This window comes from Rhinoraja longicauda, chromosome 23 (genome assembly GCF_053455715.1).
Source record: "Rhinoraja longicauda isolate Sanriku21f chromosome 23, sRhiLon1.1, whole genome shotgun sequence".
NCBI lineage: Eukaryota > Metazoa > Chordata > Chondrichthyes > Rajiformes > Arhynchobatidae > Rhinoraja > Rhinoraja longicauda.
In genome coordinates, this window is record NC_135975.1 from 17528957 (window position 1) to 17673135 (window position 144179).

Genomic DNA, 144179 nt, shown 5'->3' on the forward strand with positions numbered 1-144179 from the left:
CAGCCCCAACAGTGACCAGACCCTTACAAGCCTATCCCCCTCTCAGCTCCTCAGCTTTTCACCAGCGGGTCAACAGCCAAAGAGGTCAATGACAGTTCATGACTGTGCTGTTCTAGTGCATCCTAATGATGCACCAAATTTGGTGCCCAAGGGTGTGTTCCAACTTGAAGTATTTGTGTTGTTTCTACTTTCCAGGATGCAACAAAGGGATCTAGCTTTCAGATTGGAGTGCTTACATGGGAATGTGAATCTTTAGAAGAGATGGCTTCACTCCATATGGTCCTACAAGTCCTTTGTAAACATGGCCAAGTCATCAACTCTGGTGGCTGAAAAAACTCAAGACATAATGGTAAACATTGTGTAAAAGCAAAATCATTTCCGAGTTGGAGATCTTCAACTGGAGCTTGAGATTAACAATAATGCAAGACCTTGTGGCCTCCAAGTGATAACTGAAACTAAATGAAACTTTGAGCTTCAGGGTGGTGGGTGTATGCAACAAGCTGCCGGAGGAGGTAGTTGAGGCAGGGACTATCCCAACATTTAAGAAACAGCTAGACTGGTGCATGGATAAGACAGGTTTGGAGAGATATGGACCAAATGCTGGCAGGTGGGACTAGCGTAGCTGGGACATGTTGAGCAAGTTGGGCCGAAGGGCCTGTTTCCGTACTGTGTCACTCTATGACTCTATGATTTCAGGTACACTAAATTTTCATGTATGAAAAATGGCAGAGAGCTTTTGGCTGTGGACTTTCATAAATACCTTTGTAAATGCTTCCATTTACTATTTATTTGAGTGTTACTGCATGATTCAAGAAAAATGTGATAAAAAAAATGTAGGAAATAACCATGGTATCATATTGTGCAAATATACATATGTATCTAGCATCTTTGTTTTCTTAGAAGTGCGCTGTTATAGAAACAACAATGAGAGATAAACTCAAGATCAATATCCTGGAACTGGGGCTTAGCACCCCTCTGTGTGCCTGGGTCCTGGACTTTCTCACTGCCAGGCCCCAAGTGGCCAGGATGGGGGAACACACATCTAGCTCCCTCACCCTGAACATAGGATCCCCCCAGGGCTGCGTCCTTAGCCCCCTACTGTACTCCCTGTACACACATGACTGTGGGGCCAGGTTCAGCTCAAACTCCATCATCAAGTTTGCTGATGACACTGTAGTGGTGGGCCGGATCTCCAACAACGATGAGAAGGCCTAACGGGAGGAGGTGGCTGATCTGGCACTCTGGTGTCAGGACAATAGCCTCCTCTTGAATGTCACTAAAACAAAGGAGCTGATTGTGGACTTCAGAAGGGCTAAACATCCAAGGACGTACACGCCACTGGAGATAAATGGGTCTACTGTGGACAGGGTGAGCAGTTTTAAATACTTGGGAGTCCGCATCACAGAGGATCTGACGTGGGCAACGCACATTGCCGCACTGGTGGGTAAGGCTAAGCAGCGCCTTTACCACCTTAGACAATTGAGGAAATTCAGAGTGTCTCTGAGGATCCTTCATTGCTTCTACTCTGGGGCTGTAGAGAGCATCCTGTCCGGCAACATTACAGTCTGGTTTGGGAACAGCTCTGCCCAGGACAGGATGGCCCTGCAGAGAGTAGTGCGTTCGGCAGAACGCACCATGGGAACTACACTCATCCCCCTGCAGGACCTATACATCAGGAGGTGCAGATCCAGAGCAAGCAAGATCATGAGGGACCCCTGCCACCCCAGTAACGGACTGTTCCAGATGCTACGATCAGGCAAACGCCTCCGCTGTCACGGTGTGAAAACGGAGAGGATGAGACGGAGCTTCTTCCCACAGGCCATCAGGACTGTCAACTTTTATAACCCCAGAGACTAAATTTTTGTCGACACTAATAGTAACTTATTAACTTTATTTATATGCTGTAACTGTAATTCTTTTTTGTGCACAACCCGCAGGCATTGCCACTTTCATTTCACTGCACAGTATGTGTATGTGACAAATAAATTTGACTTGACTTGACTTGACTTGGTGTAGAAATGTTCAACAATATTGCCCCTTGAACTATTAGATTAGCTTGGCTACTTTCAATACTAAAAATTACTTACCAGTTATTTGCATGCTTTTTCTAACTATTGCAAAACTTTGAAAATTAATGTTTTTTTCTCTTATTAAACTCTAACACATAATGATCTTGTATAAAAGTCACATAATTTCATAATTTCCAAATCCAATAGCAGGAACCATCAAAATGGAGGCTAAAAGGTAAAATATTAGGGAGATGCCTTATATAAATAAAGATCACTGTGTTGGTTCATTAACAAGAATCTACCATAATTCTACAAGGTCTGAATATCGTCCTTGCTTAGTCCTTGTGGTGACCAAGTCAGGATTTAATTACACCTTTCTGGTGTTTTGAATGACAGATAGTGACAGGTTATTGCAAGAGCTTCCCCACTCTGTCTGCAATTTAAAGCCCTTACAATTATGGGACATTCGATTTATGTGTGTAGGTCATCAAGAAACTAGGTTTTGGGTTAATCAAATCAAATAAACATTTTCTTCAATACTCACTCAATTATCGTATAAATGTATTAATCTGATTTATCAAATTGGCGGACTCATACCTCTTGAATAAAGCACAGATTAATTTATCAATTTGGCCTGGGCAAACTCATGCTGTTCAGATGGAGATCAGAGGTTGTTAAAAAAGCAAATGTGTTACAGAATCATAGATATAGATCCAGGTTGGTTCTGAGTGGATTATAGCAATGAATTACCAAATATGAGATACCAGGGAAGAACATAAATCTATTGAGCTTCTTTAATGGAAAAATACACTGTGTTTCTTCACATCATGTTTTTTTCCTAAATCTCTAAGTAAGTCGTGTATTAATTCTATTTGTTTCCATCCATGTCCTAAAAGTGTATTCCTGTGTTTGTTGAATTCTGCAGACCTTTAAATAACATTTTGCTTTCACAATTTCATCGCAATGGTGCACAGCTGGTTGGTTAATGTCACACGTTCAGCAAACTGTTCTCAGCATGGTTTACGGCCAAAGAGATGGGGCGAGTGCAATGTAACATCCTCACCGGTTTAGTGTGGTTGAAATCACAAAGCTCATCAGCTGAGCAGATGACCACAGCAGGTCTCCACAGAGCTGTAACCATTCTTTTCACTTCCACTTCAGCAACACCATGTGCCGTTTCCCCCAAATTACTGCAACCTTTCAAAAAGTCTCTGATGATACGTACCTGTTTATTCTTGGTCAAGGAATGTGGTTATCTGTGATGTATTGTATGTAATATTAGTCATGTGCAACAATTGTTCCTGTAAGGAGTCATCCCTTTAAGGATTATGTCACCGGGTTACAACAACATTTCTAGAATGGTTGTGAGATGTCTGTGGAGAGACTTTGAATAAACTCAACAACATTGCCAATGGTTCTCATGGCATATCTACACTCTTCAAGGGACTGCCTGAGAAGTTAAAAATTGAAACCACATACACTTTATAACTGGCAAGGCTGGCACTTCATGTCCATTCAGAATTGTCCAGAATTCCTTGTGGTTTAAAAAGCAGTTAAAAGATAACCCCATTGGTGGGTCGGGGTCACCATAGATCAGAACAAATAAGGATGATAGATTTCGACCTTCAAATATATTAGTAAACCAAATTAGTTATTACAACAGCATGGTAGTTGTGTGGTTGGTATTACTTGATTTTATCATACAACTGTCAGAGTCAGACTTGAATACATGTTTCCAGGTGTAAAGTCTGGTCCTTTAATGCTTGTCAATTAATTAGAAAAAATATATGCTATTGTTATTCTTGAAAAAGATGCTCTTTGCTGAGAATGCATCCTTTGGCGAGTCTACGATTGATCTGTATCTATGAAAAACAGAGTTCTATTTCTATCATTCTTTATCATATGTTATATTCATTCTGAGGGAAGAATTTCACATGAAAGAGCTTGCATGGAAATGTAGCCAAACCAGGAATGTACTAATCTGTGATAATTTCTAATAGTTATCTAAACAATAAGTGGTATCACAAAATGCTGGAGTAACAGCAGGTCAGGCAGCATCTAGGAGAGAGGGAATGGGTGACAGTGCAAGTTGAATTATAACATATTCATTATCTAAAAGTTAATGAAATACATTTAGTTTAATTTTGAGATACAGCGCGGAAACAGGCCCTTCAGCCCACCGAGTCCGCGCCGACCAGCGATCCCCGCACATTAAGGCTTTCCTACACACACTAGGGACAATTTTATATTTGACACCAAGCCAATTAACCGACATACCTGTAAGTCATTGGAGTGTGGGAGGAAACCGAAGATCTTGGAGAAAACCCACGAGGTCACGGGGAGAACGTACAAACTCCGTACTGACAGCGCCCGTAGTGGCACCGCAAGCGTTGTTAGGCAGCAACTCTACTGCTGTGTCACAGTGGCTGCCCTACTTGCTTAGAGAAGCTATGCACTTAGAATTGAGCATGTATGAAACCTTCCCTTCACCAGGTACTGCATTACCCACACTCTGCAGTTCACTGACCAATATCCCCTTGCATTATCTTTGAAGGGTTAATTGACCAAGTACCATCTAGTCTCATTCTGTTTATACTATTTACTCACTTAAATCTGTGGGACTTTTTCATGGTTACAACTCAACTTTCACTTTTAATCTTTACTTCTATTTCCACCACTGCTCAACCCTCATTTCGCAAGTTATCCCAGCACATCCTACTTCGGGGAAGTCCATTCAAATCACCGGATTTGCAAAATTATCTTTCGAACTCAGCACAACAAAGGGGCCAGCAGTTTGCGACAATTGTTCTTTTGTTTTAGATCCAGCTGGATGAGGAATTGGACAGGAAGTTGCAGACTAGTCCTATAAGCCAGCTTGACTGTATGGTTATCTTGTTCATGGGAAAAAATAAATCACACCATGGACCACTGGAAATCACCTTATGCTTGCAGTCAATAAAGGAAGGTTTTAAATCTCTATGAAGTATTCATTGTTGAGGATTTGGCTGCCTCTTCAGATGGATGTCAAGGACCTTGTGGTAGCACATGAGCAGGAGAGAAATCCTTGCCAGCATTTATGTCTGAGCCAACAACACTGGAACAAATTATCTTGTGATTTATTTCATTGCACCTTGCTGGGAATAAATTGTCTATGGGGCTTCCCTACTTTATCACAGCCACACAATACCCAAACGAATTCAAAGACATTATATGTGTAGGAAGGAACTGCAGATTCTGGTTTAAACCGAAGATAGACACAAAATGCTGGAGTATCTCAGCGGGACAGGCAGCATCTCTGGAGAGAAGGAATGGGAGACGTTCTTCAGTCTGAAGAAGAGTCTCAACCCGAAAAGTCACCCATTCCTTCTCTCCAGAGATGCTGCCTGTCTCACTGAGTTACTCCAGCATTTTGTGTCTATCAAAGGCATTATATATATTCAAATACATTCTATTCCTATTGTTGGAGTTTAACAAGTAATAGTTGTCTCCCATATGAATATGAACTGATAGCCAACCAACATGTGAACACAGACTTCCATTTATAACCCTGGTTTCTCCTGACATATGATGGTCAAACAAGATCTACGTCATTACCAAAAGTCCATGTGTGGCTTGGAATCTTTGTGAGATGTTGTGAAAATGATAAAGGAGCATTCTGACCTGTTCCTTGTTTCACATAAAAATGTCATCAGAAGGAATGATCCACATGAGAAATTTAGATATCCAAAATGAGGAGTTATGTGCCAATGTTCTTCAGAATGTGGCTCACTTGAAGTTATCAGAGTAGACGTCAAAACAACCTTGACAAATGGTGTAGGTTAGTTAACATGTAGTTGACTTATTGCAAAACAAACTGGATTTCTTCTTTGGTTCTGAGTAGAGAGAGCCAATTGTCATATAAATGGATAAATCTGCCTTAGTGTGCCAACGTTCAAAGGGTGGAAATATACTGCAGTTACATCACACTTTTCATGACCACAGGATGTCCCAGGCAATTCACAGTCAACGAACCACCTTTCGAGTGCAATCCCTGTTGTGATATGGGAAATCATGCAGCCAATTTACAGATCAAAATGTTCCAAAAACAGCAACATAATAAGTGAATCTGCTTTTAGTGATGCTGGCCAATGGATGGCTGATCATTGGGCAAAACGATAGGGGAAATACCCCTATTCTTCTTCGAAATGGCACCCTGGGATCTTGTACATCCAACGACGAGACCTGTGATAAGCAGTTTCTCCCACAAAGATATTACCTAATTTTTCTGATACTCTTTGATTTTTAATGGGCAACTCAAATTTCACTGTACCTTAATTGGTACATGTGACAATAAACTGACCTTGAAACCTTGAACCTTGGTGGCAGATCAGAGCTCTGACAGCGCTGCCCTGGTGCAACAGAGTCATGTCTCTGGAGTCAGATTTGAGCGTACAACCTTCTGATTCAGAGGCATGGTTTCTCTAGTCTGGTTTAAATTACACAAAATAGAAAAAAAAAAGATCCATGTGTTGGCCATTAAAAATCAAAGAGTATCGGAAAAATTAGGTAATGCCTTTGTGGGAGTAACTGCTCATGTGCTTGTGTAAAGTTGAGATTATAAAACATTACATTTGAACTCACAAACTGAAAGAAGATGTTTGGCCCAACCACAGTCCAAAGTAATTAGCAAATGCAAGATGAGGTGATTTTTTTTTTTACAGTGACTTGTTCTGATCTGGAATATATTGCCTAAAATCCTAACGGAAGCAAATTCAAAAATAACTTTCAGAAAGGAATTGGATAAATAGTTAAAGTGAAAAAGCTTGTGAAGGATGGAACTGGAGGGCTATTTTGATTGTTCTTAGTGTGGCACATTGACACAGCGGTAGAGTTGCTGCCTTGCGGTGCCAGAGTCCTGGGTTTGATCCTGACTACAGGTGCTGTCTGTACCACATTTGTACGTTCTCCCTGTGACCGCATGGGTTTTCTCCGGGTACTCCGGTTTCCTCCCACATTCCAAAGACGTACTGGTTTATACGTTAATTGGCTATTGCAAATTGTCTCTAGTGTATAGGATAGAACAAGTGTACGGGAAATTGCTGTTCAACGGGCCGAAGGGCCTGTTTTCATGCTGTATCTCCAAACACAGGGCTTGTATAGCCATAAAGGGCCAAATATCCTTCCACACATTCTATGATTCTAATGTAGAAGGGCTTATCCTCCCTGCACGAGAGGATAAATTCCATTCTATTAATTCTCAATGGAGCTGAAAAAATACACCAATTTGCTTAAAGTAGTTATTTTTGGCAGATATAATTATAACAATAATCTATAATTGGAGCAATATTTTAACAACTTTCACATCCAGTTAGTTGTGATAGCAAAAACAGCAACCAAAAATAAAATCTGTCAGCTAACTGCTCCATTGTTTTGTAAAATATCCTTTAAATAGCTTGTTGGTGATAAGTCTGGCAAATACAATGTTATTTTTTTCAAACGTGTTGTCTTATTAAGATTTTTTTTGATTCACAAAGCCTATGTCTTATGCAGTGAATAAAGTTAGATGGCTTGAAGATTTTATTTGTGTTACAATAAAACCTGCATTCATTAACATTACCACTGACTTCTCAGCCACACCAATAGATGGCACACAGACATTACAATAGCAGATAGTGCTCAAGTATTTCAAGTCAGTGGGTAAAAGGTCAAAAACTGGAAATTGAATTGCACCCTCTTTTAGTGGACTAAACCTGTGGTGCCGGTGCCTAATAAGATCTGTTGCAACAAAATTGTGAATTTGTCTGAATATATGTTTGGAGAATGCCACAGGGGTTTACACCCAGAATTTTTTTACCAAAATGAGGTGTGCAGTTCACAAGCGGCCTGGCTCAGTTGAAATCATTTTCTGGAAAGTTGTTTAAGAAGGATGTTCGTGTTTCACAGTGCCCTGGCAACTGGACAACAGCAACACATGTCTTATGTTGCTATGAAGGAGAGAGCAGCTGATGTAGAGAACAAGAGAGATGCTGGGTGTTGTGAAATAGACCAGGTATTTACGTCTGTGTGATGCAGACCAGGAGAGATGTCAAGTGTTCTGGGGCACCAAAAGGCCCATTACAGCAACTTTAGGCCCTGGCAGGGAGTGACTCCAGCTCTTTTCTAATGTCATGAGAATTCCCATTCAATTAAACAATGGCAGATAAATGTCCTCACAAAAAACACAGCAGGCTGAACTGCTGAGAAGGGTCTCAACCCGAAACGTCACCTATTCATTTTCTCCAGAGATGCTGAGTTACTCCAGCTTTTTGTGGCTATGTTTGGTGTAAACCAGCATGTGCAGTTCCTTCCGACAAATGCTCATCACTGTAGATAGTTGTAGTAAGCCATTTCAGTGACTGGGTCAGGTATTCATTTATTCATATATTATGATCATTTAGCTGCTCAGGCAAAGGAGGACATGAACAGTCATCATTGCATCATCTGGTTCTCCTGGTTGATTATCAGTGAACTATATTGTTGTTAAGAGTTGGTATGTGGAGGGAGGCAGAGGTCACCTTGCCTGGAATGGGAATAACGATTTAGCAAACAATACCTTACAAAATATAGCTTTATCTTGTTGCACATCAGTCAATGCTTCCTCTCCCAACTCTATTTGGAAATGAATTCCTACTGTTATTCCACAAGGAATCTCCTTATTGTTCAGTACTCTCTGCTCTTCCAGCTCTTCACCTCACCCTAAGGTGGCCCCATAGCAGAAGCATCCACGTCGCGGGGCTGGAAGCTGGAAGTGTCCTGAGCTCATTCTGCTACCACCATCATCTATTGCACAAGTGATGGCTCCCACTGATTGTCACCGGAAGCTTGCGCCCTTTTCAGGACGGACGATGACAGCGATGTCAACATTTGAAACATGATGATGGACACAAAAGAAGAAGACCCTAAGGTTCCTCACATTCCAGGTCTCCTTGCCCTTTCTTCTCCCACACCAGCTGCTAGGTGGTTTGGCATACAGCACATATGGATAGGGTCAGAGCATATGCTATAGGCTGCTCCCTGACCATTGCAAGCTGTTTGGTCACCTTTTTGGAAAAGACAGTGGTGCTTTCCATCAGCGATTCTGGTAGTTGCTAGACTCTCATTGTAGCAATGCCCAGCAGATGTCGTAAGGCTGTGCATTGATGCCAGGTCTTGCAGTCTAGTCCCCCTAGAAACATGACAACGATAACCAGAAAAATCCTCTGAAGATCTGCAACCATTATTGGAATGAAGACCTACTTTTGATGTAAGGATATGAGGTAATTAATGGAGGTCCTTATGGGTATGAGTGTAATTGATTGCAAAAAATGCAACTAACATATGATAGAGAAACAAGGAACATAGCAATGATGCCTGTGATGCTGATACATGGATGCACATGCTGGTATATTCCCATTCTGATGGGAAGCTTGTGCCTTCTGAGCAGGGATCTCTAGATAGTGTTAATGAATTGACAGATGAACACCCAAAAAAGTATTCAAAAACTGGGAAACTGAATAGGTATTTCCAGAGATCAGAATAATAGCCTGTATGCAGATGAAGAAGACCTATGTTTTGATCTTTACAAATATTTGTATCAAGAGAGTGGAAAGGAGAGCGAGACTTTGAAAATTTACTGTTTGGAGCGACACAAAAAATAAAAACAGATATTACATGGATGACAAACAAATAATGGATTAGATAATAAGCTCTTGGATAATAATAAAGCGCCCATTTGTGTTTGCCATCTATACCAACCCACCATTTGTATCTTTCTCTGTAACTAATGACAGGATTAGTAAAATTAAACTGTGGAATGGGAATACATTTTAATTGATAAAAATATACAGAAGTGCTCCCTTGAAGACTGAGCCTTGTTTATCTCTAAAGCTTACAGATAAAACTTGATTATTTTCTGTGCAGAAACGGTAGTGCCTATCCATAGCTTAGCCTTGTCTGTGCTGAACTAGCTATCACAATTAGCACTTTTCGAACCCTTTTCATTGCAGGATTCATATTTAACATCTAAACCATTTCAACATCCCTGACCTTGGCGACAAAAAGCAGATTTATACTTACATTTTAAATCACAACTCTCTTTGAGTTTAAGTCCAAGGTCTATAGTATTTACACTTGTCTGGAGCTCTGACCTTTCAAATCCAATTATACAGGTGAAGCAAACACCGCTGTAGAATAATGGCAAGGTGCCGCCGTATAACCGTTTCTTGTTGCCTGGATACACAGAGGCAAGATCAAAGCTCCACTATAATATTGTCTAGTCATCTTTGCATGGAGTTTTAATAGTGGCTATCATCGTGTTTTTACCAACAAGGCTTGAAGTGTCGGCTTAAGCATAAATCGAGATTGTACACCAAAAGTTGAAATTTATATATCTATAAGCTTGAACTTCTGAGTATGGGCACAATAGGCACCAGACACTTTGCACAGCAAGAAGGCAATAAAATAGTTTGTAAACCCATCGGAACACTTGAATACTTGCTTTATAGCCACAAGTTCCAAGAGCTTGCCAGATGTCCTCAATATTGCAATAGAGAGGAATTATTTTAAATCTGCCACAACATGAAGTTTCTGGATCCAGAAATGCCCTGAATATATTATGCATTGTCTTCAGGCTTGGCATTCGAGAGATCAGTGGTCAGTACCTCAGGTCTGCACCTTGCCTTCTGTTATTGGTTTGCACCTATACAATGAATTCTTATTGATTTGCTCAGAGCATGCACTGGTAACAGGGGGAAGGCAAATGAAGAGTATGTACGCACATTTTTATTTTTATTTTATGGCACTTTTTCAGTCATCTCTAGGATAGTATTTCGGGTAGACTGGGCAATGTGTAGACTGGGCAAGGAGATTATCTGATATTAATCTCCCATTTTACTTCACAGTTCCTTTGTCAGTGAAAGTTAATCAGTGTAGGGTAGTACTTCTGTCTTTAGATGAGGTGAGTGAAAATGCTTCCCAAAATAGTACCTGTCAAGCAAGTAAATTATTGGGAAAGATAGATGTTGTACTTCGTGGTCCGGTACCTGTTGTACCTTTAGTGACTCTGGACGGACCACAAGTACACGTGTATAAAAGGTTACAATGCTGGAGCTCAACTCCAGGCTGTTTATTCCGTGGTCATCTGGATCCAGAGTGACCACCCAATCACACCAACCTCTTATATATGCATTCCTGCACATGCAAACAAAGTAGTCCTTGGGATACACAAAGTAGTCCCAGCAATATCACAACATCCCCCTTGTCTTATAAAAGAAATATATATATATATATATATATATGGAACAACAAACTCTAAACACAAACGTTTTTTTGAAACACCATAAAACATTAACAAATATCAACAGTAACGTGCAGGTTTCTTACTGGCACGTCCCGAGCGTGTCACATAATCCCCATCATCATTACGGGCCGGTCGTTCCTCCGCTTCACATTGGGTCTCAGCCCTATCGCTGTCTGGGGGGACACAATGGGGACCAACCCCTGGCTTCTCCAGTGGAAGATCTCTCAACTGCACTCGATTCCTCCTGAACCGATGTCCATTCGGCGTCTCAATAATGTAAGACCTTGACTGGGGTTCGTCGCAGACCAATCTCACTTCTGCTGGAACCCAGGCCTGATTCGCTTTATCCAGAACCCAGACCTTCTGTCCAGCGTGTAATGGCAACAAGTCATGTCTCTTGACCGAACTGTCAAACTGTGCCTTCATATTCTGCTTACGCTCCTCAAGTCGCTCAAAGGTCCTCTGCCCTTCGTATGCCTTGTTCATGTCAAGGTTCGTGGGGAGAGGCGTCCGAATCTGTCTTCCAAACATCATCTCCGCCGGTGACGGTAACTTGGAATCAATCGGTGTAGTGCGCAAGTTGAGTAAAGCTACTGCTACACTCTGTCCCGTTGCCAAGGACTTCCTGATAACAGACTTCACCGTTCGTACCATGCGCTCAACCAGCCCATTCGACTGAGGGTACCTAGGCGAGGACGTTGTATGGGTGATTCCCCATTGCTTGCACATGGACTGGAAAGCTTCACCCACAAATTGTGGACCATTGTCGGAGATGATCTCCGTCAGTGCTCCTAGCAGACCAAACATTGCAGTCACCATATTAGCAACCATGGCACTCGTGGTGCTAGTCAGTCGGTTCACAACCGGAAACTTGGAATGGTAATCCACCATGACAAGATATTGAACGTTGTCAAGTTCAAACATGTCCATTGCTATTTTGGTCCAAGGTGTGACTGGTATCTCATGTGGCATGAGTGTTTCCCTCATTTGCTCTGGCATGTGCATCTGGCACGGACTACACCTTCGGACAAGGTCATCAATGTGTTGGTTCATGTTGGGCCAATAGACCATTTGTCTCACTAGTAGTCCTTGGGATACACAAAGTAGTCCCAGCAATATCACAACAATAGACACAAAAATGAAAAAGCTGGAATAATTCAACGGGTCAGACAGCATCTCTGGAGAAAAGGAATAGGTGACGTTTCGGGTCAAGATGTTGTCTTACCTGCTGAGTTACTCCAGCTTTTTGTATCTATCTAAAGCAGCATCTGCAGTTCCTTCCTACACAAGTAAATTACTGGTCTGAACATATAAGACCATAGGACACAGGAGCAGAATTAGGCCATTCAGTCCATTGGGTCTACTCTGCCATTCAATCATGGCTGATCTATTTTTCTCCTGCCTTCTTCCTGAACCTTTGACACTCTTACTAATCAAGAGCCTATTAATCTCCACTTTAAAAATACCACAACCGTCTGTAGTAATGAATTTCACAGATTCACTGCCCTCTGGCTAAAGAAATTCCTCATCATCTCCATCCTAAAGGTTTGTCCTTTTATTCTGAGGCTGTGCCCTCTAATTTTAGACATGCCTATCACTGGAAACATGCACATCCACTCTATCTGGGCCTTTCATTATTAAGTAGGTTTCAATGAGATGTCCCCCTCATCCTTCTAAACTCCAGTGAGCACAGGCCTAGAGCCATCAAACGCTCCTCACACATTAACCCAATCATCCCCAGGATCATTCTCATAAACCTCCTCTAGACCCTGGTATGCTGGGTATGCTGGTGGCAGTAATCGTCTGGCAAGGGATCTTGGAAAATTTCACTTTGTATCTTAAAAGTGCTATTGGCAAAAACGTAGTCGATCATCCATGAGAATCCTTTTAGAATGCATTGAAACCCTCTAACAGAAAAGATTATTTATCCAGACAGTGATTCAAACCTGCTAATGCCGCAACATGTTCAATGTAATGAATATTTGAGCACTTCACACAGTGGGAACACAAACTGATGCCGACCATCTTAGCCTCTGCATTTATACACGCACACATACGCACACATAAAAAACAATCAACAATAATATAATAATAATAATAATAATCAGAAAATAGGGACCAGCAATCAAAGTCCTTACAGAACCCCCATCCTCATGTGGGTCAACAAATCTTTCCACAATTGCTCAAAACTGGGATTTTTTGGGGAAACCAAACCAGGCCAGGATCTCCATAGTAAATGGTGGGGCTCTGAGGAGTGTTGTAAACATGAGGGATCTAGGAGTGCAGGTATAGTTCCCTGAAAGTGACATCACAGGTAGATAAGGTGGTAAAGAAGGCTCTCGGCACATTGGCTTTCATCAGTCAGAGTATTGAGTATAGAAGTTGGGACATTATGTTACAGTTGTACAAGACATTGATGAGGCAACATTTGGAGTACTGTGTTCAGTTTTGGTCACCCTATTATAGGAAGGATGTCGTTAAGCTGAAAAGTATGCAGAGAATATTTAATCAGATGTTGCCAGGACTTAAGGGGCTGAGCTCTAGGGAGACCTCTGGACAGACTAGGACTTTATTCCTTGGAGCACAGAAGGCTGAGGGGTGATCTAATGGAGGTGTATAAAATCATGCAGGGAATAAATAAGGTGAATGTTCAGGGTCTTACCCAGGGTAGGGGGGTGAAAAACCAGAGGACATGGGTTTAAGGTCAGAGGGGCAAGATTTGATATGAACCTGAGAGGCAACTTTTTCACTCAGAGGGTGATGGGTTTAAGGAATGAGCCACCAGACGAGATGGTTGAGGCAGGTGTTGTAACATTACTTAAAAGGCACTTGGGCAGGTACATGGATAGGAAAGGTTTAGAGGAATATGGGGCAAACACAGACAAATGTGGACTAGCTTAGATGGGGCATCTCAGTCGAAATGCACGTTGGGCTGAAGGGCCTGTTTCTGGCTGTTTAACTCCATGACTCTAAATTTATTTTCATTTTATTAACCTCAGGTATCCAAGTTTATGAGTTGAAAGGTTATGGATTCAAACCCCAATATATAGAGTTAATCTCGGTTAATGTTTTGGTTCAGTGGTGAAGGAATACCAAAAGAGATAAAATTCAGTGGGCACATTGGTTCAGTTATTTGCTCTGAGTCCAGCTAATTCTTGTGCCATGCTTACATAAATTTAATACATACCTTTCAAGGGGTGATATTATTTTTTTTGTGGTAGTTTCAGAACAGAAGGTGATGGATTGTTTTAACTCTGTTCACTCCAGCTGATTTTTTAGTTCACTGACTTTAAGTGTAGGATTAAAAAGGTGCAGGACAATCAAAGCATGAGCCTTTGAAAAAGAGACCAATGTGAAAGGAAACCAAATGGAAATTTATTGGGTATCAGCTGTACTTTCAAATCATCTTCAGGGATTCTAATAACCCTCCACCTTCCTTTCAACCTGTATTTTAGTAGAGTTTAGTCTGGTAAGTGCAATGGTGATAATGTAACTGTAAAATTCAGGGGATACTTCTACTAAACCGACTGGTGATATAAACCTGCACCATCTGATTACATATAATTTCATTTGTCAAAAGTATCCGCCATTAGGAAAGACTATTTGTTCAAAATAACTGGTCTATTACCATGTGTTTCTTAAATGAAATTTTAAAAGTATTATTGACTTTCAGCTCCTGTATTGATCATTTATCTGACGCAGGCAGAAAGCGCTTATATGGAACATATTGAATTGCAATAAATCTGTCTCGTCTGCAGTTGCTGACTGGTTTACACATGTTGCCAAGTGATAGTCACTTCAAATGATATGTGCTGCATACATATTACTATATCACTGTCTGGATCAGGGAATGTGAACAGGAGAAGGGAACGGCAACTGAAATGTGACAATTGTTTCACTACATCCTCATACTGAACATATTGAGTTACATTTGAGACCTATCTTTCTGCAAAGTGTTTATTTTATTCAACTGCGTGCAGCAAAATGCCAGTGAATTAAAATACCGAGCATTTTAAATCTGTCAGAATAAATCTGGTAGAATCCCATTTAGAAAATGAATGCCTCAGTCGCTGCTCTAATTCACTCTTTCTTGTCTATCTTAGTGATAAGCTAAAAGTTAAAATCCACTTTGTAAATCCTTCGACTTTGTCGACTGTCTGCTTCACTGGGATCAAAGATGGAGGTGGAGACATTGGCAGCTGCGACACTGAAGAAGTGACTGTATATCTTCTTGGAAAATGTTGTAGAAAGGATAGAAGCAAGAATTGACATTGACAGGGAAGGAAGTTCTGTAGTCAGCTGGGGGAATGGAGATGTAATCCATGAGACACAAACACTCACTTCAAATAAATGCAGATATTAACTGTAGGATAATGCCGTCTAGAATCCAGCACAAAGCAGTAACAACAGACGAAACGAGAAGGAATTCTGGGCCACGTGTCTTTTTATCTTTTTTATTTAACTTTTATTATTTAATGATTTTCCTCTTCAAGAAGACTGCTGACTCTTTGACAATTAGCGATGTTTGAGCTGACAGACACCATCAAAGGCATTAAGCTGGTTTCCATCAGTTGTAATATTTGGCATAAAGATAGACACAAAATGCTGGAGTAAAACAGCGGGGCAGGCAGCATCTCTGGAGAACATGGATAGGTGACGTTTCTGGTCCTTCTTTAGACTGATGAACCTCGGCAGTTTTGTGGGCCTTTAAGGTGCCATATTCTCTCCTTGGTAACTATTTTGACCTTAATATACATATAGAATCTCTTTGGATACCCTTTTACCTGCCAAAGCCATCTCACATTGCTTTTTGTCTTCCTGAATCCCCTGTTAAGTGTACTGCTACACCACCTGTACACCTCAAGCTTCCCAATTGTTTATTGATCATATCTCAGTCTCTGCAGATATTGGTTAGAACAATGTAACTAATCCACTCATAAGTGGAGTAAATGACTGCACTTGTCCATTCTAACCCGTCTTGTGATGCGAGCCTTGCTCTGTATGTGCGGATATGCCATTATGTTGCTCTCACGGTGAGTTGCTGAGGATTTCTCTGTGGTACTACGATTTTTGCAGAGTGGATTTAAGTGCCACCATTCTGTCGTCTACGTTCTAAAACAGAGTTATGATGTTGTCCAGTTTCTGACGATTATATTCTGTAGCTGTTCGAACAAGTGTGGCCTTGGGTTACACCCGATGTTCTTTCCTTCCAGAAGCTGTTCTGTGTGTGTGTGTGTGTGTGTGTGTGTGTGTGTGTGTGTGTGTGTGTGTGTGTGTGTGTGTGTGTGTGTGTGTGTGTGTGTGTGTGTGTGTGTGTGTGTGTTTGTGTGTGTGTGTGTGTGTGTGTGTGTGTGTGTGTGTGTGTGTGTGTGTGTGTGTGTGTGTGTGTGTGTGTGTGTGTGTGTGTGTGTGTGTGTGTGTGTGTGTATGGGGGATTAATGATGCCTGAATCTTAAATCAGTCCTTTCCAATTAATCTTCTCGCACTAGTGTTGGTGTTTCCTTTGTGACCTCTATGTGCCTAAGGGTCGGTATTTCACTAAGCTTGAGTGCAGCTCTCTGAATTTCTGCACTGAATCAGAACTCGGACCTAATACTGCATGGTGTGAGGTATTGAGCCTCACTCATTCATTGCCAGCCAAAGGCAATTGTTCATTAAGTGTATATGTGATGATCTCATAAGGTGAGATTAATATACTTTTATTGATAGCTCAATATTAGGCTTGCTTACTGACCTACCACTTTGTTGGCTCAAGGCAAAACTGATGTTAAGTGTAACCTCCAAGTTCTTTAAAGTGAATGGGTCTGTGACATAGTAACAATGAAAAGGCATGAAGGAAGACATCACCAAACTCACCCCACCTGTTGACGGCATGAAATAACAATAGAAAATGCTGAGGACCCTCAGCAGGTTAGACAGCATCTGCTGAAAGTGAACTAGGAAGTGACACTAAGGTCAAGAAAGAAGACGAATGCTCTTTTATTTTGCCAGAACGTTAAGGGAATTCGGCATGGCTCCAATGGCATTTACCAATTTCTGCAGATGTACTGTAGAAATCATCCTATTGGGCTGGTAGACACAAAATGCTGGAGTAACTCAGTGGGTCAGGCAGCATCTCAGGAGAGAAGGAATGGGTGACGTCTCAGATCGAGACCCTTCTTCAGACTGATGGACTGCATCCTATTGGGCTGCGTCACAACTTGGTTTGGCAACTGCTCGACCCTAGACTGCAAGAAATTGCAGAGAGTTGTGGATACAGCCCAGTTCACTACACAAACCAGCCTTCCCACACACCCATCTTCACCTCATGTAGCCTCGAGAAAGCCGTCAATGTAATTTAGGACTACTTACACACCAGTCATTCCCTCTTCTACCAACAGGAAGAAGACATAAAAACTTAAAAGCATGTACAGCCACATTCAGGAATAGCTTCTCTCCCATTATTATCAGACTACTGAATGAACCTCTCATAAACTAAGCATACAGCCCTGATCTCCCAGCCTACTTCATTGTATCCTTGCATTTTTTAATGTGCACTTTCTCCACAGCTGGAACGTTGTAGTGCTGTAACACTATACATGTACTCTATTTGTCTCAGTGCTCTTCCAACTACATTTGTATGGCTTAATTCTTTCATGTACATAATGATTTGACAGCATAGTCCTCAAACAAAAGCTTTTCACTGTACATGTGGCAATAATAAACCAATACTAATGCTAGAATTAACATTCCAGGTCCAGACATCCTGAGTCACAATTGAAAAAGAGAGATTAAAAATGGTAATTTTAAGTCGCAGAGAAGATGTAAGGAAAAAATGAATGGGACAAAGTAAATATCTGTGATAAGGTGAATGAATTTTATTTCAGATAACACCAGTTGCTAAACACTTTAATTCTCCTTCCCATTCCATTCTAACCTTTCTGTCCTAGGTCTCCTCCATTGTCATAGTGAGGCTAAACGCAAATTGGAGAAACAGCATCTCAGCTTACAGCCCAGTGGTATGAATATTAATTTCTCTAACTTCAAGTAACCCTGGCATTCCCTCTCTCTCTATCCCTCCCCCACCCAAGTTGCACCTTCTCGTTTTCACCCAACAAACAGCTAAAAATGGCCTGTTTTCTTTATCATTGTTACTTTTTTACATATCTTTCATTCATTGTTCTTTATCTCTCTACCTCATCATCTATATCTCACGTTTCCCCTTTTCCCTGACTAGTCTGAAGAAGGGTCTCGACCCGAAATCACCCGTTCCTTCTCTCCAGAGATGCTGCCTACCACGCTGAGTTACTCCAGCTTCTTTGTGTCTATCTTCGGTGTAAACATAATGCATTGGTTAACATACACTGGAATCTTCAAAAAATGTTCAGTAAGGGACCATGTGATAGATCAACGTGGAATGAAGGACAAAGTAGATTAATAGGGAGCAAATTGGATAAAGGCAGGAAGATTCTATAGAGGTAAAGAATTGTTATTCACTCTGGATAATAGGTCAGTGCACAGTCCACAGTGATTCATAATCTAGTTCAATGATTGGAGTTTGGACCATCAATGGGCCATGATTGTTATTCAGGAAAGGATTAGGGAGTTAAATTTTGCACTAGGGACCCAGTGCTACAACAGCAATATTACAATGTACTCTTCTTCGGACAGGTGTGATGGACCCACCATGTTTCATAAGCCTGCGACCTATATGAGTCAACACCACTGCCTCCTCTGCTTTTGATATGGAAGTAAATAATTAAAACTGAGAAAGACCATAAAAATAATAACCCATATTTTGTTGGGTCTTGGTGGAATACTGCTAGCTTTTACCCATTAAATGCCAGAAGGCTTGGGACTTTGTTTGCTTTGCTCTTGGGGTTTTTCCAGCAGGCTTTGTTATTTTGTTCCACATGGTATTCTTAATTAATCAGTTACACTGCATTTTCTAGTTCTCTATTTTTAAAATACACAATTTACCACCCAGGCATCTGTCAATGATTTGGCTCTTCAATTCATTTATTAGCTTATTCTTTTACAATTGAAATGATGTATTATAAGCATTGTGAATCAGCGTGGCTGCTTGTGAAATCCATGTTCAATGATTTAGTTACTTTACTTTTCAAAAGCCCCTTTTATTTTTCTCTTCATATAACCATGACTTCTAAATCGATTGATAAACGAGCACGTACAGTAGCAGTTCTCCTAAGACTATTCCAGATGTGTGTTTGCTTCAGATGAAAGACTTTGGCAGGCATTAGTGATAAATGGTCTGTTTACAATCAGCTTTTGTTCAGTAACTGTGACGTGAGTTGGTAAGCAATCAAAACAGAATTCTTGCGTCACCACGGGCTTAATAGGAAGAAAAACATCTAAATTCAAGTAGATAGGAATCAGAGATCATCCACTTATAATGTGTACAATGTTTACTCAAATAACAAATTGTAAAAACAAATTTGCTTGCTATGTCGCCTTTTGACCTGGATAAAAAAACCCAGCTGAAAATGAAAGTGGTGACATTTTTTTTGCGGTGTTTCTTAAAATGTACAAAGATCACAGGATGAAACAAATTCAATTTACAGTTGTTAACCTTTTGAAAAAATCTATTTATTGAAAGTCCATGCTGGATTAATGGTAATCAAAAATAAACTACAGATGCTGGAAATCTGAAATAAAAGTACAAAATGCAAGTCAGACGGCATCAGTGGAAAGAGAAATACAGCTGAAGTTTCATGTCAAAGACTCTACATGATATTATTGAATTACTGGAATTATGAAGGGAAACAGCCTATTTGGCCAAACGTGTCAATACTTCGCTTCATTTACACCTCTCGTAATGTTGCACCATCAACATATCCTTGTTTCCTCCACGTGATAATCAAATTTCCTTTTGTAAGCATACATAGGGTTCTGGAAGATGAAATCAGACAGGGCCTTGAGATCCTTCCATTTCAGGAAGGACGTGGAGGCTTAGGAGAGGATGCTGAAGAACTTTACAAGAAAGTTGCTGCATTAGAGGGTATTTGCTACAAGGAGAAGTTGCACATACTTGGATTGCTTTTTCTGTGGGGCATTGGAGGCTGAGAGGAGACCTGTTGGAAATATATTAAACAAGGGTGGAAAGGCATAGATTTAAGATGAGAGGAGCAAAGTTTAAAAAGGAGATGTGTGGGGAAAGTTTTTCACACCGAGGGTGGTGGGTGCCTGAAATGCAGAGTCAGGGGTAGAGGCGGAGGCAGATATAATAGTGGCATTTAATTTAGTTTAGTTTAGAGATACAGCCCCAAAACAGGCCCTTTGTCCATGGGTCCGCGCCGACCAGCAATCCCTGCATAGTAACACTATCCTACACACACCAGGGGCAATTTTTACATTAACCAAGCCAATTAACCTACAACCCTGTATGTCTTTGGAGTGTGGGAGCAAACCGAAGATCCCGAAGAAAACCCACGTGGACACTGGGAGAAAGTACAAATTACGTACATACAGCACCCGTAGTTGGGATTGAACCCGGGTCTCTGGCGCTGCATGCACTGTAAGACAGCAACTCTACTGCTACGCCACCGTGCCACCTTTAAAAGACTTTTCGATAAGCACATAGACATGCAGGGAATGAAGGGATATAGATCACTTGCTGGGGCTCACGTTGTCGACCTCCCCGTGGTGAGCCCTGTCAACTGACCTCAGTCAGGCAAACGGCAACAAACAGAGACAGCAGAAGCAGAAGCAGCTTCATAACTTCTACTGCCTCAAACGCAAGAAGAAGAAGATCACTTGCAGGCAGAGGAGATTAGTTTAACTTGGAATCGTGTTCAGCATGGACATTGTGGGCCGAAGGGCCTGTTCCTGTGCTGAAGTGTTCTCTGCTCTATGTTCCAGGGAAGCCTTGCACAGTAAGCCTGATCCCTTTCCCTTTCCTATTAGTCACTCAACCACCTGTTGCCTGCACCACTTCACTAAAATGCCTCTCTATGAAGCTCTCAGCATCGTGGATGATCCTGTGTGCATCTAACTCCAGCTCTAGATCCTGGGTGCAATCAGGTGGGCAGGAGCATTAGCTGCACACATTCTCGACACGTGTAGTCACCAGGAAGTTTGACAGTTTACCTGATCTCTCCCATCCTGCAGGAAGAGCAAATGACTGCCCTAACCACCATCCCCACTACACGAACTCTGACGAGTAAAATTAATCAACCGTACCTATTTACCCCTATCTTTGCTCAGTCTCCTCAATGAAGCCTCACAAGCCAAAGCCTCAGCATTTACAACTCAAATGCGGTTTAATTTTAGTTTAGGGATTCAGGCCCTTCGGCCCATCGAGTCCACACTGACCATTGATCAGAGCTTTATTCCTCAAACATAGCCACTCCAAACAGTGGCCACAGGGAACTCTGCACTGTCTACCTACCCCTTCAATCTTTCCTGCTGTAAATAAATGGACATTGTTCAATCCCATTGAATCCATGGAAATCCCATTTCAGCATAGCCCATATCACAATAAAAAAGATTTAGTTTAGTTTATATATTAAACTTGAGTTTAATTAATATATGCATAGCATAGAAACAGGCACTCCAGCCCACCAAATCCATGCCCACTATCAATAACCCATTCACACTGGGTCCAGGCTATCCCACTTTCTTATCCACTCCCTGAACCACAATTCCCAATCCTTTCCACTCGTCACTTTAATTTGATGTTTCATGTATCTTGTGTTTTATGACTGTTGGCAGATCAATTTCCCTCCTGGGATAAATAAAGTTATATTGTATCGTATCTTATTGTGTACACTAGTTTAATATGTTCAAATTCCATCCAATCACTTACCGAGGCCTCTTTGATGTCAGTTTCCAATTATTGGGGGTGCTGCCACCTTAAAAAACAAGAACAATTGCTTCACCACCACCATCTCAAGAGGCATTATTGATGGGCAGTATATGCTCACCTTGTCAACGTCTCTCAGTTCCTTTGAAGCAATTTTTGGAGGTGCTTAAGATCATAAGTCATAGGAGCAGAATTAGGCCATTCGGCCCACCAAGTCTACAAGATCCTCAGCTACTTGGAAAGGTTTCCTTAACATAAATGCAGCTGAAGTTCAACAGTTCAACAGTTCAACAGAGCTTTATTTGTCATTCGGTACCAAGGTACCGAACGAAACTACATAGAAGTCACACACAAAAAAGAACACAAGACACATGACCCCAACACATAACGTCCATCACAGTGACTCCAAACACCCCCTCACTGTGATGGAGGCAACAAAACTTCCACTCTTCCGAGCCGCCCACGGACAGGCAGCTCGTCCCCGACCGACCCGCACAGTCCCCACAAGGAGATGGAAGTCCCCGCGGCCGAGTCGCACCGGGCGCTGAGACGTCTCGCGGCCGAACCAGGCGGTGGAAGGCCCCGCGACCGAGCCGTGCGCAGCTAAGTCCCGCGGCCGAGCCGCACCGGGCGATGTTAAATCCAGCTGCCGAGCCGCACCGGGCGATGTTAGGCCCCGCGGCCGAGCCGCACCGAGCGATGGAAGGCCCCGCGGCCAAGCCGCACCGGGCGATGTTAAGTCCAGCGGCCGAGCCGCACCAGCGATGAAAAGTCCCGCGGCTGAGCCGCGCCGGGCGATGTTAGGCCCCGCGGCCCGGGCACTGTTAAGTCCAGCGGCCGAGCCGCACCAGCGATGTTAGGCCCCGCGGCCGAGCCGCACCGGGCACTGTTAAGTCCAGCGGCCGAGCCGCACCAGCGATGTTAGGCCCCGCGGCCGAGCCGCACCGGGCACTGTTAAGTCCCGTGGCCGAGCCGCACCAGCGATGTTAGGGCCCGCGGCCGAGCCGCACCGGGCGATGGAAGGCCCCGCGGCCAAGCCGCACCGGGCACTGTTAAGTCCAGCGGCCGAGCAGCGCCGGGCGATGTTAAGTCCAGCGGCCGAGCCGCGCGGGGCGATGTTAGGCCCCGCGGCCGAGCCGCACCCCGTGCCGTGAGGAAGAGACCTAAAAGAGAAAGGTTTCCCCCACCCCCCCACCCACACCACCACCACCCACACCACCACCACCCCCCACACATACACAACCAAAAAACCCCAAAAAACATCCCAACACCGACACACAACAAAAAAAAGGAAAAAAGACGAACAGACTGCTAGCGAGCCGCAGCCGTTAGGTGCCGCCACTTCCACCATTTGAAGATGGTTGCAAATAGCAGACTACTGATTTTTCTGGCCAGATAAGATAAGGAAGTCCCAACTCTTCCTTGACTTTGGGAGTATAATGGAAAAATATCAGAATCACACTTTCATCTTGTCTGAATTCAATCTGAATTTGAATTTTGGGGTGGGGGATCAAAGGACTGCACAGGATGACATTGTTCTTTGCTATGTTATGGCATTCTTAGAACAGCTTGTACTGGAGCCTACCAGGGAGAAGGTAATTCTGGATTTAGTGTTGTGTAATGATCCTGATCTGATAAGGGGACCAGAGGTAAAAGAGCCATTAGGAGGCAGTGATCACAACATGATAAGTTTTACTCCGCAAATGGAAAGGCAGAAGGGAAAATCGGAAGTGTCAGTATTACAGTATAGCAAAGGGGATTACAGAGGCATGAGGCAGGAGCTGGCCAAAATTGACTGGAAGGAGGCCCTAGCAGGGAAGACGGTAGAACAGCAATGGTAGGTATTCCTGGGAATAATGCAGGGGTTGCAGGATCAATTTATTCCAAAGAGGTGGAAAGACTCTAAGGGGATTAAGAGACACCTGTGGCTGACAAGGGAAGTCAAGGACAGCATAAAAATTAAGGAGAGGAAGTATAACATAGCAAAGAAGAGTGGGAAGACAGAGGATTGGGACTCTTTTAAAGAGCAACAAAAGTTAACTAAAAAGGCAATACGGGGAGAAAAGATGAGGTACGAGGGTAAACTAGCCAATAATATAAAGGAGGATAGCAAAAGTTTTTTTAGGTACGTGAAGAGGAAAAAAATAGTCAAGGCAAATGTGGGTCCCTTGAAGACAGGAGCAGGGGAATTTATTATGGGGAACAAAGAAATGGCAGACGAGTTAAACCGTTACTTTGGATCTGTCTTCACTGAGGAAGATACACACAATCTCCCAAATGTTCTAGGGGCCGGAGAACCTAGGGTGATCGAGGAACTGAAAGAAATCCACATTAGGCAGGAAATAGTTTTGGGTAGACTGATGGGACTGAAGGCTGATAAATCCCCAGGGCCTGATGGTCTGCATCCCAGGTTACTTAAGGAGGTGGCTCTAGAAATAGTGGAAGCATTGGAGATCATTTTTCAATGTTCTATAGATTCAGGATCAGTTCCTGTGGATTGGAGGATAGCAAATGTTATCCCACTTTTTAAGAAAGGAGGGAGAGAGAAAATGGGTAATTATAGACCAGTTAGTCTGACATCAGTGGTGGGGAAGATGCTGGAGTCAATTATAAAAGACGAAATTGCTGAGCATTTGGATAGCAGTAACAGGATCATTCCGAGTCAGCATGGATTTACGAAGGGGAAATCATGCTTGACAAATCTACTGGAATTTTTTGAGGATGTAACTAGGAAAATTGACAGGGGAGAGTCAGTGGATGTGGTGTACCTCGACTTTCAGAAAGCCTTCGACAAGGTCCCACATAGGAGATTAGTGGGCAAAATTAGAGCACATGGTATTGGGGGTAGGGTACTGACATGGATAGAAAATTGGTTGACAGACAGAAAGCAAAGAGTGGGGATAAATGGGTCCCTTTCGGAATGGCAGGCAGTGACCAGTGGGGTACCGCAAGGTTCGGTGCTGGGACCCCAGCTATTTACGATATACATTAATGACTTAGATGAAGGGATTAAAAGTACCATTAGCAAATTTGCAGATGATACTAAGCTGGGGGGTAGTGTGAATTGTGAGGAAGATGCAATAAGGCTGCAGGGTGACTTGGACAGGTTGTGTGAGTGGGCGGATACATGGCAGATGCAGTTTAATGTAGAGAAGTGTGAGGTTATTCACTTTGGAAGTAAGAATAGAAAGGCAGATTATTATCTGAATGGTGTCAAGTTAGGAAGAGGGGATGTTCAACGAGATCTGGGTGTCCTAGTGCATCAGTCACTGAAAGGGAGCATGCAGGTACAGCAGGCAGTGAAGAAAGCCAATGGAATGTTGGCCTTCATAACAAGAGGAGTTGAGTATAGGAGCAAAGAGGTCCTTCTACAGTTGTACTGGGCCCTGGTGAGACCGCACCTGGAGTACTGTGTGCAGTTTTGGTCTCCAAATTTGAGGAAGGATATTCTTGCTATTGAGGGCGTGCAGCGTAGGTTCACTAGGTTAATTCCCGGAATGGCGGGACTGTCGTATGTTGAAAGGCTGGAGCAATTAGGCTTGTATACACTGGAATTTAGAAGGATGAGGGGGGATCTTATTGAAACATATAAGATAATTAGGGGATTGGACACATTAGAGGCAGGAAACATGTTCCCAATTTTGGGGGAGTCCAGAACAAGGGGCCACAGTTTAAGAATAAGGGGTAGGCCATTTAGAACGGAGATGAGGAAGAACTTTTTCAGTCAGAGAGTGATGAAGGTGTGGAATTCTCTGCCTCAGAAGGCAGTGGAGGCCAGTTCGTTGGATGCTTTCAAGAGAGAGCTGGATAGAGCTCTTAAGGATAGCGGAGTGAGGGGGTATGGGGAGAAGGCAGGAACGGGGTACTGATTGAGAGTGATCAGCCATGATCGCATTGAATGGCGGTGCTGGCTCGAAGGGCTGAATGGCCTACTCCTGCACCTATTGTCTATTGTCTATTGTCTATTGTCTATTGTTAATGTATAAGGGGTGTTTGAAGTCTCTGAGCCTGTACTCGCTGGAGTTTACAAGGATGAGGGGGATTCACATTTAAACCTACAAAATAATGAAAGGCCAGATAGAATGGATGTGGACAGGATGTTTCCAGCAGTGGGAGAGTCTAGAATGAGAGGGCACAGCCTCACAATAAAGGAATGCAAATAGAATGAAAATGAGGAGGAATTTCTTTAGCCAGAGGGTGGTGAATCAGTGGAATGATGGTGGCCATGTGATTGGTTATTTTTAACGTGGAGAATGATAGGTTCTTGATTAGTAAGGGGGTCAAAGGTTATGGGAAGAAGGAAGGAGAAGGGGGTTGAGGGGGAAAAATAGATCAGCCATGATCGATTGGAGGAGCAGGCATGATGGGCCAAATGAACTAATTCTGCTAATATGTCTAATGGTCATGGCCTAAAAGCACAACGGTAAAATAACACAATACTTGTACAAGATGCTGGTGAGGCTGCGTTTGGAGTGTTGGGTTCAGGTTTGGTCACCCTGCTATAGGAAGGATGACATTAAGCTGGAAAGAGTGTTGAGAGGATTTGAGGATGTTGCCTCGACTCGAGGCTCTGAGCTATAGGAAGAGGTTGAATAGGCTTGGATTTATTCCGTGGACTGCTGAAAACTGATTATAGGGATATATAAAATCATGAGGGGAATAGATAGGATGAATGCCCAGTCTTTTTCCTAGGGTGGGTGAATCAAGAACCAGAGGACACGGGGAGATGAGGTAGGTAGAACAATAACATTTAAACCAAATTTGGACAAGAATGTGGATAGGAATGATTTAGAGTCATATAGGCTAAACACGGGCAAATGGATGAGGCATCTTAGTCAGCATGGATGAGTTGGGCGAATGGGCCTGTTTCATTGCTGCCTGACAGTACAATATGACTCTAGTCTAAGACAAGTGTATCAGAGATATAAAAATAAACTTATATGGCTCACTAACTTACTTAATATTGTCTGAAACTCTGAGGCGTGGGTGAGATGAAGGAGCTATTGGCTTGTTCGCAGGTGCACAACCAGGAAACGTGAACTATCCAGGAATGTAAACAAACGGCAAATGGATTTGACATGTTGCATTGTTAAAATAAATAAGGAAATTGACATTCATGATTCCATGGAAAGCACTTAATTGTAAATTTCCTCCAGTTTTTTTCATGTAACAATGACTTGACAATTATTTTAATGCTGAAATCACATGCCAACTTCCTGGAATTATTTGTATAAAACCTATATTTGTATAGGAATCGACCGACAGATCTATGACATCAGCTGTGCGATGAAGCATGGGAAGGCATTTCTTTGGCCTTGTTTGACACGTTGGCCTTAAATGAGCTAGAGCAATCATGCTCCATGAGAAGCCTGTCTACCGTATCTGTGAAAAGGTACTGGATGGATGTGTGCAGCGGTGTCCTTTGTTAGGTTGGTGTTGGGACCTCCAATGTGTTGATAAAAATGACATAGACTAGGAGGCACAGGATGAAATTTAGACATTTGTTTCTGGTCCCTTTCAAAGTTTTCTCAGATGTACTTTCTGGGGTCTCTTGGCAGATGCATTTCCACCAGGAATGTGACTTGAATATTTCCAGGCCTAATGTGTAGCATAACAATGATAAAACATTGCTGCAGAGGGAATGCAGTTGCATTCCTTTACATTCCAATGGCATGCTTTCAGGGTGAAACATGCACTGATACTCAGAGGCCAACTTTCAACAGCTTTGTTCCTTATCTGATTGTTAACGATCTTCAAAGCTCCTGCATAGTATGTCGCCAGTTTAGGTTACTTAAGGCAAGCCAAGCTTCTAAATCACCACCAAAGAGTGTGGAATAATGCATTTGGAATGTTCCAGTCTGTAAACAAATATTTCCAACAAACACCTAACCAGACTTAACCCAAACAGTTTTTGATAAAAGCACAAATATTTAGAAATTCTTGTGTACCTATCATGGTGCATTAAAGTGGCACACATGCAATGGAGAAAAGGCTGTGTTGGATCTTTTGTTTAGTTCAGGAAAAAAAATTGCAGATGCTGGTTTAAATCGAAGGTGGACACAAAGTGCTGGAGTAACTCAGCGGGTCAGGCAGCATCTCAGGAGAGAAAGAATAGCTGACATTTCGGGTCGAGACCCTTGATCAGGCTGATGTCAGGGGAGGGGGCAGGACAAAGATAGGATGTAGTCGGAGACAGGAAGTCTAGTAGGAGAACTGGGAAGGGGGAGGGGATAGAGAGGGGAAGCAGGGACTACCTGAAGTGGGAGAAGTCAATGTTCATACCTTGGAATGTAAACTGCCCAAGCAAAATATGAGGTGCTGTTCCTCCAATTTGCGCTGGGCCTCACTCTGACAATGGAGAAGGCCCAGGACAGAAAGGTCAGATTGGGAATGGGAGGGGAAGTGCTGAGCCACTGGGAGATCAGGTAGGTTAAGAGTGACTGAGCGGAGGTGTTCAATGAAAAGATCGCCGAGTCTGCCTTTGATCTCGCCGATGTAGAGAAGTTGACATCTGGAGCAGCGGACACAATAGATGAGGTTGGAGGAGGTGCAGGTGAACCTCTGCCTCACCTGGAAAGACTGTTTGGGTCCTTGGATGGAGTCGAAGGGGGAGGTAAAGGGACAGGTGTTGCATCTCCTGCGGTTGCTGGGGAAAGTACCTGGGGAGGGGGCAGTTTGGGTGGGAAGGGATGCGTGGACCAGGGAGTTTCAGAGGGAACGGTCTCTGCAGAAAGCAGAAAGGGGTGGAGATGGGAAGATGTGGCCAGTGGTGGGATTCTGTTGGAGGTGGCGGAAATGTTGGAGGATAATTTGTTGTATGCGTCAGCTGATGGGGTGGAAGGTGAGGACAAGGGGAACTCTTTCCTTGTTACGAATAGGGGGAGGGGGAGTAAGGGCGGAGCTGTGGGATATTGAGGAGACCCTAGTGAGAGCCTCATCTATAATGGAAGAGGGGAACCCCGTTTCCTAAAGAATGAGGACATCTCCGATGCCCTAGTATGGAACACCTCAACCTGGGCGCAGATGCGGCATAGACGGAGGAATTGGGAGGAGGGGGTAGTTTTTACAGGAAACAGGGTGGGAAGAAGTGTAGTCAAGAAAGCTATGGGAGTCAGTGGGTTTGTAGTAGATGTCGGTCACTAGTGTGTCTCCTGTGATGGAGGCCACTAGTCTGTTTCCTATCTCTATCACAGTTTAGTTTAGTTTAGAGGTAAAGCGTGGAAAATAGGCCCTTCGGCCCACCAAGTCCATGATGAACCGTTCACACTAGTTCTATGCTATCCCACTTTTTCACTACAGCGGAAATTTTACAGCGGCTAATTAACCTGCAAACCTGCACATTTATCCACGGATGTAAAGCTCTGCTGCCCTGATCCTCTGTTCCTGAGGTTATAGCTGACAATCAGAGGTTAGATTGCCATCAGAACTCACACTGGGGAATGGTTGGGATCAGGAGCAACGTGTGCAGATCGTCTTGGGATGGAGTGGATTGGTGGCCAGGAGTTTATTGTTGATTAGCATGGGTTGTGGTGAGTGGAAATGAAAGTCTGTGGTATTGGAAAGGGTCAAGGACTGGCAGATCAGAGGGTCAGAAAGTGGTGGTGAGCACTGAGGGCACTCTGCAGGGTTTAGTTTAGAGATATAGCATGTAAACAGGCCCTTCAGGCCACCGAGTCCACACTGACCATCGATTACCCGTTCATATTAGTTCTATGTTATCCTACTTTCGCATCCACTACCTACACACTAGGAGCAAATTACAGAGGCCAATTAACCTACAAACCTGCAGGTCTTTGGGATGTGGGAGGAAACCGGAGAACCTAGAGGAAAACCATGCAGTCACAGGGGAACATGCAAACTCCACACAAATAGCCTGGAATGTGCCGCCAGGGATGGTGGTGGAGGCAGATAAAATAGTAGCAATTAAGAGAGTTTCAGATTGGCACATGGATATGCAGGGAATGGAGAGATATGGATCATGTGCAGGCAGATGAGATTAGTTTATCTTGCCTTCATGTCTAGCACAGTCTTTATGGGTTGAAGGTCTGTTCCTGTGCTGTACTGTGATATGTTCTGATCTCCATACATCCTTCACGTGCTCAATCAACGTCAAGAATCTGAAATAGACACTCCATTCTGATCTCAATAGCAGCAAGAGGACACCAGGTGGACAGAAGAGAGGATTCACAGATGTTCTCAAAGTCTCTGTAGAAAAGTGTAACATGCCCACCAACCTACATGAATTTGTGGTTCGTGACTATTCAAAATAGAGAAGGAGCAATCTAGGATGGCTTATGAGAAGCATCAAACACATGGAAGCCCAGTATAAATGGTCTATGGAGTGCGCCACCTCCTAAGCTACCATCTAACTCACATGTGGCATAGACTGTGCCACCCAAAATGGCTTAATTCACTGCATCAGAACCACAACACTGGAGTGGAATCAAGCCACTTCTCAATCCTAAGGGACTGCCTTCGAAGGAAAAGAAAACTGTGGCCTCTGTCTCTTGTGTTCCTCGCCTATTCAATAAGGTCTAAGGACAGGAGGCTGAATATGCTCTGATACTTAGCTTTTGAAGGTATGGAGAGTGATTAAGGAAGTTAGTCCATTCTAAGCACATAAAAGATTGAAGTCAATAGCATTTAGTTTCAATTTATAAAGTAAGCATTCATACTGAGACTGAGAAATCATATACATGAACCAGAATATCAATATCCATAAATTTAGATTCACAAGTTAATTTCATGTGATGAGACCCCCTTGAAATTCTATGTACTTAGATGAGCCCTCTTAGAAGCTGAGAAAAGTAATTGAGACTAACCCATTAAAGAAAATGTCATTTTTAAAACTGTTTAAAGGTTGTGTAGAAAACGAGTTATACAGCAAGAATATTAAGGGGTAAACAAATAGTTGAATGTTGACTAATCAAAAAGTCAGTAATATTTCATGTGATGTGAGAAACGGTTAAGTTTCAAGCAGGCTAGAGCAATGGTAAAGTTGTTGCCTCACAGCGCCAGAGACCCGGGTTCGGTCCTGACTACCACCGCTGTCTGTACGGAGTTTGTACGTTCTCCCTGTGACTCCATGGGTTTTCTCCGGGTGCTCCGGTTTCCTCCCAGTTCCTTGTTTCTCTCTTCTCTCTTAAAGTTGCTGGTCTGGAATGCATGTGGCTGAAGCACCTGCCTTAAACGGTGGCAGCAGATAGATCTGAGACGAGAATCAGACTACTGTTATAAAAGATAGGCACAAAATGCTGGAGTAACTCAGCGGGACAGGCAGCATCTCTGGAGAGAAGGAATAGGTGACGTTTCGGGCCGAGACCCTTCTTCGGACTGAGAGTCAGGGACGAGGGAGACACAGAGATATGGAAGGGTAAGGTGTGAAAATGAGATATCAACAGGGTTGAAGTTCAAGGAAAAATGTAGAATGGATCATTGTTAGCTGAGGGGAAGGTGACAACGAGGCATACAATCAATAACATTTAATCAGGAGGATATGAAACTAGTTGGAAAACTAGGATGGGGGAGGGATGGAGAGAGAGGGAAAGCAAGGGTTACTTGAAGTTAGAGAAGTCAATATTTATACCACTAGGTTGTCAGCTGCTCAAGTGACATATGAGGTGATGTTAAAGCCTGGAAGCAGACAGATGTGGGTCTCCACTGTTGTGCGTTCCTTTGGAGCCCCCGGTACGTCTCCATGAATTGGACATTTAATTGATATTCTGAAACAATTTTTCAAGGCGTCAGTGGCATTCTCTAATACCATCCTGACGTCATGCGTGCCATGGTGGATTGGGCACACTGGTTCACAAGAGCCGCACACACTCAATTGGTACCGTTAATTTTTTTGCAGTTTTCCTTCCAGTTTGCCTTCTAATTCACGGAAACTTCCAACAGATGACTGTTTAGATCAACATGATCAAAGCAGACATCTGGGAGATGGCTATTGAACAATGCACTCCTGATCACTGAGTAACGCATAACAGAGTTACAGTTCTTCGAATTTATGTGGGATGCAGGCTTTTTGCCCTTTGGCATGCTTTGGATTTTGGTGGCCCTCTGAGCTTCTTTGGATTTAACATGCCATGTTCAAAGAGCCCTGCCAAAGAATGCATCAGTGATCTGTTGAACCTCTGGCAGCGTGATAGCTGTATCTGCAGTTCAATCCTACTTTACCCAAGGAAACAATAATTCAGTACTTTTGCATGAGTGATAATCTTGGCTGTTAATGGAAACTCTTACTGCAGAGGCCATTACAATGGAAGGCAGGGACATGCAATTACCCTTCACTTGCCCTCACTCTGTAAAAGAAAAAGAAAAATCATTCATATTGTGACTTTCATCTCGGGGTCCTGAGATCTTTCATTTTGCTCGGGTTAAATCAAGAAGAAATGACACAAACCAGATTTAAATTGCCTAGAATTTAGAAAGCTAAGGTTTGATTTGATTCAACATTTTATGCCTAATTGAGAGAGACAGAGGTTATCCCTGCTGGTTGAGGAGTGATGTTTGAGGACTAGGGGTGGTGGACATCGGTAAGAATTAAAACGGCCTATTTCAGGACTGAATTTTGGATATACTTGTACTTACACTGGATCGAAATTTGGAACATTTCTGTACATGGTAATTAATGGTGGATCCATTATTAAATTTACGTCTCTGATTTATACTTTTTGTTGACCAATATTCTGGCCAAGGGCAAGTATATGGAATTAGGACTTGAGTTCATTAAATGGTGAAGCTGGCTTGAGGGGCAAAATGTTCCTGTGGACACAGCCTATTCCTTGAAAACACTATAATTTGAATACACACTCCCTGCAAGAGCTGCCTAGAACTAGTGGGAGAATAAAAAAATAGAACTAGATCAGATTCCCCAATTCCTTGTGCACCCGTTTTAACGGTCAGCTTTACCTTTACCAGTGAAAAATGGTAGCTCTGTCTGCTTATGGATAGGGAGGAACTGCAGATACTGGTTTATACCAAAGATAGCCACAAAGTGCTGGAGCAACTCAGCAGGTCAGGCAGCACCTTTGGAGAAAAGGATCAGGTGGCGTTTCGGGTTGGAATCCTTCTTCAGACGGATGAGTGAAGTCTGAAGCCTGAGGTCTGAAGAAGGGTACCGACCCGAAACGTCGCCTGTTCCTTTTCTCTGGAGACGCTGCCTGACCTGCTGAGTTGCTCCTGCACTTTGTGGCTATCTTAGCCATACCTGTTGCCAGGTTCAACATTGGATAAATAATTCAAACATTGGCTTGAGTTACCAGTGAACACATTTCACATTTGGCATCAGGCTTAAGTACGTTGCATGGAGGACATTCACAAATACGGTCAAATGCCTCATAAGAAATTTGATCGATGAATTGTAGTTTCCTATTTTGCACATTTATATTCAGGTGCAAACAGCATTTTGTTTCAGATAAGAAAATGACTCAGAAGGTTGAGCTCTCCAACGGAGGCACAGCTGATACACATCTGGGCACATGCTTCAACAAAATAACTTGTGCAGTATATATTATTTAAGCAAGTGCTAATGCAAAGCAGTCAATATTTTTATATTGTCTATTCCCCAAACTATTAAAGTGACCCATGAAAATCTGCAATTCTGGCATGGTGAGAAGAATGAGTATGTTCTTTCCCCATCAATGCTGACTCCATTGGGATAATTTGGTTAGGGCCATCTCTTGTAGGCGGCACAGTGGCACAGCAGTAGAGATGCTGCCTTACAGCGCCAGAGACCCTGGTTCGATCCTGTCTACAGCTGCTGTCTGTGTGGAGTTTGTGCGTTCTCCCCGTGACTGCGTGGGTTTTCTCTGGGTGCTCCAGTTTCCTCCCACATTCTAAAGACGTGCAGGTTTGTAGGTTAATTGGGTTCTGTAAATTGCCCCGAGTGTGTAGGATGAGAAAGTGGGATAACATAGAACTAGTCTACAGATGATCGATGGTCGGTATGGACTTGTGGGCCGAAGGGCCTGTTTCCATGCTGTATCTCTAAAGGAAATCTGCCATTATAAAGGACTAGTAAACAGGCGCACCATAATGAGCACATCTCTGGCACCCACCTGCAAAAGGCAGCAAACACACAAACTCTCAGAACTGGCAGTATTCCCACTCTGTTGAATACCATTGACCATTGGTGCATGTCACACAGCATAGTGGCAGACCCACCTGGAAGCAGCGAGAGAACAAAGACAGGACTTCACACAGAACTGCTGATGGCAGTTGTCTCTCTTGGCTTTGTACAGATGATGCAGGGTGTCTTGATGGACAAAGTGACCTATTTTATTGAGCCTTTGGACTCCTCGCCTAGAATGGTGCTTGGATTCTGTTTGTGTAATGGGACTCTATATTGTTCGATAAAAGAGTCCTGATGTTAGAAACGGACAGATGAGTTGACCACTTATGGGTCGATCCTTCAGGGAGGGTCAGCAGGTCATACATTGGACAAAATACTCACGGAAGCCCACTACACTATATTCCGATTAGTATTAATTCAGTGTCAAACCTGAACAAACCAGGGGAGAAGTTACCTTTTTACTTTTTTTCATGAATACATAACAAAATACAGTTTGTGTCGGAAGGAACTGCAGATGCTGGTTTAAACCGATGATGGACACAAAAAGCTGGAGTAACTCAGGCGGCATCTCTGGGGAGAAGGAATGGGTGATATTTTGGGTTGAGACCTTCTTCAGAATATAATTTATTCACTTTATGATTACTTTTGAGACTTCTAATATCTCCTCTTCTTAACTTTGTCTGCTTGGACACATTGGAGAAATTACAAACAAAGAAAATGTAAATAGGGAAATTAATTAATTTATTTACGATATGCCGCTAATCTTGGCAAGAGGATTCTTAAAATCCAGAATACTGTCACATTGTATCATTGATCACTGGTGGAAAACCACACCGGCCTCTGTACCAGTGTGAAAGTTCAAACGATTTCTGTGCTCGACTGCCTCGATGTGTTAATGGTTAGAATCTATTCAGTCACTTTGTGTAATGAGTTTGTCTGAAAGGTCCTCTGGCCTGGGAACAAGAAAAGATCGGCCTGGTTTCCCACTTTTAATTGGAGTGCACTGTTGCCTGTTGGACAGCACTGGTTATGGGGAGCTCAGGAGCACATTGCTCTGATGCCACCGTGCATTGCCAGCTCCATCTGGGCATGTACATTAATAACGTTGACCTGGAGAAGACCTGCAATCTGTCAGTGCCAGTTGAACACCATCACTGAGCCAATGAACTAGGAAGGAGAGCAAATCCACTTGTGTTCAACGTGAAATATAAGAACATAATGATTAGAAAGATGAGAAGCAGAGTGGTGCAGCGGTAGAGTCACTGCCTTACAGTGCCAGAGACCCAGGGGGTCGATCTTGACTGTGGGTGTTGTCTATACGGTGTTTGCACGTTCTCCTTGTGACCCCATGGGTTTTCTCTGGGTGCTCCTGTTTCCCCCCACATCCCAAAGAACTGTGGGTTTGTAGGTTAGTTGGCTTCTGTAAATTGCCCCTAGTGTGTTGCATGTTAAACTGGGATGACATAGAATTATTGTGAATGGGTGGTCGTTGGTCGGTGTGGCCGAAGGACATGTTTCCATGCTGTATCTCTAAACTAATCTAAACTAAACTAAACTAAACTAAACTAAACTAAAAATTATTTTGCTTTTGTTTGTAAACAAGTGATGACAAGAGATGGGTAAAGGGCAGAAGCTTCTGAAATTCAGCAGAATGGTGAAATTTTGAGTGCTCAACGCAACTTGTACACTAATTTGAATCTAGTTTCCTGTTTTCAACACTTGTGCGTTCATTCCTGTCGTTCCATTTCCAGGACAACACGAGTTGTTTACCGGCAATCTTTAATGAGGAAATGTTGAACTTACAAAGTGCACTTCACCTTGCCATTATGCTGTTTCAGTGGGCCTTAATAAGCCATTTGGTGTAGCCAGAAGTACAGGGAGGACTTTCGAAAGTACAAACAGTATGTTTGATGTAAATTTTAGGAAGAAATCTAAGATTAATCTAAGTTATTTCCTTTAGATGAAAATGCCATCTGCAGACGATGTGAGATTTGAAAACTCAAGCTTCTGTGACAGTAATAGGGAAATTGCATTCACTGCATTTATTACCATAGATAGCATAATTATAGACTTTCATGTCACATATTTTCATTGCATTATTAATAAAAAGCTTAATAACTGCACGGTAGAATTACAGCAAGAACTTATCTTCCTCCTCCCGTGCCATTGGTAAATAATAATACCTCTTATTTTTTATTTTCTTACCATCTCTTTTAGTTTAGTTTAGTTTAGTTTAAGGATACAGCACAGAAACAGGCCCTGCGGCTCACCGAGTCCACACCGACCAGCGATCCCCGCACATTAACACTATGCTACGCACGCTAGGGGCAATTTACACGTATAACGAGCCAATTAAGCTACAAAACCTGTACGTCTTTTGAGTGTGGGAGGAAACCGAAGATCTCGGAGAAAACCAACGTGGTCACGGGGAAGATGTACAAACTCCATACAGACCGCACCTGTAGTCAGGATCGAACCCAGGTCTCTGGCGCTGCAAGCGCCGTAAGGCAGCAACTCTACCGCTGTGCCACCGTGCCGCCCTTTAATGATATCTATATTTGTAGTTATGGCCATCAGATCCACCTTGCCAACTGTTTATCCTGCTATAAATTTTCCCGAAACTGTCACAGAAAGATTTAGATGAAGGTTGCTGTGGACATGAGGGAGTATCTCAGTAAGGCATTTCTCCCTCTTTCAGAGCTGTAATGCAAGCAACAAGTGGAGGCTGCTAACATAGAAACATAGAAAATAGGTGCAGGAGTGGGCCATTCGGCCCTTCGAGCCTGCACCGCCATTCAATATGATCATGGCTGATCATCCAGCTCAGTAACCTGTACCTGCCTTCTCTCCATACCCCCTGATCCCTTTAGCAAAAAGGGCCACATCTAACTCCCTCTTAAATATAGCCAATGAACTGGCCTCAACTACCTTCTGTGGCAGAGAATTCCACAGACTCACCACTCTCTGTGTGAAGAAATGTTTTCTCATCTCGGTCCTAAAAGACTTCCCCCTTATCCTTAAGCTGTGACCCCTGGTTCTGGACTCCCCCAACATCGGGAACAATCTTCCCGCATCTAGCCTCTCCAACCCCTTAAGAATTTTATATGTTTCTATAAGATCCCCCCTCAGTCTTCTAAATTCCAGCGAGTACAAGCCTAGTCTATCCAGTCTTTCTTCATATGAAAGTCCCGCCATCCCAAGGATCAATCTAGTGAACCTTCTCTGTACTCCCTCTAAGGCAAGAACGTCTTTCCTCAGATTAGGAGACCAAAACTGCACACAACACTCCAGGTGCGGTCTCACCAAGGCCCTGTACAACTGCAGTAGAACCTCCCTGCTCCTAAACTCAAATCCTCTTGCTATGAATGCCAACATACCATTCGCTTTCTTCACTGCCTGCTGCACCTGCACGCTTGCTTTCAATGACTGGTGCACCATGACACCCAGGTCACGTTGCATCTCCCCTTCTCCTAATCGTTCACCATTCAGGTAATACTCTGCTTTCCTGTTCTTGCCGCCAAAGTGGATAACCTCACATTTATCCACATTATATTGCATCAATATATGCAAGGACGTCAGCAGTATCCGTGTTTTATTGTTATCAGTCGGCTGTGGCCAATCCCTTGTGGATTACATTGAAATTAAACAGGTAATTAAAAAAAAATAACATTATTAACAAAAATAAAACTCAGATAATTTATTTGATTTCATGTTAAAATATTTGCAATAATCAGAAACACTAAACACAATGAAACTTATATTGGCCTCTTAATGCTTCCTTTGTAAGCTGGTGTAGGGTTCAAGATCCAAAAGATGGTTCCCCGACACCAATGCCTCAACATTTGTGCCAGAGGAGTTCAACAAAATTCTCAACTACAATACTCATTTAGCTCAGGACTGTGCGTGACTGCAATTGTGCAGGGATCTTAGATTGCTACCATTTAAACAGGGAAAATCAGGATCCGGGTTACACGTTATATCGGGCAACAGAATTATCCCACCACAACCAGAGAGCAATCCTGAACTACTATCTATCTCATTGGTGACTCTCGGACTATCCTTGATCGGACTTTGCTGGCTTTACCTTGCACTGAACATTATTTCCTTATTATGTATCTATACACTGTAAATGGTTCGATTGGATTCATATATTGTCTTTCCGCTGACTGGTTAGCATGCAACAAAAGCTTTTCACTGTACCTCAGTACAGGTGACAATAAATTAAACTAAACTAAACTAAACTTGTAGTCAAATGCAATGTTGTTGCTATTTCATGTCATAATGGATGCCTTGTTTCAACAAAATGCTGGAGTAACTCAGCAGGTCAGGCAGCATCTCGGGAGAGAAGGAATGGGTGACGTTTCGGGTCGAGACCCTTCTTCAGTCTGAAGAAGGGTCTCGACCCGAAACGTCACCCATTCCTTCTCTCCCGAGATGCTGCCTGACCTGCTGAGTTACTCCAGCATTTTGTGAATAAATCGATTTGTACCAGCATCTGCAGTTATTTTCTTATATATGCCTTGTTTCAACCACTGACTCCCTTGTAGTTTGAGGGAGAGATTTTCCATCAAAAGACAGGGCTGGGCATTGGTCTCTCCCACCATTACTATACTGGACAGATGTGCCTGCATTGAGAATGAGATCAAGCAATTTTTTCTTTACTTGGCTGGAGAGTCAGAAACTCAATCCATAATCGCAGGAGAAACGAATAAAGCTCGACATGAGAGATGTTAGCCTTTGCAATTCTGTACCTCAGAGGGCTGTGGATGCTAGTCGTTGAGTATATTCCAAGGACAGAGTCACTGGAATGTTGCAGTCTGATTGAGTCAGAGAATATGGGAATTAGACAGGAAATGGATGAGGTACAATATCAGCAGAACAGCTTTAAAGAACCCCATCCCTTTATCCTACGTCTGTCTCTTACATTCTTATGTTCTTTGTGTTGATTCTCTGACCCCAAGACATAGGGTCAGTCTCGCATTCATAGCCTAAAACACGGGTCAACAGGCTGTCATTTCCAATCGCTCATTGTTTTGCCATTTCTCTTACAATGCGTAGATGATACCTACCAAGGCAGACACTGTGCATCTCACAGATAGATAGGACTGATATATTTGAAACAACGTTATTCACAGAGCAGTGATCAATATACTTCAATTAAATAGTTAAAGTACAAAGTTATTTCCATTCACAATAATGATTATGTTCAAATCCATTTAAAAGCAAATGGTAATTAAAAGAAATATCTGCAGAATAACAGTGTTTCCCAGATACATCAATACTGTGAATACGATCAAGAAAATCATGAGAATATTTGATTTGGAATACTGTAAATACAACCAGCTATCACAGTTTGTTTTCCAAAAAATGTTACTTAAGCTGAACTTTGCTGAAAAAATAGTTCCTCCTAATTTCAGTGAAAGTTCTTTTAACAAGCTCAAAATAAAATAGTGCAATAATTTAGTCTCTCAATTGATTGAAAGTTTATGATCACCCTTCATAACAAAATAAAATCTGATCATCTCGGTAAAACAGCTGCCACAGAAGAAACATCTGCAGCCTTATTTGAGGCAGAGAGGTCAACAGTCTCCAGCTTAGCCGCTGTTGTTGGCACAATTGTGCATTGACCCCACATAGAACCTATTGCAGAAGTAGCGAAAGTTCTGTTGTGGATGAAAACCATTGCTGCCAGTGATTCTTTTGTTTCCCTGTCGCTATTGTTTCTTAATTAAACTGCCCGAAGCATTATTTCAAACAACTTGATGGCACAAAAAAACACAGTCATGAAGGAATAACACAGAAATGTTATGGTTATCGACGATCTGTTCACAGAGATGATCCCTTAAAATGAGACTTGTTGGATGTGAAGTGTTAAAACATAGAACATAGAACATAGAACATAGAACATACAACATAGAACATAGAACATAGAACATAGAACATAGAACTGTACAGCACAGGAATGTTTGTGCCGAACATGATACCTAGCTGAACAGATTGAATCTGTCTGCACATGGTCCATATCCCTCTATTCCTTACACTTCTATGTGTAAAGACGTGCAAGAAATGGAGGGATATGGATTACGGGCAGTAAGATGATCCTAAATGCCACTCTCACTAAGAGGATTGAAAATGAAGGTTTTGTTACTTTCCATGGTTTCAGGGAAATGGTTATTACAATCTCAGACCTAGTGTTGGAGAGCACTTTCTCTTCCACACTATTATTGTCATGAGCCAGATCTGTCACCGACCATTTATTGGCTGTTACTTTTTATAATGTGCCTTCAGATCCTTTAAGGGAGAGAAGGAAGCATGTCCCTAAATTTCATTCAATGATTTTAGATGATACCCTCAAAGCCTCTCAAAGCACTTCATCACTACTAACATTAATGCCACTGGTACTAATGTCCGTTGTCACTAACATCGTTATTGAATAAGTGCTTTAAATGTTTAGTTATGGAACATGTTAACTTCTACCTTAGGATTCATTATCGTCATTGAGACACGACATCTTACCCTTCTTGGGCACCAGTTTTATTGATGCCCTTTTATAGCAGGTGGGAACTTTGATCCTCAGTGATAAGAGGTTGAAGATGCCTGAAAAATCACCAGCCTGTTGGTTTGCGTAGGTTTTGAGAATGTGGCCAGGTACACCATCAGGTCCAGACATTTTCCGAGGATTCACCCCTCTGAAAGAATGTCCATCATTGATTTCAGTGACTGGGATTACAATCTCATTGGAGGGCAATGGGGCCCGAGAAGGAACATCAGTGTTCTCCCTCTCGAGTCATGGGTAGAACGCGTTGAGCTCGTCTAGGAGTAATGCATTGCTGTTGCTTGAGCTGCCACTTGGTTTTGCCTTGTAGGAAGTGATGACCCTTTTAAACCTTTTTGATGGCCTTATGGAGGTCGCTCCTGGACTTCTTGTATGAGGTGAAACGATGTCTGCAATGGTAGCAATTGATGCGTTTTATCGCATTTCACAATCCTCGTGCTTTCTGACAAGAGCAATTTAATTTAGCTCCTGCTGATTTTCCGAAATGACATTTACCTGCCTGCCTGCACAGCAGGGTGTTAAACATGAAGAGATGGAGAATTCTCTGAGTGTTCTAGCCAATATTTAGTCTTTAAAGAACCACACAAAATGAATTAATTGGATTATTACAATGCAGATTCAGGATTTTGCTATATGCAAATTGATATCACATTTTCTTCCATACGAAAAAAATACATTATCTCAAAAATTATTTTTGGCTTTGAAACCCTTTCATGTCCCAAGAACATGTGAGTTGATTTATAAATACAGTTCTTTCCTTTTCACATTGGAATCACATTAAAGCTACAAATGGAAATTTTAAACAAATGCTTTGCCGTACTACATTGCATTTGAGCACAAATGTAAAATACATTTGTAGGTTGATTTTGATATCTATTTCCTAATGGTCTGAGCAAGCTACGGAAAATGAAATACTTTCTTTGAAAAATAGTCTCAGTAGTTCCGTTGGAAAATATTTTTCAGAACTTAATGATGTTTTTGCAATGCCATCAGAAACTGATGATACAAAATGCATAATTTGATCATCAAGAAAGTGCATATTTCAGCAGTGATTTTTAGATAAATGATCCAAACGAAATGAGTAGATCATTTAAATCATAAAGTTTCATTTAAATAATAGTGAGAAGATGTGTGCTATTGAAACAATAGAAATACGGTTATGTATTTCACTGGTTTCTGTAATACTTGAAGTCAGTTACATTTCTTAATGAAAGATTGTCACCTATCCATGTTTTCTAGAGATGCTGCCAAACCTGCAGAGGTACTCCGGCACTGTGTGCTTTTTTTTTGTAAACCAGCATTTGCAGTTCCTTTGTTTCTATGATTACATATCAGGGTTTCTTGTATTTTATAATATAGAAAAATGCTACTCTATGTACTTCATGCAAGATTTGCTTTTGTGGAAAGCATTATCAGATACATAATCCAAACAAATGCAACAACATCCAATGATATAAATGACCACTATTTAGTAATAGTCTAGAATAAGAGAGGAGTGACATGTCTTAACATTAGTTACTCATATAGATTTCCTCAGAAGGACACAGAGTGCTGGAGTAACTCAGTTGGTCAGGCAGCATCTCTGTAGAACATGGATAGGTGGCGTTTTGGGTCAAGACCTTTTAATAGGAATCAGAGGGGTAACTAAGGGTAGTGGGTGTATGGAACAAGCTGCCATAGGAGGTAATTGAGGCTGGGATTATCCCAACGTTTAAGAAACAGTTAGACAGGTACATGGATAGGACAGGTTTGGAGGGATATGGAACAAACGCAGGTAGCTGGGACCAGTGTAACTGGGACATGTAGGCTGGTGTGAGCAAGTTGGGCCAAAGGGCCTGTTTCCACTCTGTATCACTCTGTGACTCAATGACTCTATGACCCTTCTGCAGATGTCTTCAGCACTGAAGAAGGGTCTTGACCCAAAATGCCACCTATCCATATTCTCCAGAGATGTTGTCTGACCCATTGAGTATTCAGAAAATGTGTAGGAAAATAACTGCAGATGCTGGTACAAATCGAAGGTATCACACAATGCTGGAGTAACTCAGCAGGTCAGGCAGCATCTAGGAGAGAAGGAATGGGTGGCGTTTCGGGTCGAGACCCTTCTTCAGACTGAGGATTTATTGTGATTTACTGGTGGCATTCTCCCTAAAACTATCAAGTTGAGTTTTCTCTGGGATAAAAAAAAAGGTTACCTGCAGAAATGTCTGTGTTCTCAAGCTTTTCTTGATATCCTGAGGAATGAATAAAAATTTGTGTGGACTGCCAAACGATGCTGGGAATCTCAGGTGGAAGCTGAAATAGATTCTGCATAGATGATTAAACTATAATGATGAACATGGGCTCGCTGTCATTAGCAATTCATGTATTAACATGTTCTTATCAATTTTCTTTGCTTAAATCTTTAACAGAGACGTCAATCCATCTATTTAATATGGGAAAGCAACTTATTAAAGTTGAAAGCCTTTCATTATTTGTTATTGATATCAGCATTGCAATTCAATACCCAAATAATATGTGCAATAGATTTCTGATCAGAAATCGTTATACATTTTTCACTGTGAATGGAATGAAAATCCAATTTTATACATTACATTTCGGTTTTATTTTTTCTGTCTCTATAATCCTAGAGCGCATGGGTTTTTGAATATAATGGATAGAGGATATGTTACAGTGAGTCTCTATGCAGTAACATCTACAATACACAGAGAAAGACATTGTATTGTTACAGCGAGGACTGGTCTAGTGAATATGATCTTAAGATGATCATTGAAAAAAAGGCCATTTAATCCGCACATGCCCCCAATGCTTATAATGGCTGAGGAAAACGGAAGAGCTTATCATTGTTCAACATTGACACCAGATGATCATGAAAATTCAAGCAAGGACATACATTTGAGTATGTGATGTACAGAAGAGCTGTGTAAAATGAAAAGTAAAATGCCATTATAAAAATACTTTTTTCATCTGAAGCATAGATTATTAGAAATAGCTGCTCAATGGATCCTTCTAGCATCCATTGTAAATAATTCTCAAATGTCTCCTTAATATTGAATAATTTTTATCTATCATGCATACAATTTTTGAACACAGAATTTCTATCCGACTAGGGTGGTGAATCTGTGGAATTCATCGCCAATGAAGGCTGTGGAGGCCAAGTCAATTAATATTTTTAAGGCAGAGATAGATAAATTCTTGATTAGTACGGGTGTCAGCAGTTATGGGGAGAAGGCATGAGAATGGGGTTTGGAGGGAGAGATAGATCAGCTATGGTTGAATGGCGGCCTAGACGATGGGCCGAATGGCCTAATTTGGCTCCTATCACTTATGAACTTATGAACATATTCGTATTTAATAACTGTTATTGCTGCAGTTATAAAAAAAATTAAATGGGCATTCTTTGCGTGCTGGATAAGTTGAATGTGCCAAAACTGATACTTAGCTATCAGCTGCTCCATTCATTAATTCTAATGCATTAATTGTAATAATTATAGCTAATCTGTCAGTATCAACAAGGTGCTGCAAATTATAGTACTGGCTTCCATTGCTGGCACCTGCTTTGAATATTTAATGATTCTAAGGCATCTGGGCAGTGATGCCGGATCCACTTTTACAGCACAGAATTGTCCACAAATCGGCAAACTAATTTGGAGAAGCTAAAGGGATGGCATGTCTGATGGGAAACAATGACAATAGAGTATTAGATCCCTGACTACGGTTGCTTGTCTGTATAGTTTGTACATTCTCCCCTCGATCTATGTGGATTTTCTCCAGGATTTCCGGTTTCCTCCCACATTCCAAAGGCGTACAAGTATGCAGGTTAATTGGCTTGGTAAAAATGGTAAATTGTCCCCAGTGTGTGTAGGATCGTGTTAGTGTGCAGGGATCGCTGGTTGGCGCGGACTCGGTGGACCGAAGGGCCTGTTTCCGCGCTTTATCTCTAAACTAAACTAAACGATAAAAAACAATGCAAAAGAGACTGTGGTTCTCCAAGGTTATGGTTTAAGGTATATACGAGCAATGAAAGAATTAGAGCATCTTATCACAGTGCAAGTGCGATGAGGTGCTGCTCCAAGACTTTTGCCAACACAGCTGATGACAGGAATATGGGATTTTCCAAATATCCACAGTGCCAGACTTTCTGCAAATTTGTTCCAGATGAATTGAAAATATTTGGTTGGCAAAGAGGGTGCTGGTCTATGATATCTGGAGATGGTTCAAGTTCAGTCTCTCTGATTCAGGTTCAGGTTTGCTCTAGTGCAGGTTCAGTCCTGAAGTCTGGTGCTTGCACGTTCTCCCTGTAACCATGTGGGTTATGCCAGATACTCCAATTCCCTCCCAAGGACATGCTGTTTGGAGGTTAATGAGCCACAGTAGTGTTGCTAATGTGGAGGTGAGAGGTAGAAACTGGAGGAGTTGCTGGCGAGAATAAAATGAGATAATTGTATACAGATATTTGATAGTTGGTGTGGACTGCTGGGCTTTGTTGTATAACTCTATGGGTTTATGACTATTTACGTGAGTGTACATTGTTCAATGAAGTTAACTCCTCATAGCTGCTACTTAATTAACTATTAAAAATCTAATTATTTAAATATATTTACTCCAGAAAATCATTCTTTTGGCTTTCATTATGGGATTGTTACATTCTACTATTGGATATAAAATATCATATGAATAATCTGTTGCTTTCTTAACAACTTCCTTGATTTTGCTATTTGGTTAACTGTTCTTCAAAAAGATCATAATTATTTTTGGAGATAAGGAACTACTGATGCAGGAATTTTGAGCAAAACATGCTGCAAGGAACTCAACACGTCAGAGAACATTAGTGCAGCGAAATGGACAGGCGACGTTTGGGTTGGGTCTGAAGAAGGTCCCGACCCAAAACATCGTCTGTCCGTTTCCCACCACAGATGCTGCCTGACCAGCTGAGATTCTTCATAACTTTCATTTTTGCTCATAATAATTTTTGTTTGTTTACCAGGCAAGTGTAGACTCCAATGCTATTCATCTCATGAGGTGGTCGGCTTACTGGGCCAGTTCAAGTGTATTCAAGTGTCGTACAGGTTCCTGCAGGCCTGACGTCACCAATGTGCAGGCTACGCCATGTATGTGGCATTGCTTTGGTGGAACTAAAGTGTTTAATACCAAAGTACCATGTTTGTAATCATTATTGATATCAGCTTTTGATTCCACATTCGTTAAATTGTTTGTGTTCAGATTCCCCATCTTGTGCGGCGAGTTTCAAACTCGTGTTTCCAGATTGATCATGCAGGTTTCTGACTCCTGCACCATTTCCCTGCCTCAACATTGCATCCTGTACAGCAGCTTGGAACCCATGTTAACCAGCCTTTCCCTCTGCAGAACTGAACATTGTTGGTGCAGGAGCCCCGGACAGATTGATGAAAAATTGCAGTAATGTTTCAGAAACATCAGCGATTTTGAGAAAAATCCCGAATGCAGTTACTTTAAAAATAACTTTAATGGACTAATAGCACAGCTATGGTCAATATACAAAACTGTTTGCATCATGACTGGAACTGTTAGGTAAATAATTCAAAAGTTGGATATTGACCATCATGTTATCCTAAACTGACAGACATATTTATCCAATACAAATTTTCACCATCATGGAGGTCTCGTCTTTGGGAGTGACTTAGGAAAGCAGAATTTTGTTGCCAGGTTTATTCTGCAAAATGCCTACTGCTATATCATTTGCCTCATTAATTCATTGAAAGTTATATATATATATAACCTTATGTTTGACATGCATTGTGGATCAAAGGGCCTGATCAAAGGGCAATGGTATATACTCACCATTATAATCCAAAAACTAGTAGATTTACAGTACTTTAGAAAAGTTATTTACTTATTTTAACAATATAGAAAGCCAAAGCATACATTACCGGTCCATAGGGAATAATTCTACCCATTCTCCTCTCCTTATTTCTCTTTAACCTTACAACTTATTCTCTCATGCTTGCCCACAACTCTCCTTACATTACTTTGCCGTTTACCTATACTAGGGGCAATTACTCTTGCTATTTAATGTTCCATCTTGTCTTTGGAAGGTAGGAGGAAACCAGAGCACCTGGAGAAACCCATACAATCAGAGGGGGAGAATTACTTCAAAATAGCACTGTTAGCAAATTCCACTGTTGACTCAGAGTGCTGGAGGCACACAGATGAACATCAAAAAGGGTGAGTGTGGGGAGTGGTAGAACAGAACATAGAACAGAAAAGTACAGCACAAATCAGGCCCTTTGACCAACAATGCATGTCAAACATAATGTCACGACAAACTAATCGTATCTGCCTGCGCATAATCTACAGTATATCCCTCCATTTCCTATCTTGGACATGGAAAGGATGAACTTGGTGGGACAGTGTGGGTAGAATTGAAGGAAGCCAAGTAATGAAGCAAAGTTAATGAAAATAAATGTTGCAGAGATCAACCATAACATTACCCTCCTGGCAGAATTGCCGGCAGAATTGCCAGGAATGGCTGAACAGCCTTCTTCTGCATATATTCTTATTGAGTTCCTGTAAGTACGTCTCTATCATTTTCCAGTTCAACAAAAATAGCAGTGGATTAATGGATCCAGGATGTGTCTTTTGGCATTGACCCCAACTCTTGGTCAAGGTCAGCTAGCCTTTCTCTAACAGTTAAAATCATTGGTCGTTTACATTGAACTTCCACATCCTCGGTTGCAGGGTTTGGCAATTGACTGAATCCATCGCTGGTGCCTGGTGGTATAACCGGGCAGGTTGGAATTTATCTCATTGTGGTTGATCCTGGTGCAGTCAATACCTTCTTTAGATTCTAAGATTCTGCCCGTTGCAGTGAATGTTTGACCTATGTAGCCTAGAATCCTACATAGAGAATAAGAGGACAATTTTTAACCACATTCCATTGTGGCTTTAGACAATAGGTGCAGGAGTATGCCATTCGGCTCTTTGAGCCAGCACCACCATTCAATGTGAGCATGGCTGATCATTTTCAATCAGTACCCTGTTCCTGCCTTCTCTCCATACCCCCTGACTCCACTATCCTTAAGAGCTCTACCTAGCTCTCTCTTACACTTTCAGTGTAAGTGCCCTGTATTTTTTAAAAAGATTTATTGCTTATTTGTTACATGTCAACCACAAGGGTTAATCTACATGTTGGCAATGAAATACATGGGCAGTGTTCACTTCATCAACTGGGAGTCTCATTAAAATTCTTAAACCGTTGGCCTGTTGCTCCATATAAGTCCATGAAAACCCCACTATTCACAACGCCTTTCTTTGCCTTTCTCCAGCCTACGCATTCCCACAACCATGGAGGTCTCGTCTTTGGGTGTGCAGAAGTATCCTTCTGAAGAGGGCTTCTGCGATTAAATGTGCCTGATTAATCTATCTAAAATTATATATACATATATATATATATATATATGTGTGTATATATATATATATATATGTGTGTGTATATATATATATGTATATATATATGTATATATATATATATATATATGTATATATATATATATATATATATATATATATATATATATATATATATATATATATGTATATACACATATGTGTGTGTATATATATATATATATATATATGTATATACACATATGTGTGTGTATATATATATATATATATATATATATATATATGTATATGTATATGTATATGTATGTGTTCATCACACGGGGAATAATTCCACCTATCCTCCTCCTCATTTCTCTTTATCCTTGCAACGTATTCTCTCTTGCTTGCACATAACTCATACACACTTTAAGTTGCCTCTTCTATTTATAGCTCCTTTGGAAGGTCCTAGTTTCTGCTGAATACAACTCAATGAATAAGCTGAGTTCACCCTTGTGTGAGAATCTACTGCAAAGCAGCAAACTGATTAGTAGAAATGGATCAGCAATTATAACTGGCATTTTAACTGGTATTCAAAAGCTGGAATATTGTGCACACTTTCTCGGTCACTGGCCTTTGGTCCCAACATTCTTCATACGATTATTATTTTAATATTATTATAATTTCTTTCAGCCACAGAAAATATAATTCAGCCAATCTTTACTTGATACTATATGTGAGCTTGTGCATGTGATTTAAAAAAAATGCTAGGCCTTTATTTCTTAGAAATCTCTGCACAGAAAAATACTTAACATTTGGCCGCAATTCATCTCCTTCATCTTTTATTCAAAACTCTTTAGGCGTTTTCTGAAACACATCCATGCCTGAAATCCGGTACTCTGATCATAATGTTTTCATGGTAAATTCTAAATTCTTACAAAATCAAACACAGAATTAAGAACAAAAACGTAAGAAAAACTAATTGAACCGCATTTTTTTTGGTTTTTAAAAAATTGATAAATACATCTCTTGATGCACCTGAACACATCATCAGTGATGTAACCTGAGGTCATTGGGTGTTTCGGGTCTTTCAACATCAGACACCCTCGCCCGGGCGACCCAGCCGTGATTGATCAGACCACGATTGTTGTTCAGGTGGCATTCGCTACTCCCCATGGACCTCCTCTCCTGATCCTGAGCCATCTCGAGGCTTTCTCCGCTGCCTCTGTGGTGTTCTTGATGGGTCTTCTCCTCTCAATTCCGGTGTTGCCCAGTGCACTCAAGGCCTTGTAGAGCGATTGCCCTGCAAAACCTCTACAGCCAACCTCGATGGGCATACATCTTGCCTTCCAGCCCTGCTTACGGCAATCTATGACCAGCTCTTCGTATTTGGTCTTCTTTCTCTGGTGGGCCTCCTCCGGACGGTCCTCCCACGACACTGTTAGTTCCATTAGAAACTTTGAGCACAAAAGGTGGCTGTTTGGATTATTGTGCCTGCTCTGGCTTTTTGAAAGAGCAAGCAAGCTTAATCCTTCACCCCTGCTTTACATTTGCAGCAACGGCCGTTTCCACTGTCAGTGAGATTCACTTCCACTGCTGGATCTCATACCCGTTCCTAAGCAGAAGCTTTTTAATCAACTCACTGTTGGGAATCTGGATGCGGTGTTGAGCTTCCCACGGAGCTCAGTGAGTCAGTGGCAACTACTGAGTTTACTACTTATTTACTCATAATGCGTAAAAGAACGTGCATATATATTGAAATTCTAGGTGACAATACGCTGATAAATTATTTGCAAATAAATACAGTCTGTTAGGCTTTTCATGTTATGGCTATATGCTTGCGGTGTAAAAATTTCCAATTCCAACTTTACATAATCTTTGTAATTATTAACTGCATCGTCTTCAGGATATTTGTCATTTGCTCCAGATTTTATTTCCTCTGTAAAACCCATGTGCTTTACTTTTGGATGACTGACCCTTTCCTCTGAAAGGACTTCTGCCTGTACTGGGACTATTCCTTTTCTGAAGAGCTTCCATTGTCTGGTAAATGCTTTACCGGAAAGAGTTGATTTCAGTGATTGAAGTAGAGAGCTGGCACAGGCAGATCAAAATCAAGAGGTTTGCAGGTTAGTATAATACCAGAACAAAGGAAGTTATTCAGGAAAGATGTGTTTCAGGCATAAACTGGGCAGTTAAGTCATTTTACCTTTGATATCTTTGGGTTTCTTTTCACCGTTGCTCCAAGTTGAGAAATGAAGTGGTCCTGTTTGATAAATGATCTGTTACTGTCACACACACAATCCACTTGTCCCGTTTGATTTCCCAGAATTAGATCCAATACTGTTTCTTTCATTTTGGATTTAGCACAAGGAAGCAAACGAGGGTGACGGGAGAAACAGCCGTGGCTGGGGAAATGGTAGGTGGTCACTGATTAAAGTGCTTTCCTTTCTCACCTGTTGCCCATTCCTCAGTCAATACTCCGTACATTGACATATATTCCATTACCTAAGGTACCTGTGTACAGGTGCAGGTAAAACAGGCATTGGTAGGGACCTCATTGATACCAAGTTCCAGACAATATTGGCTTTAACCATCAAAGCTCAAGTGTCTGCTGGAGCCACAGGGTATCGATCATGAAGGAGTAGCTAGAAAGTGGAATTAAGATTATAGTTACACAGGGGAACTAAGCAAGCCATTTGCAGGTTTTCAGGGTTAAAACTTCATTTCTTTGACAATGAGATGGATTTTATATTGGTTAGTGCAAGGCAAAAAAGGCTGGCATGGTGGTGCATCGGTAGAGTTGCTGCATTACAGCGCCAGAGACCCGATTCGATTCTGACTACGGGTGCTGTCTGTGCAGAGTTTGTACGTTCTCCCTGTGACCACGTAGGTTTTCTCTGGGTGCTCTGGTTTCCTCCCACAATGGGAAAAAATGGAAAAAATGAATAGATTTACTGAAAATGAGGAATGCATTGCTAGAGGCATTGGGCATAAGAGTCAGGAAGTCATGATGCTCACTATAAGACTTTGCACAAGTGCCAGCAGAGTCCCAGTCCCTGCCCACTAGCCATTCGCATGCACATTTGCCTCATATTTCTTCATGGCACAGAATTAACCCTTTAAGCTCATCAAGTCTATTCTGGCTCTCAGATCATCCCATTCCCCCTGTTATTTCTCTGTAATCTATTCTCTTCCTCAGGCCCATTGCCTCCACTGCCCCCCCCCCCCCATATTTTGGGCAGATGAGGGGCCATTTACTGTTGCCAATTCCCCCACCAGCACATCTTTTGTGACGTGGAAGCTAACCATATAACCTGTAGGAAACCCACCACCATGAGGTGAATGTGCAAGCTCCACACAGTCCGTGCTTGAAGTCAGGACACAAGTTACTGAAGCCCGCAGCAGTAACATTAACTAGTGTTTATGTCAATGACAATAAATATCGGAAGCATCTAACAAGTGGCTGAATTGTTGGTAGAGCTGTTAATCTGCTAACAGTCATAACACACAAGATACATGAAACATGAAATCAAAGTGACAGGTGGAAGGGATAGGGGATGTGCAAAGATTGGGGAGGGATTGTCCGGTTGGGGGAGGGGAGACACAGGGCCGTTTTTACAGCATTATGGGCCCCCGGGCAAAGCAGTGTACTGAGGCCCCTACCGTTACTCTCCCCCACCCCCCTTTCCCTACCAGCCCCCCCCCTGTCGTGCCGGCGAAAAGCACTTACTGAAAAGCACTTAGCGATGGACTTAGGGTGCTACATTGTTGCGAAAAGCACTTACAGATCGCTGTGAGAAGCACTTAGTGACCGAAAATGTTGCGAAAAAAGCACTTATTGAACCTACATGTTTAAAGTAGTATTTATTTATTGCAAGTCACTTAACATACACAGATCAGCATGAGGCCCCTATGCTCGTGGGCCCCCGGGCAAGTGCCCATCAGGCCCATGCGTTAAGACGGCCCTGGGGAGACAGTCTACCCCATGACAGAAGGGGGAGGAGTTGTACAGTTTGGGATCTCCTGTGGCTTTCAGTGCTGCATCTTGGTGGAACCAGCGTGTCATGGAGGAGGTGAGCTGTATTGTCCAGGATGCTCCGCAGTTTGGGGAGCATTCTCCCCTCCAAGACCACCTCCCATGAATCCATGGTCACTCCAGCCTCCAGAACATTGGCAAGTTCCAAGGCGATGACATTCAGAGGAGACATTAATCATTTAAACATGTTATTATTGTTCCAGAGAGGAATGTGCAATGTCATGTCGGGGCCGACACACGTAATGGTATGCATTTCCTCTTTTGTAACACCAGATTATTATTGCTGAATTTCGGTTAGAACCTTTTAAAGCACATCCTTGTCTGGAAATTAAATTGCATAACATTACACTTTTCAGTGTTATGCAATGGAAAATTGTTTTTCCCCTTGAGGTAGCATGTTAATGACGATTTCCAGGTTGTTATATGCTACTTGGAAAATTCAACCAGGTGCTTGCTGTGGTGAGTTATGCTTGGGAATGGTGACCACATCAGGGGATCGTGTTATTGCACTGTCTTCTCTGCAAAGCTTCTTGTGTCCAGTCCCAGCACAATGTAGTCTCACTCTCACAGTCCTGACACAGGAAATCCACAATATCAACATTTAACAATGTAAAAAGGAACTGCAGATGCTGGTTTACACCGAGGATAGACACAAAATGCTGGAGTAACTCGGCGGGACAGGCGGCATCCCTGGAGAGAAGGAATGGGTGATGTTTTATGCCGAGACCATTCTGCTTCTATCCATAGATGCTGCCTGTCCCACTGAGTTACTCCAGCATTTTGTGTCTTTCTTCAACATTTAACTTATGTTTGGGCATCCTCTGCCTTCTAAGCTTCACCAGATCTCCCACCTGCTAATTTTGAACCCACCTACTGATCTCTCTATTTTCCACCCCACCTCAACAACAGCACCCAGCCCCCCCTCCCCCAATGCCTGATGCTCCACCTCATTCCTGTGTTGTGTATCTATGCTTTGCCCTTCATTCACATGCACCTCTCCTGATGTCCATTGACGCTGGCTCTGACCTTTTCTCACAACTCCCAAACAAACATGCAACTTCTAGCGTGTTTTCAGCTGGCACCTGTACATCCATTTCTCCCACGTGTCAAACCTCGGGCTTCCAGGATATACCTAACTTCCAAGGCCCAGCCTTGGGAGAGGAAGAGTGGGCATCATACTTGCGAACTTTAATAGGGTTGGACAATGGCATACTGAACCATCAATACCATTCCAGCGCAACCGCTAGGCACTCATATCCTTCCAGATGTTGAGCTGCCCTACATGGTTTACCCCCCCAAAAGGTTATTTCAACTTGTTGTGTGGGTTTGCAACAAGTTGAGCAACATTCATGCAGTTGTGACTGTAAATGCTAACACACCCAAACATCCAAGGCATTCGTGCAAAAACATCCTGTGCGCAATGTGCTTAAGAAATATGAGGAAACAAATCTGAATGTCTGTGTGGTTTTCCTCTAGATGTTCTGGCTTCTTGCACATCCTAAAACTGATGTTTGGGTTTGTAAGTTAAGTGGCCACTATAAATTTGCTCTCGTGTATTGATGAGAAAGAATCTGGAAAAGGGGGGGTGAGTGTGGAGTGGCGGGGGAGGCGGGGGAGGCGGGGGAGGGGGAAAGGAATTTGGGAGAAAAAAAAGTAGAGACACAAATAGCTGTAGATATTGTGATCGTGAGCAAGAAACAAAGGAACTCAGTTGGTCAGGCAGCATCTATGGAGGACGTGAACAGACAACTCTTCTTCAGACTGATGGAGTAGAGGGGAGAAAGCTCAAAAAGGAAGGTGCAGGTGGGGCTAAATATATATAAAGGTGTAAAATGATCAGATGCTCATTTTATCATGGATCAAAATATGGGATCAGAGCTATTTGAACTTACTCTGTTACAAACCAATAATAACTGCGTAAGAAAGAAGCCCTGTTATTAAAAAAACTCAACAATGGGCTTATTCTAATTTAACTCCTGTTTTACCACAGAGCTCTCAGTGCAATTTGCTCCCTATTATGCACTGTATAACTATTTAGAATATGTAACTTTATTGTTTTCCTACCCAACATTAAAAAAAAAAAGAATTCCATTGTTCTTACTCATATGACAGAAGGCAGCTGATTTCAGCTTTCCATTTTAAAGGCTTGAATTTAATATAGCCTCTTTGTGTACTTTCTGTCATCATTCTGAAATAGCTGATGCTCATTTTTTTTAGAGTTTCATCGACCCACGATTGTGTTGTAATTACCCTCCACCCTGTCAAATAAGGGGGTACCAGTTGTCTGTGACGTTGTGATGTTGCTCTCTCAGCTGTGTTGTTTTGTGTGAGGGGTTGAAAAGTGGGTGACATTAGAGGGGTAAGGGTACAGAAACATGGAAGCATAGAAAATAGGTGCAGGAGTAGGCCATTTGGCCCTTTGAGCCAGCACCACCATTCAATAAGATCATGGCTGATCATCCCAAATCAGTACCCTGTTCCTGCTTTCTCCCCATATCCCTTGATTCCGTTAGCCCTAAGAGCAATATCTGACTCTCTCTTGAAAACATCCAGTTAATTGGCCTCCACTGCCTTCTGTGGCAGAGAATTCCACAGATTCGTAGCTCTCTGGGTGAAAAGGGTTTTCCTCATCTCAGTGCTAAATGGCCTATTCCTTATTCTTAAAATGAGCCCCCTGGTTCTGGATTTCCATGACACCGGGAACATTTTTTCCTGCATCTAGCCTGTCCAATCCTTTAAGAATTTTATATGTTCCTATAAGATCCCTTCTCATCCTTCTAAATTCCAGTGAATATTAGCCCAGTCGGTCCATTCTTTGGTGTGGGAAGATTTGTGAGCAGCCCATTAGAATATTGCAACATGGTAGGCAGCACAGTGGCACAGCGGGAGAGCTATTACCTTACAGCACCAGAGACCAAGGTTGATCCTGACTATGGGTGCTTGTCTGTACGGAGTTTTGTACGTTCTCCCCGTGACCTGCGTGGGTATTCTCTGAGATCTTCGGTTTCCTGCCACACTTCAAAGACGTACAGGTTTGTAGGTTAATTGGCTTGGTATTATGGCGAGTCTGAAGACTTGTAACTTTGTCAAAGAAGTTTATTGTGGTAGCAATATTCAATTACAAAGAATATGTAATTGAATCGAGATCGCAGACAACCATTAATCTTAAACTATTCACATCGAAGTCCTCTTCCAACTGACTGGTTTTGGGCGCCAAAACAACCACGTGACCTTGCTGGCCAATCCGAGGGTTCGACTCTCAGGACCAATCCCTATGGTCGCTACATGAACCCCCCCAGAACCCGAGGCACGGTATCTAGCAGGGAGCCGGATTTTGCGACCAGAATGAGTAAGGAGAGGGGCTGCAGGAACCACAGGGGTAGGAGGGCCAGGGCCGGAGGATATACAATACAATACAATACAATATATCTTTATTGTCATTGTACCCAGGGGTACAATGAGATTGGGAATGCGCCTCCCATACAATGCAATAATTTAATTAATTTAGACAACAGCAACCCAACGAAACAATTGTAACAGTTTTAGACAGGATAAAGTGCAAGTTGATCTATGCGTTGTGACCATCCGGCTCAGCAGGACCGGTTCATAGCAGCTATGGCCCTGGGGATGAAGCTGTTCCTGAGTCTGGAGGTGCGGGCGTAGAAGGCCTTGTATCGTCTGCCCGATGGAAGGAGTTCGAACAGACTGTTGCAGGGGTGTGAAGAGTCTTTGTGGATGCTGGTGGCTTTTCTGAGGCATCGTGTGTTGTAGATGCCCTCCAAGTCTGGTAGCTGTGTTCCGATGGCCCTCTGAGCTCTATGGACTACCCGCTGTAGAGCTTTCCTTTCTGCCTCCATGCAGCTGAGGTACCACACAGGGATGCCATGCGTTAGGATGCTCTCTATGGTGCAGCGGTAGAAGGTCGTCAGCAGCTGTTGGGGTAGACCAGACTTTTTCAGTGTTCTTAGGTAGAACAGTCTTTGCTGTGCCTTCTTGACCAGCGCAGCAGTGTTATTGGACCATGTTAGGTCCTCCAAAATGTGAGTGCCCAGAAACTTGAAGCTGGACACTCTCTCCACACTGTCCCAGTTGATAGAGATCGGGGCATATTCCCCGTTATGTGACCTACGGAAGTTGATGATCAGCTCCTTGGTCTTGGTGGTATTTAGGGACAGGTTGTTATCCGAGCACCAGTCCGCCAGGTTCTGCACCTCCGCTCTGTATTTTGTTTCATCACCGTTGGTGATAAGCCCGATCACCGTTGTGTCGTCTGCAAACTTGACAATGGTGTTGGTGTTGAATGCAGGAACACAGTCGTGTGTGAAGAGGGAGTAGAGCATGGGGCTCAGAACACAGCCCTGTGGAGTGCCGGTACTCAGGGTGATTGCAGGAGGACAACCCCGTCGAGGGGGTTTGACCAGGCTCAAACCTGCCCACTTGGACAAGGACAGGACGGTCCTGGTCCAAGTGGGCAGGTTTGAGCCTGGATACAGAGACGAGCTCCCTCCTGCCCCCAACATCTAAGGTGAAAGTGACCGTTCCTTTACGCAACACGCGGAACGGTCCCTCATAGACCCTCTGCAACGGGGAACGATGGGCATCCCTATGCAGAAACACAAATTCACAGTCCTTCAAGGCTGGCGGTTCATGCACCATGGAACACCCGTGGCGTGAAGTAGGAACCGGAGCTAGGGAACCCACTCTCGCCCGGAGTGATGCTAAAACCGACGGAACCGAGGGCTGCTGTCCAGAGGAATCCAGAAAGAAATCACCAGGCACTCTGAGTGGCGAGCCATATACCAGTTCCGCAGACGAAGTCCCTAGATCGTGCTTAGGAGCCGTACGGATGCCCAGAAGGACCCAGGGCAGCTGATCCACCCAATCAGGACCGTCCAGCTGCGCACTGAGGGCCGACTTAAGGTGGCGGTGAAACCGCTCCATGAGCCCATTAGCCTGTGGGTGTTACGCTGTGGTCTGCTGCAACCTGGAACCGTACAGCTCCACTAGCGTAGCCCAAAGGGCAGAGGTGAACTGGGAACCCCGGTCGGTGGTGATGACTGACAGAACACCAAAACGGGCCACCCAATGCAGGGCCAGGGCCCGGGCACAAGAGGCGACGGAGGTGTCGGACAACGGGAAGGCCTCAGACCAACGGGTAAACCGGTCAACCACCGTGAGTAGGTGAGTGTAGCCCCTAGAGGAAGGTAAAGGACCAACCAAATCCACATGAATGTGGAAAAAACAAACCTCAGGAACCACAAACTCCTGTACAGGAGGTTGGACATGCCGGTGAACTTTGGAGGTCTGGCAGGGAACACAGGATCGGGCCCAGACGGCTACTTGCTTCCGCAGGCCATGCCAAACAAATCTAGCGGCTACTAAGGCTGAGGTGGAGCGAATGGACGGGTGCGCCAGCCCATGAATGGCATTAAAAACCCGACGCTGAAGGGCGGCCAGCACCACCGGCCTGGGGCGGGAGAGTGAAATATCACACCAGACTTTTGTACCCGAGGGCCCACAAGCCACTTGGGCCAACTTTAACCCCGAAGTGGTGGAGTGATATGCTGAGGCAGTGTCTGCCAGGCGCTGTGCCTCCGCAAGCTCCTGGAAATCAACCTCGCATTCCACCGCCGAAATTGGGGGAATGGCTGGCCTGGACAGGGCATCAGCAATGACATTAAGCTTACCAGCGACGTGGCGAATATCCGTGGTAAACTCTGAGATGGCAGTCAGGTGTCGCTGCTGGTGGGCCGACCATGGGTCAGACACTTTAGAAAAAGCGAAAGTCAGCGGTTTATGATCCGTAAAGGCCACGAATGGATGGCCTTCTAAAAAATGGCGAAAGTGGCGGACAGCTAAATAGAGGGCCAGAAGCTCCCGGTCAAAAGCGCTATATTTCAGCTCAGCCTGATTAAGCTGTCGGCTGAAAAACGCCAAGGGCTGCCAACTGCCGCCAACATGCTGTTCCAAGACTCCTCCCACCGCCACGTCTGACGCATCGACCGTCAGGGCCGTGGGGGCGGAGGTGCTCGGGTGGACGAGCATGGTGGCGTCTGCCAGAGCCATTTTAGCTGCTTCGAAGGCCGTCTCGACTGCAGCGGACCACTCTAACTCGACAGGTTACCCGTGAGACATTGGAAGAGCGGACGCATGATCCGTGCTGCTGCAGGCACGAACCTGTGGTATAAATTCACCATCCCTACAAACTCCTGCAACCCCTTTACCGTGGTGGGCCGTGGAAAGGCACGAACTGCCTCCACTTTATCCGGCAAAGGAGTGGCACCGGCTGAGGTGATCCGGTGACCTAGGAAATCAATAGAGGAAAGACCAAATTGACACTTTGAGGGGTGAATGATTAGCCCGTGATCTTGAAGCCGCTGGAACACAGTCCGTAAATGGACCAGATGTTCTTGCACCGAGCGACTGGTGACCAGGATATCATCCAAATAAATAAAAACAAAAGGCAATTCCCGACCAACATGGTCCATAAGTCTATGGAACGCCTGCGCCGCGTTTTTCAAACCGAAAGGCATACGCAACCATTCGAACAACCCGAACGGAGTGATCGTGGCAGTCTTCGGTACGTCTTCAGGATGCACAGGAATTTGGTGGTACCCCCGCACCAAATCAATTTTGGAAAACACCGTAGCACCTTCTAGACTAGACGAGAAGTCCTGGATGTGCGGTATGGGGTAGCGGTCGGCAGTGGTGATGGCGTTAAGACGCCAGTAATCTCCACATGGTCTCTACCCCCCAGGATGCTTTGGAGACCATATGCAACGGAGAGGCCCACGGCCTGTCGGAACGACGGACAATGCCCAGTTGTTCCATTTTCAGGAATTCTTCACGCGCAACCATCAGTTTGTCCGGCGGCATTCTCCGGGCCCGAGCGAAAATGGGGGGCCCCTTGGTGGAAATATAATGGACAACGCCGTGCTTTGCAGCGGGAACATCAAAACGCTGAATGAGCAGCTCCGGAAACTCAGCTAGAACCGCAGCATACGGGCCGGAGTCCGCGACTACGGCCTGGACTGTCGGGCTGGGCGGGGTGGCAGGTGGTGGAGCAGCGGGCTCATCACTGCTAGCGGACGATCGAAGACCTTTACCTCGGACATCGGCTGCTAGCGAAAAGGCCCAGAGAAAATCATCGCCCAGGATCGCCTGACCGACTTCCGCGATGATAAACGACCATTCGTAAGTGCAGGTACCGAAAGACAGATACATTGCCCGCGTACCATACGTGCGGATGGTGCTACCATTGACCGCGATGAGGGTAGGCCCTCTCTTACCCGATCGAGCTTCGAGATCGGTCGGCAGCACGATGCTTACTATGGCTCCCGTATCGACTAAGAACTCTGTGCCTGTGAATCGATCCACGACGTAGAGGCGGCGGTTTTGGCCAATCGCAACTGCCTCTATGTTCGATCGGCCGAGGCATTTCCCGAGAAAGTGCAAGGTGAGCGGCAGTTGCGGGCTTCTCCACCCCATCACAGATGATAATAACACCAGCCGTGCTTGTGCGGCTCCTTTTTGCGGGGTTTTGGAGAAATAGCGGGAGTCGTGGCGCCATCTTGGTGTCGCGGCGGGCTGCCCGATGATACCGAGACTCTGTTGATCGAACTGTATTTTCGCGATTTCGACGCCATGCGCGCATCGGCTTTCTCCGCGTATGCCACGGGATCCTCGAAAGAACAATCCGTGAGCATAAGCCTAATGTTTTCTTGGAGTTGCTCCCGGAATGCCTGCTCAAACATGAGGCAATCCTTGTGCCCGCCTGCCAGCGCCAACATTTCGGCCATGAGGACGGACGGCAGCCGATCTCCGAGGTCTGGCAGATGCATAAGCCTCTCAGCTCGATCGTGCCTACTAAACCCGAAGGTTCGAAGCATGATTATCTTCAGCGCTTCGTACTTGCCGTCTGCAGGAGGGGAGGTGATGAACTGCATCACCCGCATGGACGTCTCAGGCGGTAGGGCACTCACCAGGTAGTAATATTTCATCTCGTCCACCGAGATGCCTCTCAGATGGAACTGCGCTTCAGCATGCGCAAACCAAAGGTGTGGCTGGTGCGCCCAAAACGGAGGAAGATGAACGCTGACCGTGCTTAGCTGCGGTACGCCGGGCGGTAGAACCGGAGCAGGGTCGACAGGTTCCTGCATGGTGGGTGATCGGCTAGATCACGTCGGGGTCACCAATATGGCGAGTCTGAAGACTTGTAACTTTGTCAAAGAAGTTTATTGCGGTAGCAATATTCAATTACAAAGATAACAATCGAGATCGCAGACAACCATTAATCTTAAACTATTCACATCGAAGTCCTCTTCCAACTGACTGCTTTTGGGCGCCAAAACAACCACGTGACCTTGCTGGCCAATCCGAGGGTTCGACTCTCAGGACCAATCCCTATGGTCGCTACAGTATAAATGTAAATTATAAAATGTAAAATGTAATAGTATGTATAGGATATTGTTAATGTACAGGAATCACTGGTCGGCTTGGATTTGGTGGGCTAAAGGGCCTGATTCCATGCTGTATCTCTAACCCAAACTAAACTAAATATTAGCCCTTTAAATTGCCACTCCAAAATGGGCAATGTGATTCTGATTCATCTCCAAGCTTTTAATGCATAATCAGGTACATCATTCATCTAAAAACTTACAGTCCCATATTCTAAGGTACAAGGACTGAATATTCATTATAGCCATTAGTGCTAAAACAATTCCACAGAGTGGTGTCTATGGCCCAGTAGTATTGTCATTGAAATTTGTCATCATTCATTTGTCTTTTGAGCAGTAAGTTGTTATCACTACTGCTGTCTCAGTCAATTTGATTGATTGGCTTCAAAGGTGTAATAATGAATAATACTCTGATGCTTGGTATAGGTACCTCCATTCTGGCCAGCAATCAATTGAGTTCCCTGATGTACTACAGATCCTAGGGGTCTTGACAGGGTTGATGCAGAGATTATGTTTGCTCTTCTGAGGGAATCTCAAAATAATGGTCTCTGTTTAAAAATGAGGGGTTAAGGCAGGAATGTTTTCTCAAGGCAGGATTGTTTTCTCTCTGAGAGTCATGAAGCTTTCAATCTCCCTTCCACAAAGGAGAGTAGTCGAATATTTCTAAGGTAAATGTTAATTTAGCAGCACAGCTAGTAGAGCTGCTGCCTCACAGTGCCAAAGACCTTGGTTACGATCCTGACCTCAGATGCTTTCTGTGCGAAGTTTGCACATTCTCCCTGTGACTGAGTGTGTTTCCTCTGGGTGCTCTGGTTTCCTCCAACATCCCATGTGTGTTTTTAAGTTAATTGGCATTTGTAAAATTGCTCCCAGTGTGTAGGGAGTGGATGCGAAAGTGGAAATAACAGAACTAGCGTGAACAAGTGACCAATGGTCGCCATGGACTTAGTGGGCCGAAGGCCTTGTTTCCATTCTGTATCTTTCAATCAATCAATTAAGCTAGGGTTGAAAGTATTTAATGAGGTATTACAGGAATTCTGAGTGAATTGAGGTTGAAATCAGTCCAGCCATGATCTTATTGAAAATTTGAGGGATGGGGTGGCCTAATATGAAGTAGTCTATTCCTGCTCCTAACTCAGAATAATAGTTCCATGAAAAACCAGAGGAGCCATTTGACCCATCAGGTTCTGCACCAACTATTTGAAAAGTAATTTATTGCCACACTTTGAATATTTCACCATATTCCTGCATTTCTCCTTAAGTGTCTGTCTTCATCAATTTTGAAGACTATCATTGAATCTCTACTCACGGCCCATACACGCTGTTTATTCCAAATCAAAACCACTCATGCCAATGTCTGGTCCTTTTACCAATCACCATAAATTTGTAGTGGCTAGATATTAATCCAGAGTTATCTTAGAAATTTATTCTGGATGGGTAATGCTTAATCTGTTGGATTTTAACAACTTCACATTTCACAATACTTCTAAAACTCATTTCTATTTCAGAAGCACAGTATGTAGGAAATACACAGAGCAATATTATCATATGAACATTTACCATATCTTTTAAAATTCTTCTCTGCAATAATTATATTGAAAGAAGTGGATTAATATCTTCCAACAATATAGCAGTATAGAGTGTGGAATAACCCTGTTAAACATTTATATGCTAACAGCAACAACACTCAAGTCTACCATAAGGAGATTTATATCCCTTTACTTTTTGAAAGTATTATTTCTGTATAATATCAGGCACACTGCACCCATATCAAAATGTATGCTAGCTTTTCTTTGAAGATAGACACTAAATGCTGGAGTAACTCAGCGGGACAGGCAGCATCTCTGGAGAGAAGGAATGGGTGACGTTTCGGGTCGAGACGTTTCTGCTGACTAGCTTTTCTTTATTCCGTAATGACATAGGAATAAGATGTCTGGTATTTGTGCATTAATGAAAACCCAATGTATTAATTGGGCTCAATATAAGTGCCCATTTCTAATAGTCGTTTAGATTAAAGATACTGCGCGGAAACAGGCCCTTTGGCCCACCGAGTCCGTGCCGATCAGCAATCCCCGCACATTAACACTATCCCACACACACCAGGGAAAACTTTTACATTTATACCAAGCCAATTATCCTACAAACCTGTACGTCCTTGGAGTGTGGGGGGAAACCGAAGAACTCAGAGAAAACTAACGCAGGTCACGGGGAGAACATACAAAGTCCGTATAGACAAGCACCCGCAGTCAGGATCGAACCAGGGACCGTGGCGCTGTAAGACAGCAACTCTACCGCTACATGAATGCTCAGGATTTTTGTGATAAAGCAGGTGGCCTAACCAGTAAGTAATAAGAAAAATAAATGAATATTTCTGAAGATACATTTTAAATGTTAGCTCATAGTTAAGAGGAGGTGGGATCAGCCCAGGAAAAACTAAAGCATTGTCAGCCTGCATGCCAAAGATAACTCGTTGACATTTAGGCATTCATGGGTAGCCTACAGGTTATGGGCCAAGTTCCCAGAAATGACTAATGTCCATGGAGGCAAGACGAGATTTCACAACTTTGGAATTCCATAAGGACGGCTTTCCATTGTCCTCATTGTTTTTTGAGTATGGTTACAAACAGGCAAGAAATATACAAACCACAGAAGGCAAACAAAATAACGGAACAATTGACACCCAAGCTCACGTTTCATATTAACAGCAGCACTGAAGTTTAAGTTGTCAACATATTCCTTAAAACATTTAATTAAATTGCAATGCTCAAATCCTAAGAAACTGCTACACCCACCCTTCCTCTCCCACTGCTCGACCCCACTATCTTACAAATAAAAATGTTATGTCATGAGGCCACGGCAAATTCAGATTAGAATTTGAGGAAAAAACGGGGAAATCCTCCTTAAAATGTAAAATATGGAAACTCATTTGTAAACAATTCTAATTCTTCACGATTGACTCATCAAAAAGCAAAACCCTGCCTAAAAGTGAGCTCCTATTTTACCGCTAATTGTGGAATCACAAAGGCCCCTCTGTTATTTGGCATGATCCAGGTCCGCAAATGTATGCTAAATGTTTCTGAGGAAAGGAGTGGAGTGGGCAGAAGTTAATCTTTCCTGTAAATGTGTTTGAGTGTAATTTTATTAACATTGAGAAATCAATTTGAAATTGCTTTCAGAAGTAAGCACTTAGCAATATAATACCAATCGAAATGTTATCTTGTCCTTTATTATTGTTTCCATCTCCCTGTTCTGATAACAAGAGTGGCTCGCTCCATCCCAGCCAGGTTTATATTGTGTCTGCATTTAAGACTTCTTTCAGTTGGATCTTAGAACAATAAAAATGTGCTTCAGTCGATGAAATGAAACAGGATTATAGTAAATCTTTTTTTTTGGGGGGGGGGGGGGGGGGGGGGAAGGAGGAGTGATTTCTTAATTCTACCTCGAGTCATTTTTGCTTGTCATGTTAGCTCTGATGGATAAGCCGGAAGAACAAAAAAATCACCATTTTAATTCCTTTAAGCTACTAATTTTAAACACTAATCTCTAAAGACCATTCTTGACTTTGCAAAACAGCTTAATAGCACTGCTAAACTACCAAACAATGGGTTAATAGTAAAAGACAGAGCAAGAGGATAACTAAGGAAAGAGTAGGGCTTATTAGGGACCAAAATTACTGTCTATTTGTGGAGAGGGAGAATGTAGGCAAGGTTCATAATGAATAATTTGTCTTCACACAACATGGGGATGAAACCAATGTGTAGGAAGGAACTGCAGATGCTGGTTTAAACCAAGGATAGACATAATAATAATAATAATAATGCATTACATTTATATAGCGCTTTTCAAACACTCAAAGACGCTTTACAGGGATTACTAGAACATAGAGAAGAAAATAAATAGACAAATAAGTAAATGAACAGAAAAAGGAGACAGAAAAGCTGGAGTAACTCAGCAGGTCAGGCAGCATCTCTGGAGAAAAGGAGTATGTGATGTTTTGGGTCGAGACCCTTCTTGAGACAGAGAATCAGGTGATAGCCTCAGTCTGATTCTCAGTCAGAATCTGACTCTTGGACTCTCAGTCTGAAGGAGGGTCTCAACCTGAAACGTTACCTATTCCCTTTCTCCAGAGATGCTGTTTGACCCGCTGAGTTACTCCAGCATTTTGGGTCCATCTTCGATGATACCAATGGTATGGTTTAGGAAGATGAGTATAAAATGCGGAGTGATATAAACCTAGTAAAATTAAGATTAAGGGGAAACTGAACGAATCCCCGGGACTTGATGGAATAAATTTTAAAAGGATGTGGATAATCAATGGGCAAGAAGTTAGCAGACAGATTTTTACATGTGAGAATATTAAATTATCTATTTTGGAAGGAAAAACAAATAATCATTTTAATGGAGTGAGATTGCAACAGCATCTAGGAATCCTTTAGCATGAAACAGAACAAGTTAGCATGCAGGTACTTTGCAATTACAATGGCTAATGGAAAGTTGGTTTTATTGCAAGGGAAGTGGAGTATAAAAATAGGGGTGTTTTGATGTGCAACAGGACACAAAAGTGTTGAAGTAACTCAGCAGGTTAGGCAGTTTCTCTGGAAAACATGGTAGGTGATAGAGAAAGGACTCAACTCAAAACTTCACCTATCCATGTTTTCCAGAAATGCTGTGCGGCCCTTTGGGAGTTACTCCTGCACTTTTAGTGTCCCTTTGTGTATTAATCAGCATCTGCAATTGTTTCTACTACTCGATGTTTTGATGCAGTTTTACATGGAACTGAAGAGGCTGCACATGGAGTACAACATACGATTTTGGTTCCCAAAATTAAAGGAAGGATGTGCGTGCATTGGATATAGTGCAGAGAAGGTTCACTAGGTTGATTCCTGAGATGAAGGGAGACAATGTATTAAGAAATGTTTGAGCTGGTTAGACCTACAATCATTAGATTTTAGAAGAAAGAATGTGACATTAACGATACAAATCTAATTCTGAGCGACACTGACACAATGGATCTAGAACTTGAGGACTTTGTTTCAGTAAAGATGATTGCCCATTTCAAATAGGCCTGAGGAGGAATTTCTTCAGTCAGTGGTTCTCACTCTTTGTCATTCTCTACCCACGGCTACCATGGAGTGGAGACATTGAGCAGATTCAAGCCGGGGACCTGGACATGTAAACCAAAAGGAAGGAACGGGGTTGGGGGAATCACGCAGAAGAAAGGCATTGAGGTTGAGATTTTATCAACCTTGACCTTATTGAATGGAAACAGTCCTTAAAATGAGAAGTAACCTGGTTCTTATCCTGTTTCATACCTTATTATACTCTAACGCATTGGCATCCAATTAATTGCATTATCAATACTGAGAAAAAGTACGAAGTTATTAAAATAGATGAAAAAATAATTGAGTACTTATAAAGTATTATAACATTGCCAAGGAGCAAATAAGGAAAATAAAATGTGTGCGAGGAAAAACAGATTTTATTGACAAACCAATTAATTAGAGACTTAGAATTTCTTCTCCAGCCATTAACTATATGGTGATACAGTGCACGAACTGTCGATATGGGCAGATATATTAGCGTCTGTTCTCTATCTTCCCAGAAGCATTTCAGTTCATATCCTACTTAATCAGAGGACAATAGTATTTGTGGTGGTGTACAGTATACTGGAGCCAGTCAACTGTGGAGTTATAACTGGGCCAAAAACCATCGCCACTCAGGACCCTCCAGTTTTGGTCAGCTTTGCACAAGTGGCAGAAAGTGCCAACGAGAAACAAATATACATACTAAACTTTACAGACCTTCTCTTTGACCGTGAAATAGAATTGTGCAGTGATTTTGCTTTTTGAGATTCTTTGCTTTAAAATCAATCCCTGGAGGCCGCAGAGAAGCCTGGGCCAGAGCCCCGTGGGTCGGAGCCGGGGCCTAGCAGGTCGGAGCCAGAGCCCCGTGAGTTGACGGAGCCCGCGGCCAACGGGGCCTGGGTCAGCGGAGTCCGCGGCCGACCCCTGGGTGGACGGAGCCCGTGGCTGGGGCCTGGGTCGGCGCCATGGAGGCATCAGGAGGGGACCCGGTGTCGATAGTGGAGAGGTCGATGCGATGGTCGATGATGGCGCCGACCGACGGATGAGGACGGACTACGTGGGAGTGAGGACACCTCTGCTGGGGGAGGAATACCCGACGTGGGGGAACCGCCGTGAGGGAGGGGTAGGGTGTGTTGTACTTCGTGGTCCGGTATCTGTTATACCGTTGTTATGACTCTGGAATGACCACAAGTACATGCATTTAAGGGATTGAAAGCCGGAGCATAAATCCAGGCTCAGTTTATTTCACGGCCACCTGGAACCAGAGTGCCTGCCAATATTACCTCATTCCCATATATACAGGTTGCTACACGGGCAAACAAAGTAGTCCTTGTGATATAACAAAATAGTCCTTGCAATATCACAACAGGGTGGACTGGGGGGAGAACAAAGGGGGACCCAGTGCAGGATACTTTGTAACTTTGTCAGCGCCCTTTACGTGGTGACTATTGCATACCTTGGGTATGCAAGCAAAGAGTTTCACTGTCACTTGTCACATGTGACAATGAAGTATTAATTCAATTAGATATTACCAATAAGCATTTTTGCATCGTAATTGTTAATTCATCTTTTTAATTGGGGGGGTGTGTTTCACTATGCTTCTCCATTTCAAACTGATTGATGAAGTAGCATAAGAGTGGTCTAAAGTGAAAGGTTGACATTTCAGGAATTCACCCCGGTCCGTATCACTGTTTGTGCTATTTAGCAGCATCAGCGCATTGTAATCTTCCACCCAAATTCAATCCATTGACTTCAATGGAATGAATTTTGGAGGCAGAACACAATGTGCTGATGCTACTGTACATTGAGGGTCGTCCTCTCTGCCGGGGATTGAATTTCCCAGCAAAAGTGACTTCATTATTATCGTAATATCAACTGAGCTCAATACAATTTACTCAATGTTCATAGTTGTTCACTGAGAAACCACTCTGCAATTGTTTACGAGCTATCCATAATTTCTGCCCATAAATAAGAACCTTCAAGCAGTCATAGTTGATCGATATACAGAAATAATTTTACAAAGTACATTGGGAAATCATAGCATTACAGCAGTGAGATATCTCAGTTAACACTCACCACTGAACAGGATGCTTGACTTATCGTGGGTACACTATCAATGCCCACCAAACTAATACTGGCTCACAGTCCCACGTAACCAGCCAGTCACTTCAGCTCTGAGACCTCATTACTCAGTTGAACTTCAGCCTGTCTGTCTGACTCCAGTGGGGGTCGTGTAAGGACAAAATGTAAAGACATTCAGAAGCATGAAATTCACATATTTTGGTTGGTGTAGTTTTAATTTGTGTCTACATCTCTTGCCTGCAACAAACTTGTACTTACAATGGGTTATCTGTTCTAATTCATCCAATTCTAAATTCCATACAAGGTAACCTGTGGGAGGCTGGTGGCATTTGAGGGTCAGTTTTACATAAATCAGCCAAAAAACTGTTCTGACCTTACTTTTAGAGCACCAGCTTCTTGATTCAACCAGCTAAGCATTAGATGCCCAGCTCATGTTTTAGATTATGGATTATTGATATTTAATTTCTCACAAGCAAAAATGAGAATCAGGGCTTCAATAATGAGGATATACCAGGAACTTGCTTTCTTACAATTAAAACACAATGCGCTTGTGCTATAACACCAGGATAAGTCCCACATAGGAGATTAGTGGGCAAAATTAGAGTCAAGTCAAGTCAAGTCAATTTTATTTGTATAGCACATTTAAAAACAACCCACGTTGACCAACGTGCTGCACATCTGATTGGCACATGGTATTGGGGGTAGGGTACTGACATGGATAGAAAATTGGTTGACAGACAGAAAGCAAAGAGTGGGGATAAATGGGTCCCTTTCGGAATGGCAGGCAGTGACCAGTGGGGTACCGCAAGGTTCGGTGCTGGGACCCCAGCTATTTACGATATACATTAATGACTTAGATGAAGGGATTAAAAGTACCATTAGCAAATTTGCAGATGATACTAAGCTGGGGGGTAGTGTGAATTGTGAGGAAGTTGCAATAAGGCTGCAGGGTGACTTGGACAGGTTGTGTGAGTGGGCGGATACATGGCAGATGCAGTTTAATGTAGATAAGTGTGAGGTTATTCACTTTGGAAGTAAGAATAGAAAGGCAGATTATTATCTGAATGGTGTCAAGTTAGGAAGAGGGGATGTTCAACGAGATCTGGGTGTCCTAGTGCATCAGTCACTGAAAGGAAGCATGCAGGTACAGCAGGCAGTGAAGAAAGCCAATGGAATGTTGGCCTTCATAACAAGAGGAGTTGAGTATAGGAGCAAAGAGGTCCTTCTACAGTTGTACCGGGCCCTGGTAAGACTGCACCTGGAGTATTGTGTGCAGTTTTGGTCTCCAAATTTGAGGAAGGATATTCTTGCTATTGAGGGCATGCAGCGTAGGTTCACTAGGTTAATTCCCGGAATGGCGGGACTGTCGTATGTTGAAAGGCTGGAGCAATTAGGCTCGTATACACTGGAATTTAGAAGGATGAGGGGGGATCTTATTGAAACATATAAGATAATTAGGGGATTGGACACATTAGAGGCAGGAAACATGTTCCCAATGTTGGGGGAGTCCAGAACAAGGGGCCACAGTTTAAGAATAAGGGGTAGGCCATTTAGAACGGAGATGAGGAAGAACTTTTTCAGTCAGAGAGTGGTGAAGGTGTGGAATTCTTTGCCTCAGAAGGCAGTGGCCAGTTCGTTGGATGCTTTCAAGAGAGAGCTGGATAGAGCTCTTAAGGATAGCGGAGTGAGGGGGTATGGGGAGAAGGCAGGAACGGGGTTCTGATTGAGAGTGATCAGCCATGATCGCATTGAATGGCGGTGCTGGCTCGAAGGGCTGAATGGCCTACTCCTGCACCTATTGTCTATTGTCTATTGTCTATAAGCGCTCAACTAAGAAAACCAAGCCCAAACCAAGCCCTCCCCCCTCCCTCACGGCGGTAACCAAACCAAGCTCAAAGTACTATCTAACTGAATATACTAACATGCTAAGGATAATAATTAACTCCATATGCAATAAACAGTTACCTACCTGTCAACAAGCTCATTTAAAAAAACATCATGCAAGTAGATTATTGGGGTTATCAAGTGGGCACCTTCCTTCACTGGTGTTTCATTGAGTTAGGCCCACAACATCTCAGGAAGGCTCAATCGTTGGTTCTGCCATCCCAAAACACTTGTGTGAGTTTCTCACAAGCCAAATTGTATGATTGGAAATATTTTCCATTTTTGTAAAACTTGGCAGTCTTATTTGGCTTTCAAAATGTTTCTTTCTTCATACATATCTGTGTTGATGTTTTGTATTCTTTTTCCAAATAGTTGCTTTGGGTTTAATGTCTTGACTAGTTCCCTAGAAGAGTCCCAAATCCAGAGAAGGTGGTGCTTGGCCAGTATCTGGGTAAGTGTGCAGAACTAAGTGATGAAACAGATGACAATGTATCACTGCACTACGCCTTGACGGATATATTTTGTGGGCACCAATTGCCTTCATCATCTTTGGAAAGACAAAATAATTCACAATATGGTGGACCATGGCCTAAGCTGTGAGCTGCTTGTCAAATTTATTGAACAGAAAATAAATAAATAACCACTGTTAAATTTGTCATTCGTCCATGGATGGTCAAAAATGCCAAGGCATTCTGTGCTCCAATGGCCAGAATGTAAACGATGCATCAACTCATTGTAGATTTGTCCATGGAGACAATCCAATTCCTGAATTTTCCATTTCAAGTTTGTTTCATTCAATGTTCATTCATCATTTCCATGCCTTGATTAATTCCTCATAAAGGACAATTGATCTAAAATGTTAACTCCATTTCTTCCTTCACAGGGCTGCTGGACCAGCTGAGTATTTCCAGCATTGTCTTTATTACAGATTTCAGCACCTGTGGAATTTTTCTTTTGCTCCTCCATAACTTGCTCGTCTTCCTATGGTTAACATGCCCGTAAAAAAAGCCTTCTTTATTGGCATTTATCAAAGGATTTCTGCGTCCAGATACACTACATCCACTGGCTCTCCCTTATCCATTTTCCTAGTTACATCCTCAAAAAATTCCAGAAGTTTAGTCAAGCAAGATTTCCCCTTTGTAAATCCATGCTGAATTCGACCGACCTTGTTACTGCTATCCTATTACATGTTTAATCATTGACTCCAGCAAAGGGACATTTGCTTGTTCCCCATAATAAATTCTCTTGTTTCTGTTTTCAAGGGACACACATTTGTCTTAACTAATCTTTTCCTTTTCACAACCAAAAGAAGCTTTTACTATCCTCCTTTATATTATATTCGAGCCGTCCACAGTGTACAGATACATGATAAAGGGAATGACATATGGGGGGGGCATTTGCAGATTGAATGAATGCACTGTCATTTGAGCAAGCAAAAGATGTCTGAAGAAGGGTCTCGATCTGTAATGCCCCCCATTCCTTCTCTCCAGAGATGCTGCCTGTCCTGCTGAGTTACTCCTACTTTATGTGTCTATCCTTGGTTTAAACCAACATCTGCTGTTCCTTCCTACACAAAAGATTTACACTAATGTATCAAAGAAGTTAGATCTTTGTCAGTTGTTTTTGTTAGAATATCATTTACAGTATATTCGATATTATGTGGCACACATAATGAATTGCAATATTGCTGCTCAGACAGCAAATGATTACGAATGATTTCTACCTGCAATTTAAAAATGCAACCATATTTTAACTAAAGTTAACCTGTAAAATGATCGCGTGTAAATAGTCCATTGCATATGGAAAGTGCAGGCAAATGAAGTGTCATGTGATGGTTTACAACCCAGCCAGCAAACGGGGCCTGGTCACGTGATCTTCCTGACTTCAGCTACCACGGCAACACAGTGATGTTGAGCACCATTTCATTAGTAGAATCCACAGGTCCTTTTGTGTTGCAGCCAGAGGCTGATTGTTGAAATGCCAAGAAACACTAGTTTCTCACAAGCCCTGTTTGAATTCTTCGTCTTTGGAACTGTGCACGTTCATTAATTCCGACTTGCAGGCGTTTTTCCTTAATTGAACAACGTTTCAAAATGCACTGAGTGTCACCTTGAGCTATTAAGGTCACCGATACATTTAAACCATAGCATTCTGTGCATCAGGAAAAGCTGTGGTAAAATATCTGCCATGACTTTTCCTGTTCTGCATTAATAACACCACGTTGACCTGGATAACATTTGAAGTTGTGCAACCTGGGGCTTTTACAATTTTTGGCAGCATGCCACTCCACAATGCGTCAAGTTTCAGTACAGTGAATTTTGACTTCAGGTCATAGCCTAAGGCAGGGTGATTATATTTCCATGAAGCTGGCATGAATATTGTAAACAGACTGATCATAAGTGCTTCGTTGAGATGTTAAAAATACTAGAGAATAGTTTGTAAACAATGGGAGAGATGTCGAGCTGTGAAGTGTTCTGCAATGGATCTGACTGAACCTGGTGTGCGGATGCTTGCCAATGTGAATGGCTTAAAGAATTATGCACCTTGGACAATGGTTGTGACTGTGCACATTTCATTCTCTACAAAATACTTTGGCAGTGGATTTACGCAACAGGGCCAACTAGTTCCTGGAAAATAAGATAAACCCTGTGAACGTCTTGTTTGTGTGGGAGGAATGGTTTTTAGGCATCTCTGCTGATATTGCGTCAAGTTTCAGCGCAGTGAATTTTGACTTCAGCTCATGGCCGAAGGCAGGGTGATTATATTTCCATGAAGCTGGCACGAATATTGTAAACAGACCGATCGTAAGTGCTATGTTGAGATGTTAAAAATACTAGAGAATAGTTTGTCAGCAATGGGAGAGATGTTTAATTAAAAGGCCAACTAGTTCCTTGAAAAAAAGATAAACCCTGTGAACTTCTTGTTCGTGTGAGAGGAATGGGTTTCAAGCCTTTCTGCTGATATTACAGCAGGTGAACATGAAGGCCAATGTTGCTCCCATCTCCTATTGCCATACTCTTTCACTGACTGTGGATCTCCCAGATATTTAAGGTTATAATGTTCTTCAGTGTTGATTAATTTAAGTGACTGCAGAATGTATTTTAATTATTGGCAATTACATAAATGGATGCGTATTTAAAGCCTTAAAGGGGAACAAGTAGAGGGATTGGGTTTGATGAGAATGCTCCCTGAGAGCCAGCATAGACTCGGTGGGCCATACGACCCCTTCTGTTTAAGGAAATGTAAGCATTTTGTTTCTGTTCTCTCCTTTTCTCCAGAGTTTAGTTTAGTTTGGTTTATTATTGTGATGTGCACCGAGACTCAGTGAAAAGTGTTCGTTTGTGAGCTATCCAGTTAAGAAAAAGACTATACTTTCTCAAGCCAATACAATGAAGACGTCTACAGTGCAAAGATAAAGGATAAAGAGTATGATATTTAGTGCACAGATTTAGTGCATTGAAGTCTGATAAAGTCCGATTAATGAAAGTCCAAAGATCTCCAAAGAAGTAGATGAGAGGTCAGAACTGCACTCGCTCGAGCTGATGAGAGGACCATTCATTTCCCCGATAACAGCTGGGAAGGAATTGTTCCTGAATCTGAAGCTATGCGTTCTTAAACTTTTGCATCTCCTGCCTGATGGGAGAGGAAAGAAGGAGTGACTGGGGTGAGACTGGTCCTTGATTAAGCTGGTGGCCTTGCTGAGGCAGTGTGACGTGTTGAGAATTCTACTGGGCACACATCCAGAAAATAAGGGTCCAAATGCATTCTCAAAGTAATGGGTACAAATGAGTCGCAGTTGGTCCATGTGGCTCTAATGGTCCAATGTTAACCTCAAATCATGGTCAAAGTAAACAATACTTTTAAGAGAAGTTCCACACCCAGATTCATCAAGGAAACCACATGTGCTCTACAAAAAGACTTGCAAGTATTGAGTCACGCAAGCACACAGACTTAAGTTACACTTGATTAAAATTCAATTACACAATAGATGTTTTTTTCCGTCTCTTTGCGTTATGCAACTGAACGATATTTTCCTTCTGGGATGAAATGTGCCAACAACTAGGTCGCAGCCATTTTCGGTCATGTCGGAATATCATCCGTGAGCTTCCTATCATGCGTTGCTACTGCACCAGTGATGTAATCTCAGTGGTGACTGCTGCGAGATGAGATCCTGCCACCGCTCTTTTAGAGTATTATGAGAACACCTTGGCCCACGTTATTTTGAAGACAACATTCATGAGGTACTCCTGGGACAATATGGTCTTCTCATTGCACTACTGGACTGAGACCCCCGACAGTACATTACTTATCTTCACCCTTGGGATCTCCTAACACTAAACTCACCAATCCCTTCCCACACCTCATAATTTCCCTGATCTCCAGTCTGCACCAAAACTGCATCTGCAAAGATGCCTATTGAAGAATCATGTTTCCAAATCACTCTCTACTCTCCCATTATGCTGCTAGTTCCAACCCAAATTAACCCCTTCTCCAGTTCAGAAGTGTCGCTACACTGATCTTGTTGATCTTGTTTCCCTCAAGCCCCCACCAACAAGCCCCAATCCTAATCTCAATTTATTTTCTATTTCTTCTCTTCCCCCCCCCCCCCCCCCCACTCCCCACAACCACCGACACTAATCCCTGACTGCTACTCTGACCACTGCAAAGACAATGATCTGATCCGATCCCTCACCAAACAGGGTCTAATGCATTGCCCCTGACCCCCCCAATCATAGGGACTGGAAGCAGTGGTCATCTTGGGCCTTGGTACGAAGTGAAGTTTCAATCACTGGCTTCCTGCTCTTGCACCATTCCAGAACAATCATTCGTGTGACTTGGATTTTTATGATTAACCTTTGCTATTTGAAACAATAGACAATAGACAGTAGACAATAGATGCAGGAGTAGGCCATTCGGCCCTTCGAGCCAGCACCACCATTCAATGTAATCATGGCGAATCATTCTCAATCAGTACCCCGTTCCTGCCTTCTCCCCATACCCCCTGACTCCGCTATCCTTAAGAGCTCTATCTAGCTCTCTCTTGAATGCATTCAGAGAATTGGCCTCCACTGCCTTCTGAGGCAGAGAATTCCACAGATTTCCAACACTCTGACTGAAAAAGATTTTCCTCATCTCCGTTCTAAATGGCCTACCCCTTATTCTTAAACTGTGGCCCCTGGTTCTGGACTCCCCCAACATTGGGAACATGTTTCCTGCCTCTAACGTGTCCAACCCCTTAATAATCTTATATGTTTCGATGTTCTCTGTGTTAAATGACTGAACGTGGAACAAAACTTCAAACCCTACACAGGCACAAGTACCTAGGGGTCTTATCTTGTTATCTTATTTGAGACTGTTTTCATTGCACGCTATCATATATAAACACTGTTTGCCATTCTTGGTAAGTAATTCTCTGTCTGCCAAGGCCTACCGGATCTCCCGGTTGCTAACCATTTTAACTCCCGTTCTCATTTCCACACTGACCTTTCAGTCCTGGACATCCTCCATTGCCAGAGTGAGGCCACACGCAAACTGGAGGAACAACGCCTTGTATTCCACTTGGGTAGCTTACAACCCAATAGTATGATCATTGAATTCCCCAATTTTAGCTAACCTCTAACTAACACCTCCTTCACAAATTCTCTCCTACCTCCCTCTCCTCCCCCCTCAACCCCCCCTCCACCACCCCATCTTCACTCCCCCCCCCTCCCACCCCCTGCCCTCCCACCACCACCCTGCCACTTTCCTGCCTCTGGCTTCACAATCGACAGTGCTTCGAACCTGTCTCTCACCTTCTGTTCTCATCTTTGGCCGTTGTTCCAACCACCTGCTTATCAAGAAAAACTCTTGCCTGTGTTAACCTATTATCTGCCACACTTTGTTCATGCCTTTCCCCTTTTCCACCTTTCTTCTCACCCCCCCCCCCCCTGCAATCAGTCCAAAGACCGTGAATCAGGTCTTGACATGAAACATCACCTATCCTTGTTCTCCAGAGATGCAGCCTAACCTGCTGAGTTACTCCAGCACTTTTTATCCTTTTGTGCATTTGTGTATCAAACCAGCATCTGCAGTTCTTTGTTTCTCCATATGTTTTAATGCGTGGTGACACATTTTCTAACAGTGTACTATTAAGTCACAGTCAAAATGTCAACCAATTTATTCAAAAAATACAAACCAGTTTGTTTATGACAAGTTGTTATGTGAATACTTCAAACAAGCACCTGGAACAGATGTAAATGTGGCTGCAATTCTATTAATACCTGAGGCCAATGTTGCATCAGCAGCAGCAATAATAATGAATAAAGACCATAATATCTGCACCAGTGATAGCAATGAACAGCATTGTGATAACAATGGGGGCTATCATAGTGATTGAGGCCTATGGTCGAGATCCAAAGTAACTGGCTAAGTAGTGTGCTGTGGATATATGTAGCTGCATCTCTTAAATAATTAGATGTGGCTGGTATTCTTTTAACATATGTAGCGGTTACCTCTGCATTAAAGTTACCATTATTTAAATGGGAACCCTTTGACCCGGTGGATGTTGTCATAATGACCGAGGTACCAGTTATGGGTGAGACTAGTTTTGCTTGAGATTTTGCTGCACTATAATAATTGTGGGTTGTAATAATTACTGAGGCTGCAAGTTTATGAATGCCATCACTTATCCTTGCACTAAGCTGAAGAATTGCAGGAAATTTCTGATGTCAAAAGTTTGGTCAAGAATTAGAGTTTTGTCATGCAATGACTGTCCACATGGGTTGCACTTTGAAGATATAAGTAGCTTGAAAAAGTTGTTTTAAATTGTAAAGAAGAAAAGTGGCACAAAAAAAATTAAGAAAAATGTAGCTCCTGTGTGATTTCTGGTATTTTTATGATTACAAAGGGGTGGCATGGTGGCGCAGAGGTAGAGCTGCTGCCTTACAGCGGCATAGACCCAGGTTCGATCCTGACTATGGGTGCTGTCTGTACGTTCTCTCCATGACCTGCCTGGGTGTTCTCCGGGAGCTCCAGTTTACTCCCACACTCCAAAGACGTACAGGTTTGTAGGTTAATTGGCTTGGTAAAATTGTAATTTGTCCCTAACGCAAGGGATAACGTCAGTGTGTGGGGATCGCTGGTCGGCGCGGACTCGGTAAGGTCGAAAGGCCTGTTTCCATGCTGTATCTCTACACTAAACTGAACTAAACTAAATTAAGCCAGAAAACAGATAGATTGGTAAATAAAGCAATGTCGATGAACAACAGATATAGAACTGTTTATACGAGAGCGATTTTCCACGTTCAGATAAGTGGATCACACACGGCCATTATTTTGGGAGACTTTTGTCAATTCCAACAGCTCTATGACCTTGTGATGAATGAAAAGAGAATTAGGAATGCCAAGTTAGTAAACAACTAGTTAAGATTATGCCATTGGAACATTTATAAATGGGCACATACGTAAATTTAATGTTCTTGGGATTCTTTCTGGAAGTATTTAACATTCATAGTGCTTACCTCTGCACTTAAGATTCCTTTTAAATGCGAACACAACAACCATTAGAAATGTTAGGAACGAATATCTATTTGGAAGTTTACAGAGATTGGATACATTCAATTGTGTGGGAACATTGAACCCACTCAGATTGGAATTTTCCAAAGTATTCTGCCAGGGAGATCTTTGAAGTTATTAATCCCATGAAAAGTGTTATATAATTTTAAATGAAGTTTTATAAAATGTGTATTGCATTCACTTGAATGCTGTGCGTCTGTTGTGATGATGCAACCTGTGATAGCAACTGTTTGACCAGTGGGGAAGTGAGGCAACAAGCCTGCAAAGAAAATGTAAAAATGTTTCCAGCACTTTAAAGACAGAGTGTGTTTCACTTTAAATGGGCATGTGTGTGTGCATCTGTGCGTGTGGTATGTGCACGCGGGTATATGTGTGTTCATGTGTGTGTTCATACGTGCGCGTGTGTGTGTGTGCGTGTGGTGTGTGCGCACGCATGTGTGTGTGTTCGTGCGTGTGTGCGCGTGTGTGTGTGCGTTGTGTGCGCACACGTGTGTGTGTGTTTGTGCGTGTGTGTGTGTGCGCGCATGTGTGTTCGTGCATGTATGTGTGTGCGTCTACTGCCTGTGTGAGTAACTGCTTGATCCTTAACCTTGCTATGTGTGGCAGGCATGTGTGTGTGCATGTGTGCTACGTGTATATGTGTGTTCATGTGTGCGTTCGTGCGTGCGTGCATGTGTGTGTGGTGTGTGCGCACGCGTTTGTGTGTGTTCATGCGTGTGTGCATGTATGTGTGTGTGTGTGTGTGTGTGTGTGTGGTGTGTGCGCACGCGTGTGTGTGTGTTTGTGCGTGTGTGTGTGTGTGCGCATGTGTGTTCGTGCGTGTGTGTGTGTGCGCGTCTACTGCCTGTGTGAGTAACTGCTTGATCCTTAACCTTGCTATGTGTGGCAGGCTGTATCTCTAGAGAAAATGGATAGTTGGCATGTCGGGTTGTGACCTTTCTTCAGACCGAAGAAGGGTCTCTTCAACCTGGAGCTTAGGGGGCTGAGGCGTGGCTTTAAAGAGGTTTATAAAATTATGAGTGGCGGCATAGGTAAGAAGAATAGCTGCAGTATTTTCCCAAGGCTAGTGGCGTAAGATTAGAGAACATATGTTTATGGTGAGAAGAAGCAGATTTGAAAGGATCCGATGAGCAACATTTTCGTGCAGAGGCACTTTGTGCATACATGGAATACACTACTAGAGAAAATGGTAGGTGCACACATTTAACACATTTAAAAAACACTTGTACAGATGCGTACATAGGAACGTTTTGGAGGGATGTGGGCCAGGCGAGGACAAGTTGAACTAGCCCAGTTAGGCAACTTGGTCAGCATGGAAGACTTGGGCCGAAGGACCTGTTTCCATGCTCTGTAGCTCCATGATTTGTGACTGATGATGAACTTTGAGTAGACTTTCGGCAATGTGCTCCTAATGTAGCACCAAATAACTGCGCTGTCTTTATTCTTCAAAAGGATTCTTTCACGTGAAGTTGTAAAACATTCATTTTGACAGAGTCTCTACTTCCCTCTTGCTCAAGATTATGGCTGGGATCCACTGGTACCCAATGTTAAGAGGTAATGAAGGGAAATTTGGAGCCAGTTCGTAATGACCATGTTTCTCCACAGAACGCCAGACTGCCTTTCAAAGACTTGCTGTCTCCAAGTCTGTTGAAAACCAATATATTAAAATAAACAGTGTATTATTTCTGTACTTGGCCTGTCTGCAAGTGAAAAAAAGCACAGAAAGAAATATGAGATTTACTAAGGTTCTCAATGAATATAATCCCTTCATTACTGTATTAAATTCATATATTTTATTGCTACCTGGTTGGACAATGGGGAGATGTCATACTTGTAGGAATAATTTATTTTGTTTCAGTGTAATTCCTTCACACAGGAATGTGCGTTTAACGTGTTCTAATGGTTTGCAAAATGCCTCAAAGTAGACTGAGTTGGTTACACATTGATAAATCAGGCAGTAGTCTTGAAGTGCAGGACTTACTGTAAGCCAATATTTATGGAGTAACTTGGTAGTTTTAAATGAACTAACAATTCTGTCTCGAAAATCTTTGTGCCATGAATAGAACACAATTTTCTCATAAGGTACATTGCTTAACAGCAGGACACAATGATCCTGTCCCCCCTGTCCACGTTTAAATATTTGTAGCAAATTAAGTTGTCACTTATTAACTTTACAAAAGTTTTCGACAAAAACAAACAGTCCGATAGGCTGACGGTAATTCACATTGTTATTGTGAGTGTGTTTGTAACGTGAATTCAAACCTAGTCATCCTTGAAACATTTTGACACATGAGTACCAGGAGTCTATTTACACTTGCCTGGTAGGAAGGAGGATGTTCTGTATTTACATATTGTAGCTCCTGAAGGCTGCCAAGAACTTAATCTGCTTTTCATTGTGTATTTTTCCCCCAAATTCACTTCCTTCAGTAAAGTAACTTAATACTGTCGCTGCATCTTTTAGCGTGCTGGAATTGACGGAAATGTGATTCCTCTTGCAATCAAAATGAAGGAAATATCAGTATTTTTCTTAACTCAATGACATTTGAGTTGAGTTTTCACTGCTCGGGTTTTATATAAGTTTTATAATTCTTTGGTTTTATTAAATATCTTAATTATTATTATATTCAGACAAGCATTTAACTAGTGATAGCGGAACGTAATTTGTTTTTCAAACAACAGGCTTCCTTACAAAGTGCACACATGGGACAGCAAGATTGTGGAGCCCAAGATTTGAGCAGAATTTAAAATACTGCCGAAATAATTAGAATACCTGGGGAGGGTTCTCCTTTGCCCAAATGGCTTTCACAGACTTTATCTTCTGAATATTTCTGAGGGGAGAATTTTTTTTAAATTACGTAGCACCATTTGGGTAATTAAGATGTACTTGGAATGCAGATTGGGCTTATGAATCCAGTTGCCTGACCCCTATGTTGTTCAACAGAATTCAGCTGAAAAATTATTACTCTTCCAGAGTGAAACTGGAGTTGCTTCCTGTTGAAGTGGAAATTCGAACAGATACTTAGAAACAGTTACCCTTACATCTTGATTTTTTTTCTCCATGTAGGAGCGTACAGGAAGCTATTATTCCCTGAGCAACATTCCTTCGGCGTATTGGGGTTATTTGGCGGCTGACTGCCACTGGATGTGCGCAGGCAACATGGTCTTATCTACACAGGGTTAGACTAGGGCATGTACATTATTTGCTGTTGTTTTTGCACCCTACTCTCTGCACTTCCCCATCAGACCTCATGACACCCCAACCTCCACAAACCCTGAATCAGAACTCTCCCAAGGTGTTGTCAGGCCCTGAATCTCCTCAATAACAAATGCTGGTTTCTTTCTCCCTCAAACACCAAATCTCCGCCACCCCACCAACACCAAGTGCTGGTCTCTCCGTCCCCTCTGACACCAGGTCCTTCCCTCCTCCCAACACTCAGTGTCTGCTTCCACCCAGCACCATGCCAGTCTCCACTAACCCCCATCATCAAGTCCCAGCCTTGACCTGCCTCACCAGTACCAAGTGCTACATTCACATCTCTTGTGGTCTTCGGCAGAGCTGTTCCAAACCAAGCTGTGATGCCACCCAACAGTATGCTTTCAATGGGGGCATCTGCAGAAGTTTGAAAGAATTGTCGGAGACACGTTGAATTCAACATGGTTGGTCCAGGATAGATTGTTTGTAATATTTACACCGAGGAAATCGAAACTCTCAACCATTTCTACTTCGCCACCATTGATGCTGATTGGGGCATGTACTCATCAGGGAGACTGAAGGAATATAATTCAGATATGTATACAAAGCTTCACTGAAGGAGTACAATATTCCCACCGGCTCCGATGAACCTCTGGCCTAGGTTTAAACAAATTGATGAAGGAGTGTTTGAGATGGTATTGACAAACCTTATGACAATGTATCAGAATCCAATAAACGTCTTGAGTAATCGACATTTAAAAGTGGACCACCTCATAAACGATCCACACCCCCTCCCCATTAGCCTCATCCCGCTCTAGTGGAAGACTCTCTGGTCCCCACATTTGCCTTGTTAGCCTCCTTAAAATCCACAAAATGGAGGAGGAAGCAGGTTTCCATCAATCCCAAGGAACCATCTCAGAAGCAGAAGGTACAAGTTCACCCGTGGAAATGTTTATCTCCTTGATTGTAACTGGAATCTGACACAGGTATGGCATCTTTACCATTGCAGCTCACTTTAATTGGTGCATTCAAACTTGTAGGCCAATCTATTTCAATGATGTTAATTTGGGGCATGGAGGATAACTCTCTGGTTCTCTGAATTACTGCTCTGGGTTCTTTCCCGTGGACTAGCGAGTGCAGACAGTCTAATTATCGGAGGACAGTGCCTCTAAAGATGTAGCACACCTTTGGTTTTGCACCGAAATGTTAGACTAGATTATTTTGCACGTTGAGAATCACATGTTAATGAGACTGTGCAAGCAGGTATTCCAGATACATCTTTTGGTCTCAAGCCAGGCAAAGATAATACTTGGTAATGAAAACAGAAAAGGATGGAAATGTTCAGCGAGTATTGCTGGAGAAATAAAAACAGCGCTGACCCATCAGCTGATCGAAGTGGGGCTCCAGATTTACAGATCCAGTCATGTTACAAATCTAGAATCGGACCATAGAATAAACTATCGGTCAAATACTGGTTTCAAAATCATTCATAACACAGACAGTTACTATGCTGGTGCATTGAAAGGTTAATTAAAGAAGACCGATTAGCTTGTTTTTTTTGTGATTACCAATTTCTAATTAAATTATTTTCAATCTTTATTACTGTCATCATTAGGCCCACCATTTTGAAATGTAAATACCTGGCAACCTCTGAACTTTTGTGATGTGACTTCAGCCTCGCTACTACAGCTGAGATGTGAATCTCGGTCTCCCGTCTGGACTATTGCAACAGCCTCCTCTATGGCTCACCCTCAAAAATCATCAGTAAACTTCAATACATTCAAAACTCCGCTGCCCGTCTACTCACCCACTCCCCGATCCGTGACCATGACACCCCCGTCCTTTACAAGCTCCACTGGCTCCCTATCCCCCAGAGAATCCAGTACAAAATCCTCCTCATGACCTACAAAGCCCTCCATAACCTGGCCCCATCCTACCTGACTGACCTCCTCCACAGGCACACTCCCACCCGTACCCTCCGCTCTGCTGCTGCCAATCTCCTGTCCCCCCTCATCCGGACCAAACTCAGATCCTGGGGGGACAGGGCTTTCTCCATCGCTGCTCCCACCCTCTGGAACTCACTACCCCAAACCATCAGAGACTCCTCCTCACTCACCACATTCAAAACATCACTGAAGTCTCACCTGTTCAGCACTGCCTTCAACCACTGACCGTCACCTCACCTTCTGCTCCTTTTTCTGTTCGTTAACTTATTTATCTATTTATTTTCTTCTCTATGTTCTAATAATCCCTGTAAAGCGTCTTTGAGTGTTTGAAAAGCGCTATATAAATGTAATGCATTATTATTATTATTATTATTAAATAAATCCTAAATCTACATTAACTAGTAATTCCTTTCCGTTTTAAGGCTCCAGTTAAGGCTTGGTAGGCTGTATTTTTCCCCCCCAATCCATTGAGAACAGCATTCTAAGAAGACGTTTAACTTAATAAATATTTAATAAACGGGTTGTCATCAGCAATGATTCACTAGTCTCCGGCCCACAGCCCGTGTCGCTGCTTGCAATGCTGATGATCTCCAGCAATGTTATCCCACTTCAGCCGAGCTAGTTGTGCACACTTGTTCTGTGATTCTTGATGAGGTGCCCACCTCCTTTGATCTGATATTGTTACAATCTTTCACATGCTTCACAACAACACTGCAAGAACCTTGGCGGAGGGTTGTTGTGACTGGAATATATACGTTCAAGGACTGCTCATTTTCAAGGCAACGTCTTCGGCTTTTGATCTCTGCCGCTTTACATTCCTGAAATGGAAGATCAAACAGTGACTGCAGGATAAATACTTCCTTTCTTTATCGCTGCCTCTTTTTAAGTTTTGCATGTTGTCAGTTGTCTGGAGCCATTTTGCCAACATTCATGTACTTTGCTCTGCCTTAAATACTGCTAACATCTTTCCGAAATACAAATTTTTTTCTGCACTGCATTTTCAATGGTATGTGACAGATTGGTTCACCACTTGTGATTCACTTCTCTCCAAAGATGCTGCCTGTCCCGCAGAGTTACTCCAGCGTTTTGTGCCTTTCTTCAATTTAAACCAGCATCTGCAGTTCCTTCCTACTCACCTCAGCAGTACACAAGTGTTGCCTCGTCTTGGTGCATGCTGGTTAATCATGGACATTAAGTTAATTCTCAGCTCCAGGCCGCTATTCCTAATATTATGGTCCTTCATGCGTTTCTCTGGGTGCCTTAAAATATGGTGATGGTTTCTAGTCCAATCACATTTTCAATTTGTATGTTTAAGACCCATCCACCACTTCGTAGAAAGTCATAACGTCATACAGCAGTCAAACAGGCCCGTCAGTCTGCCAAGTCCACTCCAACCATCAAGCATTTTAGTCCTATTTTGTTCTCTCCCCATTCACATAAGTTCCCTCAGATTCTATAATTTACCTGCAATTTACAGTGCATAATTGAACCATTAATCCATACATCCTTGGGATAGGGGAGGAAACCAGATCACCTGGGAGAAACCTCTAGATTCACAAGGAGAATGCACACAGATTGGGTTGGAGGTCAGGATTGAACCCAAGTTGCCAGAGCTGCGATTTCTCTTCGAGGAGTTGCTCCACTGCACTACTGTGCCATCCCTGCATTTACATTGAGAACAATGGTTCTTGGGTCCTGCTTTAGAATAAATTGTAACAAATCCCCTGTCATTTTGCTAGCAATTATCTTGAATCTCTGTCTCCAAATTAATGTTGAGGCAAATAGTTTCTTGCCATTTAGCCTGTCTAGGCCTCTCAAAATGGAGTGACTGGCTATTATGGTGTTGTGATTGACTCCCACAATACAATCCCCAAAGACGTACAGGTTTATAGGTTAATTGGCTTGGTATAAATGTAAGTTGTCCCGAGTGTCTGCAGCATTAATGTGCAGGGATCGCTGGTGGGTGCGGACTCGGCATGCTGAATGGCCCACGCTGTATCTCTAAAACTAAAACAATCCATTAAGCACATTTCTCTTATATTACTACATCGATGCATCGGACATTTTGGTTTTTAATGCAACATTGACTTCACAACAATGGAATTCTCTGCTTTATCTAATGTACTTTACCTTATTCTATTAAAATGCAGCCATGCGAACAGATTTATCACGCTCTGCCGATGTTGTAGAATATCTGAATTGCATGGTTACTACAAGTAGATATCGATTGTCCCCGTGATTAGAACTCCAAAGCTGGTCGCTCAGACTTTTCTAAAGATGCAATCAATTTCCCAAAGGTCAGAGAAGCAATTGTGAACACCATCTCCTGATATCTCTTGCCTAATATTGGCAAAACCTCTTGGCCCCAAAGCCCTGAGTCCAGAGGCAAGAGAAATCAATATTCATACCGCTGGGTTGTAAGCTGCCCAAGTGAAATATGAGGTGCTGTTCCTCCAATTTGTACTCACTTAATCAGTGGAGGAGGCCCAGGGCAGACAGGTCAGTGTGGGAATGGGAGGGGGAGATAAAATCTTTGCCAACCGGGAGATCACGTAGGCCTAAGTGGACGGATTGTAGCTGTTCAGCGAAACGGCTGGCCAGTCTGCGCTTGGTCTCGGCGATATATAGGAGTCCACACCGCGAATGGATACAGCAGATGAGGTTGGAGGGGGTGCAAATGAACCTTGGCCTCACCTGAAAGGACTGTAGGGATCCCTGGATGGAGTGGGAGGAGGAGGTATAAGGACAGCTTCTGTGGTTGCAGGGGAAAGTACCTGGGGAGAGGGTGGTGAACACCAATCCTAACTGGTAAACATATGATTGTATCCAAAATTGTCAGTCATGAGCCCTTTAAAATGGCTTGGATGTTGAATTTTGACTGAATTTCAAATAAATGTCAGCATCTTCATAGTTGTTAACTTGTATAAGTATTTCATTGACGTTTAGTATTTCATATGGACCTACGTTGGCTCTTGATTGCTAACCGGTTTGAATCCTCCAATTTAGAATCATTACTTTCGCTTTAAAATGTTTTCAGGGCTGCAACTCTCATTATTTTGTTATAATTTTCCTCCTTGCAACCTCTAATGCACTGAGTCTGACCTCTGATGTGTATTTTTTTGCTCTTTACACCACGACTGCCAGCATGTCCTTCGGCCAGCTAAGTCACCCAGCTTGGAATTCCTTCCATCAACTCTTCCCCCCCCCCCCCCCCTCAATTCACGCTTCTTCCTTAAGATCATTCTTTATAGCCATTTCTTGATCAGGTTTTCAATGTTGCATCTTGTGATGCATCCTTTTCTGCACCAAACCGTTAAATAAATGTTAATTACTGGTGCGGTAGCTATGAAAATGTTTGCTCGAGTTGAAAATATACTCAATGGAGAATATCAGACTTCGAAACGCAGGAAGACAGGATTTCCATTTGAGAGAAAAGGGTAATAGTTCTACGTTTTTAAAACAGATACGTGTTTAAAATGAATCCAACCCTAACCAGAGCAGATTGCATTATAAATTCATCAAGGTTTCTTGCAGATAAGTGATGGTGAATGGGGCTGATAGCAGGAGTGTGCTGCATTCTTATGGAACAATTAGAAGTAAGGAATGAATAATTCAGCATATTTTCACTGCAGGGGCTCCCCTGTTGCATTCGTAACTCTGAATTGCCCTCCTTTTCCGTTTTTGAGCAGCTCTGCTTCTGCAAGCAACCTCGGGAGACAGCCCGCCTGCTTAAAATGCAGGTAGCATTTCCACGGGATTTCTGGAAGACCCCATCTGGAGGCGTATTGACTCGCTTACGCAAGCAGGGCTCTGAGGTGAAGCATGACAAACACACGCACCGCACGTCAACAGGGTTCTCCCGCACTGCAACCCTTTCCCTCGCACACTCACGGAACAGACTCGGAGGCGGGCAGTGACGTCCGTGCCTCAGCACCGGCTCGCAGCTTTCTATTAAAGCAAAAAAAAACAAAACCCCGACTTGTCTGAGAGTGAAAGGACTTGACAAACGGGAAAGCGAGTTGTCATTCAGCATAATAAGACAACAGCCGATTAAAGAGAGTGGGTAAGGGATGAGTGGGTGGCTAGGCAAGAGTACGCGTGCAGCACCTAGAATGACAATTTGCAGGCTCTTAGCTGGGACGAACAACTGCGGGCACTTGTCCTTCAAAAGACATTGTGGCTCTTTAGAAAACAATACATTCTGCAGAAAATCTGTTAACGGTCACTTACTGAACACAGTGTGTTGCCTACTATGTTCAAATTATAACCAATTACATTGTAAATATTAACAAGACAAGCTGGTGCTGTAGGAAGTACGCAATCAAATTGTTATTCTTGAAACGAAACAGAAGGGGTAGTTTTTTCTATCGTGACAGACGTTTCCATGAATGCAGAAAACAATATTTGACGCCTGTGTATTTTTATTCTTCGGCTGACATTGCAGAGAGCAAACGGTTACCAAGGAAATACAAGCGCTCGTCTGAGCATTCATCCAGATGAATTTTAACAAGACTTTTTAGGAGTGGACGCCACGTTTAAACCAATCAGCGGCAGGGCCTTCAGCCTTTATGTCTGCCTTCTTGAAGTCTCCACTGAATACAGAAATTCATTGCAGCACTCAGCAGACTTCTGGTAATTTCTGAGTCCTTCTGGAAGGATCCAAGCTGATTCTGTGAATACACACTGTCCTTTTAGTGGGACACTGCTTGTGTCTGGTCCATTTTTTAATACAAATCAATAAGCTGATTTAATCAGGGGCATCCGTTTAAAATCACATTCCTTTCTATTGAAGATATATATTTTTAAATGTCGCACACAAGCTGCAAATAATTGATCAAATCTCCCTGACGTGTGCATTCCTCACCTGTGGTCACATGATCAAAGGTTTCAAAAGATATCACCTTGTAAATATCTGACATTAATTTGAAAGGATAAAAGGGAAATAAATTTAAAAAAATTGTGCGTAAATTCCTAATGAATAAAATAGATAGACTTCAGCATGAAAGGTAAGTGTCACAGGTAAAATTAAAAATTGCTATTTTGCCCTCCGGCAAGTCTATCCAGTGCATAACTCGTGCATTCTGTGCAGTATATTATTTTAAAAGGAGATTGGCCAGGCTTCACCCCTCATTAAATAAGTATTTGAAAATTAGAATTATATTGGCCATGTGTTCTTTAAACTAACCCTTAGGAATTTCACTCTCTCATGTGGTTTCCAGTGGAAAGTAACATATATTGTTAGGGCACTTACTTCCCTCCAAGAGAAGATGAAGTTTGCGTGTATATTACCTGACTGTTATAAGAGTGATGGCAATAGAATTCAAAGTGTGGTTGACAAGGCCCTTCTTGTATTGTGTGCGAACAATCACGCTCATTCACAGGTACAGGTAGACCGCTGGTACGCCCCTCCGACAGGATGTGGGAAGTCAGGGGAAACGACCAGTGCCCCTGAGGACTACATTTGTGGGAACTGCATGTAGCATTGTCAGCACCGTAGGTGGCCGTTATTTGTGTACATTGGGTACCATGAGCAAAGAACTTCACTGTGCCTAGTCACATGTGATAATAAAGTATTCCATTCCATTCCATTCCAACTGCATCCAGTTGCAGCTCAAGCTGAATGATCTCAGGATTGTCCGGGAGACTGTGAGGGCTTCCAAGATAGGAGGTATAGTGAGGTGGTCACACCTAAGACACGGGCTTGAAGTAAATGGGTGGCCACCATGAAAAAGAGTAGGCAGGGAGTGGGAGGAATGCTCTTTGAAACCAGATAATGTTGGGGGGTTGGGGGGGGGATGGGGGCAAGTGACCATTCACTGCAGCAGCAGTCTGTGGTACCAAGTCTGGCTCTGAGGCACAGCAGAATAGGGTGAAGTCAGACAGGGGATATAGTGGTGGGAGACTCGTTATTTAGGAGGACAGACAGGAGAGTGGTGGTAGCAATTGGGATGCCAGCATGATGTGTTGCCTCCCTGTTGATAGGGTCAAATGTATTTTCAATCGGCTGCAGAACATTCGCAAGGGGAACATTCCCAAGGGGGAGGGTGAGCAGCCAGATGTCGTTATGCGCATTGGCACAAATGAAATAGGTCGGAATAGGGGTGATGCTGCAGAATGAATGCGGGGGGTTCGGCAAAAGTTTAAAATGCTGGACTTCGGGAGTAGTAATCTCCAGATGCCAGTGAGGGTAGGAATAGGAGGATCGGACAGAGCAGTGCTGTCAGAGCATGGCTGAGCAGTTGCTGCAGGATGCATCTTTTTGAAACATTGGTATCTCTTCTGGGGCAGCGGTGGGTTGGATAAGAGGAGCAGGTTGCACCTAAACTGGAGGGGGACCAATATCCTGGTGACCACGTTTGCTCGTGCTACTCAGGATGGCTTCAACTAGATTGGCAGGGGGATGGGACCCAATGCAGTAGTGAGGAATGTGGGAGACTGGTACTTAGTGAAGAAGTCAATGACAGCAAGGTCAGTGTTAATGGTCGACAGGAGCATTGTGGGGACCAGGGAAACTGGGGCTGGGGAGATTGAATCTTTGTAAATATTCAGGCTGAGACAAAAAGACTTTTGGACCTTTGGAGAGTAAAGGGAAATGTGGACATAGCACATCAAGATTAGATCAGCCAACGTTTCTGTAATCTCTAAGGATGTCTGGCCTCCTCCTACTCCTATTCCTATGTTCTTCCAGTCTTGTCATTGGACTAAGGAGAGAGCTACACTCAAGTCTGAGAGGATGCTCCAGGAGAGACGGATTTCATCTTCAAGGTTGTGGGTATTTGGAATGAGTGGCCAGAGAGGGTAGTTGAGGCAGATACTATAACAGCTTTTGAAAGGCACTTGAACGGGTACATGGATAGGAAAAGAGGAAGTTGAGCCAAATGCAGGCAAATGGGATTAGCTTATTCGCTTAAATGGGGCATCTTGGTCGAGCATGAACGAGCTGGCCCGATGGGCCCGATGGGCCTGTTTCCGTGCTGTATGATAAACTGATGTTTAATATCAAGCATGATCAAATTACAGAGGAAGCCCTGTGCTGTTTAATGGTGGGACCATCATTCACTGAGTAGGATGATTATTCACTCTCTGGTCATGTGCACAGCAGCGAAGCACTCACATCTGGTGTGTACGTAATAGCACCCAACATTCTGCTCATTGAGAGTTTCTGAAGCCAGCTATCAGCTTAGTATAAGCCAACCTCCTTGTCAGTTGTCTATTGATCAGTTAATGAATAACTTCCTTTGAGATTAGTGAGCTAAATGGATATTTTAAGATTAAGGCATCTTGCACTTGGCTTACCTAGTGATGGAAGATTAGAACCAATTAGGCCTCTCGAGACAAGCATGCTAATACTCCACAGGGGCACTATCGATGCCTTGTTAGTGATCCTGGCACATTTACTTCAGTGAGCTAACCCTGACAGATAACCATGAATCTTCTTTTTTTTCGAGTTAACACTGCAAGTCAAAGCTCTCGCAGGGTCAGCTAGTTCTAATAATTTGCATTAAACAGGATTCCCATGTTTTGTGCAAATAACATGTGCCGTTTATAATGGTTATACTTAATTTACAGTCCTCAGTGTTTATACTTGACAAACTCATTTTTTCACAATTTGTAAACACTCCCCTTCTGAAGAATGTAAAGTTGTAATGTGATTTTCACAATGTAGTTTAGGTTGGTTTGGTTCGTTTATTATTGTCATATGTACCGAGGTGCAGTGAAAGGCTTTTTCGTTACATACTATCCAGTCAGTCAAAGGATCATACATGATTACAATCAAGCCGTCCACAGTGTACTGATACAGGATAAAGGGAATAACCTTTAGTGTAAGATAAAGTCCAGTAAAGTCCAATTAAAGATAGTCCAAGAGTTTCCAATGAGATGGATGGTAACTCTATAGTTGGTGATAAGATGGCTCAGGTGCCTGATAACAGCTAGGAAGAAACTGTCCCTGAATCTGGAGGGGTTTGTTTTCACTCTTCTGTATCTCTTGCCTGATGGGAAAGGGGAGAAGAGGGAGTGGCCAGAGTGAGACTGGTCCTTGATAATGCTGGTGGCCTTGCCAAGGTAGTCTGAAGTATAGATGGTGTCAATGGAAGGGAGAGTGGTTTGCATGATGGTCTGGGCTACGTCCACAACTCTCTGCAATTTCTTGCAGTTTTGGCTGGAGCTGTTCTCAAACCATGCAGTGACGCACACCAATAAAATGCTTTCTATGGTGCATCTGTAGAAGTTGGTGAGAGTAGTTGGGGACATGCCAAACTTCCTAAGCCTTGTAAGGAAATTGAGGCATTGTTGTGCTTTCTTGGCCATTGCTTCGATATGGCTGGTCCAGGACTAGTTGCAGGTGATATTTACTCCTAAAACTGTGAAACTTTCAACCTTCTCCACATTGGCGGCATCAATGTATACTGAGGTATGTGTACCTCTTCGCTTCCTGAAGTTGATCCCAATCTCCTTTGTCTTGCTGATGTTGAGGGAAAGTTTGTTGTTTCGGCACCAGGTTACGAGGTTCTCAATATCCTTCCTGTATTCCTCTTCATTATTTGATATCCGGCCCACTATGGTGGTGTTGTCTGCAAATTTGTAAAGCGAATTGGATTTGCACTTGGCTGCAGAGTCATGGGTATATAAGGAGTAAAGAAGGGAGGCTGAGAACACATCCTTGCGTGGCACCAGTGTTGAGGATTATCGTAGAGGATGATTTGTCACCTATCCTCACTGATTGTGGTCGGTTGGTCAGGAAGTCGAGGATTCAGTTGCAGAGGGGAGCACTGACTCTAAGTTCCATGAGTTTGTTCCATGAGCTTGGATGGGATAAGGGTATTGAAAGCAGAGCTGCGGTCTATGAATAGAAGTCTGATGTAGGTTTCTCTCTTATCTAGGTGTTCCAGGGATGAATGAGGGCTAGGGACATGGCATCAGCCATGGACCTGTTGTGGCAGTAGGCAAACTGAAGTGAATCAAGGTTGCTTGGTAGGCTGGATTTAATGTGTTCCATAACCAGCCTCACAAAACACTTCATGATGTATTGCTGTTACCATAGTATTTAGCAATGAATAACTAACTAAAATATGTTATGGTTTAACTTATATTATTTTATCATAATTTGACAATTGTTGTGAAGTATCGTAGCATTGGGCAATGATAACTCAGTGAATATCAATATCATAGCATTGGGCAATGATAACTCAGTGAAAGGTGTGCAGGAAATCAAGGGGCAGAGACTGTCCAAAATTTTTATCATTACATTTGTCTTTTTGCATGCCAACAGATTTATGCAATGGAACCTGATTCACCAGTTTTACATGCAATGAATGAATGAATGAATGAATGAATAGGTTTATTGGCCAAGTATGTGCATATGCAAAGAATGTGCGTTGGTGCACCGCTCACAAATGACAACCCAAACATACAGTAAACAATGAGACCCATGAACATGTCAGGACTCATGAACATGAGGGTGGGACAGTGGTGTGGCTGGTAACCAGCCAACCAGTGGTGGGACAGTGGTGTGGCTGGTAACCAGAGACTGGTTACCAGCACCAGAGACTCGGGTTAGGTCCTGACCCTGGGAGCTGTCTGTGTGGAGTTTGTACGTTCTCCCTGTGATCACCCAGGTTTCCTGTGGGTGCTCCGGTTTCTTCCCACATCCCAAAGACGTGCAGGTTTTAGCACCCACTGAATTACTCCAGCACTTTGTGTCTATCTCTGGTATAAAACAGCATGTGCTGCTTCTTTCTACGCAACTTTTAGGTTAATTGACCTCTGTAAAAAAAAACCTGATGTGTAGGGAGTAGCTGCAAAGTTGGGATATCATTAAACTAGTGTAAACGTGTGAAAGATGGTTGGCGTAGACCCCTTGGGGCGAAGGTGTATGATAGAACTGCAGATGCTGGTTTAAACCAAAGATAGATACAAAATGCTGGAGTTACCTAGCGGGACGGGCAGCATCTTTGGAGAGAAGGACTGGGTGACGTTTCGGGTCGAAACCCTTTCTAAGAAACATCACCCATTCCTTCTCTCCGGAGATGCTGTCTGTCCCGCTGAGTTACTCCAGCATTTTGTGTCTATCCATGGGCCTGTTTCCATGATACATCTCTAAACATAATAGAAATATGCACAACAAATTGGTATTGTTTGAAATCTACATTTTTATCCAAATAACCTTAAAACTGTGGTGAACCAGATGAGGGAAAACTAATAGCTCTGATATTTGGGATTTTCAAAAATTGGAGAGTCAAAGTAATGTGTACAATTTTGAGTACCCATTACTCCCAAATGTATAATTCAAACTAAATGATGAGACATGGTAATGTTCATGTTAAAATCCCCTTTACATGCAGTTAGTGGCATATGCTTAGAGAATCAGTAAAGGTGAATGTCTTTGTGTCCATGTTTGCACTGGCACCAGGAAAGGGAGGAATTGAGGCCAGTGCATGTTCATGTCAGGATGCAGCTAGTCAGGATATTTCACTCCTTGTGCGTTTCATTTGCAGTAAAGCTTGTGAATTACTTATTCTGTCATACTTAGTAATTACTGTAGGTGCTAAAAAAGGTTCTTTTATAATACAGACTATGAAAGGGCCATACACAGAAAGACTGGGTTATAGAACAGAAACAAAAAAGCAATTGACTTATACTCCAGTATTGACGTCAAGTGAAAATGAATGTGTTTAACAGAGTAGTGGAGCGAGCACAATACACAATCCTAATGACGGTGAAGAGTAGCTTTCTGTCCACGACGTTAATAAATGGTCGATATTTAAATGTACTAATGGGAAAATTCAAAATTTGAAACTGTTTTAAGATATTTCATGCAAATTATTTGTGCCGGCACAGTGGGGCAGTTAGTTGAGCAAATGCCTCGCGGCGCCAGAGACCTGGGTTCAATCCAGACCTCAGGAGGAGTCTGTGTGGAGTTTGCTCGGCCGCGAGACGTTTCAGCGCCCAGTGCGATTCGGCCGGGGGGACTTCCATCCCCTTGCGGGGACTGTGCGGGTCGGTTGGGGACGAGCTGTCTGTCCGTGGGCGTGGGGAAGAGAGTGGAAGTTTTGTTGCCTCCATCACAGTGAGGGGGTGTTTGGAGTCACTGTGATGGACGTTTGTGTTGGGGCTATGTGTCTTGTGTTCTTTTTTTTTTTCTATGACTGCTATGTAGTTTCGTTCGGTACTTCGGTACCGAATGACAAATAAAGCGCTGTTATACTCCCTACGACCGTGCGGGTTTCCAGCAGGTGCTCAGATTTCCTCCCACATCCCAAAAATGTGCGGGTTTGTAGGCTAATTGACCTCTGTAAGTTGCCCCTGGTGTGTAAGAAGTGGGCGAAAATGTGTGAACAGGTGAGCGATGGTCGGCATGGACTCGATGGGCTGAATGACCTGTTTCCATGCCGCACCTCTAAACTAAACTAAACTAAAAACTAAACTAAATTAAACTGTTAATGATGTTTGATGTAGTTTACATACAGTAAAATATCAAATAATTATTGATGCTATTCATTTAAGACTGTTGCCACTTGACTGCAGTGACAACCATGAATAAAACATTATCTAATTAACAAGTACCAACACGTATTGGTATTGTGATTTACATTATTGTTGCATCAGCAGTGCTAGTTACATATCCTTATCACAACCACCAGGAAAGGGACCGTGTTACGTTGCCTTAAAGTTTGCTAAATGCGAGGCTGGGCGGGGCTGCAATATGGAATTTGACACAGCTCTGTAACTGTTTGAGATTGCCACATCGAAGCAAGCAAGAATACAGGTTAATCATAAGCTGGGTAACTTGCGATCGAAGACGTGGCGTTAGAAACATGTATATTAGGGGAGCGTGATGGGTGCTCTGACTCAACGTGGAGTGTGGTGCAAAAACGTGGATTAGTTCCAAAAGTCCACACAGGTTGAGCTCCAATGCAAATCACCCAAGTGGTTCTCACCAGAGAGCAGGAGAAGAAGCATCTGAAATGTTCCTCTTTACGTTCCAGCATTCACTCACTTTAGTACTTTTGTGTTCTCAGTCTGGAATTGAGGAGTTTTAGAAAAGGGAATAAAATTAAAATTAAATGTGAAACAAAAGGAAGATTTTTTAAAAAGTGTTATAAATCATTCAATTGGGTCCACGCTACTTGCAAAGCCTCGTTACGAATGCAATGAGATTTCATAATTTCTCCACCTGAGATTTTTTCCACCAGTTTTTTTCTTTGATTCTTTCATTGATTTCTGCCTCTTTTTAAAAAAGTGTAATTAACTACGAGCCAGCATTTCAGACACAAGTAACGATAAGCTTCATTGATTAATTTGCCTATGTCAAAGATTTCAAAAAACATTTTTTTTTAAACTGCAGAAGCTGGAAAGCTGAAATAAACACAGAAAATGGTGGAGCTATTCAGCAGGTCAGGCTGCATATTTGTGAAGAGAAACGGCTGATGTTTCCAGTTGAAGACCCTTCCCTGGGTTTACAGTAAGTTGAATCATCCTGAAAGAGTGACACAGAACACATTATAGATATAGGATTCCTGACTGCTCTGATATGTCCATTACAAAGTCAGACAATGAAACCCAGAGGACAACTTTTTTGAGTGGACCCGAGTTCGTATTTGGACACCGCATGTTTCCAGTAGAGGCCGCTGGAGACTGGTGAGGAAGGTCCCTGACCCTCTCTATTCCCATGGCCTGGTGAAATCAAGAACCTTGGGTGGACGTTGAAACTGGAGCTGGCACCCTCACTGCTGTTCCATGGTGGCAATGATCCTCAACATCAACACTGGAACAAGCAAGGGCTTGGCGTTCCAATCCATGGAATCGTTATCAGGTTAGGAGTGATTTTGGGCCAGATTTTCGTTGGACCAGGGAATGCCTGACGTATCATCAGATAATGGCCATTCCTCACTATTTGTCAGGGATTCCACCAAAAGTATACTAAGTTTATGCTGTGAGCCTCCTGGAAGCAGGAATTCAGGAATTGTCACTTGCATTGATTAGCAGCTTAAGTCTAGCAATCATTGGTTCAATGGTTCTTTATTAACACATGTACTAAGTTACAGTGAAATTCTTATGTGCATACAGTTCAGTAAAATTATTGCCATGTATAAGTACAATCCCAGATTAACTACAGAATGTATAGAAACAGCCCACTGAACAACACAAATAGAGAGAATGCTCTTCTTTCAATCAGTTTCTTAGCTGATCAAGGGGTTCATAGAATTGACTCAATTTGCAATCGAAGATAGGCACAAAATGCTGGACTAACTCAGCGGGACAGGTAGCATCTCTGGAGAGAAGGTATTGGTGACGTTTTGGGTCGAGACCCTTCTTCAGACTGATTCTTCAGACAGAAGAGTCTCGACCCGAAATGTCACCCGTTCCTTTTCTCCAGAGATGTTGCCTGTCCCGTTGAGTTACTCCAGCATTTTTTATCTATCTTCGATTTAAACCAGCAACTGCAGTTCTTTCCTACACTGACTCAATTTGCAAATTCTTTTGCAGAGAGTGTGACTGAAACCAATATATTCTCCCTTTCGGATTTCTGCAGGACGAATACAGTGCTAGTCTGTCGGTATCAGGACACTTGTGCTGCAGGCTGTGACCCAGGGCAGCCTGCAGAGGGCTCTGTGGGCCCATGGAGGAACTGTTGTTATAGGGTGTGTCACCAGGCACACAGCTCAGTAAATATACACACAGAAGCAACCTCGAAACGCCCCGCTGTGAAATGAGGTGAAATAAAACTTGGGTTATTTTACATCTTCTCAATGCCTGCAGATTTCGAGTTCCCGTGCAAACAAATTGCTCTGCTAGTTTTAACAAAATGTGAACACGTGGTGATTTTTGCTTGTGTTTCCAATGCTGGGCCAGGAATTTTTACTTCATTATAATTTTTGCTTGAAAATTAAAATCAGTATTTTTAAAATTAAATAAATGAGCATAAACCTTGTGCACGTGTTTTTTTTGTAAGGTGGATTATTTTATTGAGCTCAGTTGCAGGACACCTCGTCAGCATTGTGCAGGATGAAGGATCACCAGATCTGGAACATTTACTGTGCAGCCCGCCCAATGTCATTGAAACCTTGATTTTGATCTTGCAGGGCAGTTTCTCAACATTCAACAACTTTAGAGAGACGGATATCATGAAAGCTTGAAAGGTGCTATAATTAAACGTAGGCCTTTATTTTCTGTTTCCTTTTACCTTTGAACTTGCTTGCATTTCACCTCCATCCCCACACTAAACGTGATGGGAGTGGGAGGGATGGCCTTAAGGATTCCACACAGACTATTAGTGGCCCCATCAGCTTCAGCAGCTCCCAGCTGTGGAGCAAGTGCAGGAGTGCCGTTTCAGGGAGCAGCTGCCATGCTCACATCACCTGCCTGTCCTTTGCCAAGTTAAGAGCAGATGGAAATTCCACCCTTCATAAGTCAATAGAAAACAACTAGGGACTTGGCAGAAACACTGCAGCATTTTAGCCCCAGGCAGAATTTCCTCAACATCTGCACGAATCGTTGAAAGATGTGTCCATAGGATGTTTGGGGCGGTCTGTCGAAGAGTGAAGCCGACAAAGATCGTAAAACAACAAGGGAATCTGAACGGCAATTTGCAATGATATGGCATCTTGAATATGATGACTACTTCCGTCAGAAGATAAAGACACCAAAATTATGGGACTAACTTCCAACAGGCAAGGTGCTAGAGTTGCAAGAAGATGCAAGTGTTGGAACCTTGGATGAAAACACAAAGTGTTGGAGGAACTCAGCGTGGCACTATCTGTGGATGGAATGGATAGGTGATGTTTTGGGAATGGATCTTTCTTTGGACTTGTTGTGTCGGAAGAAGGGTCCCGACCCGAAATACTGCCTGTCTATTCTCACCACAAATGCTGCCTGACCCACTGAGTTCCTCCCACACTTTGCGTTTCATCTAGAAAGGATATTATATTAGCCTATCCATCTCTTTATATATTTATCTGTGACTTGTTTCAATCTTGGCCCTACCAGAATTATTTTTAATAATTTTACCCATACAGAAATTGGTCCCTTACAGAATTTGGAGTTGAATAATTGTTGTTTTGAATATTTACATTTGCATTTATGAAATATCATATGAACAGATGTAATGAAGTGTGAGGTTGTGAAAAATATTGATTACTTAAGTGCTTAAAAACTAGAATAACAGCAGAATAATAAAAACATCTGCAGATGATATTAAAATGAAAGTTATGTATGAAAATAAAATCACTATTGTAGATTCTGTGGAATGAGATTTTTTTCTGTAAAAATAGAATGATTATTTCAAGAGGTTGATCCTGGGTTTGCACTGACAGAGGATCTTTGCCCTGAAATGTTAACTGTTTCTCTTTCCACAGATGCTGACTGACCTGCTGAATGTTTCCAGCATTTTGGTGCATATTTCAGATTTCAAGCTTCAGCAGTTTTTATTTTATTTGGAGCTGTGGAAGTTGCTTTTTAACCAGTTATCTGAAAGTTTAAACTATTCCCTAAACATTCAGAACCAAATGGAGTAAAGTTTATCAGTGTACATTTTAATTTACAACGGAGAAGATCGTCTTTCTGTTTTCAAGCATTGCCCAGACTTTGTGGCAATTGGCTGTTCAGTGTAAGTGGTTACAAATGAGTAAATATTGGCTATGATCTGTGGATTGTTCCGAAGTTTCTAAACGGGAGGTTTTCCATGATTTCTGCAGGACACCACACATGTCTTTTTACGTTACGGAATATGCTACGGAAACAACAACTGAAAGAATCAACACCACTTGGCGTGACAGACTTCCAGGGCTATCGACAGACGCTAGGATGAATGTCAATGGTGAAAGCCGAAAGGAAGAGAACCAGACAGCATCCCAAGAATAGCCCTGCACTGGACACCAGAAGGGAAAAGGAAAAGAGGGAGACCCAAAACCACATGGCGTCGAAATGTAGAAGGGGAAATGAAAACTATGGAATTGACCTGGGGTAGTGCCCAGAACAGACAGGAGTGGAGAACCTTCATTGTTGCCCTACATGCCAGGAGGCATAATGGGCAATAAGTAAGTAAGCCACACATGTCTAGCAGTTAAATGAAGGCAGTTCTAAGCTTGGCTGTGTTTCCTTGTGGGGAGATGGCTATTATTACATAATCCCTACGTATATGAGCGATTTGACTGGTTAGACTGGATATTCGTCAGCGCCCATGAAAATCTTTTCTAAGATTACGGTCGAAGAGGTGCTGAAGGTACTATCATGTACAAAGGTGGACAAATCTCCAGGGCCTGATCAGAAGACGGGAGGGTGGCAAATGTTGTGCCTCTATTCAAGAAGGGCTGCAGGGAAAATACTGGGAACTATAGGCCAGTGAGCTCAATATCTGTAGTTGGAAAGTTACTAGAGAGTATTCTGAGAGATAGGATATACAGGCATTTAGATGGACAAGGGCTGATTAGGGATGGGCAGCATGGTTTTGTATGTGGGAGCTTGTGTCTCAAAAATCTGATTGATGTGACCAAAGAGGTTGATGTGGTATGTGGATGTGGTCTATATGGACAAGCAAAACATTCAACAGGGTTCCATTGGTGGGCTGCTCTGGAAGGTTAGATTGCATGGGATCGAAGGCGAGATAGCTGAATGGATAGAAAACTGGCTTAATGGAAGGAAGCAGAGGGTGATAGTAGAAGGTTGCTTCTCGGACTGTAGGCCTGTGACTAGTGGTATGCTTCAGGGTTTGGTGCTGGGCCCGCTACTGTTTGTCATCTACATCAATGATTTGGATGAGAATGCACATGGTAAGGTAAGTAAGTTTGCAGATGATACAAAAGTCAGTAGTGAAGATGGTTGTGAAAAATTGTGGCAGGATCTGGATCAGTTGGCCAGGTGGGCTGAGGAGTGGTTGATGGAATTTAATAAAGAAATGTGAGGTGTTGTATTTGGGAAGTCTAACATAGGCAGGAATTAAACAGTGAATGGTTGGGCTCTGGGGAGTGCTACAGCACAGAGGGATCTAGGAGCACAGGTACATAGTTCCTTGAAGGTGGAGTCACAGGTAAGTAGAGTGTTTAAAAAGGCTTTTGGCACATTGGCCTTCAACAGAATCAGAGTATTGAGTATAGAAGTTGGGAGGTCATGTTGCAGTTATATGAAATATTGGTGAGGCTGCATTTAGAGTTTAGTGTTCAGTTCTGGTCACCATGTTATAGGAAAGATGTTGTCAAGCTGGAAAGAGTACAGAGAAGATTTACAAGGATGTTGCCAGGACTCGAAGGTCGGAGTACAGGGAGAGGGTGAGTAGGCTGAGACTCTATTCCTTCAACAGCAGGATGATGAGTGGTGATCTTATAGAGGTGTATAAAATTATGAGAGGAATAGATCGGGGCAATGCGCAGAGTCTCTTGCCCAGTGTACGGAAAATGAGGATATCGTTTTAAGGTTAAGGGGAAAAGATTTAATAGGAATCTGAGGGGTACATTTTTCACACAAAGGGTGATGGTTGTATAGAACGAGCTGCAAAAGGAGGTCGTTGAGGCTGGGACTATCCCGACGTTTAAGAAACATTTAAACAGGTACATGGAGAGGACAGGTTTGGAGGGATATGGACCAAACACAGGCAGGGAGGACTAGTGTAGCAGGGACACGTTGGCTGGTGTGGGCAAGTTGGGCTGAATGGCCTGTTTCCACGCTGTATCACTCAGTGGCTCTATGCCCCTATGAGGGGCCAATATTTTGTGGGTGGTAATGGGAAGGAAGTGATTATTTCTGCACTGACTCATGTGATTAATTGTTCAAGTAAGTTCATCAAACACTAGGTTTGTGGCTGCCTCGACATTCCACATGATCACGGACGATCCATGTTGGTTCAATTCCTCCCCAGTCCTGGTTTCCTATAGACTTCGTCCCCACAATATTCCACCACATTTATCTACCTCCAAAGTAACAACCAACAAATTCAGGTCATCCCATAGTCCTTTACGGCGGGACTGCAATGGGTTTGAAACACCAGGTGCTGGAGTAACTCAGCAGGGAGGCAGCATCTCTAGAGGGAATGGACAGGTGACATTTTAAGTTGGGGGCCTTCTTCAGACATTGTAGTATGGGGAGAAAGCTGGAAAAGAGATGGGGGTACGGCAAGGCCTGGCCAGTGATAGGTGGATACAGGTGAGGAGGGATGGGAGTTTGACTGGCAGATGGGTGGAGTAAGTGACAACGGCCAGAGATGAAAAGAAGACAAAAGTGTTCCGATAAAGAGCAAGGAGGAGTTAAATGTAATGCCAGAGAGAGGGATATAAGTGGAGGAGGATGAGAGCAGAGAAGAGTGGTGGGGTAGTGGGAGAAGTGGGTGAGCAATGGGATGGGGTGGGGGTAAGCAGGGAGCACATTAAAGAGAGTGGGAGAAGGGAGAGTGTTACTTAAAATTAGAGGATTCAACGTTCACATCGTTGGGATGTAAGATACCCTGTTCCTGCAATTTGCATGTGGCCTCATTCTGGCAATATAGGGAGCCTGGGACTGAAAGAACGGTATGAAAATGGGAAGGGGAGTTAAAATAGTTAGCAACCAAGAGATCCAGCAGGTCTTGGGCCAAGTGCAAGTGTTCGGCAATTGGTTTGTTAGTTGTTCCGTTGAAAGTAACGCAGCAGATAGTTTACAAAGAAAAGTTCTGATAAATGGGAAATAAGATGAATTATTTGAAGAGTCTGTTTTTGTCAGGACTTGTTGAAGAAAGAGAAATGTTGAGGTCCCAGCAGAGCTCTCACGACTTCCTATGGAGCCAAGAAGTAATTTGGTTTCATCTGATGAAAGGTAATTGACTAAATCAATCTCTCTGTGCAGATACTGCCTGACTTGCTGAGTATCTCTAAAAATTTCTGTTTTTATTTCAGATTTTATTGCATCTGCAGTATTTTGTTGTTTGAATGCTTTGCTTTCACCTGGCTTGGACCTCAGGCTGGTAAAGGAAGTCCAAGATGCTACAATCCCATGTTAGTCCAGATTCACATAGACATTTAACCATATTCCTTCAGTTTAGAAGCAAGAGGTCTTAGACCCGAGCTGAATTTTCACATTGGGGATGGAGAGAGGTGAAAGAATGGGTCGCACAGCAAAGGTAAAGATCAGGGAACACCATTCCAGGAGAAAGCACAAAAGAAATGTTACCTTTTTATCTGAAGCAACAAAAAAAAAGAATTAAGGGTTGTCAAGACTGATCTAAGTGTAAGACAACTTCAGGTTAGACAAATGCAATCCAGAACTCAGAGGCAACTTTACAGCTATCGTACTTCGAGTCGCTTAATAGTTGCCATTTCCATTATATTTCCTACAGAGACAGGATAACATTTGGAAACTAGTAGATGAAGTCAAGAGCACTTTGTACTCTAATCATCTTTTATAGTCTAAAGCCTCTTTAACTGTTCGTTGCAAATTGAAGACTGGCCACAATCGAGCTTACTGACATAGTTTTTGTAGGTAATAAAGTTTATATTGGCCACTTTGGTTAAGTACTTGCTATCCTAATCAATAAGAGGTTAATGCAGAAAGTCAAAAGACAAGTGCTTTTAGCTTTGCATCAATGCAACAGCATAAAAAGACCAAATAGCATAAAAGCATCCAAAGGCATCGATAGCTTTTTTTAAACTAATGAGCAGAAAAGTGGATCAATGACCTTTGTTCGTTTGTCTGAATCAGTTCGGATGATTCAATATTTCAACATGTTTGCTAAATTGAAACCGTCTTGGAAAATGTCGAGGATACATTTGTTTACTTTCGAACTGATCTTGAATGTTATGTGTTTGCCTGCACTAATTTCCAGGGTACTAATAATATTGGTTTAAAATGTTGTAAGACTCTTCTTGTCTGACTGTCAGCTACAGTAGCAAAACATTAAAACATAGCTAGTAGAAATGAAATCAAATTCACAATAAAGTCAATAATAAGTTGGGTTCGATGATGTTGAAAGCTCAACATCTAGGCCTCATGAATTACAATCACTATGATTCCTTTACTTTATGTCACTAAAAGACATGAACAGACATTCCAATTACCATGTGTCTGACTTACTATGTGCCTGAATAAGACAACTTGTCACTGGGTATAAATAGATATTTTTCCTACCATACAGAATAACTATGCAAAAGCCTCAGTGTTATGTTTTTTAAAGAAAACTTTTGGCTCTCTTGTTTTGAAACTGTCATTTTAATTTTCTGCGGTGACTTGAATGAGGGACCATGTTTAAATCCTTTAAGCCAGCTCGTCAATATGCTGGAATCCTTGCAAAACAAAAAGTAACCAAATGTTTCAAGGAAGTGCATTTCTGTATTAAAGGCAGATTTGTTCTTTGAAGTTGTATTCACCTACAACTGAAAGCAAAATAGGTTTAGACAGACTGAAATGAATTAAAGATGTTTTAATGTTTTCCAAAGCATAAAATACATGGAATGGCCAATGTGAATTTAACATGAAACTGTCAATGCAGTTATATTTTTCATCTAAATTTATGCTTGTTTGTCTTTCATATGTCCCTTTTTACCTTGATCCTGGTAATAGATCTTAAGGGATTGGACAGGCTAGATGCAGGAAAAATGTTCCCGATGTTGGGGGAGTCCAGAACCAGGGCTCACAGTTTAAGAATAAGGGGCAGGCCATTTAGGACTGAGATGAGGAAAAACTTTTTCACCCAAAGAGTTGTGAATCTGTGGAATTCTCTGCCACAGCAGGCAGTGGAGGCCAATTCACTGGATGTTTTCAAGAGAGAGTTGGATATAGCTCTTAGGGCTAAAGGAATCAATGGATATGGGGATAAAGCAGGAATGGGGTACTGATTTTGGATGTTCAGCCATGATCATATTGAATGGCGGTGCTGGCTCGAAGGGCCGAATGGCTTACTCCTGCACCTATTTTCTTTGTAATTGATGCTGAGTTATGAATCTGCATATCTCAACCACCACTAGAAACTCATCTAGACAATCTGCCCTGGCAGGCTAAGAGCATTACAGTTAATTCTGTATTGTGTTTTCACTTAACATGTAGTTTCCACCAGAGAATCCTGGTTAGTCATTGGAAGTGGGATCATTGATTATGGTGTTGTTTCCCTTGTATTAATGTTAATTGGAGCTATTTTGAAGTTAATTGTACTGATCCCTGTATTGTCCAGCATATATTGATCAAGACTGACTTCCAGGAAGACAAATATCATTTCCAATGAAAATAAGGTTGAATTTAAGTCGTTAACTATATATATATACATTTCTATATATCCCATGTCATTTGTTCCATCAACAGAAAAATGTATTTTGGGCAGCACATTGATGCAGCGGTAGAGTTGCTGACTTACTGCACCAGAGACACGGGTTTGATCCTGACTACAGGTGCTGTCTGTATAGTTTGTGTGTTCTTCTCGCGTGAATTTTCTCTGAGTGCCCCACACTCCAAAGATGTACAGGTTTGCAGCTCAAATGGCTTCAGTAATTTGTCAATTGTCCCTAGTGTGTAGGATAGTGCTAGTGGTCGGGGTGATCGCTGGTCGGCACTGATTTGGTGGGGCCGAAGGGCCTGTTTTAACTCAGTATCTCTAAAATCTATTGCTTGGTTCTCTATTTTTAGACTGAATATTTAAAAAAAATTAATATCCCCTGTTATGAAATAGCTAGAAATTCAGAAAGTGTGGTCATTTCCAGTGATAATAGATGTTTTCCTTGGTACAAGGTGTAATCTATCAATTTGGATGAGGCAATCACATTCATTGCCTTTAATAGCATTATTGCCAGCCACCATCGGAGATAATCAGGCACTTACAAGAAGTTAATGGGTTGATTGAGCATCTGAATGGTGGCAACACCACCTTGCCAGTGGCAACAACTGGCAAAATTACAACTGTGACACTTTTGCAGAGCGGCAGAGGAGTATCTTATGGATGAAAATTCTAATATAACAGGAGAGCTTGTTTGAGTCCAAAATTGTATTACAAACCTCAACGAAATGCAAGCTCACTATAAAATCATTACCCTCTAAACAATTCTCGCTGCACCCAGCAAACATTGTTTCATTTTAAAAGACACACGAGGCAGATTTTTTCCTCTTGCATTTGTGTGCAAGGGTGGTTTTATTGGGTGACAATACATAATAGTTACCATTTGCCAGCCTTTACTTATTCTTAGAATTGTGTAAGTGAACAAATCCAGGGTCAAGAGTCTAGTGTGTTTTATTGTCATATGTCCTGAAATGGAACAAAGAAATTCTTACTTGCAGCAGCACTAGTGATATGTATATGCAATGGTAAATGTAATACACCCAGTAAGACAGGCATCTGTGTAACGCCAACTCAACAGCTAAGATCTACTTATCCAAAAGATTAAGCCAATATAGAGCAGAGAGCACAAGCCTGTGATGGCAAAATGAGGAATTATATATGGAATCTATTTTGGATTCTATTTTTGTCAGAAGTGATTTAGTGACCCAGACTCTTTCCTTGCATATGGGGTGAAAATGAAAAGAAAGATCATGCTGTGGCTGTTAGTTCAGTCTTGAAGCAAATAGCATGATCCAGATCCAAGAAAACTATTGAGCTTCCCAGTAAAAAATGTACGAAACGTCTGAGAAAATATATTTTAAAATGGCTGTCAACTTGGAAAATGTAATCTTCATACTATTGGGTTGTAGGCCACCCAAAATGGAGTATGAGGTGCTGTTCTTCTATTTGTTGAGGTTTGCCACACCATGGCAATTTCGAAGGCGAAGGACAGGCAGATGAACGGGGAGGTGAGATGATGATATGACATGCGACTGGATGCTGAAGATGGTTGTTGCAGACAAGACGCAGCTGCTCCACTAAACAGTCGCTTAAACTATACTTGGTTTCACCAGTGTATAGGAGAGAATGTCGAGAGCAGGGACTACATTAGAGCAGGTTGTGATGGAGTGCATGTGAATCAGGCACCTCAACAACAGCACTTGATATTCTACTTGGGTAGCTTACAGCCCAATGGTATGAACATTGAATGTTCCAATTTTAGGTAACCTCCATCACCCCTCCTCTTTCACACCGCAACGCACCTTTCTCCACCCCCCACCCCCCTCCCCTGTGCCCCACCTGGCCTCCCCCGTCTCACGAAGCCCACGTCAACCAACGATCACTGTACACTTGCTGTATCCTACACACTAAGGATGATTTTTAGAGAAACCCATTAACCTACAAATCTGCACGTCTTTGGAGTGTTGGAGGAAACCGGAGCACCCGGAGAAAACCCACACTGTCACAGGGAGAATGTACAAACTCTGCAGCGACAGTACCCGTAGTCAGGATCGATCCTGGGTCACTAGCACTGGAAGGCAGCTACTCTACTGCTGTGCCACTCTCCTTTTCTAGTCTGAATCTCCTGCTGCATTTCTTTCTCCTTTGCCCCCTTCTCCTCTTGCTCTGGGTTGTATTGAAAGTCCAATGGGATCACCATCAAAGAAGGGATACAAGTAACAAAACCTTACCTTGACCTGAATACTCACTCTGACTCTGCAACGTGACCTCGAATTGAAGATGTCAGCTCGGCAGAATTGTCAACTCTCCTCCAGCCCATCCGTCAGCAGAGCACAAGCACTTGTTGATCACTTCAAACAGTGCAGGGGTGTAGGGCACCTCACTGCTGCTAATGCTTCCTTTCCTGAGCAGAGTTGACACTGAGTGTTGATTACAATTCACTCATTTAATTCACAGGGGAGCCATCGATTGCTCATTGTATATAGGAAGGAACTGGTTTAAACCGAAGATAGACCCAAAAAGCTGGAGTAACTCCGCGGGACAGGCAGCATCTCTGGAGAGAAGGAATGGGTGATGTTTTGGGTGAAGACCATTCTTCAGATTGCTCATTGAACATGGATGGATGTTACCTATGCATGCTCATGTGCTTTGTGCTTGGGTACTTAAAGTGCATGGAACCTCAATTGGAAAGTGTCTCGTTGAGTATTATTAGAAGATTGTATTTGGGTTTAGGGATTGATTTTACACGAGAAATCAATTGTGTAGTACTTAAAAAAGATGCTCTAAGCAATTGATTTCTTAAGCAAGTATCGCTGATAATGCAGCATTTATTTCTTTTTTAGTGACACAGCATGGAAACAGGGCCTTTCGGCCCACCGTTTCCACGCCAACCACACTAGTTCTCTGCTATCCCAGTTTTGAATCCACTCAGTACACACTCGGGGCAATTTGCAACAGCCAATTACCCGACAAGCCCCCACATCTCTGGGATGTTTGCAGGAAAAACTGGAGCACGTGGCAGAAGCCCATGCGGTCGCAGGGAGAATGTGTGAATTCACACGGATAACACACGAGCTCAGGATCGATCCCGGGTCTCTGACACTGTGAGGCAGCAACTCTATCAGCTGCGCCACTGTGCTACCCAACTGCGCCAATGTGCTGCCCAACTGCGCCAATATGCCGCCCATCTTCACCGGTTGTGCCGCCCATCTGCGCCACTGTGCTGCCCATCTGCTCCACTGTGCCATCCATCTGCATCACTGTGCCGCCCAACCGCGCCACTGCCTCACAACTGCGCCACTGTGCTGCCCATCTGCACCACTGTGCCACACAACTGCACCACTGTGCCACACAACTGCACCACTGTGCCACACAACTGCACCACTGTGCCACACAACTGCACCACTGTGCCACACAACTGCACCACTGTGCCACACAACTGCACCACTGTGCCACTCAACTGCACCACCGTACCGCCCGACTGCGCCACCGTGTCGCCCATCTGCACCACTGTGCCGCCCATCTGCACCACTGTGGTGCCCAACTGCACTACTGTGCCCGCCCATCTGCACCCCTGTGCCACACAACTGCGCCACCGTGCCACACAACTGCACCACCGTACCGCCCGACTACGCCACCGTGTCGCCCATCTGCACCACTGTGCCGCCCAACTGCACTACTGTGCTGCCCATCTGCACCGCTGTGCCACACAACTGCACCACTGTGCTGCCCATCTGCACCGCTGTATGCACAACTGCGCCACTGTGCCGCCCATCTGCACCATTGTGCTGCCCATCTGCACCACTGTGCCGCCCATCTGCTCCACTGTGCCGCCCATCTGCACCATTGTGCCGCCCATCTGCACCACTGTGCCGCCCATCTGCTCCACTGTGCCGCCCATCTGCACCACAGTGCCGCCCATCTGCTCCACTGTGCCGCCCATCTGCACCATTGTGCTGCCCATCTGCATCACTGTGCCGCCCATCTGCATCACTGTGCCACCCATCTGCACCATTGTGCTGCCCATCTGCACCACTGTGCCACCCATCTGCACCACTGTGCTGCCCATCTGCTCTACTGTGCCGCCCATCTGCATCACTGTGCCGCCCAACCGCGCCACTGTGCTGCCCATCTGCGCCACTGTGCTAAAATGAGCACTTCTCATTTCCGCAGTACAGTGTCAGCTCAGGGTATTTACACAATTCCATGATGGGATCTGAACCAACAATCTTCAGGCTCAGAGGTAGACAAAGGAGCTAATTACTTCACCCCAGCAATAACAACACGTGATGCCTCTGGTTTACTGATGCTTGCTAGCCCGTTGGAAACTTTGACGAATTTGGAATTTGGTGTTGTACGTGCAGTGGAGTAAAGTAGAGTTAGTATGGCCACAAAATCATCCCAATGCCCATATGTTGCAATGCAACCAAGTGTCATGGAATATCAGTCAAAAATGTGAATATTACACCTCTGTAATTTAGGCTGCTTTCTGTAGCATTAATATTACCACCTTTAATGCAGCAAATCAAATTAGTACAGGTCAGACTGATTCAAAGACTTGTGTGGGAAGGAAATGCAGATGCTGATTTACTCCGAAGATAGACTCAAAATGCTGGAGTAACTTAGCGGGACAGGCAGCATCTCTGGAGAGAAGGAATGGGAGACATTTCTGGACCACTTTGGTGATAAGAATAGGAAGGCAGATTATTATCTGTATGGTGTCAAGTCAGGAAAAGGGGACGTACAACGAGAACTGGGTGTCCTAGTGCATCAGTCACTGAAAGGAAGCATGCAGGTACAGCAGGCAGTGAAGAAAGCCAATGGAATGTTGGCCTTCATAACAAGAGGAGTTGAGTATAGGAGCAAAGAGGTCCTTCTGCAGTTGTACAGGGCCCTAGTGAGACCGCACCTGGAGTACTGTGTGCAGTTTTGGTCTCCAAATTTGAGGAAGGATATTCTTGCTATTGAGGACGTGCAGTGTAGGTTTACTAGGTTAATTCCCGGAATGGCGGGACTGTCATATGTTGAAAGACTGGAGCGACTAGACTTGTATACACTGGAATTTAGAAGGATGAGAGGGGATCTTATCGAAACATATAAGATTATTAAGGGGTTGGACACGTTAGAGGCAGGAAACATGTTCCCAATGTTGGGGGAGTCCAGAACCAGGGGCCACAGTTTAAGAATAAGGGGTAGGCCACTTAGAACGTAGATGAGGAAAAACAATTCTGTCAGAGAGTTGTAAATTTGTGGAATTCTCTGCCTCAGAAGGCAGTGGAGGCTAATTCTCTGAATGCATTCAAGAGAACTAGATAGAGCTCTTAGGGATAGCGGAGTCAGGGGGTATGGGGAGAAGGCAGGAACGGGGTACTGATTGAGAATGATCAGCCATGATCACATTGAATGGTCGTGCTGGCTCGAAGGGCCGAATGGCCTACTCCTGCACCTATTGTCTATTGTCTATTGTCTATTGGTCAAGACCCTTCTTTGGACTGAGAGTGAGGGGAGAGGTCTCGGTCTGAAGCCCTCTCCCCTGCCTCTCAGTCTGAAGAAGGGTCTTGATCTGAAATGTCACCCATTTCTTCTCTCCAGAGATGCTGCCTGTCTCGCTGAGTTACTCCAGCATTTTCGGTCTATCTAATTCAAAGACTTTCCTGATTTGAATTGTTCAAAACCTCCCTCAATTGGTTTGGTCAATTTGTCAGTATCTGACCATCTGATGTTGCTCCTGCCAGCCCTTTACCAATTTTTCTTGCAGACAATATCAATGGCTTCATTTACTTTATGTTACTGCAGTTGCACTGAGCTACAAGCTTGCTTGCAGCTCTTTTTAAATAGCCAGTGAAATCCAAATCTCCATGAAATGGGAACATCAATCCAAGAGAGGGCAATCTATTTAACAGCCATGTTACTGTAAAATGGTTCATTTTGTTACTCGGATGGAAAGCATTCTATCAAACAGAAAGCCTGTTAATGTCATTTTATGCATATTGTCATTTCCTTAGCTACTGACAGAAGGGGGCACAAACAAGATTATTTTCAAATAAAAGGAAATTACCAATTTTACAACAATCTCCTCCAATAATAAATACACAGTGGACCAGGCATGTACATGGCTTAAACACTTATCTGCTGTTAAACCGCAGTTGCAGCTGTAGTTTATTACAGAATCCCATTTAAACCCCATCTGACAAAACATTTCCTGAGGTCTAATTAATTTGTCACTGATACGGATGAAAGTTGAGAATTTGTTATGTATTGTACTATTATTTTCTAATATGGTTGCTTTTACCTCTGCTCGCAACCTGCTAAACACCACACCAGCGATCTTCAAAAATAAATTCCAAAATAATCCAATGCAGGGTTTGCAATCGGGGAAAATGCTTCCTTTCTTCCTAGTACAGACATTACTACAAGTACAGGGTAGACATCATGAATTTTATCACCACCTGGAAAGTTTTTCGAAGTGTAATGGCTTCGTATGCCTCCAGCTGCCCTTGACAAACCTGTTAAACCACTGCAGTTGATGTGTTTAGTAAATTTGCACAGAATTACCTTGTTTACATATTTTTGACTGATCGGTACAAACGATGAGCATGTTAGGGTTGAGGGTGATATGATATAAAATGTAGAACTAATAGTATTGTATTGCATTTCCTATCCTTCTCTTTCTAGCTGGTGAAAGTTCTGTGTGTGAGAGCCTGAGATTATAAATGGAAAAATGTGTTCTGCACAATTTTGTCAAATGTCTAGTAGACCGTTTACTTTAAGCGCGACCAATGCTGAATCTAAAGTAATGCAAAGGAATGTAGAGAGGACGGGTTACATTTACATTCACCATGGGAAAATAAGAAACACACAGAACAAAGCGGAATTTTGCAAGATAAACAAAAAAATCACTATGGTCTAAGAATGAGAAATGGAAACGATCTTGAATTTTTATAAAGCCCTTCATGTCAAGAGGTGGATCACCAAAATTGATATCCTTTTGAAGTAGACTTACCTTTGTAATAAGGAAATGCAGTGGCATATTTACTCGCACAATATCCTGCAATCAGCAGTACGAAGGATAAATAGATGGGTTTTTTTTCTGCTGGTGTTGATGGTGGTTGAGCATAATTTATTTTTTTGTATAGTTCAATGGAATCGTCCACGCCGCATTAAGAGGAAAGATGAGGTCCTGGTTTTGAACACCTTTGATGATGCTGCACTCCCTTGAAATGGCAGGGAACAGTTATGCAATGAAATCTCCAGAGCTGAGCCTGAATCCATGACCAGCTGACTCTGAGCCAAGGAATACTAAATTTTTAATCCTTGAATGCACAATAAATAGTTTCCCATTTCCATCTTACTATTTTCTGCTTTCATCAGTCACTTTTGTTCTTTGGTGTGTCATTCCCTTTCTGTTGACAAGTGATCAACTTGTAGCATTAGCTCTTTTTCTTCTCTCCACAGATGTTACCTGACCTGCATTCTAAGTTTTTCTGCCATTGAAATTATTGGCTACTAGTTCAGCATTGAACTCCTGTATTATTCCACAGCAGGAATTTAGCAACAGCATGTTAGCATCCTGCGATATGGCCAAAAAAAGCCACAAAAAAAAATACAGATGCTGGAAATCTGAAATAAATATAGAAAATGCTAGGGATCTTCGTCGGGTCAGACAGCATCTGTGTTGAGTGAAAGGGAGCATTAATAACCCTTCATTATCATTCATCAATGACCCTTTATCAGAACCTCTCAGACATGTTCCATTTCTCTTCACAAGTGGTGAGCAGCTAAGTGTTTCTAGCAATTTTCCAACTCCGTTTCATCCTAAATATTAAGTCTGGGATGTAACATTACAGCGTGGAGATACTCCTGGAGTTATACAACACAGGACCAAGCCTTTTGGCCCATTGTGACTACTCTGACTGTCGAGCGCCCATTTACACTATTTCCATTTTATTCTCCTCTCATTCCTAATGACAACTGCTTCCCCCAAGACTCTACCACTCACCAACTTACTAGTGACAATTTACAGTGGCCTATTAAGTTATGATCTATCGTGATCCATGCCTATTAACCTATAATCTCATCATTTGATGTGAGATGTGCACATGGAGGTGCCCACAAGTCACAGGGAGAACGTGCAAACTTCACACGGACAGCACCAGACATCATGATCAAACCTGGGTCTCCGGAGCTATGAGGCAGTAGTTTTGCACCACAAATCCTGCTCAATGCCTGAAATATATATTTAACTCCATAAATGCATTGAAAAGGAGCGTAGAAAAATATATCGGACTCAGAAAATTATGATCGAAAACAGCAAAGACCAGGCAAATAACTGTGTCTGCCGCTTCACCTCCACTATCATCCGACCCATTTTGTTGAGAACGTCTTAAAAGAGAAAAATATGTGCAGATGTACAACAATATTGAGAACTTTATTTTGTAAAATAAGACATTTTTTTACCCTGACAGACATTCACTAATTTCATGGTAAGATGGATGGAGCCTTTATAAATAAACATTGTAATAATGATCCTAGTTTTTTTAAAGTAGGTTTTAAAAGAATTACTGGCGCAGCTGGGGCCAGAATTAACTACAAAAGTTAGGTGCATTCCTCAAATTCTATAATCAGGGGAATGTTGTAAAGGGAGGAGAGGACATGCTTATTGTGTGCAAACACTGAAGTCATTTATCTAGAAACAAGGAACTGCATGGGCTTGTTAGATTTTCTTAAAATAAGCTATTTAGAATGGTCTATGTTTTAATTCTAATACATGTCGGCAAATTTCAGAATTAAACCAGGAAAGCCTTTTTCTTGATCGTGCATGTGTCACCATTCGAGTCGATATTACTGAAGTACGGCCTGATTTTGAGTGCGATGCTGGTGCTTGTGAGGGAGTGGGAGGGTGGTGATAAGGCCACAGATGGAATTAGTGTTCAGGAGTTACAGATGCCAAGCAGTTACTGATGAGATTTACCTGACCTAAAAGATTATAGAATTCACAGCTGCAGTGTAACATTATACAAATCCAATTTACTATCCGGAAAGTTTGACCTCTTTGTTATAGATCCTCCTAAGTCTGCATTCGGAGAAGAAATAAACGAGAATGTTCCTGGAATCGTTGGAAGCAATTAGTTACAGTTTATGCAGAGAGCAGAAGACAAGGAATCCACTGTAAATAAACTTTTGCCATGCCAACAAGGTGTACCAAGTATAAATATTTAGAATTTATGTCATTCATTCTTTGATATAAGTTTTGTTTTGTGTTAAAATGCCATTCTAAGGGTACAAATTAGGATCTAACTTGTTGGGGTTTCGAATGTGAAACAGCTAAGTTGAGATTTATAGAAATATAGTAATTATTTTGTTTTGGATGTAGTCCTGTGACATCATAATTAAAACACAGCATTAGATTTCAAAGAAGAAATGTCGCCCATCATTCTTCGTATGAAAAAGTGCAAACAATCTGAAGTGCGCCAATCATAATTATTGTAATTAAGTTGAAATCTTGACTGGGATTGAAAGTCCTTTAATGAATTTATGTCTGGGGCAATTATCTTGATGAGTAAACATTGAGCCCAATTCAATGGAAAACACACACAGGACTCTTTTAAGGTAAAAGTAAATGATGGCTGTCCTCTTGTAGGGTCCCTTCTTATATTTAAATTAATGTCAGTTTTGCTTACTGTTAGATGGACCTATGCTTGATAAACCATGTGTTAAATACAGAGGTCTGGACTCTGAAACTCTCGAACCAGATCCCACACAAGCTGGTGACGTTTCTTCAAAAGAATGTTTGGCTTGCAAGTGTCTGCCTTGCCTCACAAAGACCATGCCACCCACCAGGAACCTACAGACACAGGAAGGATTATGCCGCAAAGTGGCAAGAGAAAATGATTAAACATGGGTCTCAAACTGGAAAACTGGGGGGAGGGGAGGAAATGTTTCTGCATGGACCATGCAAAATACAGTGAGCAAACTGTGAATGCATGTTAAACTGGAGTGGGTAAAGATGAATGGCTCACATTCTTCTCTGTTCCATCTCATTAATAGGCAACCGACAGGAAACAACACTATTTTGTGATTGCTTTCCTTGAAAAGAAGTTGACAATCCTCATGGGTGGTGGGCGGGGCGGGGACTGTATCAGGGATGGCGTTAAGCTCAAAGGAGCCTTTACAAAGATTTAGTTTGTAATTCATGTTTTTACTCGGCTGATATTAAATAATCTATTTAAACTGATGTTAAATCGCACATGTGATTGTGGAAAGAAATGCTCTAATGGGTAGTACAAGAAAGGTTCTAAAAATGTCAGGGTGGGTCAAAGCATTTACATCTTTTAATTGGATCCACTTAAACCACTTGCTCTGTTTTACCTTATATCCTAAAAAAAATGCTCCCACAGTTACTGCCAGACAGACAAGCAGATAAAATAGGAGCAGGAATAGGTCATTCAGCACTTCAAGCCGGCTCAACTATTTAATATCATGACTGTTCTTTAGTTTAGTTTATTATCATGTGTACTGAGGTACAGTGAAATGCTTTTGTTGCGTGCTGACCATTCAGCAGAAAGATTATACATGATTACAATCCATTAGTAGGCAGATGCATGATAAAGGAAATAATGTTTAGTGCAAGAAAAGGTCCAGTAACATGCAATTAAAGATTGTCCAAGAGTCTCCAGTGAGATAGTTATAATAGTTCAGGATCGCTCTCTAATTGGTAATAGAATGGTTCAGTTGCCTGATAACAGCTGGGAAGAAACTGTCCCTGAATCTGGAGGTATGCGTTTTCACACTTCTGTACCTCTTGCCTGATAGGAGAGGGGAGAAAAGGGAGTGACCGAACTGGGGTGAGACTCGTCCTTGATTATGCTGATGGCTTTGCCGAGGCAGCTTGAAGTGTGGATGGGGTCAATGGAAGGGAAGGTTGGTTTGTGTGATTGTACCTCCACCTCTGCACTCCTGCCTCCATTGGTAACCTCTGAATCACTTGTTAATGAATAATCTATCTACCTCTACCTTAGAAATATTCACCTTGCTTCCATTGGCCTTTGACGAAGAGAGTTCAGAATTCTCTCGTTCCTTTGAGGGAAGAAAAATCATTTAATCTCTGTCTCAAGTTATGACCCATGTTCTTAATCAGAGATCCCTAGTTTTAGATTCCCCACAAGAGAAAACATACTCTCCAGGTCCACCTCCACTGCTAGATGTTTCCTGTTTCAACAAAGTAACCTTTCACTCTTCTAAACTCTAACAGATAAAAGCCTAGCTTGTCCAAACTTTTCTTCTCTTAAAGCAACCCGGCCATTTGTTGGACCTGAATAATGAATACCTGTGGAGTGTTCAAGATTGTTGGATTTATTAGCACAGGGTTGATTCAACTGAATTGGGTAAGGGAGGCTGGCCAAGCACTGGAAGGAGAAAGAAACAGACTAAGAGAAATAGGATAAATGAAGTGAAAAGGGAATTAGCTTAAGTGGAGCATGAATGCCTAAATAGAATGTTTAGTTTTGTTTGGAAATACGGCACGGAAACAGGCCTTTCTGCCCACCGTTCTCACCGCCTGAATGCCCGCACATTAACGTTATCTTACGCTTACCAGCTTCAAATTCCTGGGTGTTAGCATCTTGGATAACCTGTCCTTGGCCCAACACATAGATGTAAACATGAAGAAGACATCCAGGCCCCTCTATTTTCTTATAAGCTTGCAGATAATCAGCATGGCTCTGAATACAGAACAGTATCCTGACTGGTAGCACTCTGGCTTAGTATGACAATTCAAATGCATAGAAATGCAAGGGTCTGAAGAGAGTGGTGGATTCAGTCCAGTTCATCATGGGCTCAATCCTCCCACGGGAAGCATGTATTTGAGGCGTTGCCTCAAGAAGATGGTATCTCCCATTAAAGATCCCCACCATCCAGGTCGTGCCCTCTTTTCACTGCCACCATCGGGCAGGACGGGTAGGAGCCTGAAGTTGCACACCAGCAGGTTCAGGAGCAGCTACTTTCGTACAACCATCAGGTTCTTGAACTGACCTGCACATCCCTAACTCTACCTCAGCAACCACCATAGACTTGTTTTCCTTTGCACCACCATAGACTTGTTTTCTGTCTTGTTTTTGCATAGTCTTCTTTTCGCCTGCCCGTGATGTTGCTGCACGCAGGATGTTCATTATACCTGTACATGTGCGTATGACAATAATGTAGATGCAACTTGATCTGCTCCACTCAGAAACAGTACGCTCATGGATCTGCCTCCCTCTCACACATTCAGACGCCGAATGCCTCCGTTGGTGCAGAAGTCTTTTCAGAGAAGCCTGTTCTGCACAGGTTGCCCACAGCTCGGCCGCTGGACTTAACAGTGCCCGGTGCAGCTCGGCCGCGGGACTTTTCATCGCCCGGTGCGGCTCGGCCGCGGGACTTTACATCGCTGGTGCGGCTCGGCCGCTGGACTTAACAGTGCCCGGTGCAGCTCGGCTGCGGGGCCTAACGTCGCCCGGTGCGGCTCGGCCGCGGGACTTTACATCGCCCGGTGCAGCTCGGCCGCGGAACTTTTCATCGCTGGTGCGGCTCGGCCGCGGGACTTAACATCGCCCGGTGCGGCTCGGCCGCGGGGCTTTACATCGCTGGTGCGGCTCGGCCGCGGGACTTTTCATCGCTGGTGCGGCTCGGCCGCGGGACTTAACATCGCCCGGTGCGGCTCGGCCATGGGACTTAGCTGCGCAAGGCTTGGTCGCGGGGCCTTCCATCGCCCGGCTCGGCCGCGAGACGTTTCAGCGCCCGGTGCGACTCGGCCGCAGGGACTTCCATCCCCTTGCGGGGACTGTGCGGGTCGGTCGGGGACGAGCTGTCTGTCCGTGGGCGTGGGGAAGAGAGTGGAAGTTTTGTTGCCTCCATCACTGTGAGGGGGTGTTTGGAGTCACTGTGATGGACGTTTGTGTTGGGGTTATGTGTCTTGTGTTCTTTTTTGCATAACTGCTATGTAGTTTCGTTCGGTACCTTGGTACCGAATGACAAATAAAGCTCTGTTATACTGTTATACTGTTATATCAACCTGAGGGGAAAAAAAATAGATTCAATTATAGCACGTGTATGTTGGTGAATTTGCACATTGCTCTTTGAATTTAACTTCAGAATACCATTTAAATAAGAATAAATTTTGAACTTTTAAATAAATTAAATGTTTTGAGTTTAATGATGTTCCACGTTCTTTATCTTTATCCAGTTCTTGCACTGGTTTACTAAATCATCGAGTTATGAACACATAGCTTCTCTCTCTGTCCTTGTTCTTCCAACTTTGATCAACTTAGGTGCACAATTGGGATACATGACTTGTAGAATTGTGTAAACTATAAAGTGTTGATGGTGTTGGCTAAATTATCTTTGCATGGGGAAGGGTTAAAAGGAAATGTTCCTGAATTTTATTTTGTTCAAAAATTTGCCCGTATTAAATTTTCTTCTTTCAGGATATTAGATAGGTTAAATGGCATCCTTAAAAATTAAGTTGTGAGTTTTATATTGGAAAGATATAGTATAGCAAGTCAATTAGCGTTCCTCATCCCATGCTCTCTTCCTACAAAGAAAGCGGACAAGCCCTTCAGTTAGATAATTGGATAGTGTGGTATGTTTTAACTGCGAGAGTTACTGAGAGTACACCATAGTAAAGTAGGTGAGTCTTGCAGAAAAGCTCTCCTTTAAATACAGGGAGGCTCTGGCTTTTTGGGGTAGCACAGTGATGGTGGGGCAGCGCTTAGCTCAGGGCATGCGAGAGATACCAGTGGTGCACTATCATGTTGTAATAGAGCATGGTGGTGCAAGTTTGAGAATAGTGGAAGTCACCCTGGGCAGCGTGTAGCTACAAATCAGAGCATCATAAGATCATGAGTGATAGGAGAAGAATTAGGCCATTCGGCCCATCAAGTCTACTCCGCCATTCAATCATGGCTGATCTATCTCTCCCTCCTAACCCCATTCTCCTGCCTTCTCCCCATGACTGCCATCCGTAGTAATCGAGAATCTATCTATCTCTGCCTTAAATATATCTACTGACTTGGCCTCCACAGTCTTCTGTGGCAAAGAATTCCACAGATTCACCATCCTGCAAATCTGCAGCTTTTGTTAACTGCTCCCTCCATGGACAGGCTCATACTTTCAGAGTGGAAACCCTGCCTCAAGTACACATTGTAAATGGTCAATGGTCATTGGTTAAAATACTTAGATCAGTTCAGTACTTTTATTTTAATTATTGTTGTCGCTCTGAAATTTTCATTTCCTTGTAATGTAAATATATATTAACTGAGAAAGTGACTGAAGGGCGTATATTTATATTCTGATAACAAGAGATGAGCAAACAGTTGGATTGTACTTGTCGTTGTTGAAAATAAAGTTTATCAGTTGACTCTGGCTGTTTCATGAACCCTAACGCTACCCAGCATTTGTTTCACTTATTTTGTGCAAATGACTTCTGAGCTTGACCATCATCAGTCAGGAGATCTACTTGTTGGGTAGGAAGGAACTGCAGATGCTGGTCTAATACGAATTCAGACTGGTTAGGAATAAGGGAAACAAGAGATATAGGCGATGATGTAGAGAGATAAAGAACAATGAATGAAAGATATGCAAAAAAGTAACAAGTCAAGTCAAGTCAAGTCAAGTCAAGTCAAATTTATTTGTCACATACACATACACGATGTGCAGTGAAATGAAAGTGGCAATGCCTGCGGGTTGTGCACAAAAAGAATTACAGTTACAGCATATAAATAAAGTTAATAAGTTATTATTAGTGTCGACAAAAATTTAGTCTCTGGGGTTATAAAAGTTGACAGTCCTGATGGCCTGTGGGAAGAAGCTCCGTCTCATCCTCTCCGTTTTCACAGCGTGACAGCGGAGGCGTTTGCCTGATCGTAGCATCTGGAACAGTCCGTTACTGGGGTGGCAGGGGTCCCTCATGATCTTGCTTGCTCTGGATCTGCACCTCCTGATGTAACAATGATAAAGGAAACAGGCCATTGCATATCTTTCATTCATTGATCTTTATCTCTCATTTCCCTTATCCCTAACCAGTCTGAAGAAGGGTCTCGACCCGAAACGTCACCCATTCCTTCTCTCCAGAGATGCTGCCTGTCCCGCTGAGTTACTCCAGCATTTTGTGTCTATCTTAGATCTACTTGTTTCTGCTCTCAGGGTTAGTCCACGCTCATTGTTCAGTGAGTAAGCCTCAGAGTGCGATACCAAGTGATGAATCAGCCCAAGCATTCAAATGAAGTGCCTTCCCATTTTCTTTCATTTAACTTTCTTCAACTTTCACTTTGATTTACTGCATTAACTGAAAAATTACAATAATGAGTTTAACAATGGGCGATGAGAAACTAATCACAAAAATTTCCCCATCTTCATGAAAGTAAAGTTTCTCATCGTCTGGCACACTTTGCCTGCCTCTAAGCTCCGATATTCCCCCGCAGAACACATACACACACACAGAAGACAGACACAAACTTGTGTGCCTCAGTAAGAGAGACTATAGCATAATGAGCTCTCATTGAACTCATCTGTGAAGTCTCTTCCACAACAGTGGATGGAAAATGGCAAGATGTCAGAAACACTTTCAGCTTCTCTGTGGGGGGAGCGAGATACATAAATCCTCACTGCTACAGCCACCTTCAATGTGGCCTTTACTCCAGAGTTCTTTAGTGGGCGCAGCAGCAGATGGGAGGCTCAGAGGTCAAAGAATGTGAGTTCAGGCATGAGAGGTTAACAATTGGCAGGTGCATTCGACTGCAATATTGCCAGCCGTGCATGTAACAGGTGTGGTGGTCTGCCTCCTCTGGATAGTTCTGTTGGCCCTCTCCAACATGGCTTCTGGTACAAATCACCTCACAGACACAACCAGCACAAGGTTACATGGCACACGGTTCAATTAGCCACCTGGGTATCACTTTGCAGCTGCTACATATCAACATAGCTGATACTGTATCTCCTGAGTCTTATTATTTATAGATTCCACCACTGTGATGTCTTCAAAATAATGCACAGAATTGCTTCCAAATCATGTTGTTTGTATTAACTTGTTATCAAGTTATCAATTGTTGTTACCACCTGTTATCAGGCAACTGAAGCACCCTTCTTCAACTAGAGAGGAGTCCTGAACTGCTAACTACCTCATTACAGACGCTTGGACGATCTTTGATCGATCTTTACTGGTTTTATCTTGCACTAAACATTATTTATGTATCTATCTATATACTGTGAATGGCTCGATTGTAATCATGTATTGTCTTTCCGCTGACTGGTTAGCATGCAGCAAAAGCTTTTCACTGTACCTCACTAAACTGACCTAAACTAACGAATTGAGTAACAACCGATGTTTTTCATCACTGACTTCTTCCTCTTCTTCACTAACTGGTTAGGTTGCAGTTACTGGATGGTGACAGAGGAAAGAACCACATCGCTTCTATCCTGCAAAACTTCCCCAGAACATTCATGTTTCATTGGGACTACTTCTTAATCCACTCTCTGAGGAATAAAAGGCTGAATCTTTCCTTGTATCACTACCACTTTATCCCAGGAATCAACACTTGATGCAGCATTTCATTGAAAAATAAAATGTCTGAATGATGAAGCGTTTGGGTGTGGATTCGTCAAAGCCCTGCACAATTACAGCAAGACTTGGTCACCTATTAATTCCATTCTCTTTGCAATAAAGACTAAAACCCCTTTTGATTTATTCATTACTTGATGTACCTGCATGCTGATGTTGTTTCTTGTACGAACACCGTGATCACCCAGAAAACCAACTTCTAATATTCACGCACCATTTAAACACTAATGGTCTTTAATTTGCATTCCTTTCTTTCCCCTAAATGGATAACCTTATACTTTCCTTCATTATACAGGTGCTCCCTGGGTTATGGATGACCCGATTTACGGAAATCCAATTTTATGCCAATTCTCTCATATATTTTTAAAGCAGTTTTCAAGGTAGTAATAATATAATAATAAAATGTTTTGTGGTATACATTAACGACTGGATACAATACATATTCTATTAGTGTACTTATGGAGAGAATAAGGTTGATTATGGAATGAAATGAAAGAACTGCAGCAAATGTATATAGAGCAATTGCAATATGGGTTATTATATAAAAACAAATGGTTCTGATTTATGGAGAAATCAGCTTATGGAACCCTTATGTGCCCTGGAGACTGCCTATGCTCCATTTGTTACCCTTCTGTATTCATTTAACCTGTCTATAGTACTTTACAGTCTCATTGTGTCCTCAAATCCTACTTTCCCTTGTACAGTCAACCACCTTGAACATGTTATACTCAGTGCCTTCACCTAAGCTTTTAAACTTAAAGCTTTTAAAACAGAATGTAAGTAGCTGGAGCCTCAGAATTGATCCTAGAGGTTTCTGTAAGGTTGCAGCTTCACAACTTTTACCCTTAACAACCTTAACAATCTTTACCCTCAACCAATGTCTCCTGTTGTAAGTTTTTGTGGTGGCATCTTATCAACTGCCTTTTGGTAATCCAAATATCCTGCATCCATTAGCTCCCTAATATCGATCTGTTAGTTATATCTCAAGGAATTGAAAAACAACATTAAAGCTTTCATAAAACCAAGTTGATTCCGCCTAATCATGTAATCATTAAAACTGCTCTGTTATAATTTCTTCAGTAATCAATGCCAGCCAATTGACGTTAGAATAATAGGCTTGTTTATCCCTGATTTCTCCTCTCCACCTTCCTTGAAAAACAGAATAACCTTTTCTCGTTTCCAAACAGCTGATACTTTCCCAGAATCTAGGGAATTTTGGAAGGAGGCAAGCAATGCATCCAATTCTTCTTCAATCATCGGCTATATAAGAACTGCAGATGCTGGTTAATACACAAAAGTTCACTGTAACTCAGCAGTCAGGCAGCATCTCTGGTGAATATAGACAGAGACCCTTCTTCAGATTGACTAGATAATAATACCCTAGGATTCAGACCATTGGGTCTAGAAATCATATTAGCACATATGATGGCACAGGGCAGATTAAAAATGTGGGTTGACAATTCTTACACAAAGTTGGAAACAAATTGCCACTTGTTGCACTGAAACAAGTGGTGCTACTGAAACAATGATGTAGCCGGAAAGTGTAAAACCAGCAAAGCTATCCCTGATACTCTGTTGGAATCTAAACATGCAAGTAATTTTGACTAAGCAATAACTGAGAACCAAACGAAAAAAATACTTGCTAAAGTGCACAATTATGGTTCTTGTGAACTAAAACCTATTCATATCTCATGAGATGTTTTTGAAATTAAATATTTGCTTTTTGTTGATTATCAAATTTAGTTGGAAAGACATTATTAATTTCTTTTTATTAAGTATTTGTTTAGTTTTGTATATACCATCATACAATATTTTTTCTCGGATTTCTGTAAAATTAAATGAAAGCTGCTGGGCTATCACTGGCTGACTTATTGCTTCAGTTTTATGGTCATTTATATTCTTTATGTGCAACTAAAGAAAGAAACTGAGATAATTGGAATTATTTGAAGAATGATGTCAGTGTTACTCAGAGGAAAACGTGTTTGGTTTTTCAGTTGGCTTTCAAATAATGTTTTTGTATTGTCGAAGTTACTCAGTGTTGGACCTTGTTCAAGCTTTGCTCCAGCTTTGCCTGGATGAGGAAAAGAGTTACAGCTGATTGTGAGGCTTTTCTGTTCTCAGCACAAAGGACCCCATTTTTTGAGAGAAGCTAAGCTTCCGGTGTGAGATCATCAAGTCGAAGAAAAGGAAAAACTCCTTTCATTTCAAGCAGACAGCAAAGCAAGAATCACTGATCACTTGGCAGTCAGTCAGTGCCTCTGACACAGACTGGCTCAACGATGACAACCTACACAGCTGTGGAGAGAGAGAGAGAGGGAGAGAGAGAGAGGGAGAGAGAGGGAGAGAGAGAGAGAGGCACAGAGAGAGAGAGAGAGGGTGGGGAGAGGGAGGGTAGAGGGGGCGTAGAGGGGGCAAGAGGGAGGGAGATTGAGAGAGGAGCAGAGAGTGTGAGAGAGAGAGGGAGAGAGAAAAGTGGAGAGATTGGGGAGAAAGGGAGAGGGAGAGAGGGAGAGGGATAGAGAGAGAGAGAGAGAGAGAGAGAGAGAGAGAGAGAGAGAGAGAGAGAGAGAGAGAGAGAGAGAGAGAGAGAGAGAGAGAGAGGGTGGGGAGGGGGAGGGTAGAGGGGGCAAGAGGGAGGGAGATGGAGAGGAGAAGAGAGTGAGAGAGGGGAGAGAGAGAAGAGAGGGAGAGAGGAGGGTGAGGGAGAGGGAGAGGGGGAGAGGGAGAGAGGGTGATGAAGGAGGGAAGGGGGGGGCGAGGGAGAGGGAGAGAGAGAGAGAGAGAGAGAGAGAGAGAGAGAGAGAGAGAGAGAGAGAGAGAGAGAGAGAGAGAGAGAGAGAGAGAGAGAGAGAGAGTGGGAGAGTGATGTGATTGATAAGATCAAACAGTGGCTGTCTGATCACGCTGGTATGTGCTGATAGAATCAATGTCATGTAGTGAGTGGTTTACCTTAAAACCTAGCTGCTAATTTCACACTCACCATAGCAGGAGGTGGGTAAATAGTGTTGCCCACCAGATGAAATAGGCAGTGACAGGGCTAAGCAGTTAGTGTTCGGGGAAGAACCAGTCACACGTGACCTCTCTCTACCTTCAATGTAAATAGTTAAAGGGCCTTCAGTGGGTGAGTGGTGGGGTGGAGGGGTGAGGACATGATAGGGATGGAGTGGGGGAGGCCTAAGCCAGGAACAGCAGCAGGGGAATTCAACAAATGCTTTGTGTTCATCTTCACAGAAAAAGCCCTAAATGAGACAATCTGATGAGATGTTAATAGGCCTGAAAGCTAAATACAATTGGCAGTAATGGGATAGTCTAGAACCAGAGGGCACAACCTCAGAATAAAAGGACGTACCTTAATGAAGAGGAATTTATTTTGCCAGAAAGTGGTGAATCTGTGGAGTTCATTGCCAAAGACAACTGTGGAAGCCAAGACATTGGGTATTTTTAAAATGGAGATTGATAGATTCTTGATTAGTAAAGGCATCAAAGGTGATGGAGAGAAGGCAGGGGAATGGGGTTGAGAGGGAAAAATAGATTAACCATGAATGAATGGCGTAGTAGACTCGATGGGCCAAATGGCCTAATTCTGCTCCTATGTCTTATGGTCTTATGGCAGTGGGGACTTTTTTTGCTTTAGGTATCTTTTCCTCCCACCTCACCCAGCAGTAAACCATGCATGTTACCATCAGGTAGACTGATAGGATGGGATCAATTATACAGTGGGAGAATAATCTGTTCTACAATTGCTCCCTACCCCTCTGCATCCCATCTTCAGCTGGGGAGATTGAGTCAGGTTTGACCTCAATGCTTCCAATCAAAAATAAAACTGCTATATCAATTCATTGCAAATGACAACAGAGAACAATGTGTCGCTGATAGCTAAATATTTTTGCGCTGTAATCTTATTTTTGAGTGCCAGGTAACTGCTACGTAAACGATTGAAATCCAGAATGTGTCAGTGGCTTTGTGCGCTTTTTAAGAAACAGTTAGACATGTGCATGGATAAGACAGGTTCAGAGGGATATGGGCCAAATGCAGGTAGTTGGGACTAGTGTAGATGGGGCATGTTAGTCAGTGTGGGCAAGTTGGGCCGAAAGGCCTGTTTCCATGCTATATGACTCTATGACTATGGCTCTATGAAGGGAGAAAGATTGAGAAAATGCCACCAGTAGGTTTGAATTGGCCCATGGCACCCAAAGCCTGCAAACCATGACTAGCAGCGGCTCACAACAAGTCATTGGAAGGTGAATAATGGTTAGTGGAGACACAATGCCCACGCCTGGATTCATTTGTAGGACTGCCGATGATGAATGTACTGCATCGAGGGTTTTGTCAAAATGACTACATATTCAAATCAAAGAAATTTTTCATTGAATATTTTTTTTAGTAGGGAGAGGCAATTTTAGTTGGTTAGAGATACAGCGTGGAAACAGGCCCTTAGGCCCACCGAGTCTGCACCGATCAGCGATCCCCACACACTACCGCTATCCTACACACACTATGACCAATTTACATTTATACCAAGCCAATTAGCCTACAAACCTGTACGTCTTTGGAGTGTGGGAGGAAATTGAAGATCTCTTGAGAAAACCCACGTGGTCATGGGGAAAACGTACAAACTCCATAGCCGGGATTGAACCCGGGTCCCTGGTGCTGTCAGCAACTCTATCACTGCGCCACCGTGCCGCCCAATAGTAATGAATAAAGTAAACATTTTCAAAGCCCAGTCTCAAAAGAAAAACAACTACTGAGTTAAAAATGAGCAGTGTGGCACATTGTTACGATGCTTTACTGCCCACTTTGTTTCACGGCATGAATGGAGCTTGAACCACTTGGAACCACATATGCAAAGCATTCTCTGACATTCATTGCATCAGCTTCTTTTTTTAGCTTATTGCAGCAACTGAAACAATCCGCTTTATTTGTGTATTGTAGATGTATTCTAAGCGTCCGAAAGTTAAAAAGCTCGGTTCAGCTGCGGGCGGCTGTGCTGGGTTTACTGTCAGCCACACAGATTTAATTCAGTGAAATACTCACTGGCATGCATAATGTGGATGGTAAATGTGTGGCCATGTGCTGGAGTGAGGGGGCCCCGACTGACCAGGTACATCCATAAATCTACAGACAGGTAGACAGAGAATGAAGCACTTGGACCACTGTTGATGCTTCTTAGAAATGACAATGGTGGGGAAGGGAGAGTGGGGTGTGGGTGTGTGGTGGGATTTAGTTTAGAGATACAGAGTGGAAATAGGCCCTTCAGCCCGTCGAATCCATGCTGCCCAGCAATCACCCATACATTAGTTCTGTGTTATCTCACTTTTACATCCTACCCACGAGGGGCAATTTACAGAAGGCAATCAACCTGCACGCCTTTGGATTGTGGGCGGAAACCAGAGCACCCAGAGAAAACCCATGTGGTCACAAGGAATACTAGCTCCACACAGTCAGTACCCGTCGTCAGGATTGAACCCAGGTCTCTGGCACCACGAGACAGCAGCTCTACTGCTGTGCTACTGTTCCGCCCTAAAATCATTTAAATAACTGAGCCCTTGTAACGTGTGTCACAGGTAATATTGGTTTATGAACAATTATTGTCGCTTTAATGTTGTCAGCCCTTTAAGGCCTGGGTTGAAATAATATAGGAAGTTCACAAGGCTATCCACTTGAAAGAAAGCCGCAGGAAGAATGTTGCCTACAAGTAGATATTTTCATGTATTAAGCACCTTTTGTTGATAGTTTGAATTACTGGTTATTTTCCAGAGAGGATGAGAGAGATACTGAGACACACATAATTCCAGTACTGTATCTCCGTGTCTTCAAACCCCCTAAGGGGGTTGATCTTCGATATATCTGCCCCAAGAAAGGGGTCACATCAAATGTTAGATCAATACGAACTCGTCGTTGGTAGAACCTTTACTCCTAGCTTCTCTTGAAGCAGCTGTTTCCATGTGTGAAATTTTGATGTGCACAAAACTAGGCAGGCACTAAAGTGAGGGTGTAACATTTCCACTTCGCTTCCCTCCACCATCACTGAACCCTTGATGGTTGTATTACCATCGTGCTAATAAAGATGCACATATACCCTGACTGTTCACATGCAAACCAGAGTCCCAGAATGAACCTCTTTCATTTAAAGCGTGACAATAATGAACTAAACTAAACTAATCATCTCGGACACATGTTGTGTGTTTTTACAATGCCTAAATCATATTTTTTGACACATTATAAGATGGTGATTTTTATGCATTCCACAACATGAGTCTGATGTAAATGTTCCATTGTTTCTGACAAGTGTTAACATTTATGCAAATCTCAATAAAACTGTTGGCAGTGCTGTTTTGGCATCAGAGAAAAAATCCATTCTTGTTATGGTGCAAAATGGCACAAAATGCTCCTAGAGTAATCTTCCATGACTAATTGGTTTAATGTATTTTACTCAAAGAAGGATTGAGTACAGTAAACTGACCCATAGCCATTTACAGTTCAGTCTGAAGAAGGGTCTCGACCCGAAACGTCACCCATTCCTTTTCTCCAGAGATGCTGTCCCGCTGAGTTACTCCAGCATTTTGTGTCTATCTTTGGTGTAAAACAAGCAAATGCAGTTCCTTCCTACACTATACAGTTCCTAATTAGTCATTTGGAAGCCCCTGGTCCTATCTCCAATTCTTTTTAGTAGTATTATGGCCCACTTTGTGCACAGCAGACATGCCACTCTGGTTCAACATAAAAATGGAAGAGGTTTCCAAATAGATTGTGCAGTTTGCCTGGATGTGATGTTAATGTAACTCTCACTTCATTGGTGTGGCATAGAAAATTTGTTTAATAATCCCACCTAGTCAGACAAGGTGGGAAACACATTTTTCCCTTTCGCATTCCCGTCTATCCGAGCTTGCCTTAACTCTCCTTGTACAATGCCCAAGTGTGTCCTTCCCCAACTCCAAATCATCCTTCTACAATTCTTCTCCAGTCCTTTTATTCACAAAATGCTGGAGTAACTCAGCAGGTCAGGCAGCATCTCGGGAGAGAAGGAATGGTTCCTTACTCCAGTCCTTACTGCGTGCTCTACCATTCCTTCCCTCTTCCCAATCTGCTCACTACTGAAAATATCGGTGATCTCACATCAGGGAAAGGTACAATTTGCGATTCACCTGGTCAAATAACCAGCTTTTGCCTATATCCTGTAAAATACTTTTTAAAAAAAATGTTATACTTAAAAAAGTTATCAAAACATTATACATTTCAGATTTAAATTGATGCAGCATTACTAGATTTTTATGGAAGAGAGTTCCAACTTTCTACCATAATTTATGCAAAAGAGTGTTTCCCGATTTCCCTCTTGAAAGAGAAGGTAGACATAAAATGCTGGAGTAACTCAGTGGGACAGGCAGCATCTCTGGAGAGAAGGAATGGGTGACGTTTCGGGTCGAGACCCTTCTTGTTGAGACAGTTCAGTCTGAAGAAGGTTCTCGACCTGAAACCTCACCCATTCCTTCTCTCCAGAGATGCTGCCTGGCCCGCTGAGTTACTCCAGCATTTTGTGTCTATCTTTGGTTTAAACCAGCATCTGCAGTTCCTTCCTACACATTCCGTCTTGAAGGGCCTGATTCCAATTTTTAGGCATTGCCCTTTACTCCTTGACTTTACAACCAATATAAATTATTTCATTCTAATTATCCTATCAACTCCTCTTAATATTTTGAAAGCTTCGATCAGCCCAAACCACGCTAAAACCTTTTAAATTCTAACGTGGTCTAACAAGTGTATTTTTTATACACCTGAAGCATAACTTATAGATCTTTATATTTCACTCCTCAAACTAGAAAAGCTGGCATTTAATCAGCTTTTTGATTATTTTGAATATCTTTATAACTTTTTGATCCTTATCCTGTCATTGTAGGCAAGTAATTTCCTGACAGCAGCTGTTGGAATTGTCTGCTATTGGGCCCTGGTAGCATGTGGGATAGTGATGTTGCATTAGGAATTTTCCAAACTAAAGAAGAGGATCCTGAATTGAGACAAGTTAAAAAAATTATAAATAAGGCAACTGGAATTTTCTTAGCTCCTACAATTAAATCCTTGTTGGGAATTCTTGTCCTGTGAACTTGTCACTCAGAACTTTGGTTATTTCTTTATTCTTGTTATTTTGACTACTTTTGGTGAGTCCTCAACTCAGCAGCAGATTTGAGATACAAAAAGAAAAACATGCAGATATTGGAATCTTGAGCAAAGAAACAATACGCTGGAGAAACTCAGCAGGTGAGGCACCATCTGTGGAGGGAATTTTGAGGGGGGACCGCATTGAAACTTACAGAATAATGAAAGGCATAGATAGAGTGGATGTGGAAAGTATGTTTCCACTGGTGGGAGAGTCTAGGATCAGAGGTCATAGCCTCAGAATTAAAGGGCGCTCTTTTAGAAAGGAGGTGAGGAGGAACTTCTTTAGTCAGGGGATAGTTAATCTGTGGATAGAAACATAGAAACATAGAAAATAGGTGCAGGAGAAGGCCATTCGGCCCTTCGGGCCCTTATAGCCAATGAACTGGCCTCAACTACCTTCTGTGGCAGAGAATTCCACAGACTCACCACTCTCTGTGTGAAGAAATGTTTTCTCATCTCGGTCCTAAAAGACTTCCCCCTTATCCTTAAGCTGTGACCCCTGGTTCTGGACTCCCCCAACATCGGGAACAATCTTCCCGCATCTAGCCTCTCCAACCCCTTAAGAATTTTATATGTTTCTATAAGATCCCCCCTCAGTCTTCTAAATTCCAGCAAGTACAAGCCCAGTCTATCCAGTCTTTCCTCATATGTAAGTCCCTCCATCCCAGGGATCAATCTGGTGAACCTTCTCTGTACTCCCTCTAAGGCAAGAACGTCTTTCCTCAGGTTAGGAGACCAAAACTGCACACAATACTCCAGGTGCGGTCTCACCAAGGCCCTGTACAACTGCAGCAGAACCTCCCTGCTCCTAAACTCAAATCCTCTTGCTATGAATGCCAACATACCATTCGCTTTCTTCACTGCCTGCTGCACCTGCATGCTTGCTTTCAATGACTGGTGCACCATGACACCCAGGTCACGTTGCATCTCCCCTTCTCCCAATCGGTCACCATTCAGGTAATACTCTGCTTTCCTGTTCTTGCCGCCAAAGTGGATAACCTCACATTTATCCACATTATATCGCATCTGCCATGCATTTGCCCACTCGCCTAATCTATCTCATTGCCACAGAGGGCTGTGGAGGCCAAGTCAGTGGATATATTTCAGGCAGAGACAGACAAATTCTTGATTAGAATGGGTGTCAAGGGATAAGGGGAGAAGGCAAGAAAATGGGATTAGGAGGCAGAGATCAGCCATGATTGGAGTGGACTCGATGGGCCGAATAGCGTAATTCTACTATCACGTGAACTTGTGAACCATTATTCAGGCTAATGGAGTAACCTACTAGGCTTTGCCACATCCCCACATCATTGCCCCACTGCCACATCATTGCCCTACTGCCACATCTCATCGCCCCACTGCCACATCATTGCCCCAATGCCACATCATTGCCACACGCCCACATTCAACAGTTCAACAGAGCTTTATTTGTCATTCGGTACCAAGGTACCGAACGAAACTACATAGCAGTCACACAAAAAAAAGAACACAAGACACATGACCCCAAAACAAACGTCCATCACAGTGACTCCAAACACCCCCTCACTGTGATGGAGGCAACAAAACTTCCACTCTCTTCCCCACGCCCACGGACAGACAGCTCGTCCCCGACCGACCCGCACAGTCCCCGCAAGGGGATGGAAGTCCCCGCGGCCGAGACACACCGGGCGCTGAAACGTCTCGCGGCCAAGCCGGGCGATTGAAGGCCCCGCGACCGAGCCGTGCGTAGCTAAGTCCCGCGGCCGAGCCGCACCGGGCGATGGAAGGCCCCGCGGCCAAGCCGCACCGGGCGATGTTAAGTCCAGCGGCCGAGCCGCACCAGCGATGAAAAGTCCCGCGGCCGAGCCACGCCGGGCGATGTTAGGCCCCGCGGCCGAGCCGCACCGGGCACTGTTAAGTCCTGCGGCCGAGCCGCACCTGCGATGTTAGGCCCCGCGGCCGAGCCGCACCAGGCGATGGAAGGCCCCGCGGCCAAGCCGCACCGGGCACTGTTAAGTCCAGCGGACGAGACGCGCCGGGCGATGGAAGGCCCCGCGGCAGAGCCGCACCCCGCGCCGTGAGGAAGAGACCTAAAAGAGAAAGGTTTCCCCCACCCCCCCACCCACACCACCACCCCCCCACCCACACCACCACCCCCCACACATACACAACCTAAAAATAAAAAAAACCATCCCAACACCGACACACAAGAAAAAAAAAAGGAAAAAAGACGAACAGACTGCTAGCGAGCCGCAGCCGTTAGGCGCCGCCACTTCCGCTTTGCCCCACCGCCACATCTCATTGCCCCACTGCCACATCATTGCCTCACTGCCACATCTCATTGCTCCACTGCCACATCATCGCCCCAATGCCACATCATTGCCTCACTGCCACACCTCATTGCCCCACTGCCACTTCATTGCCCCATGCCCACATCATTGTCCCACTGCCACATCTCATTGCCCCACTGCCACATCTCATCGCCCCAATGCCACATCATTGCCCCACTGCCACATCATCGCCCCAATGCCACATCATTGCCCCACACCCACATCTCATTGCCCCACTGCCACATCTCATTGCCCCATTACCACATCTCATTGCCCCATTACCACATCTCATTGCCCCACTGCCACATCATTGCCCACTGCCACATCATTGCCCCACACCCACATCATCGCCCCACTGCCATCTCATCACCCCACTACCTCATCATTGCCCCACTGCCACATCATCACCCCACGCCCACATCATTGCCCCCCAGCCACATCTCTGCCCCACGCCCACATCATTGCCCCACTGCCACATCATTGCCCTATGCCCACATTATTGCCCCACGCCCTCATCATTGCTCCACTGCCACATCATTGTCCCACGCCCACATCATTGCCCCATGCCCACATCCCTTTTCCAGCTTTCTTACAGCTTTCTCCCCACTGCTCAATCACTCTGAAAAGGGTCCCGACCTGAAGGGTCCCTTTGTCCCAATTTCTCCACCGAGGCTGCCTGATAAGCTGATTTCCTTCAGCAGATTATTTTTGCAGCAATAGATTTGTTGGGATGCTCTTCTTGCCACACTCTTCCTTTACTACGAACACGGTATAATGCTTTTACGCAATTCTTTTTATCTCTATTTATCTTCATTCAGAAATGTCATTATTTTTATTTACAACATCAATATTTTTTTCCAAAGGATCTTCTCTCTCCTATTATAAGTATTATTTTTTGAATGCCCTAATTCCCTCAGTTGGGAGGCACCGTGCAGTTTTTAGATTATTGAACATCATTTGTATGCTTTTGTTTCGAGTCAGCATTTTCTCTCAGCCAACTTGCCCAGCAATAAGCCTTTGATCTCATTCAGTCAGTACAGTGGGCAGTCACATTGTCCACTTGCCTGAAACCAGCCTCTTGAAGCAAACACTCTACTCTATCTTAGTAGGATGATTCCAGGACATCCAAGAAAACACATCAAACATTTCTCGGACTTCGGCGTTTGAGAGGAGACCTAATTGAAGTATCTTATAGAAACATATAAAATTCTTAAGGGATTGGACAGGCTAGATTTAGGAAAAAAGTTCCCGATGTTGGGGGGAGTCCAGAACTAGGGGTTACAGTTTAAGAATAAGGGGTAGGCCATTTAGGACCAAGGTGAGGAAAAACTTTTTCACCCAGAGAGTTGGGAATCTGTGGAATTCTCTGCCACAGAAGGCAGTGGAGGCCAATTCACTGGATGTTTTCAAGAGAGAGTGAGATATAGATCTTAGGGCTAATGGAATCAAGGGATATGGGGAGAAAGCAGGAACAGGGTTCTGATTTTGGATGATCATCCATGATCATATTGAATGGCGGTGCTGGCTCGAAGGGCCAAATGGCCTACTCCTGCACTTATTTTCTATGTTTCTATGCTTCTATAAAATTATGTGAGGCATTGATAAGATTGACAGTCACAACCTTTTTCCGAGGATGGAAATATCAAAGACTAAAGACCATAGCGTTGATTGATTGAAAGGGACAGCATGGAAACAGGTCTTTCAACCCACTGAGTCCACGTTGACCATTCATCACTCATTCACACTAGTTCTATAATATCCCACTTCCACCTCCACTCCTTACATGCTAGGGGTAATTTACAGAGGCCATGAAGCTGCAAACCTGCATTTCCTCGGGATGTTGGGGGAAATCGGAGCAGCTGGAGGAAACCTATGGGGTCACAGGAAGAATGCGTAAACTCCACACAGACAGCACCAAGGTCAGTATCAATCCCTGGTCTCTGGCATTGTGAGCAGTAGCTCTACTAGCTATGCCACCGCACCACCACATAGCTTGATTATGAGAGGGGCAAAGTTTGAAGGAGATGTGTGAGGCACGTTTTTTACACCAAGGGTGGTGGGTGCTGGAACACGCAGTCGGGTGATGGCAGAGGCAAATACGATAGTGGCATTTAGGAGGCTTTTAACTAGGCACGTGGATCTGCATGGAGTGGAGAGGTATGGGCCATGATTAGTTTAACTTGGCATCCTGTTCAAGGTGGACATTCTGGGCCAAAGGGCCTGGTCAATGCTGTGCTGTTCTAAGTTCCACATTTAAAACATTCTCAAAGTCTCCATGAAGAAGTGTAACAATCCCAGCACATCATGGGATCGTTGGCCCATGTCCCACCAAAAAAAGAGTAAATATGATAGCATCAGGCAGCACGAGTCTTCATAGAAACAGCACAGACGGGCTATTCTCAAACAATGGAAGAAATACACAGCATCCCGAACAGCCCTTTGCACCACGTCTGTCACCACCAGCTTACGGCTGTGCCTCCCACATGGATCTCATGGACCACCTCAGGAGAGGAAGGTGGTCATCCTCGATCACAAAAGATTGCCTAAGAAGAAATTAAACAGTAAAATTAGCCGAAGAATTTTTTTCAAAACTAAAGAGTAACTGTTCTATGTCCAAGGGTGGGGGAGTAGGAAGAACAGGACACATTAAAACCAGAAGGAATTCTTCCTACTCTCCCACCCTCAGACATAGAACAGTTACTCTTTAGCTTTGAAAAAAATTCTTCGGCCAATTTTACTGTTGAGCACATTCATATTTGCTAAATTGTTATGAAGAGTCTTGATCTCATTAAAATATAGAGGCTTCTGCATTCCCTGTCAAACATTGAACTCAATCATATTATATTTCCTGTTAGATAGATTCCCACTCACCATTAGGATGTAAACAACATTTGGCTGAATAAGTGTGCCTGAGTATAAAATGACTTACCTTCTTGTTGATTCGATGATGTATTATTGCAGAAGATTATTGCGATCACCTATAAATACTGTCACAGACATTTTCATTTGAGACACATACTGATAGTTCAAACAAGCAGCATTGACATTATGGCAGCACAGTTTTAAATATATATCAGAAAGCAAAAGAAAGAAATAATTTTCGTACGAGAATTATTTCAAAGTAATATTATCAAATTGAGGGGATGTATATTTATTTTATTTTGTATAATGTTGCATTTTAGTAAACAGGAGACACCGATAAAATGTTTACTATTTATTTTATTGCTGCAATCCATCAGTAGTTTGCTCCTGACTTGATTTTCGTCATTGAAGAGACGGTTGGACATAATATATTGCAGTAACTTATTTGCTAACTAATCCTTCATTAACAATGGTTTCAGGATTGTCCTGATCAACCACTGTGGCCAGTATATGACTGTGGAATTAATTTATTGTAACCGCAGCTTAAAACACAGATTGGAATATTAAGTGTGAATCAATCAAAATTAGATCAGCTCAGAATTGTTTTGCCTCAGTGTAATTGACTTAGGCTCACATATCCTTACTTGGTGAAGACAAAAAAAGATGGTGATGAGGTGGGTGTGAAGGGAATCGGACAGTTTAGGCTACCTCGTCCTCTTTCAGCCTTTGTACTCTGCCAGAAGTGAGGAAACTTGCCAACAGAATCACAGATGATCACAGAATGGTGCATGGAACTCATTTCCCACTGATGCCCTGAAACTCCAGCACTGTAGAACATCTGGTCCAGAGAATTAAGAGGCCATTCAACTGTGATAAACCAGACTATCCAGTAATTAAATGTGGGTGTTGGTACAGATATATATTTTTAGTTTTGTTTATTGTCACGTGTACCGAGGTACAGTGAAAGGCTTTCTTGTCGCGTGGCATCTAGTCGACGGAAAGACTGTACATGATCACAATCAAGCCATCCACAGTGTATTGATACAGGATAAAGGGAATAACGTTAAGTGTAAGATAAAGTCCAGTAAAGTCTGATTAAAGATAGTCCAAGGGTCTCCAATGGTAGGTCAGGACTGCTCTCTAGTTGGTGATAGGATGGTTCAGTTGCCTGATAGCAGCTGGGAAGTAACTGTCCCTGAATCTGGAGGTGTGCGTTTCCAAACTTCTGTACCACTTGCCTGTTGGGGAGGGGAGAAGAGGGCGTGTCTGAGAATAACTGATTGAGAATGATCAGCCATGATCACATTGAATGGTGGTGCTGGCTCGAAGGGCCGAATGGCCTCCTCCTGCACCTATTGTCTATTGTCTATTGTTTACTTGTAGCACTTCAATTCTTAGATGTGTTTTAAAAAAATATATCATTAAAATACAAATGTCATTATGCAAGCAAGCATGATTGGCAACAAGGAAAAAAGGTGGAAGATAAAGGCTCTCTTGGAGGTAAAACACAAAACCTTTTGCCTCGGAAAGACACAAAGTGCTCATGCAATTCAGCATCCCTGCAGAACATGGATGGATGATGTTTCAGTTCTGAAGAAGCATGCAGACCTGAAACATCACCTATCCATGTTCTCCAGGGATGCTGCCTGAGCTGCTGAGTTACTTGAGCATTTTGTGCCTTTCCTTGGTAAACCAGCATCTGCAGTTCCTCGTTTCTACATTCTAAACTGTGTGCCTTGTGATGCAGGGCTCTGGTGAGACTGCCTTTGCAATATTGTGGACGCTGGGCTTCCCTATCGACGAAAGGTTATACGTACATTACAGGGAAACCAGGAAAGTTCACCAACATGATTTAAGGGAAGGTATGTTTTGTCTATGAGGTGAATGAGACACACGAGTATATGTCTTATTTGCTCAAGAGAGTTAAGATTAATGATAGGTGATCTCTTCAAAAGATTCAACATTTCCGGAGTTTGACAGGGCAGATGCGGATTTGATACTTCACCTAAATTGTCTGTTCAAAACGAATCTCAAAATACAGGATTCCCGATTTAATACAGAGATGAGCAGAAATATCTTCACTTAAAGGGTGATTAATTATTGAAGTTCTCTAGCAGAAACGCTGTGGAATCTCAGTTTACTGAGTATATTCAAGACATGGATCAATAGATGTTTAGATATTAAGGGTTTCAGATCGCCTGTTTAAAGAACTCTAAAGGTAGCCCTACTCTAATAAAATGTTAAAGACTACTAACAAAAGCTGCATATCTAACTACTACTAGTTAAAGACTACTAACAAAAGCCGCGATGGAATAGATCAAGAAATTACTCTTCCAATTGCTCATTTCCACTAAACGAGACTGGAACGCAACCAAATTATTTCTAGGCATCATGCAAACTGTGATAAGGTCTGTGCACAACATTGATTCTATATCGATACCACCTGCATCAGCAACAATTGACTTAACCTTGCCCACAAGATCTGCAAACACAAGGTCTGCAAATCTTAATAATCATCAGACATTCTAAGCTCATTGATTGTGATGTTGCAGAAATGTCACAGCTGGAGTTGCGGAAGCCAGCAGCCTGTAAAGCTAGCTTTGAATGTAATTTTTTTTTTTACTGTGATACTGTTAATCATATCTTTCAGCTGCACATTATTGAAATATTCTACATTTTTTTGTTGAACTAATGATCTTCACAGTTGATGTGTAAATTGCTTGACATCTCTAAGGTAGGACATCATCCAGTGGGTGATTTCTATTCAGGAATGCACGCACTGGTTTTCATCTTTTTCTTTACTTGAAATAGTTCACACCGAACCAAGATTAGAAAATCACATTAAAGAGATGAGTATATGAATTAATGTTATGGAAATCCAGACATATTTGGCAGTTGGAGTCTGTTCATCTAGGAAAGGATATACGTGTCGTAGAATGTACCCAAGGTTCACCTGACTTATTCGAGGGATAGAAGTACTGTTGTGCGAGCAGTCAGCTGGGCCATAATTCACTGCAGTTTAGGAAATTTAGAGATACTGCTGGTGCTCAAAATTCAGACAGGCTTAACAGGTCGATTGGAGGGAGGATATTTTCTGCTGAGTCCGAGAAACCCAGGGTTACAGGCTCAGGATATCGGGCAAAATATTTAGAACTGAGATTAGGAGAAGAATCTTCACTCAGTGGATGGTCAGCCTATGGAATTCATTTCCACAGAGAGACGTGGATGGCAAGTCAAAGAATATATGTAGGAAAATGATAGCTAGATTTCTAGACACGTGGTATCGCAGAAGAATTCAGGAATATGGTATAAAGGAAAAGAATCAGCCATGATTCTGTTGAGAGGCAGAACAAAATTGAAAGGCTGAATGGCCTGTTCCTACGCTTAATTTTACATGTTCCTACGTTGAAACATGTACTTCTGATGATGAGCTGTTTGACAAAATAGTATACTTATGACGTGACTAACGTGTAACCTTATTGAACTACCCAGCACCTACTTTTCTTTGTAAGTGTACTGGAAACCTAAAATGAAACAGCGCTTCCAATTTTTTCAATCATATGCAGCTAATTCCCATGGGATGTGGTGCAACATCTGAGATCCTAGTGATCTCAACAGGCACTTCAAGCCTGAAGATCAGGAGACAAAGGAGAGGTTTTTTAATAGTAATTTTATAAGATTAATGTTTAAATAATTTTAAGTGTTTATAGGTGTACTTTATTGACGTTTCTTACTTTTAGATTTTACATAATTAATCATTTCAATTTTAATAAATTGTAATGTCTCTGCCTGCCCCCCTCAGTTACTCCAGCAGTTTGTGTCTATCTTCAGTTTAAACCAGCATCTGCAGTTCCTTCCTACATCGACTGCTCTGAATAGAGACCAAGCTTCTCCCCTCAGCTTTGCCTTCATTGTGAATGTTTTGGGGGTGTTCTATGAATAGAGTTACCACATCACACCCCCTGAGCCCAAGTTACAACCTAGACCATGTCACCTGATAGCCAGCCAGATCAGTGGTTCACATGCATCCCAGGCACATACATGAATGTGACCCGAAACGTCGCCTATCCATTTATTCCAGAGATGCAGCCTGACCCGCTGAGTTACCCCAGCATTTTGTGTCTATCTTCTGTGAGTGTGAATCAGGCATCAGGCCCATCCAGCCCAATCCAGCCCAAACTCTTCTTTCTTCACCATTGCAGCACTCGTTCTTCTCTTGACCACAAAGGATGCAAGATCACGACAAGTCCCTTGCTGGGACTGGTAGTTTTAGTGCATTTGACTGCTGGCAAAGTAGGTAAGAGACACTGACGTTGCTGAAAATAATGTTAAGAAGAAACAGAGTTTATGTGTTCTCCCCATGACCAACGTGGGTTTTCTCTGGGATCTCTGGTTTCCTCCCACTCTCCTAAGACGTACAGATTTGTAGCGTAATTGGTTTGGTGTAATTCTAAGTTGTCCCTAGTGCGTGTAGGATAGCGTTAGTGTAATGGGGATCACTGTTCGGCATGGACTAGGTGGGCCAAAGGGCCTGTTTCTGTGCTGTATCTCTAAACTAAACAAAAAAAATCCTTCGAGATGGATTAAAACAGCAGACCCCAGATGAAAATCTGAACTAGCAGTTCCTTCAGCCATTCCCCAAACTGCAGGTGGTTGTGATTTTACAACCACTTAATCCCCCCCACCACCCCCCCACTCCACCATCCACCACATGTGGTCAAAGGCAAAGGAGCATTAACGTTGGGGCTTCAGTCAGCAGCAGCTGCAGGTCAGGTTGTCTTTTCCTAAAATGAATTATATCATCTTCAGGGTCTCCCGAACAGTTGTGGGCAGAAGGCCATGCAATGGGGAAATGATATTGTAAAATAATCTGAAATTTACCGATGGAACTTTAAATCCTTTGCCAGGTGCGAATACCGGACATTCCAGACCCCAACCATTAGGATACGATCTTTAATTGGTTTTGTATCTGGTGACTAAGGAAAACTAATCCCTATTGGTCTGTTGCATTTGGAGTCTGGCACCAACAGAATTAAGCGTGGCCTGGTTTTGAATTCCTTAATGCAGCCTCAGGCATAGAGCCACAACATCTGACAGTCCCCGCACAGATGCGAGCTCGTCATGCTGATAGCACCCCCCCCTCCCGCCCCCCTACTCATTTATGTGACATTAGTGCGCTGAGGCCAGTCTTTGTCTGCCGCACCATCACTTCACTCTTTAGCCCGTATAATGTTAACATCAGCTATGATAAAGAAGAAACTCAAATGTGAAGTACATTTTCCACTGTTGATTTTTGTCTGGAGTCGCCTCGTAAATTTGCTGTGCAAACAAGAAAGTGAATTTTGCTTTACTGGTGTATGCCACCATGGATTAGTAATTCTAAATCAATGGATGGAAATTAGGACGGGGTCACTGAATCTGTGGTCCAGCTCGTCACATTTTGAAAAGGAGTTATAAAAAGCTTTTCGAGGCCACCGCTATGGATACAATTGAAACCAGAGTCAAATCTTAAACTGAGTCTTTGACTCAACAAATGCCAACGTTGTGCGATCAAGTTAAACATTTTTCATTGATGGAAAACCCGCTTAAAACAAACATATTATTATTCCCCTTAATTCCAAAAGCCTTCTACTATTTCCACTGTACTTAAAAAAGGATTGAAGCATGAAGTGAACCAGGATGCCACTTACTTACAATCAACAGACTGTGACCATCAATTGAAAAGCAAAACAAATTGATTTTAAGCCACGTAGAACATCATGATAGATTGTTATAACACAATTTAATTTTAAAAAGCTGGTTGTCCAGATGAGGAAAAGATAGAACGTTTTGATGCTTGAAGTGACCATCAGTCTCAAAATCTGGTTCTAAAGCATATAAAAGCATAAGAACATAAGAAATAGAAGCAGGGACAGCAGTGAAAGATTTGAATAGAGTGGATATGGGGAGGATGTATCCACTAGTGGGAGAGTCTAGGACTAGAGGTCATAGCCTTAGAATTAAAGGACGTTCTTTTAGGAAGGAGATGAGGAGAAATTTCTTTAATCAGAGGGTGGTGAATCTGTGGAATTCTTTGCCATAGAGGCTGTGGGAGGCGCCGAGTGGATATTTTTAAGGCAGAGATAGATTAGTACAGGTGTCAGAGCCTATGGGGTGAAGGCAGGAGAATGGGGTTAGGAGGGAAAGATAGATCAGCCATGATTGAATGGCAAAGTGGACGTGATGGGCCAAATGGCCTCATTCTACTCCTATCACTTATGACCATTCGTTGAACACGTTCGATCAGTCCACCTTGGCCTAGGCGACCTCCCGGTTGCCAAACACTTTAACTCCCCTTCCCATTCCCATACTGACCTTTCTGTCCTGGACCTCCTCCACTGTCCGAGTGAATCCAAATGCAAATTGAAGGAGCAGCACCTCACATTATCAAAGTTAAAATCATTGCCAGCTATTGAGAATAGCTCAGACCCAAGGAGTCAGCACTGTGTCAGCTGACCAGTAATTGGCTGCCAACAGGAAAATACATATTTATTCCTCCCCTCTGTTTTCTGTTTAATTTTTAATCCATGCAAGTATATTACTCTCAAATCAATGTTCCTTAATTTTCCATACTAATCTTTTTTGTGGGATTTTATCAAAGGCCTTCTGAAAATCCAAATATACCACATTTAGTGGTTTCCCTTATCTACTCAACCAGGTAAATCCTCAACAAACTTCAGAAGGTTTACCAAATGCAATTGTCCTTTCATGTTGCATGTTGACTTTGTCTAATCCTGTTGATACTTCCTAAATGTTTTATCTATTACTGATGTTAGGCTAGCTGATCTGTGGTTTCCTGTTTTTTTTCCATCCCTTCTTTTTGAAAAGTGGGGTTATATTTCAATACCTTCCAATATGGAGGAATCATTCCATATTCTACAGATTTTTAGAATATAATAATCAATACATTTACTATTTCTATTTCCATCTTTTTTCATATTCTGCAAGGCCAATTATCAGGCCTGGGGATATATTCACTGCCCATGCCTATAATTTCTCCATCACTTTTATCATCAATACTAATTTAATGCCATTTCCTCCCTTTCATTCAGCTCCTGCTTCCATTTCTGGGTAGTTATCTGTGTCCTTTTTGTGAAGACAGGATAAAATATTTGTTTAATTGCTCTGTCATTTAGTTTAATTTGGTTTAGTCTAGAAATAAAGCGTGGAAACAGGCCTCTCGGCCCACCGAGTCCGCACCGTCCAGCGATCCCCAAACACTACTCACACTAGGGACAAGTTAACATTTTATTCCAAGTCAATTAACGTACAGATCTGTACATATTTGGATTGTGGGAGGAAACCGAAGATCTCGGAGAAAACCAATGCAGGTCATGGGGAGAACGTACAAACTCCATACTGACAAGCACGAAGGATCGAACCCAGGAAAGGCAGTAGCTCTACCACTGTGCCACCGTGCCGCTCTATTTATGTTATTCCCATTATAAATGTACTTGTTTCTGACTGTCGGGGACCTACATTAGTCTTGCCTAATCGTTTCCTTATTACATGTTTGTAGAAATGCTCACAGTCTGCCTTAATGTTCCTCGTGAGTTTACGCTTACACTTCACTTTTGCTCTCTTAATCAATCTTTCAGTCTATTTGTGCTGAATTTTCAATTGTTTCCAATCTGCAGACATGTTCTTTTCTTCTAGTGGGTTTATATGACTCCTCTTTTAATAAAATTCTTAATTTCTTTTGTCAGGCATCATTGGGTTGCTTTTCAATTTGTGTTTTTACATTATAAGTGAAAATATAGCTGCAGTAGTTCCTACATTAAATCCCCCAGTGTTTGTGATTACCTCTCCATTGTCATTTCTGTTTTCAGGGAAACTCCCCAACCTGTCATAAACATTCAATGAAGATAGACACAAAATGCTGGAGTAAGTCAGCGGGTCAGGCAGCATCTCTGGAGAGAAGGAATGGGTGACGTTTCGGGTTGAGACCCCTCTTCAGACTGAGAGTCAGGGGAGAGGGAGTCTTGAGGACTCTTATGGAAGGGGAAGGTGTGAAAACTGGCATCTTTAGATATGTAAACATAGTACTCACAAATGCCATAATTAACACCAAAAATGTAATTCAGTGTATAAAAAACAAACATCAACAGTGCAAAGACAAAAACAATGGCCCCAGGTTTATGTAGTTCAGAGCTGATTTGGAGGTTGTGGTGTTTAATAACATAATGGTCGTTGGGAAGAAGTTGCTCCAGAACCTGGATGTTACAGTTTTCAGGTTCCTATGCCATCTTCCCCATGGCAGAAGTTGAAATGAGAGTGTTGCCAGGGCGGCATGGGTCTCTGATGATGCTGACTGCCTTTTTGAGGCAGCAACTTGGTGGGCCGAAAAGGCCTGTTTCCGTGCTGTATCTGAAATATGAAAAAATATGAACTCCTGCAGATCCCTTTGATGTTGGGGTGGTCAGTATCTACTTATTTTATTTAGATTGAGGACTTGAGATTCAAATTGAACCATGCATTTTCCATCTTCATGTAAAGATTCTATCATGTTCTGGTTACTCTTCTATGAAGGATCTCACAAAACAAAATTATTAACTAAAATAACAATAGAAAATACTAAAAGCTGCCAGGCAACCAGGGAAGGAAAATGACTGCAGATGCTGGTACAAATCGAAGGTACCTTGGGAAGCTTACATTGGATTCTCTCAACTGCTGCCCGAGCTGCTGAGTGTTTACAGCAGTTTCTATTTTTATTTCTGATTTTCAGCAGCTGCATTTACTTGGTTTTCAAGACTATTATCTAACACCTTCCATTGGAGTTTCCAATCAACTGGTATTGGTTTCAAAGTATTATTGTCACATGTACTGAGTCACAGTGAAAAGCTTTTGTGTACAACTGCAACATGACCTCCCAACTTCTACGCTCAATACTCTGACTGATGGGCTAATGTGCCAAAAGACTTTTTGACCACCCTATCTACCTATTGAAGTCATTCTCCATTGTGTGGAGACCTATGGACAAATCTCGCCAATGTTTTCAGCCCGTTTGTGCTCCTAAACATCACCCAGACTGATTCTAAGTCTTAATTTTCTGAGCCAGTACTAAAATCATTAATATTGTGATTTAATCCTTGAACAACAGGTACAGTGGCATGGCTAGTAGGGCTGCTGCCTCACAGCGCCAGAGACCCAGGTTTAATCTTGATCTCGGGTACTGTCTGTGCGGAGTTTGCACGTTCTCCCTGTGACTGCGTGGTTTTCCTCCGGGTGATCCGGTTTCCTCCCACATTCCAAAGACGTGAGGGTTATTATTTAGTTAGTTAGTTTGTTAGTTTAGTTTATTGTCATGTGTGCAGAGGTACAGTGAAAAGCTTTTGTTTGTGGGTTAATTGGCCTCTGTAAATTGCCCTGAATGTGTAGGGAATGGATGAGAATTAAAAAAAAAAAATTATTGTTAGAAACACAGAGCAGGAATGTAGAGTTTTGAAAGCATTAACATTTCGGTCCATGTTCTCTCTAATGAAACCAGTGATGCAGTGCTACTGAACCTGGTGTGCAAGTATTCAGAAAGCTCACATGGCACATCAGCTGCAACTTGTGATCCACTGTTCCTTCACCTGTTGGATTCTGCTAAATCTGCTCAACTGTCTCAAGATATTTTTCATCCTGCCATCTTTCAAGGAAGCATTCAAACATACATTATTACTGGTTTGGTACTAATATTGCAGGGTTGACATCCCTTAACTTGAAAAACTATTGGCAAAAAAACATAACCTTTATAATGACACAGCTGCTCTGATATTACTTAAGAGCTATTTTGTAAAGGACCTTTTTGCTATTGTGTCATAAACTTTGTGGCACTGAAAATTATGGAACAGCTTTAAATCTACAATATGCTTTGTGGAAAGAGGACATTCATATTATGATAACAAATCTTTGCATACTATGGGAGATAAAAAGCTATTCATTCCTTTCCATTTATACATGTGAAACAGTTTGCAAAGACGTCATTGTGTATGAGATATTGAATAAATGCAGATGTAATAATATGCCATGTAAAAGTCAATGTAAAACTTGTTGAAATGCATCAACTGATTATTATAATTATTGTCATTAAGCAAAATGTTTTAAGAGCCTGTGCAGTTATGAAGCACTGATTGTATTAACCTCTAAAGCACCTCACACCTATATATAGAACTCACAAATTGCACTTGGGATGCTGTTATTCCTATACATAGACTTGAATGTCATTCACAGAAAGTACCTGCTGCAGCCTCAGAGTTATACTGAATCTATCTGCTCGGCAAAAGTGCCAATTATATTCAATGACATGCATGAAAGCCCTCATGTCTCTTATATTTCCATTATTTTTTAATCATAGTCCTAAATTGCACATGATTCTGCAACCATACTATCAAAATCAGTGATCAGCTTCCTCTTTTATTGAATGGTTATTTGCAGCAAAATCGCAAGTTTGCTCAAAATTGAAGATTCTGCACATTTCCTGTCAAGGTTGAAGGAGATGGTGCTTTTTGTCTTGGTCTTGGGGGTTTTATTTTGGGCCGTGTAATGTGCTGTAACAGCTTGCGTGCTACTCTGATGTTCCATCGCTGACGAACTCGCATGTTGATATGATAGGGACTGACTGCTGGCAGAACGCCAGAAATGCATGTAATGGCGGATGCAATATTTCCTCTTTATTTATTTATCCA